The sequence below is a fragment of the Symphalangus syndactylus genome, chromosome 12, assembly GCF_028878055.3.
Source record: "Symphalangus syndactylus isolate Jambi chromosome 12, NHGRI_mSymSyn1-v2.1_pri, whole genome shotgun sequence".
Classification (NCBI taxonomy): Eukaryota; Metazoa; Chordata; class Mammalia; order Primates; family Hylobatidae; genus Symphalangus; species Symphalangus syndactylus.
In genome coordinates, this window is record NC_072441.2 from 49,850,095 (window position 1) to 49,973,089 (window position 122,995).

At 36.5% G+C, this 122,995-nt stretch overlaps 3 long non-coding RNA genes across 3 annotated transcripts; 2 read left to right on the forward strand and 1 right to left on the reverse strand.

Moving 5' to 3' along the window:
- Positions 1-18,512: 18,512 nt before the first annotated feature.
- LOC134733732 (uncharacterized) lies at positions 18,513-106,423 on the reverse strand. Its single transcript, XR_010117352.1, has 5 exons — positions 106,380-106,423; positions 104,306-104,384; positions 55,129-55,194; positions 54,329-54,406; positions 18,513-20,185 (listed from the first exon to the last, which is right to left on the reverse strand). It is a non-coding gene; the product is annotated as an uncharacterized lncRNA (long non-coding RNA).
- Positions 90,144-110,347, forward strand: LOC134733731 (uncharacterized). Its single transcript, XR_010117351.1, has 3 exons — positions 90,144-90,267; positions 101,889-101,985; positions 110,269-110,347. It is a non-coding gene; the product is annotated as an uncharacterized lncRNA (long non-coding RNA).
- A 69-nt stretch (positions 110,348-110,416) lies between these two features.
- Positions 110,417-115,655, forward strand: LOC134734634 (uncharacterized). The gene is made up of 3 exons (XR_010117759.1): positions 110,417-110,499; positions 111,192-111,390; positions 115,543-115,655. It is a non-coding gene; the product is annotated as an uncharacterized lncRNA (long non-coding RNA).
- The last annotated feature ends 7,340 nt before the right edge of the window (positions 115,656-122,995 follow it).

Genomic DNA, 122,995 nt, shown 5'->3' on the forward strand with positions numbered 1-122,995 from the left:
AAGGACCTCCTTGGGCTATTATAAAATCTCTAGCTTTATGCTTTTCCTTTCTGGGAAGTCTCCAACTCGCAGCTGATAGCTACTTTTCTTCTCCCTTCCGGCATCCTGTGCTACTACTTCTTGACCACTATCAACAATGACCAGTTAAATTGATACTTCTGTTTTGGGAGTGTAGCTACACATGTGCATGCCACACCTCCTCACAGTTTTGTTTCCATAAATAAAACATGAGTACACCTTAGGAGGAAACTTTTCTATAGGCCTGTAACCAAAATTAAATATTTTTAAGCATTTTGTAATAGCTCCAAGTAACAATAGCTGTTGTACTAGCAGAACTAGTAATAGTTACTAGTATTTACTGAGCACATACTATATTCTAGACACTGTGATATGAGTTTTGTGTGAGTTATTTAACTTAACAACCACTATCCTAAATGGAGCATGTTGGCTGGATGGTTTTGATGGCTGTGGCCCATTGTCAAGAAAAGGCATGAGAGACTGAATCAGCTCTTATTTTGATCTGTATGGTTAACAAGTAGAAAAAACACTAAGCAATTCAGAATTCTGTCAAGTTGAAAAGTCTACAGAGCTAGGTGAAAAGATGTCCTAATAACTTAAGATCAAAAGAAATACAAAGCCACTCAAATGAAGTTGCAACTTAGGTGGGGGCAACAGAATTTCTTGAGCAGCTCAAGGTTAAGGGTACTTAGATTATGAGACCAAACTTTTTTTTTTTTTAATTTAGGTGCCCATGAGATATAGTGACTAGGAATAGGGCTCTATGCATCTCACTGGGTCACTAGAAATAATTCATTCACCACCCTAGCCCCTATCTCTTGATATTCACTCTTGACTACTTAGGAAAACATGCCCCACCACTGCTTAGGATATTATAATTGTTTCCCTAGCAGATAATTATTTTCTTAGCTTGGAAGTTTTAATTATAGAACTAGTTAAGAAAATCAAACACAGTATTAATATGAGTATATATTAAGGAAGCATGCTTGACTTTGGGGTATTTATAATGTTTAAGATATTTTATTCTATTAGAGAACAGGTAAAACGTGTGACTTAATTTAAAATGCGTAAATAGGTAATTGATTTAGGCCTGTGAATTGAAGTTGAAATTTTATTTAGTTTATATAGTCATTGCAGTAGCTTATATAGTATTAAAACATTTAAGAGAACTTAAGGTTCATAATATTCCCAGGTTTAATTTATTAGAAGCATTAGAGGTATTTTAAATGTTCTGGAAAATTTTACTTTTAAATCACACATTTGAAGTATCTAAATAAGAAATCAAATACATTTAATTTATAAATTTGGTGTAAAATGTTTAAAGGAGTTTAATTAACTAGTTTGTAAATGGAACTAAACATTAATCAAAGGCCTCATAAAAGTGATTGCTACATTTCCTAGACGTATAAATACAACATTATGGAAGAGCTAAGCTTTCAAATTTTAGGTCTAATAATTCAAACATATTTTTAGCTAAACTAAAACTCTGAATAATCTTTCCTGCATGCAGAACTCTATCCTTGAAATTATTGACATTGAAAAACTTCATTGCCAAAGCAAAACAGATGATAAAGAAGCTTTAAATTATTGTGAAAGTAAAGACCTCCCCTCCTACAATTATTACATATTACAAATGTCTTCAAATACTCTCAACTTTAGGCATGTTTCATGGTACTAATACTGAGGTGCAGATTGGGGTAGTATATTCATCCATTTTCATAAAGCCATGAAGAAATATCCGACACTGGGTAATTTATAAAAGAAAAGAGATTTAACGGACTCACAATTCCACATGGCTGAGAAGGCCTCACAATCATGGCGGAAGGCAAAGGAGAAGCAAAGTTGCGTCTTACACGGCGTGAGGCCGGAGAGCTTGTGCAGGGGAACTCCCACTTTTAAAACCATCAGATCTGGTGAGACTTATTCACTACAACAAGAACAGTATGGGGAAACTGCCCCAATGATTCAATTATCTCCACCTGGCCTCACCCTTGACACGTGGAGACTATTACAGTTCAGGGTGAGGATTGGCTGAGGACACAGCCAAACCGTATCAGGTAGTAATTGCCAATTTGGGCCCTGGAGTCAGATTTACGTGGTCAGTACCCCAGCTGCTTCACGTACTAGCTGTGAGATTCTGGGTAAGTGCTCAACTTTTTAAGATTCATTTTCTTTTTGTTTGTTTGAAAAATGGTTTATACACATAAATTGTTAAGAGGTTTGAATGAAATAATGCCTACAAAGTATTTAGCAGATAACCTGGCACCAAAGTAAAGGCTAAATAAATGTTAATTAGTACTATTAAGAGGAGAAGTCTTCTACAGGAACAACTCTTATCCTGGTTTTCAAACAGATGCCCTTAGAAACAAAACATGATAATTACAAATTTAGTGAATAAAAGTTTTGCACCTGGTAGTGGATAGAGAGCGCATAAAACAGCTTTGTTTTCCGGTATATAGAAACCACAATAATCAAGAGTAATAAAAGGTATTGTTTATCAACAACAAGCTCCTCTTGTCTTCTGATAGAAACTTTTATATATTCATTCCTAGAGGAATTATAGTTTCACAGTTGCACCCTGAAATTGTGTGACCTGTTTAGTTTTAGACCCTGCCCAATTGTACTATTATAAAAGGAAATATGAAAAGAATGATAATATCCATCCCTAAAATTATCAGCTCTTTTTGTCTTGGTAAAAAGGAGAAACAACTTAGGTGTTCCTTAGTTATACTATAGAAATGATGCTGTGAGCCTTCCAAAGCTAGGTCACAAAAGATAATCTTCTACCTTGTTCTCATGGAATTACTCACCCTAGGGTAAGCCAACTGCCATGTGGTAAGGACATTTAAGCAGTCCTGTGCAGAGGCCAATGTGTCAAGAAATGAAGGCCTCTTTTCTTGAACAGCAGAACTAAGAGGTCCAGCCAACAGCCATGTGAGAGAGCCATCTTGAGAGCAAATTCTCCAGCCTTATTCAGGCCTTCACATGACGGCATCCTCAGCCAACACCTTGACTGCAGCCTGATGAGAGACTCTAAGCTAGAACCACCCAGCTAAGCTTCTTCCAGATTCTTGATACTCAGAAACTATAAGATATAAATATTTGTCATTTTAAGCCCCAACACTGATACAATCAAGCATACACTGCTATGGAAAAAGAATTATTTAAATATATTCATATAAATTTATAATGGATATGTAAATTTAACTGTTTAACGGTATAAAATATGTGAGATTTCAGAATAATGCATATAGTATGACTCAATTTTTGTTTAAAAAAATCTAAAATTATCATTTGTTTGTACATGTTTGTTTGAGTATGGAGGAAGGTGCCAAATGATTCATACCAGACTGTCACTTCGGTTACCTCAGGAGTGTGGGAAAGATTGTAAACTTTTCCTCATCAACCAGTACCTAGTACTAGTAATAGACAACTAATACCTTAGTACTATTTGCATCATATAAAGAAGATGTGCTACTTCTACAATTTTAGAAAATATAGTAAACTAAAGAAAAGTGGGGGCCAGACACGGTGACTCATGCCTGTAATCCCAGCACTTTGGGAGGCCAAGGCGGGTGGATCATGAGGTCAGGAGATCGAGACCATCCTGGCTAACATGGTGAAACCCCATCTCTACTAAAAATACAAAAAATTAGCTGGGCGTGGTGGTGGGCGCCTGTAGTCCCAGCTACTCAGGAGGCTGAGGCAGGAGAATGGCTTGAACCCGGGAGGCGGAGCTTGCAGTGAGCCAAGATCGTGCCACTGCACTCCAGCCTGGGGGACAGAGCCAGACTCCGTCTCAAAAAAAAAAGGGGGGGAGGGGAGGATAAACATTACATTTTGATAATAAAATTTTAATTTTGTTCTTTCCACATCTCTTTAAATTTTGCAATGGCCATAAATAAATTAGATACTTTAGTTTAAAAAATGTTTAATTAACTTTTGAAAATGGAAAGTAAACCATAAATGAACCTTTAGGATATAGATAAGGAACCGTTGTTCTCAACAGGACTTTACTCACCAATCTGATCATGAGGTTTGTTCAGAGGGCTGTTTAAAATGTGAAACTCAAACACATGCTTTCCATCAGAGTGCAGAGCATCTTTAGTCTATGAAATAATAAATATTTAAAGCATTCTTTATATTTGGGCAGGCCTTGATGGGAAAGATGGGCAAATGCTATCCCTGAGAACTTCAGTCACAGAAAGGTAAAAAAGACTCAGGCAATTATCCAGCGAGTTCCTGGTTAAACTGGGAAGAGGGCTCAGCTCTCCAGTTCTGATCTGGTCAGCTGACATCTTATTTCTGAAATGCAGACTGGTAGAACTGAAAGAAATGTCTGTATATTGTATACATATCTGAGATAAAACGAACAAATACACACCAAATTTCATTGTCTAGTCCCTTTATATCAGTATTTTTTTTTTTTTTTTTGAATTGTGGTGGGACAAAGTGCAAAAGATCTTGTGAGCATCATTTTAACAATGGGCTAATGAGCGAGAGCTTTGCTGAACTTCCACTGGCAAACTGCAGAACTCCCTAGAAAACCACATGACAGGGCTTAGTTATCTCATGTTTCTATATTCTCTTTGCCCTGGCAAAATTAGATTCTTCAAGTCAACTTGATGCACCAAACAGAACTTTAAAGACATAAGCATCTCTGCACCTTTTAAATGAAAATTCTGTTTTGAGGAAGGTGAAAGAAAAGAATCATTGACCTTGATCATTTCTGAGCCAAGATGTCTCAGAATTTCTTTAATGAAATTTTTTAATTCATTTTTTTTTAAAGAGACAGAAAAAAGATCTGCTTTATTTTTCCCATTTAAAGCTTTCACCACTGGGACGAATTCAAACTTATATTCTTCTTAGGATTCAATTGGCAATGTCTGATATGCTTTAGTTGACAAATCATTTCCATATTTGTGATCTGTTTAATTCTCACAAAAACCTTTTAAGTTTGTTATCGGCCCTCTTTAACGGAGGCAACAGCTAAAGTGCAAAGAAACTGAGTGATTAATTCATAGCCACTCAGTGGCATAAGCCAGATTCAAAGTTAGGTCCTCTTTCTCTAAATTCTACATACTTTCTTCTCCTCTGCATTTGCCTCTCATGCTACTGTCTCTTTTACAGCCTTTGAATGCTTCACAAATATATCTCAGCCCCACTTCATCTCTGAGCACCAGCCCCAAAGCATAAAATGAAAAAGCAAACAGGTCAGAATTAGAGATTCACGTAAATGTTGAGTGATGGCACCAATTATTGGCAGCCCCCCCACACCTTTGAAATGCGAGCAATTCTTCAGTCTACACCCATGCCTCAGAAAGGGGCTCTTGGGAAACTGGTGACTCATTCCACAATGAGTCTGGACAAATAGAAAGGCCCAGGAGGCACTTGCATATAATAATCAGGAGATATTGACTTCTTTTGAGGTCAAGAGCAAGATTTATTAACCTAAGAGATAAATATTGACTGAAATTTTGGATAGTTCCTCTTTTTCTTCCCAGAAACCTGGTAAATTACTCAGACTGCCACTCAGACACTTGGAAACAGAATTTTCCTCCAGTTTTATGTCCGTCTTTGGTTATAGACCTCCTAAGGGAGGAAAATCTTTGTACTATATTTTAGAGAGATATTTAAAATCCTGCTAATTATTGGTTCATTTTTATCTATTCTAAGACTCGCTGGCCAGAAGCCTTTTATTATACAGTAATAGGTTTTCACGTCCTTGGGGCTTTTTTCCTATGGTCTTCAGTGTCTGGCTGTGAGTCCAAATTTCAATTCATCTCATGTGATAGCCTCTATTCTTTTCCTCTCTAGTTTTCTCTCATCCTTAAGAAATAGTTTGCCTCCTGTGGAAACCCCTCCCAGGCCTGCAAATTGTGCAAGTGGGCCTTAGGAAAGTTGTATTCCAAAAGCCCCTCATTGTGACACACTTATCACTAAGTCATAGCAAACCCTTTTTTCTTCTGATAAGTTGCTCACAGATGCCCCAGTCCAGAGGGTCTGTTCAAGTATCCAGGGTCCTCCCTGTCCCTTTGCCCTGTGGCTTGAAGTGGTTTGAGTTTGTTTTCAGATGTTGGTCAGATTTATTTTCTTCTTTTTCTCGATGACACAGAACAATCACCTGAGATAACCTGCTTTCTTTTCAGACTTTTTCCTTGATATTTCTTTGCTTGGAGTCATCTCCTTTCAGTAAAGTTGAAGGTATATCCTCACATTATATTAAAAGCTTCAAAACTGTAAATCTGCAAGGCTTCAAGAATGTACTCTCTTCATTTAAATATACTCCTTTCTGATCAGAAAGATCAATACCTTCCACAGCATGTTTTTGCTAAGAATGTGTATGTTTAAGGCTCTTATCAGCTTGACTCGAATAAATTACTAAAAGTACTGATTCTAGTTACTTTGAAATACCATAGAAACATTTGTGGCATTAACACAGTGTATTACAGCTTTTGAAGTTTTATTACTTTTCGGTTCTTTTTTATTATATATTTAAACTCTAATCCCCTTTCTTTTCTTAAGATGATTGTGTTTGCCAAAGACCTGTATGGAAGAAGTTTGCCTTTCTTTAGAAGCATTTTCCTCCCACAGACTCATTCCTTCTGAGGTTGTTATGAATTTTTAATCACAGAAGATGTTACTACTATTGTTTTCTGATTCTGAAAGTCACCCCTATGCTTTGACACGACTGGAGCACCTGCAAGGCACCGAATCCAGCATGCTGCCTAGGTAGCAGGTGGGAGGTCTTAATAGAAATGCTTAATTGAGATTTGACCATGACCCACTTTCTAGTGATAAGCAATATTTGAGTATGTGACAACCAGGCAGTGTCCTAAGACAGGTTGTAGGTTGCTTTTAGCTGATATTTGCATAGCACTCCTTCTGGCTTTAATACATTACATTGTGCTTTTAGCCACCAAGGAAATGGGAGGATACTGGCCATCAGCAATGATGTGCTTGATGTGTCGTGCACAACTTGTGAATAGAGAATGTCCCTGAGAATGAAAAGAGGCTGAATCTTAGGGATAGATTCACATAGGAATTTTTGCCTCAGAAATGAACTGGAGATAATCAACAGCAAGAAAGTCCTTGAAATTCAACAGAGATCTAAAGAAGCTGAAAATTAATCAGCTGCCGCAAGGTGGCGAAATCACATTGATGTCCTTACTACTCTGTTTCCTCATAGAAACCTAATTCAACTATCTGAGGACAAAGGTGTCATTTCTACATTTAAATAAAAACCACTTATCACCAAGATTTACAAACCATTTCAGTGCATTCAGACAGCTATCTGGGTATGGATAGTGTGTGATTAAGTAAGGTGACACTGCCAAATATAAAAAGCTAAAAGTACATTTTGTTTTCTCATAGCTACCTGTGAGAACCTATGTTCTCCCCATATTTGATGTCCATTTGCTAAAGATTAAGAACAGAAAGCATTTAGAATATATTTTAGAGCATGTTGCAGAAATTCTGTGAAGTGCAGTTTACTTTAGCTATAAGGTGGGTACATGAACAAAGATGCAGATGCTATTGTAAACATTTCAAGTGCCATCACGGAGAAAAAGGGCAGTGTCAGGATGCAGTGGCCCTATATCCCGGGCTGCTGCTCACCAAAGCATGAACTCTCCTCTTATTGGTGTTTTCAAATCCCAACACATCCATTTATATTTTTAGGGATTTTTTTGAACACCAGCTGCCTCTTAACATATTTGATAACAATACTTCAAACTACTGTTGTGGTGATAAAATGAGTGAATTCATATAAACATAGCTGCTACTTGCCAGAAGCACATTGTGGAAATTAGACAAAGGTGCTTCTCAGGGTGCACCTATCCCTTCTCTAGGAGACAGAACATGACAAGCAAAGCTTCTGCTAGATCTCAGCTCACCTGTCCCCTTTCCTGGCCATCCTGTTGCAGGGGTCACTCTGTGCAATTGTATGTCTAGGGTCTGCATGTAAAGTACTTAAAATAATGCCTGGCACAAAGAAGATGAACCCTCTAAAAATCTCCATAATCTTCATCATCGTCATCATCATCACCAGCACATCCCTTGTGGCCCTGTCATTGTAGCCTTGCTATGTCTAGTTTATTCTACAGGTGTGTGAGAAATGTACCTATAGATATGGTAGCAGGGAGATACAATGCAGATTAAACAACTTTATAAATAAATATGCCGACCTGATGGTGAAAAGTACAATAAAAAATTATGAGTCAGAGTGGTGTGAAATCAAGACCATAAAAAAAATAGAGAAGGTGTAAAGGGTAAGACCTTTTTACAATTGTAGTTCCCCAGCCAACCCCCATTGTAACCTTCCCTTCCACCCTATCCCTACCTAGCCCAAGGCTTACTACAACTGGTATTGGGACTCAGCTACACATTTAAAGTAGGTCTTTTGCTTTATTTAGTGCTTTTTCAGACACCATTTCTGGGACCCAGTACTACCACATGACTTCCTGGGTGATCACCTTTCTGCAGGGCCTCATGTCATCTCACCCAGACATCAATTTACAGTGGCTACTGTACTCACTGGTAGATGGCTACCAGGTATCCCTGACTGTCATTAGGAGTGCATAAAGCACGACAGGCAAGGAACCAGTTAACAGTACCAGGCTCTGACAAACCACAGGGTCTCAAGGAACCTCTTTATCAAAAGAGCATCGCTATTTACTTTAACTGTGGCATTAGGAGCAGTGGCAACAGTTTTATCGGAGCGAGTATGTAATATAGGTAAGGTGTCTGACCAGGACTCTTTCAGTCTAAATGAAACAAATACTAATACAGGAGAAGTGAAGAATGTGAAAGTTTTGCTCTTACAGTTTACATCTTCTTCAGAGACCTTGGCACACTTTTCAGAAGGTGAATAAAGGGTATTCATGCCATGTCATAGGCCACTCAACAAAAAACTTCCATTTTACTGATTTATTCTCAGAATGCAGTCGCTGACAAAATGCACATTGATTATGAAAAATAAGGACTTCTAAAATATTGATAGAACTTTTTATAGGGGAGGGAATTAACTTAGAACTTAAAGCATGAATAATGTGTTTTGATGATATGGCAATTAAGTCAGTTTTGTTGTTTTGGAACTGTTAATTTTCTACTCATTCAAGGGAAAAGGAGGCCTTTGCTTTCTGAAATAAAAATTTTCAACTGTCAGGTTTTGTACAACAGGCCACAAGCCCTTTTGACATCATCTTTTCGTGAGGCGCTTTTGAAGTAAATGTGTTATTAGTACAAGAAAATCATGACTATTGTAAACAAACAATAACTATTAGTTTTTCCTGCGCATGTTTGACACATGGCTATGGAGCCATTGTAGCACTAAGCCACTTGAAAAGTCATTGATCCAAAGCACAGCATTTTCAGGGCAGCTCTTGTCAATTCTTCCCATAACAGAGTCATGTTGGGTAGTTTATAACAAGCTCTGAAGCAGTCGCTGGTAGTAACTGGAAAACATATGCAGGGCAAAAGCAGGAACATTCGTATAGGGCCCAGCAGAAGTCAGAGCCCCATTCACAGGGACAACTTGGGATTAATATGATGCTGTGTGGGGCAACCTCCCATAGGCATTCTGGGACCCTCATATCAGCCTAGGGAACAGCCAGGCATTATTAATATAATACTTACCTTCCCTGGATGGAATAGCAGCTTGGAGAAGTTGATGGGATTGTAAAATTGGAGTGGGAGAATCCCAGGATCTCTACTCCAACTTTAAAAGCAGATCTGATCACCTGTTTTACACATGGGGCTACTGAGAAAGACTATTTAAAGAAAGGGCCTCACTACTTTTTTAAAAAGCAACTTTTTAAAAAAAAAATTGCTCTGATAGAAAGGGTTAGTGTTGGGAAACTGGAGAAAGGGAGATGAAGGAAGAATGACACCAAGTTAAAACTAGAGGGTTGATTAATGCTGACTCCTTTGGGCATCTTGTTGGAGAACAGGTGAGGGTAGGGGTGTGAAAGCCGCATCCTGGCAGCTTTGCTGCACTGTAGGATGAAATTAATTTAGATGATGAGGAACGGGAGTAGAGAAACAAAGACAAAAATCTCTCTCCTGAATGGCACTTTTAATCTTAGATATAGCAAGATTAAAATGTGGATTATATATTTTATGTATTTTTTTTTCTTTGGTAGAGAAATTACTTTATTCCATTGGTTATGGTTAATTTTATGTGGCAAGGTAGCTAGGCTATGATGCCCAGCCGTTTGGTCAAATACTAGTCTAACACTGTTCTGAAGGTATTTTTGTAGATGGGATTAACATTCACTACTGGTTGACAGTAAGTGAAGCATATTACCCTCCATAATGTAGGTGGGCTTCATCCAAGTTGTTGAAAGCCTTAAGAGCAAAAAACTGAGGTTTCCAGAAGAAATTCTCCCTCATACTATAATATAGAAGTCTTGCCTGAGTTTATATCCTGCTGGCCTGCCCTACTGATTTTGCATTTAAGATTGAAGCATCAACTCTTATCTGAATTTCCAGCCCACGGGCCCACTCTACAAATTTCACATTTGTCAGTCCCAGAATTGGGTGGGCAAATTACTTAGAATAAATCTCTTTCTCTGTACACACACAGACATACAAATACAATATGTATATACATATAATTGCTTCTGTTTCTCTGGAGAATCTTGAATGACACACCAGTCATCCCAGACAGGTTCTGATTACACTCGGCCTTGTACTAAAAGGGCATGATGGCTTCAGGTACCACGTGGCCCAAGATTCAAACCCAGGCACTGCTGCTTATTAGTGAGGTCCTGTGTAAGTTATTTAATCTCTTTAAGTCCCAATTTTCTCAACTATAAAATGGGAGTAATATTACTTATCTTCCTGGTATTTTTCATTATGAGAATTAAATAGGAAAATGCACACGAAAGTATACGGTACAAAACTTGGCATATAGTAGCTGATCAACAAGTAGCAAAGAATGTGGATTATCTATGTATTGTACTGAAGAACGTTCATATTATTTTACCAGCTATTCAGGTCTGTGAATTCAATATTATCTCACTTTCTGTTTCTAGACATAGTCATTAAAAATAGCCTTTAGTGTATATACAATTTCGTAATATGAATTTCATGAAACACTAGTGCCATGAAATTATTGAAGACAAAAAAGGTCTCAGATTGAAATAAGTGTGGCAATCTGCCTAGTGTAACACCCTCTGGGAGAGTCACATTTTACTTTAATATATTAAAGACTCAGAAATTCTGCAGTTTCATTTACTTTTGAATAATCTAATTATGGTAGTCATTTGGCCTATTTACAAATATTCAATTTTCCTTTCCTCCGTGAGGTGGTAAGTTTTACCTCTGCACTCTTTCAAATTAGATATGGTCATATGACTTGCTTTAGGGAAAAAAAGGTGAATGAAGTGACATGTGACATTTCCTGGTGGAACCACTAGAACCACTTCCCTTTTCCTGTCTTGGATATTGCAGAAGCATAAGTTAGATGGATCTTCAATCAGTCTGGGTTGCTGACTGACAATAATGAGCAGTGTTTCCTCTCTACTGATCTGTTTTGATATGGTACTCATGACTGGGAAATCAATATTGCGTTATTGTATGCCAGATTTTGAGGCTGTTTGTTACTACAGCATAACTTAGCTTATTTTGTGTCACACAGAATTTTGAAAAGAAAAAAGTGAGGTGCTGGTATAACAATACCCTAAAATACATAACACGAGTTCCATGGTATGTTGGTTAATATTGAGTGTCAACTTGATTGGATCGAAGAATGCAAAGTATTGTTCCTGGGTGTGCCTGTGAGGGTGCTGCCAAAGGAGATTAACATTTGAGTCAGTGGACTGGGAGAGGCAGGTCCACCTTCAATCTTGGTGGGCACCATCTAGTCAGCTGCCAGAGTGGCTGGGATAAAAGCAGGCAGAGGAACGTGGAAGGACTAGACTGGCTAAGTCTTCTGGCCTCCATGTTTCTCTCATACTGGATGCTTCCTGCCCTCAAACATCAGACTTCAAGTTCTTCAGCTTTTGGACTCTTGAACTTACACCAATGATTTGCCAGGGGCTCTCGGGCCTTTGGCCACAGACTGAAGGATGTACTATCGGCTTCCCTACTTTTAAGGTTTTGGGACTCGGACTGGCTTCCTGACTCCTCCACTTGCACATGGCCTATTGTGGGACTTCACCTTGATATCGTGTGAGTCAATTCTCCTAAAAAATTCCCTTTCATATATTCATCTATCCTATTAGTTCTGTCGCTTTAGAGAACCCTGACTAATACACATTGTTAGGTTGCAAATATTGAGAAACTGTTAACAGAACCCGAAAGAATAGCAAAATGTTTTAAAACATAAAAATTTACATGACCACAAAATCATTTTTCCTGGAATCTCTGTTAGTCAACATATTTGAAAACATTGTTCCAGAATGTTCCCTGCAGCACTTTCCTTTCTCTTTGCATGTGAATTATTACCAAAATAAATCAGTAAATAAAAGTGCAATAAAATATTTTATGAATGGGAAATTATTATCTAACATTTCTTGCATAGGCTGTGCATTTTATACTCCCTTCTGTTTGCTCAAACTGCAATGATTTTTCTCCCTCTTCATCTACTTCATCCCATGTTATTCTTCATAGTTTACATAAAATAATACCTCCTTAATAAAGCCTTACCAGATTTAACTGCTTGTGATTAATTGCTCAGTCCTATTAATTTTGAATTTTAACTTATTTCTAGCATTTACTATCTTCTGCCTAATAGTGTGATTAGTTTATATATGTATCTCATCCCTACCAGGTTACAATCCCCTTTAAACTTGGAACCATCTCATTGGATCTTAATATCTTCTACAGGGTTTTGCACAGGATTTTTAATTTATATTAAACTCAATGATCGTTCTTGGAATAGCATTATGCTAACGACTAATAATATAATTAATAATAATAACAATGACATAACTAAAAATTTTGAGCACTTAGTAATGTGCCAGAAACTATAACAGATGTATATAATTATTTCTTTTATTCTTAATATTATACCTATGTGGTAGTTACTGTTATCTCCATTTTATAGGCAAGAAAACTGATGCTGAGAGAGGTTAAGAAACTTGGTCAAATTCACACAGCTGGTAAGCAACTACCATATTTTTGAAAATGCAAGCCTAGATACTGGTCTCAGGTGCAGAAAGATAGATTTTCACAGTTATATGTGTGGTATTGGCATGTGCTTGTATTTCTCTTTTCCAATTTAAGGTCGTCAACCCCAAAGTGTGGCAGAGTTACCTTGGTACACACAAAACTGGGGTTTGGGCTGGCAGAAAAAGAAACCATGACAGAGTGTAAAAGGCAGAAAGAGGCATACTTGGTAGAAACAGATAATAAGGCCGTGACAGCCACCCCTCATCCTTCCCCTTTCATAAATATGGAGAAGTGGCAAAGAGCAACAGAAGAGGGAATAGAGGAGGAGGAGGAGGTGAGTCTATTGTGCGTGCAGCACATTTTGCTGAGCCAGAAATGAGAGTGAAGCTCAGTGATGTCCTGGCTTCAGAACCTTAGGGATGCTGGTGGGGAAAATATTCAAATAGCATCATTGGATATTAGATGTTGAAAGAGCTAAGATAAGCTGCAGATTACTTTTTAATAAAAGTAGCTTTGGAAGTTGTCTTTGTCTCTTATCCTTCTTATTTGCTGTATTCATTGGAAACCCTGCCATTAGCATTAATTGAAAGAAAGCACCCAGTGTGCTTAAATCTTTGTCAGAGGAGAAAAAACTCCTCCGGATCAAAGAACCAACATTATGCTCTGATGAAAAGATAATCCTATTTCAGTGACACACCACAATTGATTTCTTTGTGGACCATCAGCAATCCATTTACATACGACAGTTGATTTTCAATGTAATCGTGGTTCAACAGGGGCTTAATGAATTCCTACTATGTGCTAGCCCAGGGTCAAGCGCCAGAGAGAACAAAAATGACCTCAGAAAAAGTGCCCCTCCCTTCTAAGAGCATGGAACACATTTGAGACAGTAAAATATTGTAGGATATATACATGGAATCTCAGGAGAAAGCAGAGTAATGTGGTTCACAGTAATGTTGGCATAATTAACAAAGGAAGGGCTAAAAGACCAAATACAAAACTGTAAACAAAGTATTGTCAATATAGGTAGAGAAACTTCAATTCGTTAAAAAAAAATTTAACTACAAATCATCCATATTAAAGTATGGAATACTGACTCTGTGTCAACTTCCAGAGCCTCCTCCTGTTTCACAAAGAAGACTTGAGAGAGAGCATAAATGTAAGAGTGAATACCAAAAGAGAATCCTAGCAGATGAGTAAGATAAGTATGGTATGCCTTATCTAAAGAGGTTGATAAATCTTATTTTATAGATAAAACTGAGACCCAAGGATATAAAGCAATCTGTCACTTGTTGCACAGATGAACAAACTGAAATTCAAACACAGACCATCAGAATCCCAAAACCATTTTTCTTTTGTTCTGTTTTTCTCCACATTATTCTGGTTTCCCTGCCATAACCAGAAATAGCTAAGATTGTGTCTGGGGAAGACAGGATAGTAGATGTCTAGCAAGCCACCTCACCTGACCATCCTCACATTCTCTAAGAATAGCCAGAAGAGCCTCCAAATCCACATAGTAACATTGGTGTGCCCCTGAGAGCCATTCTGTGATCCTTTCCTTATGACCAAGGTTGATTAGGCCAGAAGTGGTATATGACATGGTTGAGAAAATTGATGACCTTTCTCCCTATTTCATTCTTTGACCCTAATTGTTTTTTTTCAGGGATGATTGGTCCCTAAACCAAACACAGTAAGGGAAAGAAATTCAGTCTCAGATGAAGTGGTGGGTTTTTATTAGGAAACTGGGAAATGTCAGCTCCATGTGTTCTGTAATATGCTCCAATCATTCAATCCAATCAAATCTGGTCTGTAGAGAAAAAAATATAGCCTGGAAAGAAGCAGACTCTGTCCCTTTTGGAGGCCCAGCTGCATCTCTGCCCTGGGCTCTGTGAAATACTCTGAGAGGAATTACCCTTTTCTGCTTAAGCCAACCTAGTGGATTTTAGTCACTTGCAGTGAAACGAATTTGACCCAAGAGGAAGTACGTGGATCTTAGTGGCAAAGTGAGGAAGCAATGTTAAGATAAACAAAAAGGCTGAGAGGTTTAGAGAAACAGAAACAAATGATGAGATACTGAAGAGGTACATGGTTTAGGAAGTTAGGGTCCAAACATGGAGTAACCATCCTTTTATGCTACACTTGTCATGTAGTGGCAGATTTTCTAAGCAGGCAGAGCCATTAGAAAATGTGATTATGAACTGGTCAATAGCAGATTCGTCATCTATGTTCACTGGAATCTCCCCTGGGTTCAGAATGAGTTAGAATGGGTAAGATGTTTACCATTGTAGCCAATAGCAGCATAAATAGAAGCAGAATTTGAATCATAATTGAAAAAGGCATACAGTGAAGTGAAATGGGAGTGATGTAATGTTATAAGGAAAAGACAGATATCAGACTTAAATTTGCAAGTGGAAAGACACGGGAATTCCTTATTCCAGTTTGTTACTGTTAACAATTCAAGACTAATGGGATGGATGATAGCAGGTTGTAAAGCATGGAGACTGCAGTCAGACTGCCTAGGTTCCAATCCCAGATCTGCTACTTGTTAGCTTTGGAACCATGGGTTAGTTATTTTATACTTTGTAAATTTTTAAAAGAAGAATAGCTGACAACCTGCTATCTATTGCTATGTAATATAATCAACCCAAAACTTGTTGCCCTAAAACAAAGAGCATTTATTCTTGTTCACAGTTACCTGGTTTCTTTAGATATTTTTTATGGTCTCAACTCAGGGATTCTTCTGGTCTCAATTGGGCTTATCCATGGGTCTACAGTCTGAGTCCAGCATCCATGCTCTTAAACCACTATGCCATATGGCTTCACAAGCATAAATTATATCACCTGCTGCTCTTGGCTTGGTTCTGTTACATATTTTGAGGTTAACTGGATGGAAGCTAATCTAGGATAGTTTGACTGCGACAGATCTCCTTTATGTGGTCTCTCAACTACCAGGAGGTTAGCTCAGGCTTATGGCAGGAGCCATCTGAGAGAGAGACAGCAGAAATATGCAAGTTGTGGCCTGAGCTCAGAACTGGTACAACATCACTTCCACTGCATTCTATTGGCCAATGCAAATCAGAAGATCAACTCAAATTCAGAGTTTAGGAAAACAGACTTTACTGCTTGACAGAAGAACCTACAATGTTATACTAAATGGGCAGTTATAGGACTATCTGGGTGAAAGGGTATTTTGCATTCAATTTATCACAATGGAGATAATAATAGTACCTACTACCTAGTGTTATTTTGAGGATTAAACATATTAATGTATGTAAACCCCTTAGCATAGTTTCTGACAGATGTGCAGTGTTATGTAAGTGTTTGTTTGTTTTTATTATCCTGATATCTTAATACACCCAGACAGGACAACAATTTATCACCTTCTTAGCGTGGGGAACAATGTTATTATCATGATTTTTTAAGTCATATCTTAAAATTTGAGCCAAAGAGTGCACCCATTGTTACAGCACGTCATTGCTTTCCAGTATTTAAAACTGTAGGAGAGGCAAGAGTTCTAACCTCTAGTTTTATTTGTATCAGTGCATTACTATGACTTCTGGCAAGATACCTGATATGCGCAGGCTTCTGCTTTCTCACTGTAAAGCAAGGTTTGGACTTCATGATCTTAAGTGTCTCCTAACTGCTAACCACTGATGAATCCCGAGAAGAATATTCTCCCCAATTTTATTCCAACAGCTAATGGGAAAGGGTGAGTCTTCTTACCCCGTTGACAAAAATTTGCTTTTAACAAAAAAGAATGCCAGATGGAACTGGGCTGCTGAGAATAACCAGGGACTTAAAGTGAATTGTCAAAAACAAGTTGACCTAAAACAATTTTCTCAAAGTCTAAGTGTTGCAAAGAATAAATTGGTCAAAAAAATCATCTAATACAGATTTTTCGTTTTAGTAATTTTGATGCACTTGAAGAAGTTTTGTTAGCTTTCATGAGTAATTAAGCTTTTTTATCATTTATTCCCCACAATTTTCAGGGGAACAAAGGTTCCTTTTCTTTCTCGTTTCTAATTCATATAGTCAGTTATGTCTGTTCTGCTCATTTGTCTTAAAGTTAATTATTATAAAAATCAATGTTTCCAACTGCCAGTTAACATTATTTTATAATTTTGAAATTTGTTATAATTCTTAGAATTTTATCCATATTTTTATAAGTTATATTGCTTACTATGTAATTTCACTTTTTAAAATGTTTAGATTCATTTTCAGCCAGTGATGTTAACTTCATTTACTTAATCCTATTTTGTGTTCCATTTTGGTTGCACATTTCTTATGTATTTCAGCAAATTTTACAGAGCAGCATTTTTACTACTCAAGGTTGCTGTCAGATTGAAGCTGTAATGAAAAACATGTAAAGTCTCAGTGTGGCTTCTCAGACAGCTATAAGCTTAGGCTAAAATTTGTTGACCTAACAATGAATAAATGTTTCATGGGTAAAACTCTTGATAGCAGTTGGCTCTGGGCCCCTGGTAACTTCACTGAAGAAAGCTAGGAAAATAAATATATGCTAGCTTTTCTGATCCAGTTAATCACTACATTAACTTGATAGTTGAAAGCCTTCATGATTGAAATGATAAATGCAGAATGTTCTAAGTCAATGTGGTGATTAACACAACTTCAACCATATCCAGTAACTTTATTCTTCAGAATCATCTTTTGCCACATCACGTTTTTAATTCTGCAGATTCCTTGGAACATACAATTGTTACAAAACAGCAAATGACTAATTAAAACAGATTTAGACTAGGTCGATTTGAGCAATTTGGTACAAAATCATAAAAGTATTGCTAAATCAGAAAAGCAAACATAATGGGATGAAAATGCATCATAAATTGAAAACAGAAGTTTAAAAAACTGGAGAAAAATCTTCTAAATCCTGAAAAATGAAAAAACAAACCATTACAATTCTAAACACCTTCCACATTATTTCCACATTAATAATACAAGAATAACCAATTACAGAAGAATAGTCATGTTTTATTATTTTTTACTAGTTTGGTTTTAGGCAAATTGTTTTTGACCAAATTGGCAGCTAACAAATAGATGCAGTGATTTGAGCCAATACCCTTTAAATGTGCTAGGGTGATTCATGGTGCTATTTTAAACAGACAGAATTTGATCTGTGTTTATTGACACAATTTATCTCAAACTCTTCAACTTCTTGTTCTTTGGTTCTAGAATTTCTTTTCAGTTCTGACCTCCCCACATGTGTCTGATGTTGGAATTCTCCCCCACATGTGTCTGATGTTGGAATTCTCATCGCTGGCCTCCGCTTTCATTTACATCTATCTAGTGAGAACTAGACCAGGTTTTCAGCTTTCTGCTCTCATCATTCGTTTTGTTCATTAGGTCCTTTTTCTTTCTTTGGAACCAAAATGGTCCAGGATGCTCACCAAGGCTTCTCCCCCTTGTTATCTCTAGCAGTCACCGTTTATGATGAGGCTGCCATCTCAGGGATTCCCACAGTTCTCTCTGGGTCTCGTAATCAAGTCAGGGACTCAGGGACTCCAAAATCTGTCTCCTAGCTTCTTATGGGGCAGACATTCTTATTTCTTCCCTCAGATCCACAAGGGTAAACCAATTGGAAGCCATACTGGTATTATATGAACCACCCTTCCTGATCTTAAGGTAAGATCTTACCTATCTTTTGTCTTACCTCCAATAAGGTAAGATAAAGGAGTAAACACACCTTAACAAACTGGGTCAGATTTTCTGTACCTAGTATTTGGAAGACTGTTGTTGATATGGTTTGGCTGTGTCCCCACTCAAATATCATCTTGAATTTCCACGTGTTGTGAGAGGGACCCAGTGGGAGGTAATTGAATCATGGGAGCAGGTCTTTTCCATGCTGCTCTCGTGATAGTGAATAAGTCTCAAGAGATCTGATGGTTTTAAAAATGGGAGTTTCCCTACACAAGCTCTCTTCTCTTGTCTTTCACCATGTAAGATGTGCCTGAAATCTTGTCCTTCTGCCATTGTGAGGCTTCTCTAGCCACATGGAACTGTAAGTCCAATAAACCTCTTTCTTTTGTAAATAGGCCAGTCTCAGGTATGTCTTCATCAGCAGCATGAAAGCGGACTAATACAGTTGTCATCTTTGTAAGTGACTAGACTATCATATAAGTCAGATGCTGAGGATGGGAAAGCATTTTGCATCATGTCAACCAGTAAGTCAGAGAAAGCTAGTTGTTGCTTGTAACCTCAGAAAGATATTTTATTCTTTGTTAAGCAATATTCCTTCATGATTAATCAATGTTGAACGGTTTGACATTTATTGCTAGCCAACAGAGGCCAATTCTCATTGAACTGTAAACAATGTGTATATCCACAGCTTAGTGATCTTTTCGTGTTTAGTATATTCATGTGCACAGTAACAAATTAAATACCTACAATTGTTTGTGTACTTTTAAAAAAACTGTGGTGAAGGCCGAAGAACTACCTATTCAATATTATGCTGACTAATGGGGTGACAGGTTCAATCAAACCTCAAACCTCAGCATCAAACAATATACTTTCGTAACAAACCTGTGTATGTTCCCCTTGATTCTAAAATAAAACTTGAATGAGAAAAAAAATCGGTAAAATAACAGAATTTACTATCTTAACCATTTTTAAGCATATAGTTTATTACTAACTTAACCATTTTAAAGCATATAGTTCAGTAGTGTTCATATATTCACAATGTTATGCAACCAATCTTCAAAACTCTTTTGATTTTGCAAATTAAACAATAGGTCCCTAGTCTCTCTTTCCCCTCCCCTGAGAAACCACCATTCTACTTTCTGTCTTTATGAATGTGACTACTCTAAGTACCTGATATAAGTGGAATTATATGTCACATAGTATTTGTCTGTTGTGATTTGCTTATTGCTTTTAACATAATGTCTTCAAAGTCCCTTCATGTTGTAGCATGTGTCAGGGTGTCCTTCATTGTTAAGACCATTTAATATTCCATTGTATGTATGTACCACATTTTCTTTATCCATCCATTTGTCGATGGATACTGGATTGCTTCATTTCTTGGCTATTGTGATCAATGCTGCAATGAACATGGGCATACAGATAGAAGGTGAATGTTTAAATGGAAAGAAGATAAAAGGATATATAGAGGAAACTAGAGGCAATAAACAGAGATTCCTGATCCCTTTCCTGCTCCTAGTTATAATCACCTATTGAGATCCACTTGCATTTCTGTTCTTGAGTTATGTGAGTTACCTCTGCATTTATATACAATAAATTCTCCTTTTTTGCCTAAGATAGCTCAGACTGGTTTCTCTTATTTACAGCCAGAGTCTTGACTAATATACGGTTAGGAGAAAATCTCTGCAAATAAAGACAAGTCCAACTCATGACAAATACTTCTTTTATTCTGTAAATAAAAAATAAGATAAAATTTCACTGTCAACAAAGTAATTACAAACTGCAAGAACCACCATAAGGTGGAACTTTTGCAACCTCCCAGACCTTTAATAAGAAGCTGAGAAAAGGAGGAAAAATTCCTTCATGAGACCCAAGAAGGAAGGTTAATGACATTTTAGATTTGGTTATTCTTTTTGTTTTGCTTTTGCTTCAATTTTTTACTGTTTCCCTGCAAAACCAGAACTGTCCAACAGGGATTGAATTTTCTGTGGACAGTTTGTCTTTCATAAGCTTCACAGACAAAATTAACCAGCAACAGAAAAATAAGATGACATTACTGTTTTTGCAAGTTTAAAATTGTTCTCCCAAGTATCTATTGTATGTCTCATTTTTTTTTTCTTAATCCCTTGGCTTCATCTTCTTTGAAATTACTGCTATAAAAGTTAAGATAATACATATTACTCGTATCCTGGCATCCAAACAGAAGAGTTTTTCTCATCCCACGTTTCATAGAAGCAGTTGAAACAAAAACAAACAAATTGCCACATAGCCTCTCTCTTATTCCTGTCTTGTGGTTCTCATAAAGATGTTAGCTTGGAAATTTCATCAAGTCTGAAAGATACCAAGTGATCTTCTCTTCAAAAAAAAATTGGTAGTAAACCTCTCTTCAAAAAAAATTTAATTTCTATATTTATTTGACCCAGTCTTCTATCCATTTTCTCCAAAGTAATTTCAGTATTCAGACCTTGACTCCTAACTCCCACAAAATTCTTTGTGTTTCTGCCTCTTCCTTTCCCATCACTCCTCTCAATAATTTTCTCAAATAACCTGCTTCTTTTTCTCATCATACTTTGGCCTTGTATTTTTTTAACCTGCTTTCTCTTTTTTTCCACACTGTCTGGATAGTTTTATTTTAAAAACTTGATTTCTGGCCGGGCGCGGTGGCTCACGCTTGTAATCCCAGCACTTTGGGAGGCCGAGGCGGGCGGATCACGAGGTCAGGAGATCGAGACCAAGGTGAAACCCCGTCTCTACTAAAAATACAAAAAAAAAAAATTAGCCGGGCGCGGTGGCAGGCGCCTGTAGTCCCAGCTACTCGGAGAGGCTGAGGCAGGAGAATGGCGTGAACCCGGGAGGCGGAGCTTGCAGTGAGCCGAGATTGCGCCACTGCACTCTAGCCTGGGCGACAGAGCGAGACTCCGTCTCAAAAAAAAAAAAAAAAAAAAAAAAAAAAAAAAAAAAAAAAAAAAACTTGATTTCTAAGGGATGGTGCTAAAGAGAAGATATGTGACAAAGACAGAGGGGAAAGGGATATATTTTTAAATGCTTCTAAGTACTCATGCTGGTGTTCTCCCTCTGTGCTAAGACACAGCAACCTGAATTTATGGCATGCTTAGAGTTTTGTACTGAGAAAGCATAAAGACCTATAGAACCCCCCCCAAAAAACCTCCTAAAAAAATCTACACATGTTGACATAGTTGAATGATGTCAGCAGCCAAGTCATGAATTGGGAGAGAAATTAACATTTAAATAATATAAACATCCAGGAGAACTGTACTCCTGCAAACTTTCTTTACATTGGAATCCTTGTCTGGCTAAACTTCTTATACTAAATCAATGTAAGAAAATATAACATGGGATCAAATAACTTCTCTTAAATGACTTTTCCCCAGGCTACTCACTGAGGAATTATTAAAGATTTAAAAGTTAAATTTACTTTTGGCTGTATACAGATTAATTTAATTCAACAATAAAATGTCCTACTTATATTTTTGTATATATTCATGCTCTTTCAAGGTCAGAAAAAGATAAAAGTTTTGTGTGGCTTTTAAAAACAGCTGCCTAAATCATATAAAATTGCTTCAACTGATTTTAAAAAAAAATTATAGGCTGGAGCAGTGGCTCAGGCCTATAATCCCAGCACTTTGGGAGGCCAAGGCAGGAGGATTGTTTGAGTCTAGGAGTTTGAGACCAGCCTGTGCAACATGACAAGACCTTGTCTCTACAAAAAATTGAAAACTAGTATTTTTTTAAAGAACTCATTTCGTGTCTGCAATTGATGACATATTTTCAAGTCAATAGTTCCCATTTAGCATGAACACATAGAAGCAGATGCTGAATCTCAGCCATCATAGCCTCTGTCAAAGCGAAAATGTATAGTAAAACTATAAAATTTATTATTCAAATATTTATCAATACCTATTTTGTGCATTGTCACTAAAAACTGATAGCGAAGGAATCCATTCAAGACATAGACAACTTCTCCCAAGGAACTCATTAGCTTACTTGGAGAGATTGAATATACATTCACAAAAGAATTATTAAGAATACAACATACAATCTGATAAGTGTAAAAATGTCAAATGAAAATTGCAAACAAAAATTCCTATAGAGATTCACACAAGGGAAACAGCCATTGACATGTGTGGACAGGAGAGTCCAGAGGAGGTGCAAGGCTGAGCTTGGAATAGTTTGCAGGGATCAGAGAAGCAGGAACTCAGAGCAGGGCATTACAGGTGCATGACTGTGGGATGGAGAATATGATCAGAGACAAAAACAAAATCATTCCCATCTTGCTTGAGGGGAGGGAAAAAAGAATAGAGCAGTGTGTCTAGACAGGAGAGTTATCAAGAGAAAAAAAAACTCATCTGACTTCTCCAATAAGGATGAAAAAAAGCTTTTCAACTAGTGAACCAGCTGCAGAGACACTAGGGTTCTCATTTGGTTCTGTCTTACACAGAAAAAGAAATAGATATCTGCTTAACTAAAGCAACCTTAATGACTTTCAACAAATATTACAGAAACTCGTATGTACATTCACAGTTTCTAAGATAAAGAGAGAGACACTTAACAAAAAATAAAAATGAAACAAAGCAAATACCCCTGTAGTTTATCTGTGGCAATTTTCTTTAAGGAAATACACATACATTGAATATGTTTCTTTGACTATGCACAAACACACACACGTCCAAGTAGAGTATAAATAAAGATTATACTGCTGGTATTTTACTTGTTATTTTGAAACATAAGATTGAGATTTGTGAGTAGAACTTTAAAGTTCAAAAATCAATGAACAAAATTTAATCAGTCAGAGTTGAAAAATATTTTTTGTGCACCTTTATTAAAGATTAGGCTTAAGACTGCCCTCACAAAGCACAAAGAAGAGTATTTCCTAGACCTGATGCACTTTATTCTCATAAAGATCTTCTCAGATTAGATTATGCATGCACCTAAGGGGATGTGGTTGTGTGCTGGTGCAGGATGCCATGAGATAAATGCACCACATCTTCCTGGAGTTACAATTTTATCTAATGATTTGGAAGTAGGGCAAGTTAAGTAATTTAATAGTAAGTAATTGAAGACATACTTTTTATATTAAAGCACATACAGAAAAATTATACTGCAGAATACAAAATGCTCCTGAAATTTCATGAGAAAAAATATGAGGCATCAAATAAATTTCCTTCATGGTTGGTTGCAAGGAATTTCCCACATAGCAAGAGAAACAAAGAAGGCTACTTAACAGTTTCAAGCTAGTTTACTCTTCTTACTTTAGGAGAAATTTTTACAGTATAATTGCTCTAGTAGATTATTTATTTCTTCCATACTTATGTAGCCTGCTTTTTAGTTAATCTTATTATTGAAATAGTTGAAAGATAATCGATCATGTAAGGTTGTTTTCCAGTTTTTAAAGACAAGTTTAGCAACCCATTCTAACTTTATGCATGCCTCTGGGGCTTCAGGCTGGTGACAATACCTCCAATCCCATCTCCATCCTGTTGAGTTGGTCCTGGGTCCCCAACAATGCTTCCTAGGGCTGTGGGTAATGCCAGACAATCAGTTCAGTCTGCACCATTAACCTCCAGGGATTAGTAGCTCTCTGTGCAATTGAATGTTCCCAGATTAGTCCCTGTGGTGAGCCACCTGCCAGGACTCAGCACTTCACAGGCAAAGCTAAGAAGCTAGTAAAAGATTTAAAGCTCAAACTTGAGCTGAGCAATCAGGATATTTTTCTCCCACAATTTACAGCTACTGTGGCATGACCTAATTTCTTATTCCCCATTTTTTTCTTTAAATTTTGAGGTTTGATTTACCTGATAGAATTTGTTTCACAAAAATTAATGGAAGAAACGTCAATTTTCCTATCATAAAATTGGAAAACATACTGCAATCCAATGTAACCTTTAAGCTTTCGTTAAATTCCCATATGTTAACACTCGATACTTATTAAAATAAGAGTTCTTAGAGTTTTGCAAGTAAGGGCTACCTTTCATTTGTTTGATGGAAACACCCAGCCAGTAGCAGAAAAGCGAATGGGGAGATCCATAGTCTACGTGGTGTGCACACAAAGTATACAGATCGTAAAACCTAGGATTGACTCATTGTAAGTTGACATATTGATGTATAAAGTGGTATAAGGTTATCAATTTGTATCCTGAAAAGGGGATAAGTGTTTTGCTATCAAATGAGATAGAGTAGGAGGGAACAAATGGAACCTATTCATGCCTGAAACAACTAAAACAGACAAAATATATGATAAAACCATTTTTAAGACACTAGATATCCGGTAACTAAGGGCAATAAACCCGGAGAGATGAGAAGCAAGTGAGATGTGCTCTGATTTCCTCAGTGTAGTGCCTTAATTGTTTGGGGAAACCATGGTGCATGGAGAGTAACCTTGGGTAAAACCTGTCAACTCTCTGAGAAGACAGAGATGAAAATGTGAGGAAAACAAAGTGGCTAGATTTTGTCAGAGAGAATATTGGCAAAAAGAGAGCTACACAGAGAAAAAACTCCAGAGACCTTGAAGGGTCCTCCTCAAATATTCAGCAGAGTACCAGTCAGTGCACATGTATGAGGAAACTCCTCATGGATGGATAGAATCATCCCAGAGGATTGCAGAGAGCAATGTTCAGTGTTCACATAGACCAAGAACAGTTCCTGTTTCCGTCACCCAGTCTGGAAAAACATAATTCATGGCACATCGGGTAGAGTGATTCAAAAGGGTCTTGCTTCAGTAATGGGAAATGATTATCCCTATGCTGAATGCTGACCTGCTCCTACACTTAGTAGACTCTAAATCTTCTTTTTAAAATTCTTAAAAGAAAGACCTGGATGTATCAAACTATTTCTTAGTAACCAATTGTTTATAAGAATACAAAAATATCTTGCATTGAACAAAGTAATATTCACAATATCTTGCATCCAATCAAAGAGTAAGAGGCATACAAAGATGCAGGAAAAGATAATCCATAATGAGGAGAAAAGCCAATTAAAACTAATCCAGAACTGACACAAATATTAGAACTAGCTAACAATGACATTAAAACAGTAATTATAACAGTATTATTGATGGTGATTAAAAAAAGGCACAAGTTGGACATCTAAGGGTGAAAACTACAAAATCTGAAATAAACAGTGCTCTGGACGGAATTAGTGGTAGATTAGATATCATAGAAAACTAATGAATTTGAAGGCATAGTAATAGAAACTATCCAAACTGAAACTAATAAAAATATAAAAGAACATTAATGATTTGTACAATTTCAAGCAGCCCAATGTTAAGGTTCCCTAAAACACAGTAAAAATATTTGAAGAACTAACGGCTTAAAGATGTTCAAAAAAATTTTTTTAAGAAAACTATAAGCACTTAGATTCAAGAAGTTCAATGCACTCCAAGCACAAGACATTTGAAGAAAACCATACCAAAGTACTTTATAATCAAATTATTTTTAAAAACTTACGATAAAAAAATCTTAATAGCAACTGGAGAAAAAAATCCTTATATACAGAGGAATAAAGATCAGAATAATCGCATATGTCTCATCAAAAACAATGCAAGAAAAAAGAGAGAAGTCTTTATTTTTCTTTTTTTTGACTGAAAGTATTTTTATTTTCTTTTTATTATTATTATTATTTTTATTACACTTGAAGTTTTAGGGTACATGTGCACAAAGTGCAGGTTAGTTACATATGTATACATGTGCCATGTTGGTGTGCTGCACCTATTAACTCATCATTTAACATTAGGTATATCTCCTAATGCTATCCCTCCCCCCTCCCCCCACCCTTATTTTTCAAAAGAACATGTTTAGGACATAAGAGTAGCTGTTGCTTTATTTTAGTAGATTTTTAAATACATTCATGGCAGTAGCTCAGGGTAACACCTGCCAGTGTAGCAAAGACCAACAGCTTAATTTGAGTCACCAGAGTAGCATGAGCAATTTCAGTACTTTATCCTCAATGCAGAAGTCATTTATTGCCCTTTGCAGGGCAATAAATTGATTTTTCTACCTTTAAAAGATGTTTTACTTAAATTGTGCAAACATGATTTACAACAATTAGCGACAGTGTAGTTCTTAGACATTGGAGCCAGCTCAATATGGGCAACACACAAACTACAATTTCTAACCCCACAGAAGAAAATGAATCCAAAATTTTATATCAATTTTATATTTTTTGGTTTTCCTTCTAGTATATAATACAAAAGTATTTTTAATATAAAATATTTACAATTTTTCTAATATATGTGAAATGTATTTGAAAATATAAATGTTGATATTTAATCCTGTTATTGTGGGTATCAATTTTAGCACATTTATTTTTTTCATCCTGTTATTGCAACCCTAGAATGCTAATTGGCAAAGAGATACACTTCAACTGTTATGCTCTGACATTGCAAAAGGCATTACCCAGAGTATGTTGCTGAATTGCTTGTTAATGACAAACGCTGAGGACTATGACATGACACGATCATCACCATACAAACATGAAATTGCCTACTGCTGCTTGAAACTACACAATAAAAATTTTTTCCTTGGATTAAACATTGAGCTCTCCATAGGGTAAAATACTTTTAAATTAAACTCCATTTTAATCATTAGGGTTTTTGAGTTTATTTTAAAATTTATCCTTATGAGATTTTTAGTTTATTTTTATTTGGTTTACTATTTATTTTAGTTAATTTAGTTTTGTTTTATATTTATAGAAAAATTGGAAGATAGAGTGCCCATATACCCACAAAGCAAGTTTCCCCTATTGTTAAATTAGCACCTTACATTAGTGAACAGATGGTACATTTGTTACAATTAATGAACCAATACTGATACATTACTATTAACTGAAGTCCATACTTTATTCATATAGCCTTAGATTTTACCAAATGTCCTGGTTCTGTTTCAGGATCCCATCCAGGATGCTACTTTGCATTCAACCATCTACCTCTTTAGGCTTGTGTTAGCTGTGACAGTTTCTTAGATTTACTTTGTTTTTTGGTATTTTACACATGTTACTCCATTGGACTTCTTTGATGTTTTTCTAATTACGCTGGAGTTACAGATCTTTGGAGGATGACCCAGAGATAGAATGCCATCCTCATCACATTGTATTGTGGTTATGTGCTATCAACATAATTTACCACTCTTTTTGTTTTTGTTTTTGTTTGTTTTTTTTTTTTTTTTTGAGACGGAGTCTCTCTGTCTCCCAGGCTGGAGTGTAGTGGCGCGATCTCGCCTCACTGCAAGCTCCGCCTCCCGGGTTCCCGCCATTCTCCTGCCTCAGCCTGCCGAGTAGCTGGGACTACAGGCGCCCGCCAGCACGCCTGGCCAATTTTTTTGTATTTTTTTAGTAGAGACGGGGTTTCACCGTGTTAGCCAGGATACTCTTGATCTCCTGACCTCGTCATCCGCCCGTCTCAGCCTCCCGAAGTGCTGGGATTACAGGCGTGAGCCACCGCGCCCGGCTGATTTACGACTCCTGATGTTCACCACCTGGCTGAGGTAAGCTTGACAGTTTTTTCCGTTTTAAAGTTTAGTCTTTTTTCCTCCTTTTCATAATGGAATGAAGAAAATTCAGTCACTGTGCACCTAATGAGTGGGGCGTTATGCTCCACCTCCTTGAGGGACAGTAGCTACATAAATAATTTGGAATTCTTCGAAGTAAGAGATTTGCTTCTTCTATCCACTAATTTATTTATTTATTCGTGTCTGTGTGAGTCCATTAATATTTATTTTATAGTCCAGGTTATAAACCAATACAACTTTATTTTGTTGCTCAAATTGTTCCAGTGTTGGTCATTGAGAGCTCTTTCAGTTGGTCCTGTCTCACTTTAACATACCCCCATAATTATGGGTTTGTGGGGCTTTAAAAAAATTCCTTGTTTTCTAGCACTGTAAGATGCTCCAGGATTATCTTATATATTTTTTGTTGTAGTCTGAAATCATTTCTTCATAATGACATTTTCCCCTTTTATTGGAGAATGTTAGAAACCAAGATCAAGAGCTTGATGTGCTTGTTGATACTGGAGTGTCATTGATTTTAGGCCCTGTCAACTGACCAGATCAAGGAACTACATGTGTATAAGCTAAGGCATGTATATGAACATATATAGATTTATAAATATTGTGTATGTAACTATCTGTATCCATATTAAGCTACACATGAGTTCATTCTGATGTTCTCCACTCTGGCAACACACATCACTGCAGCCTCCTACCCTTGCTTAGCTTTAGACTCCCATTATGGTGTGGAGTAACCTGGCTCACATCATACACCATCCACTTGGTTAGTTGCTTGCTTTCAGTATATGTGAACAGTGGCATTAGAATTATTAACCTGTACCTTAGTTTCTTGTGCCTTCAGCCCTACTGACTTTGCTCATTTCCAAAGCTACTTAGGTAGGCACCCTTTCCCCCACTCCCTTCAGTAAGGTTGTTTCATATGTTTAGAATACAATTAGGTGGTTATCACAGTCTGCATTCTATCCTGGGTTCCCCAAACCTCCTAAATTCATTTTCACCTTTGCATACATCAGGGTTCATTCTTTGTGCTGTAAAGTACTTTGGATTTTGACAAATGCATTGTGTGATGGTATCCACCATTACAGTGTAGTATTCTATACCAGATATAATACTGTATAGTATAATATTATATAATTTCTGTATTGTATAATAATCTGACCAGATATAATACTGCATAGTATAATATTGTACAGTATAACTATAGTATATTATAATACTGTATAGAATACTGGATAATACAGTATAGAATACTATGCTGTAATGGTGGATACATCACACTAAGCATTTGCACCGCTGTAAAATCCTGTGTGCTTTAATTATTCATCCTTCCCTTCGCTCCCACCAAATAACACTTGCAACCACTAATTTTTTGCTGTCTCTATAGTTTTGCTCTTTTCAGAATGTGACTTAATTGGAGTTATACAATAAGTTGCCTTTTCATACTGGCTTCTTTCACTTACAATATGCATTTAAGATTCATATATGTGGAAAAAGAACAAGATCATGTCCTTTGCAGGGACATGGTTGGAGCTGGAGGCTATTATCCTTAGCAAGCTAACACAGGAACAAAAAACCAGATACCACATGTTCTCACCTATAAGTGAGAGATACATGATGAGAACACATGAACACATAGAGGGGAACAACACACACTGGGGCCTATGGGAGGGTAGAGGTTGGGAAGGAGAAGATCAGGAAAAATAACTAATGGATATGAGGTTTAGTACCTTGGTGATGAAATAATCTATATGACAAACCCCTGTCACATAAATTTACCTATGTAACAAACCTGCACATGTACATAAACTTAAAATAAAAGTTAAAAAATTTATATATGTCATTTGTGACTTGATAGCTCACTTTTATTTATAAGTAATATTTTATTTTATTTATGAATCACAGTTTGTTTATCCATTCACTTATTGAAAGATATTTTGGTTGCTTTCAGTTTGGGGAGATTGTAAATAAAGTTTTTATAAACTTTTATGTAGACATAATTTTTTTAACTAATTAAGTAAATACCTTGGAGTGTGATTGCTGGGTTATGTGGTTAGAGTATGTTGTTTTTTAAAAAACAGCCAAATTGTCTTTGAAGTGGCTGTATCATTTTCCATTCCTACCAACAATGAATGAGAGTTACTGTTGCGCTTCATTCTTACCATTAACTAGTATTGTTATCTTCATTTCTGGTTTAATTCCATTGTGGTCTGAGAAAATATGTTGTATGATTTCGATTCTTTTAAATTTGGGAAAGTGTGTTTTAGGATACAGAATGTTGTCTATCTTAGTGAATGTCATGTGAGCTTGAGAAAAATGTGTAATCTGTTGTTGTTGGAAAGAGTTGTCTATAAATACCAATCAGATCAAATTGATCAATAGGACTCTTCACGTCAAATCCACCCTTACTGACTTTCTGCATGTTTGACCTATCAATTACTTATAGAGTAGTGTTGAGGTCTCCAGCAATAACAATTAATTTGGCTATTTCTCCTATCAGAGTGATTAATTTTTGTCTCACATATTTTGACATTTTGTTGTTAGGTGTCTACCTATTTAGGATTGTTTTGTCTCTCAGAGAATTGATCACTTTATCATTATGTAATACCACTCTTTATTCCTAATAATTACCTTTGTTTTGAAGTCTGCTTGTCTGAAATTAATATAGATACTCCAATTTTTATTTGACTATTGTTACCATGGTTTATCTTTCTCCATCCCTTTACATTGAACCTGTGTCTTGATAATTAAAGTGGATTTCTTGTAGACAACATATAGTTACAGATAAAATATAGTTGGATTATTTTTTCGTGCACTCAGACAATCTGCATCTTTAATTAATGCATTTTGACCACTTACATTTAAAGTGATGACTGGTAGAGTTGGATTAATGTTTAACTCATTTGTAATTGTTTTCTAATGGTTGCATTTATTCTTTGTTTCTGTTTATCATCTTTTAATGCCTTTACTGGTTTTAATTAACAATTTTATATAATTCTATTTTATCTTCTCTCTTAGCACATCAATTATCACTTAAAAAACATAGTAATTGCCCTAGAGTTTACAAAGTGCATTTTTTCCAGCTGTATTGATGTATATTGACAAATAAAAATTTTAGGTACTAATGACATACAACAAAATGTTCAGATATATGTATAACATTGTGAGATGATTACCACAATCAAGCTAATTAACATATCCGTCACTTCACATAATTATCTTTTTTATTTTGTGGTGAGAATATTTCTACTTTCTTAGCAAATTTTAAGTGTAGAGTACAGTATCATTATAGTCACCATGATGTACAATCATTCTCAAGAACTTATTCATCCTATCTATCTGAAACTTCATACCCTTTGACCAGCATCCTCCATTTTCCCTACTCCCCAGCCCCTGGCAACTATCATTCTATACTCTGCTTCTTTCAGTTCAACTGTTTTAGGTTTCAGATTTAAGTGAGATCATGCAGTATTTGCCTTTATATACCTGGCTTATTTAACTTACCATAATATCCTCTGGGCTCATCCAGGTTGTTGCAGTTACAAGATATACTTCTTATGTGAGTATTTTTTCATGTGGTAGAATATATATGTGTGTGTGTACATATATATACACATATATGTATATATGTGTGTGTACATATATATACACATATATGTATATATGTGTGTGTACATATATATACACATATATGTATATATGTGTGTGTACATATATATACACATATATGTATATATGTGTGTATATATACATGTATATGTATATGTTTATATACATATATGCCATTTTCTTCATTCATTCATCTATCTATGGACACTTAAGTTGATTCCATATCTTGGCTATTGTGAATAATGATGCAGTGAACACAGTAGTGGAGACGTCTCTTCAACATACTGATTTTATTTCCTTTGGATATATACTCAGAAGTGGGATTGCTGAATTATATGATAGTTTTGTTGTTTATAATTTTTTGAGGCACCTCCACACTGTTTTCATAATGGCTGTACTAATTTACCTTCCCACTAATAGTGTGCAAGGGTTTTCTTTTCTGCACATCTTCACCAACACTTGTCATCTTTTGTCTTTTGATTAATAGCCATTCTAACCTGTGTGAGGTGGTATCTTATTATGGTTTTAATTTGCATTTCCCTAATGAATAGTTATATTGAGCATGTTTTCATATACTGTATTAGTCTGTTCTTGCACTGCTATAAAGAAATACCTGAGACTGGGTAATTTATAAAGAAAAGTGGTTTGATTGGCTTGCAGTTCTGCAGGCTCTGCAGGAAGCAAGGTGGCATCAGCTTCTGGGGAGGCCTCAGAGAAAGCACACAGCAGGGAGGTGCTACACACTTTTAAACAACCAGATCTCACAGTAACTCACTCACTCACTATCACGAGAACACCACTGAGAGAATGGTGCTAAAACATTCATGAAAAACCACCCACACAATCCAATCCTCCCACCAGGCCCCACCTCCAACACTGGGGATTACAATTGAACATGAGATGAGTTTTGGGTGCAGACACGAATCCAAATCATATCACACACCTATTGGCCATTGGTATGTATTCTTTTGAGAAACGTCTACTCAGCTCCTTCATCCACTTTTTAATCAGGTTATTTGTTTTTTCACTATTGAGTTGTTTAGTTCTTATGTATTTTAAATATTATCCCCTTATAAGATGTATGGCTTACAAATATTTTCTCCTATTCTGTAGATTTTCTCTTCATTCTATTGATTATTTCCTTTGCTGCACAGAGGTTTTTAGTTTGAAATGATCAGGTTTATCTATTTGTGCTTTTAGGATCATATTCAAAACATCATTGCCTAGACCAATGTTATGTAGTTTTCCTCTCAATTTTTTTCCTAGTAGTTATAGAGTTTCAGTTTTTGTGTTTAAGATTTTAATTCATTTTGAGTGGATTTTTTTTTATGGTGTGAGATAAGGGTCCAAATTCATTCTTCTGCATGTAGAAAACAAATTTTCCCATTGTTTATTAAAGAGACCATCTTTTCTCCATTGTATATTCTTGACATCTCTGTCAAAGATCAATTGGCCTTAAATGCGTGAATTCATTTCTGAGCTGCTCTATTCTGTTTCATTGTCTATATGCCCATTTTTATGCCAGTACCATGCTGTTTTGATTACTTTAGTTTTGTAGTATAATTTGAAATTGCAATACAATGTTATACTATACTACAGTACAGTACAAATACCATAAGTATTATGATACATCTAGCTTTGTTCCTTTTGCTCAAGATTGCTTTGGCTACTCAGTGTCTTTTGTGGTTCTATATTAATTTTACCATTGCTTTTTCTATTTTTGTGAAAAAATGACATTGGAATTTTGATATGGATTGCATTGAATCTCTATACATTGATCTGGGTAATATGAACATTTGAACAATATTAATACTTCCAATCCATGAACACAAGCTATCTTTCCATTTATTTGTGTCTTCTTCAATTTCTCTCATATATGTTTTATAGTTTTCAATATACACATCTTTTACCTTCTTGGTTAAACTTATTCTCAAATATTATTTCTTGCTATTGTAGGTGGAATTGTTTTCTTGATTTTATTTTCACATAGTTTATTGTTAGTTGATGTGGTTTGTCTGTGTTCCCAACCAAATCTCATCTTGAATTATAGCTCCCATAATTCCCTCATGTTGTGGGAGGAACCCAGTGGGTCCCAATTATTTTAAGATAATTGAATCATGTGGCCAATTTCCCCCATACTCTTCCTGTGGCAGTGAATAAGTCTCACGAGACCTGATGGTTTTATAAGGGGAAGCCCCTTTCACTTGGCTCTCATTCTATTCTTTTGTCTGCTGCCATGTGAGATGTGCCTTTAACCTTTAGCCATGATTGTGAGGCCTCCCCAGCTACATGGAACTGTGAGTCCATTAAACCTCTTTCTTTTGTAAATTGCCCAGTCTTGGGTATGGCTTTATCAGCAGGATGAAAACAGACTAATACAACCAATACGGTAAATTGGTGCCAGTAGAATGGGGTGCTGCTGAAAATATACCCGAAAATGTGGAAGCAGCTTTGGAACTTTGTAACAGGCAAAGACTGGAACAGTTCAGAGGGTTCAGAAGAAGACAGGAAAATGTGGGAAAGTTTGGAACTCCCTAGAGACCTGTTGATTGGCTTTGACCAAAATGCTGATAATGATATAGACAGTTAAATCCAGGCTGAGGTTGTCTCAGATGGAAATGAGGAACTTTTTGGGAACTAGAGTAAAGGTGATTCTTGTTATGTTTTAGCAAAGAGACTGGCAGCATTTTGCCCCTGCCCTAGAGATTTGTGGAACTTTGAACTTCAGAGAGATGCTTTAGGGTATCTGGCAGAAGAAATTTCTAAGCAGCAAAGCATTCAAGGTATGACTCAGGTGCTGTTAAATGGTTTCAGTTTTAAGAGGGAAACAAAGCATAAAAGTTTGGAAAATTTGCAGCCTGACAATGTGATAGAAAAGAATATCCCATTTTCTGAGGAGAAATTCAAGCCAGCTGCAGAAATTTGCATAAGTAATGAGGAACAGAATGTTAATCACCAAGACGACGGGGAAAATGTCTCCAGGGCATGTCAGGACCTTTGCAGCAGCCCCTCCCATCACAGGTCTGGAGGCCTAGGAGGAACTGGCCAGAACCAGGGTCCCTCTGCTGTGTACAGTCTAGGAACTTGGTCCCCTGCATCCCAGCTGCTCCAGGTGTGACTAAAATGGGCAAGGTGAAGCTCGGGCCATGGCTTCAGAGGGTGCAAGCCCCAAGTCTTGGCAGCTTCCATGTGGTGTTGAGCCTGCGGGGGCACAGAAGTCAAGAATTGAAGTTTGGGAAACTCCATCTAGATTTCAGAGGATGTATGGAAATGCCTGGATGTCCAGGCAGAAGTTTGCTGCAGGGGTGTGGCTCTCATGGAGAACCTCTGCTAGGGCAGTGCTGAAGGGAGATGTGGGATGGGTGCCCACACACAAAGTCCCCACTGGGCTGCTACCCAGTGGCACTCTGAGAAGAGGGCCACTGTCCTTCAGACCCCAGAATGGTAGGTCCACAGACAGCTTGCACTGTGTGCCTGGAAAAGCTGCAGACACTCAATGCCAGCCCATGAAAGCAGCTAGGAGGAAGTCTGTATCCCACAAAGCCACAGGGACAGAGCTGCCCAACACCATGGGAACCCACCTCTTGCATCAGCATGACCTGGATGTGAGACATGGAGTCAAATTAGATCATTTTGGAGCTTTAAGATTTGACTGCCCTGCTAGATTTTGGACTTGCATGGGACATGTAGCCCCTTTGTGTTGGCCAGTTTCTTCCATTGGGAACAGCTGTATTTACCCAATGCCCGTATCCCCATTGTATCTAGGAAGTGACTAACTTGCTTTTGATTTTACAGGCTCTTAGGTAGAAAGGATTTGCCTTTTCTTGTGTGATATTTTGGACTGTGGACTTTTGACTTAATGCTGAAATGAGTTAAGACTTTGAGGGACTGTTGGTAAGGCATAATTGGTTTTGAAATGTGAGGAAATAAGATTTGGGCATGGCCAGGAGCAGAACGATATGGTTTGGCTCTGTCCCCATCCAAATCTCATCTTGAATTGTAGTTCCCATAATTCCCTCATGTTGGGAGGGACCCAGTGGGAGAACCAGTCCTATGGTTCTGTTTTCCACAATATTGTTTTTGTGGTAGTCAATAAGTCTCATGAGATCTGATGATTTGTAAGGGGAAACCCCTTTTGTTTGGCTCTCATTCTCTTCTCTTGTCTGCTGCCATGTGAGACATGCTTTTCACCTTCCACCATGATTGTGAGACCTCCCCAGCCATGTGGAACTGTGAGTCCATTAAACCTCTTTCTTTTATAAATTGACCATTCTTGGGTATGTCTTTATCAGCAGCATGGAAACAGACTAATATATTAGTGTATAGAAATGCTACTAAATTCTGTGTGTTGATTTTCTATCCTACAGCTTTACTGAATTCATTTATTAGTTCTAATAGTTTTTCAGTGGAGTCTTTAGTTTTTTGTTCTTATTTATTTAAATTTGCTTTTCCGTATTTCTCTTCCTCTGCTTCTTCTGAAACTCCTATAATGCATATATTGGTTCATTTGCTGGTGTCCCACAAGTTCCATAGGCTTTCTTCACTCTTTCATTCATTTTGTTGTTGTTGTTTCTCTGAGTATTTTCAAATGACCTGTCCTCAGGCTCACTGATTCTTTCCACTGCTTGATTGAGTCTGCTGTGGAAGCTGTCTGTTGAATTCAGTTCAATCATTGTGTTCTTTGCCTCCATAATTTCTGTCTGGTACTTAGTAAGTTTATCTCTTTGTTGAATTTCTCATTTTGTTCACATATTATTTTCCTGATTTCATTTGATGTCTATCTGTATTCATTTGTAGTTCACTAAACTTCTTTAAAATAATTATTTTGAATTCTATATCAAGCATTTTGTAGATCTTTATTTCTTTACAACCACTTATCAGTATGTACTTTGTTCCTTTGGTAGTGTTATGTGTCCCTGGTTATTAATGATGTTTGTGTCCTTGCATTGATGTCTGCGCATTTGAAGAAATGAACAACTTTGCCAGTCTTTACAGACTACTTTTGGCAGGAAAAGCCCTTCAACCAGTCAGACAACCTGTAGGTTCTGGGCAGGCTGCCTGGCAGGTTCCTTGAGCTGGCTTGCTGCTGGAATCTTTGGATGAGCTGACTTGGTGCTTGGGTCAGTTGGAAGGTGGGCCTGTACCTAGTTCCACAAGGGTGGCCCTAGGACCAGGGTCTGGATCTTGAGGCCATGGTAGCCAAGTAGGCCTGAATCCTGAGGCCATGGTAGCTTGCTTGGTACCAGGTTCACTTGGCGAGCCAGTCACCTCAATCCCCACAGACAGGCCTGAAGTCTGGATCCACAGGGTAGTAGGAAGAGGCCTGACACTATGAATGCAAGGACCATCCTGAAGTCTGTGTCTGCAAAAGTTAACCTGGCACTAGGATGTTCGTCGAGCCTGAAGCTGCAAACGGCAGGCTGGAGCTTGAGAACACAGAGTTTTATAGATTCTTGATTTATAAGGCTATCCTGAAACCTGGGACTATGAGGGCTAACCTAGAACTAGGGCAGGACTGGAGTCTGAGTCTCCAGGGGCAGACCTGAGTCCAAGGCTGTGAGGGTCAAGCTGGAAACTGGGGACTCGGGGGCTGGTCTGGAACCTGGGCTGGTCTGGCCTGATGCTAAGGTGGGTCTAAAGCCTAGAACCACAGAGTCAGGCCTGAGCCTGAGAACATAGGAGTTGGCCTGGTAATGGAGCAGGCTTGGAGTCTGGGACATCAGGAGTGGGCCTACAGCTTGCAACTATAGGACTGGCTAGGTGCTAGAGGGGACAAATTCACACTGGTATAAACTGGAGTGGGCCTAGTCCTGAGGTCCACAGTGAAATCAGGTGCTCATTTTAGTCTCCTCCCCACAACCTAAAGGTTATCTCTCCCTGTGCTGTGCTGACTGGGCTTAGAAGAGGGGTGATGTGGGCCTTGTGAAACAGTCCTCCCTATCCTCTTCCATGTGACTTTTTCTATTTCTTTGCTATACCCAGGTGCTGTAATCTTTCACCTGGATTCCTTAGCCCTTGTGAAATATTTTTGTGCATGGATATTTGTTCAAACTGATGCTCCTGCAAGGGAAAGAGAGCTGGAAAGTTCTATTCTACTATCTTCTTGATTTCACTCTGTGGAATACATGTTTTTAACTAACCTAAGTCTACTTTTAAAGTATACTATTTCATTCTAATGCAAGTACTTTATAACAGAGTATTCCCAATTCTTACTTCTTATCTCCGATAATATCGTCATTTGTTTCATATACTTATATGCTATCATCACCCAATCCATTGTTACTATTATCATTATAAACAGTTATCTTTTAGATCAATTAAGAATAGAAAAAATAAAAAATATATATATTTTACCCTCATTTAGTCCTTCTCCAACACCCCCTTTCTTTATGTGGATCTGAGTTTCTGACCTATCCTTTTTTCTGTACCTGAAGAATTTCTTGCCAGATAGTCTACTGGTGATAAATTCCCTCAGGTTTTTTTGTCTGTGAAAGACATTTTTCCTTCACTTTTGAATGATGATTTTGCTGAATATAAAATACTAGGTTGATGTTTTTCTTCTTTCAACACTTTGCTTTATTCTACTTTCTTCTTGGATGCATGATTTCTAAATGAAATTCTGGTCTAATCATTATTTGTTTTTCTATAGGTATAGTTTCTTGTTTTTTTGTTTTTTGTTTGTTTTTGCAATTTGAATATGATGTGGCCAGGTGTCATTTTTTTGGTATTTATAAGCTTCACATTATCTGAGATTCCTAGTGCTATAGTTTGGTGTCTGTCACTAATTTTGGAAAGTTCTGTGCTATTATACTTCAAAGATTTTTCTGCTTCATTCTTTCTCTCTTCTCTCTCTGATAATCCAATGATATATAGGTTATACTTTTAGAAATTGTCCTATAGTTCTTGGATTTTTCTCTTCTGTTCAATTATTACTATTCTGTTTTTCTTTGTATTTTAGTTTGGAAAAGTTCTACTGATACATATTCAAACTCACTAATTCATTTCTCGGCCATGTTCGGTTAACTGATTAGTCCACCAAAGGCATTTTTCTAGTTCTAGCATTTTCTTAACATTCTTAGAGTTCTCATCTATCTGCTTTCATTCCCATCTGTTTTCGTACATTGTATATTTGTTATTAAAGCCTTTAATGTATTAATTATAATTACTTTAAATTCCGTATTTAATAATTCCAACATGTGTGTCATATTTGAGCCTGAACCCAATGTGTGCTTTTTCTCTTCATACCTTGTATTGTCTTCCTTTTAGCATGCCTTATAATTTTTCTTGAAAGTTGAGCATGATAAATGAATAATAAAAATGATTGCAAAAATAAGAGTAATGGGAATTAAGGTAAATATGTCTTTAGTGTGAGATTTTATCTTAATCTGGCTACAGCTGTAGGTTCCAGAGGCTTTAAATTAATCTAATGCCCTTGTTTTTGTCTCCCCTCTTGACCTCAGTCTTCACTAAGTACTTTTCCAGGATAATCTGTGTCTTGCAGTTCTTCCGTCTATAATCCATTGTTACATTGGTGTAATGTTAAAGTGTGGGGGAGGAGAAGCATTCAATAATCTTGTGATTAAATCTCAGCCTGTGTCCCTGGTCTGCGACTATTCCAAGTGCTTCTTAGGTTTTTTGTCCCCCCCACACCCTTTTTCACTGATGAGATGAGACAAGAAGGTTAAGAGGGAGGGTGTGGCGGCTGTAACAAGAGAAATGCATTTTCCTCAAGTAGGATAAGGCTCCTGTAAAGTCTTTTTCTCTAAAAAGTATGTCTTTGTAATGGAGAACATGCTGGGGATATTTCACAATGGTTTCTCTAACTCTCCTTTTGCCAGTCATGAGATCTTTTTCAGAACTTCAATATGAGGACCTGACAGGGTTTTCAGAGTGAACCTATAAAAATGTAGGCCTCCTCTGAGACTGTGGCCTGTAGCACTTTCTCACTGTAATACTTAAACACACTCAGCCTCCAATAATTCACCAAAATATGATTCCAATGGTTTCTCTGCTCAGTAAACAAATGTCATTTGTGACCTTAATTTCACATGTCTCTCCAGATTTCAGGGTAGTAGTGTGCCCTGTGACCTTTCATCTCTGATGGGTCTAAGGAAAGTAATTAATTTTCAGTTTGATCAACTTTTTTTCCTTTAAATTATAGAGGATTGAATAATCAACTTCTTATTTTAAGGATGGAAATGATGTTTTCCAAGCTTTTTTTTCATGCTGGATCTGATTTCAGGAGTCTATATAGGGTAATATTTGTAAAAGCAACATTCTAGAAGAAATAACATGATAAATCCTTACACTTAATATATACTGGACACTGTACTATTAATATACGGTATCTTACTTAAAAGATAAAGCATATCTATAAGATAGTTGTCAGAAGACCTAGTATCCAATACTGTATGCTTTTTACTAAGTCATGCTGCCTCATGTTTCAGAAACTTTTATCTCATATTTAAATAGAAAGACTTACAACAAATATTTTTTTCAGCAGAAAATATTTTGGTCAGCAGGACTAAACTTTATTAATTACTGAAACACTGTTTGACAAGCAGACTCCATGTTGAGAAAAGGCCTTGAGGCTTCTATCAAACTCTCTTTTTTCTTCTATTTGGTCTTTAAATGAGCTACATTTTGCTTATACACCTCCAGGATAAAATTGAGATTTTTTTTAAAAAAATGAAATGACAATTTATTTTTTAAAAAGATCAACTCTAAGCAACCGGAAAAATTTGCTTCTTTAGAATATATTTCAAATAAAGAAAAATTTGAAAGGACAATTGCAGGACAGAGAAATCCTTACTAACATAAGAGAACTGTACAAAAAAAAAAGAGTCACAACATATGGCACTGTATTTTCTTCAGAAAAGCAAGCCTCCTGGGACCCAGTTCTTTGATACTAATCACAACAGTAATTAGAGATGATGTTGGTTAGTGTTCTTGAATGTTTTCCATGTTGAGTACAAATATCACCAACCAAGGTGTCTTCCTTTTCCCACCCCATTGGTGGCCTGACAAGTTCATCTCTAAGGTTGGTTTCACTATTGCTGATGCTAGAGACTTGTCACACACATTTCCAATAATGAAACTGGAAAAGTATTTATTTGAAAGCCTTTCTTTAATTATAGTTGTTTGGTGGTCTCTAAGGAATAGTTCTGAAGTTTGCAGAAAAGTAAAACAAATAGTAGGAAATTTTAAAGCAAACTCGAGCATGTAAATGTGGGTTTGGCAGGTAAGCATCCAAACAAAAGAACTACTCTATATTCAGAAATACTGGTGTTGAAATGTTATATGGATCAAATCTACATTGTGACCAAGTTGTTTTCAAGCATCAGTGGAAAGATTTTAATCAAGAGAGCAAGGGCAGTATTGATGGCAGAATTTTTTGTTGTAAATATAGGAGCCAGTCTAAGCGGGCTGGAACTATATGATATGGAAGTCAATTAGGAATAAAAAACAAAAGGGATGGATTTTTTTTCTGATTTTTTTAACTTTTATTTTAAGTTGAGGGGTATGTGTGCAAGTTTGCTACATAGGTAAACTGGTGGGTTTGTTGTACAGATTATTTCATCACCTAGGTACTAAGCCTATCACCCATTAGTTATTTTTCCTGTCCTCTCCCTCCTCTTACCCTCCATCCTCTGTTAGGCCCCAGTGTGTTGTTTCCCTCTATGTGTTCATGTGTTCTTATCATTTAGCTCCCACTTGTAAGTGAGAACATGTGGTATTTGGTTTTCTGTTCCTACATTAGCTTGCTAAGAATAACAGCCTCCGGCTCCATCCATGTCTCCTCAAAGAACATGGTCTCATTTGTTTTTATGGCTGCATAGTATGCATGGTGTATATATGTCACATTTTCATTATCCAGTCTATCACTGAAGGGCATTTAACTTGATTCTATGTCTTTGATATTCTGAATAGTGCTGCAATGAACATATGCATGCATGTGTCTTTATAATAGAATGATTTACATTCCTTTAGGTATATACCCAGTAATGGGATTGTTGGGTCAAATATATTTCTATCTAGGTCTTTGAAGAATCATCACACTGTCTTCCAATGGTTGAACTAATTTACACTCCCACCAAAAGTATATAAGCATTCCTTTTTCTCTACAACCTCTCCAGCCTCTGCTATTTTTTGACTTTTTAATGGTAGCCATTCTGACTGGTGTGAGATGGTATCTCATTGTGGTTTTGATTTGCATTTCTCTAGTGATCAGTGATATTGAGCTTTTTTCATGATTCTTGGCCACATGTGTGTCTTCTTTTGAAAAGTGTCTGTTCATGTCTTTTGCCCATTTTTTAATGGGTTCACTTGTTTTTCTCTTGTAGATTTCAGTTCCTTATAGATGCTTGATATTACACTTTTGTCAGATGCATAGTTTGCAAAAATTTTTTCCCATTCTGTAGGCTGTTTTTTATTGTTTATAGTTTCTTTTGCTGTGCAGAAGCTGTTTAGTTCAATTAGACTCATTCATCAATTTTTGCTTTTGTTGCAATTGCTTTTGGTGTCTTCATCATGAAATGCTTGCCTGTGCCTATATCCTAAATAGTATTGCTTAGGCTGTCTTCCAGGGTTTTTGTTTGTTTGTTTGTTTGTTTTTTAGTTTTGGGTTTTACATTTAAGTCTTTGATCCATCTTGAGTTAATTTTCGTATATGGTGTAAGAAAGGGGTCCAGTTTCAGTCATTTGCCTATGGCTAGTCTTTTATCCCAGCTCCATTTATTGAATAGGGATTCTTTCCCCATTGCTTGTTTTTTGTCAGATATGTCAAAGATCAGATAGTTCTAAGCATGTGGCCTTATTTCTGGGTTCTCTATTCTGTTCAATTCTCTATTACGTGTCTGTTTTTATGCCAGTACCATGCTGTTTTCATTACCGTAGCCCTGTAATATAATTTGAAGCCGGTTAGTGTGATGCCTCCAGCTTTGTTCTTTTTGCTTAGTATTGCCTTGGGTATTCAGGCTCTTTTTTCATTTCATATGAATTTTAAAATAGTTTTTTTAACTATTTTAAAATAGGGGATTTTTTTGGCTTTTTGTTTGCTTGGTTGGTTTTAGTTCCGTGAAGAATTTCAATGGTAGTTTAATGGGAATAGCATGAATTTATACATTGATTTGGGTGCTATGGCCATATTAACAATATTGATTCTTCCTATCCATAAGCATGGAAGTTTTTGCATTTGTTTGTGTCATCTCTGATTTCTGATTTCTTTGAGCAGTGTTTTATAGCTCTCATTGTAGAGATTGTTTACCTCCCTAGCTAGCTGTATTCCTAAGTATTTTTTATGGCAATTGTGAATGGAATTACATTCCTGATTTAGCTCTCAGCTTGATGGTTGTTGGTATATAGAAATGCTACTGATTTCTGCCCATTGAGTTTGAATCCTAAGACTTTGCTGAAGTTGTGTATCAGTTTAAGGAGCTTTTGGGCTGAGACTATGAGGTTTTCTAGATAGAAGTGCGTATTGTCTGCAAACAGGGATAATTTGACTTTCTGTCTTATTTGGATTCCCTTTATTTCTTTCTCTTGCCTGATTCCCCTGGCCAGGGCTTCCAAAACTATGTTGAATAGGAGTGGCAGAAGAGGGCATCCTTGTCTTGTGCCAGTCTTCAAGGAGAATGCTTCCAGCTTTTGCCCATTCAGTATAATGTTGGCTGTGGGTTTGTCATATATAGTTCTTATTGTTTTGAGGTATGTTTCTTCAATACCTAGTTTATTGAGAGTTTATAACATAAATTTTATATAAAACTTTTTTCTGTATCTATGGAGATGATCATGTGATTTTTGTTCTTAGTTCTGTTTATGTGATAAATCACATTTATTGATTTGTATAGGTTGAACCAATTTTGTATCCCAGGGATAAAGCCTACTTGATTGTGGTGGATAAGCTTTTTGATGCACTGCTGGATTTGGTTTGCCAGTATTTTGTTGAGGATTTTTGCATCGATATTCATCAATGATATTAACCTAAAATTTTTTTTGTGTGTTTGTCTCTGCCAGGTTTTGATATCAGGACGGTGCTGGCCTCATAGAATTAGTTGGAGAGGAGTCCCTCCTCCTCAATTTTTTGGAATATTTTCATAGGAATAGTGTCAGCTCTTCTTTGTACATCTGGTAGAATTCAGCTGTGAATCCATCTGGTACTTGGCATTTTTTAGGTTGGTAGGCCATTTATTGCTGCCTCAGTTTCAGAGCCCATTTTTGGTCTGTTCAAGGATTGAATGTCTTACTGGTTCAGTCTTGGGAGGGTGTATGAGTCTAAAAATTTGTCCATTTCTTCTAGATTTTTGAGTTTATGTGCATAGACGTCATAATATTCTATGATGGTTTTTTGTATTTCTGTGGGGTCAGTGATATATCTCCTTTGTCATTTCTAATTGTGTTTGTTTGGATCTTCTCTCTTTTCTTCATTAGTCTACCTAGCAGTCTATCTATTTTACTAATTTTTTCAAAAAAACCAGCTCTTGGATTTGTTGATCTTTTGAATATTTTTTTATGTCTCTATCTCCTTTAGCTCAGCTTCAATTTTGGTTATTTCTTGTCTTCTTCTAGCTTTGGGGTTGATTTGCTCTTGGTTCTCTAGTTTTTTTAGTTGTAATGTTAAGTTGTTAACTTGAGATCTTTCTAGCTTTTTGATGCGAGCATTTAGTGCTATAAATTTCCATCTTAATGGGAAATTTCCCTCTTAATTGCTTTAACTGTGTCCTAGAGATTCTGGTATGTTGTATCTTTGTTCTCATTAGTTTAAAAGAACTTCTTAATTTCTGCCTTAATTTCTTTTTTTACCCAAAAGTCATTCAGGAGCAGGTTATTTGATTTTCATGTAATTGTATGGTTTTGAGCGAATTTCTTAGTCTTGATTTCTAATTTAATTTATCTGTGGGCCAAGAGATTGTTTGTTATAATTTTAGTTCTTTTGCATTTGCTGTGGAGTGTTGTGTGTACAAACATATGGTTGATTTTAGAGTAAGTGCCACGTGGCAATGAGAATGTATATTCTGTATTTTTGGGGTACAGAGTTCTTTAGATATCTATTGGGTACATTTGATCCAGTGCTGAGATCAGGCCCTGAATATATTTGTTAATTTTCTGTCTCAATGATCTGTCTAATATTGTCAGTGGGGTGTTAAGGTCACCCACTGTAATTGTGTGGGAGTCTAAGTCTCTTTGAAGATCTCTAAGAACTTGCTTTATGAATCTGGGTGCTTCTGTGTTGGGTGCATATACACTTAGGATAGTTAGGTCTTCTTGTTGAATTGAACCCTATGCCATTATTTAAAGTCCTTCTTTGTCTTCATTGATCTTTGTTGCTTTAAAGTCTGTTTTGTCTGAAATTAGGATTGCAACCCCTGCTTTTTTCTGTTTTCCATTTGCTTGGTAGATTTTTTTTCCCCATTCTTTTATTTTGAGCCTATGGGTGTCATTGCATGAGAGATGGATCTCTTGTAGACAGCATTAACATTGGGTCTTGATTCTTTATCCAGATTGCCACCCGTCTCTTTTAATTGAGGCATTTAGCCCATTTACATTTAAAGTTAGTATTGATATGTGTAGATTTGATCCTGTCATCATGATGTTAGCTGATTATTACGCAGACTCGTTTATGTGGTTGCTTTATAGTGTTATTGGTCTCTCTGCTTCAGTGTATTTTTGTAGTGGCTGGCAATCATCTTTCCTTTCCATATTTAGTGCTTCCTTTAAGAACTCTTGTCAGACAGCTCTGTTGGTAACAAATTCCCTCAGCATTTGCTTGTCTGGAAAGGATCTTATTTCCCTTCTGCTTACAAAGCTTAGTTTGGCCAGATATTAAATTCTTGGTTGGAATTTCTTTTCTTTAAGAATGTTGAATATTTGCCCACAGTCTCTTCTGACTTATAGGATTTCTGCTGAGTGGCCCATTGTTAGTCAGATGAGCTTCCCTTTGTAGGTCACCTGACCTTTCTCTCTTGCTGCCTTTAACATTTTGTCTTTCATTTTGACCTCGGGATTTCTGATGATTATGTGTCTTGGGGCTGATTTGCTTGTGAATTATCTTACTGAAGTTCTCTGCATTTCCTGCATTTAAATGTTGGCCTCTCTAGCTAGGTTGGGAACGTTCTCATGGATAATATCCTAACATACGTTTTCCAAATTGATCCCCTTCTCCCCTTCTCTTTCAGAGATACCAATCAGTCATTGATTTGGTTCTCTTTACATAATCCCATATTCCTCGGAGGTATGTTAGTTGATTTTCGTTCCTTTGTTTTCTCTATTCTTATTTGTCTTATTTCAGAAGGCAATCTTCAAACTCTGAGATTATTTCCTCCACTTGGTCTATCCTGCTATTAATACTTGCAACTGCATTATGAAATTCTTATAGTGTATTTTTCAGCTCTATCAGGTTGTTTATATTCTTTTCTATATCGGTTATTTTGTCTGTCAGTTTCTGCACTGTTTTATCATGATTTTTAGCTTCCTTGCATTGGGTTTCAATATATCTTTGTAGCTCAGTGATCTTCCTTTCTATCCGTATTCTGAATTCTATTGCTCTCATTTCATCCAGTTCATCCCAGTTTCCAAACCCTTGCTGGAGAGGTGATTTGCTGGTTTGCATGATAGAAGACACTCCAGCTTTTTGAGCTTTTGGCATTCTTGCACTGATTCTTTGTCATCTTTGTGGGCTTACCTACCTTCAATCTTTGAGATTGCTGACCTTTGGATAATTTTTTTTTCTTTTATCCTATTTGATGACCTTGAGGGTTTGATTGTGGTGCAATGTGTATTCAGTCAACTGGCTTTGTTTCTGGAAGATTTTTAGGGGTTCAATACTCAGCGTCCAGTTCCTGTACTGCATACTCTAACTCTGGCATGGCGGGACTTGCATTGAGCCCTGACTTTGTTCTCTGGCTCCTCAAGGTTTAGAGTCTGCTGCGCTGTGGTGGACTGAGGTGCAGCAGCTGCAGCAGGGTGCTAGTGGATGCAGGGGTGCCTGCCTCCCTGTGGACTTTCACCACAGTGGTGGAGGCAACAGAACTGTGAGAGTGGGGCTGTAGGGGGCCCCTGTTGGAGACTGCATGAGCAGTTGCACTGGAGGTGGTGTTGGCTTGGGAACAGATTACTGGTAGGTGCAGGTCTGGGTGCCTTCTCTGTGCCCTGCAAGCAGAAGTGATTGCTTAGGGTGTGGGAGGATCCACTGTTCTCTGCCTACTGTTAGTGCAGAGTGGGGCACTGGTAGAGGCACGGCTTGCTGGGTCTGTGGCTACCAAAGCTCTTTCTGCAATGGCAGTCAGCGGAGGGGGATGGGTGGTAAACTGTACTCCCTCATGTTGGTAGGTAAAGAAAAACCTACTCATGCAGACATGTGCCCACAGAGTGATGTGGGGAGTTGCCACGGGCCCAGGGGAAGCTGTAGTATGTAAAGGGAGCGTGAGATCTGGTGCATGGCCATAGAAGCCACCTTGCTGGAGCTCTCCCACAGGTCAGGCACAGTCCACCAGCACAGAAGCTATGATGTGGGCCCCCAGGGCCCTTGAGACTGCCCTGTAAGCAGGCATGGCCAGGCTGGAGCCCCAGGAGAGGTCACCAGACTGAAGGATACATGGGTTGGACCAGCCCCATCTGATGTGCAAGACTGCTCTGCAGCAATCAGGTCCAACAATTCCTGTAGGGCTGAAGTCTCTTATAGGAGCAAGTTGAGCCCAGGGGGATGGCCTTCCCTGGCTGGTCTCTACTATAGATGCTCCAGCACCAAATCTTCTGGACTCTACATCAGCTGGCTTGCTGTTGCTACCATTTCTTTAAACAGCTCTCCCTGCCACCTAAACTGTCCATGGTGGTCGACAGGTCCCCTCTTGCTGGGTTTCCAGAGGCCTGTAGCAAGAGCAGGTTGCTCCTTGCCAGTTCAACTCACCCATTACCCTGGAGCTGTTGTGGTTCAAAAATGGGTCCCGGTGTGTGGTAGTCCATGCAGAGTTCCCAGCTTTCTCCTGCTTCAGCCCACTTTCTGTGTCTTCCCTCTGTCCACTCTTGGAACCTTCCCTCTGAACATCTGTTCAGAGTACACCAGTTGTCTCAGTCCTGTGTGGGAGCTGTTCCATTTGTCTGCATCTAGTGGCCCTGTTGCTCTCTCTCCTTTTCTGATACTTCTCATGGAAGGCAGGAGCATGGAGAGGAGCACGATTAGATGACAGAGTGCATTTTGTGAAAATTATGAGTAGTAATTTCTTCTGAGAAGCCTAAAAGAATATTATTCTTTTTTACCACTGTGATATGGGCCAGTGGGCAGGTTAATGTTACGTTAGAGGTTTACATGAAGGGTCAGCCTCATAAAGTTTCCCTGCTTACTGCAGTGCAATCCTCAGCAAGTCACTGGGAAACTCCCTAGTGGTGCTGCAGTGCAAACAAATAGGTAGCACTCTGATCAATGGGTTGAGGAGCCTCCTAGGAACTGGGAGCCAAGAACACAGATAAAACAAAGCCCTATTGGGTTGCCTGGTGTGCAGGCTATAGTGTGGGCAGAATGAGTACTTCAAACAAGGACAATGGAGCCTTATTATGGAAATGATGTACACTGAAACTTCTAAAGGTTGTCTGTAAGGTTTCTCCCCTCTGAAGAAGTCAATGCTTCTATAATAACATTTACAAAGTTTAACATTTTAACCTGGTTAAACACACTTTGCCTTTTTCCTTTCTTGGCTTTCAATAAGCATCTATAACTAGCAACAAAATTAAGTAGGGTCACAAGAAATTTTCTGAAACTTCTCATATGATGGATGTTCCTCAGAATAATGATGATCATGAAGCTAGAAATGTACTCAAGTTGATTCTCAATTATATGCACTAACAGAGAACAGCAATGGGGCAAACAATCCAAATTGAGAGAATGGTAATAAAATAATAATTTTTTGACTTTAGAAAATATCTTCTATGATTTGTCTCCAGAGTATGTACTTTCATAATTTTGAATAATTTCTCTTCTTAAAAACTCTTCAACTATTCCCATCAACTATAGGATAAAGTCCAATAATTCTTAATGTGCCCCTTATGATCTGTGACCTCTCTGTTTCCATAGGTCTTTGTCCTCCAGTCATACTAAATTATTTGCAGTTTGTTAAATCTATGCAGTTTTCAAATCCAGAAGCTAAAGTGTGGCTGATATTCCTTATTTCTCTTTTTCCACTTGGCAAATTTTTACTCCCCTTCCATAATAAATTCAAACTCTCCTCTGTGAATATTTGTCCTCCTTGTAGCCTACTTACTGGGAGATACTAATGAGCTCTCCACTGTATTCTTTCAGATTTTTTTTCCTACTTCTGTCTTGGAACTCACAGCACTATAGAACAACTGTCTACATATGTCAGTTTTTCATCAGAAGTGTGAGCTACTTGAGGCCAGGGAACTGTTGGAATTCTCAGAGATCCCAAATAGCAGCATAATGAATGGTAAATGACCGAGGGGCTGAGTTATGAAAAGAAAGTACAGATTAGAACTCTGCAAGAAGAGAGATACTCTGGGATTTGTCTTTTATGTGAGAAAACCCACACAGTACATAAATCTCCCTGGAATAAATGCATAGTTAGAATTTTATATGTGCTTTTACGATTATAGAGGCCACAGAGGCCATTTGTATTTTATTCTTCCCAAACAAACCTCAGTTTCTCTAACATACTTGACAAGTAACTTTCAGGGAGGAGGCATTCACTGTCTCAAAAGGAAGACCACTCCATTCTTGAATGCTTACAATTGTGAAAATATTATTGTTTGTTGTTTGTTGTAAATCAAACCAAAATCTTTTTCTCTGTTAATTCATCTTTTCTCCGCCAGTCTTGGAGTCAGAACATGCCCTGACAGGCTAAAGAATAAGGTTAACTTGATTTCATAAAACAAATCATCAAATATTTGAAATCTGAGATCTGAGGTAAATTACCTATGAATTTAGTCATTTTACATTTATGTGATTAATAATATCTTTAGAATTAAGTTTGCCGTCTTTTTTCAGCTTTATATTTCCCTTGTGTTTCTATGCTTCTTTTATCTAATTTTCCTGCATTCTTTAAATTGATGTTTCATTTTATTTTTATTCTTTATTTTTAAAAATTATATACTGTATTCATATTCTCTTACTACTAAACCTTTAATACAGTATACTTAAAATCTACAATTAACATTTCTACACTTCAGTATAATACACATATTTCAGAACTCTTTTAACTCCAGTAATTCCAACTTCATATTGTCTGTCATGGGTAGTCAATATCATCTTTAATCTTTATCATTTTACGTAGAGATTAATATTACTGTTTACACAGCCAATATTTGTTAAGAATGATACATGTGATTTTTAAAGTTATTCACTCACCATGCTTTCTTATATCTCACATCATTATAACCTGATTATTTTCCTTTTTTCGTTAACTACCACCTTGAGAATTTCCTTAAGTCTATACTTGACAAATTCTCAACTGAAAATGTCTTTATTTTAACCATATCCCGGATTGATAATCTTACAGGGTACAGAATTTTATGTTGATAGTCATTGTCCATCAGCTATTATTTTTCTTTCTTGCGGTTTTTATCATTACTATGAGAAAGTCAGCTTCTAGTATAGTTGATTGTTTATGGCTAAATTTAAGATTTTCTGGTTGGTCTCCTTCAGTCATCTACTGAGGTTTCATTTCTGCCTTTTGAATCTGATAATTCTTACACTTAATCAGTCTGGAATCTTCATTCTCATTGTTGTCTTGCCTCCATTCTCCCTATTTTTTCCCTTTAAAATTTTAATTAGGTGTATCTTTGAATGACTGTTCTTATCTTCATGCCTGTTAACATCTTTCTAATTTTCCATTTCCTTTATTTCTGTACTTCATTTGACAATTTCTTTTGATTAATCTACCACTTAACAAATTTACTCTTCAATCACGTGTATTCTTTCGTCTACAACATTGGTTTCAGATTCTTCCAATCATTCTATATATATTTCCATTTCTAGGAGTTACATGCAGTACTTTTTCTGAAGATATTATCTGATCATTTTTATGGTCTTTTTTTCATTACTCATGCTTTGAACCCACGTTTTGTCTCTTTAATCATTTTTAATATAGTCATTTTATATTCTTTGCTTAATTATTCTAAAATATAAAACTTTTGGAGGAGTTTATTCTTTATAAAATTTTTTTCTTCAATTCTTTCTCATACCTTATTTCCTCATGTGATTTTAATTTTGGTTTGTATAAGTGACTGAATCTGTGAAATATTTGGAGTGTGAATTGAGGTATAGTGCTCCAGAGAGGGTGTGTGCTTGTTACTGCCAGGCACTCTGGGCATGAAAAACCTAATTCTACTTTAAAATAATGTTTTCACTTGAGATTTTTGTATCACTCAGGCACACCCACATAAGGATAACACTGTAGCTACAAATTCTCTATTACCTAAAGATATGGGCTTTCAGCCGGGTGCAGTGGCTCACGCCTGTAATCCCAGCACTTTGGGAGGCCAAGGTGGGCAGATCACGAAGTCAGGAGATCAAGAGCATCCTGGCCAACATGGTGAAGCCCCGTTTCTACTAAAAATACAAAAATTATCTGGGCATGGTGGCACCCACTTGTAATCCCAGCTACTTGAGAGGCTGAGGCAGGAGAATCGCTTGAACCTGGGAGGCAGAGGTTTCAGTGAGCTGAGATTGTGCCACTACACTCCAGCCTGGTGACAGAACGAGATACTGTCTCAAAACAAAAACAACAACAACAAAAACGGGATCCCTTCCTTACACCTTATTAAAAAATTAACTCAAGATGGATTAAAGACTTAAACGTAAGACCTAAAATCATAAAAACCCTGGAAGAAAACCCGGGCAATACCATTCAGGACATAGGCATGGGTGAAGACTTCATGACTAAAACACCAAGGCCAGTGGAAACAAAAGCCAGAATTGACAAATGGGATCTAATTAAACTAAAGAGCTTCTGCACAGCAAAAGAAACTATCATCATCGGGTTGAACAGGCAACTTACAGAATGGGAGAAAATTTTTGCAATCTATTCATCTGACAAAGGGCTAATATCCAGAATCTACAAAGAACTTAAATAAATTTACAAGAAAAAAAAGCCATCAAAAAGAGGGTGAAGGATATGAACAGACACTTCTCAAAAGAAGACATTTATGCAGCCAACAAACATATGAAAAAATGTTTATCATCACTGGTCATTAGAGAAATGCAAATCAAAACCACAATGCGATACCATCTCACACCAGTTAGAATGGTGATCACTAAAAAGTCAGGAAACAACAGATGCTGGAAAGGATGTGGAGAAATAGGAACGCTTTTACACTGTTGGTGGGAGTGTAAATTAGTTCAACCATTGTGGAAGACAGTTTGGCGATTCTTCAAGGATCTAGATCTAGAAATACCATTTGATCCAGCAATCCCATTACTATGTATATACCCAAAGGATTATAAATCATTCTACTATAAAGACACATGCACACTTATGTTTATTGCAGCATTGTTCACAATAGCAAAGACTTAGAACCAATGCAAATACCCATCAATGATAGACTGGATAAAGAAAATGTGGCATATATACACCATGGAATGCTATGCAGCCATAAAAAAGGATGAGTTCACGTCCTTTGCAGGGACATGGATGAAGCTAGAAACCATCTTTCTCAGCAAACTAACACAAGAACAGAAAACCAAACACTGCATGTTCTCACTCATAAGTGGGAGCTGAACAATGAGAACACATGGACACAGGAAGGGGAACATCACACACCGGGGCCTGTCGGGAGCTGGGGGTGGCTAGGGGAGTGATAGCATTAGGAGAAATACCTAATGTAGATGACGGGTTGATTGGTGCAGCAAACCACCATGGCACATGTATACCTATGTAACAAACCTGCACATTCTGCACATGTACCCCAGAACTTAAAGTATAATTTAAAAAAAATAAATAAATTTAAAAAAGAAAAAAAAGATATGGGCTTTTTAATGATATTCTCAGTTCCAACACTACCTCAGGTGGGTCCAAGGCCTTGCCTCCTTCCCCATATAGCTATTACATTAAAAACAAAAACAAAAACAAACAGGTTTCTGCTTCTCAAAGTAAGTTCAACATCAGTTTCTGTTTATCACATTGGTATTTTCCTACTTTTCTTTTTCTTGCAAATTCATCTAGGGTTTTGATTTTCAAGTTTGGCAATTTCAACTATTTGGTAATAAAATAAAAAGTATTTTCCTACTTTTCTTTTTCTTGCAAATTCATCTAGGGTTTTGATTTTCAAGTTTGGCAATTTCAACTGTTTGGTAATGAATTTTTTTCCGAAAATCTAGACTACTTATTTTCAGAAACCCAACTCATAGTTGTTTAAATTTCAGGGTTATATTTACATTAGTGGTGGAGAGTTTATTCACTTCAACTAGCTCATGATCAAATACCATCATTTTCCAATGAATGGCCCTCATTTTGAGTTTCTTATTTATTCTTTTTCATTTATTAATTATTTTGTTTGTTTAATTTATTTCTCTCCTCTTATTCTCGTTCTGCACTTCACTTTTCTTCTTTTCTAATGGTCATTTATTTGAGTGTTTAAGGTCTCTTCTTTCATTTTTAGGTTTCCTTGTAAAACATGAAATATTATTTTGCATGTATATGTTCTACCTGACATTAATGTTATTATACTTTAGACTTTTGATTTTTACTTTCTCACCCAAGTTGTGTTTCTGTGGTCTATCATTTTGGTCTCTATATCTATACGCATCTGTTCCTTTGCCTTCAACTGCTTTACAACATTTATAGTGAACACTCACTATTAGTGACAGTTACTTAAATTGCCCCCAACTTTCTTTTACTACAAATATTGTAGTGAATACTCTACTACATGTTTTCTAATGGGCACATAAAATTTTCCCTGAAACATGTAAGGAGGAGAGACATTCCTAGTTTGTATAATGCTTGCATTTTTAATTTGGCTGACTACTGACATAGTGCCCTCTCAAATACCTGTACCAGTCTACACACCCCCACTGTGTGTCTTCACCCCTCCAATAGATTTGAAGGAAACATCTTGTCCCACTCATCTTTCTATCTCTTACGATTTACTCAGCTCCTGGAACATAGTCATGGCTCAAAACATTCATAAACTTTAGCAGAAACTCAGTCCACAGAAATGCAAAAAAAAAGTAATTTCTAAATATTTGAATGATACCTAAGTAACAATTTTCATAAAATGAGAATATAGTATGAGCAGTTTCTTTTTTACACTTAATCATTTTGTTTTAGCTCACATTCTAATACAGGGAAATTACTAAAACTATTGCTTTCTTTCTGCTGTTGGATTGCTCTAGGGTGAATTATTGACACAACAAATACCTAGTTCATGTTATATGCTGTTAAAAAAAATAGTCTGAAGTTAATAATTCAGCTCACCTTTCAAAACACTCTTGCTTTCTACTTATTTTGTTTCATTATGATGATTTAGTTATTCACAGAACTTTGTTTTCTTTCCTGAAACCAAGTATATTAAAGAGGAGGTTATGTTGTTGTATAACAAAAAATATTTTAAATTCAACCTATTTAAAATGCAACCTGTAGTCTTGACAGCATCTTTTAAAATGTTGTAATTTAACGAACTTGAGGTTTCTACTGAGAAAGTTAATTTCTTTCTCTGTGTTGGTGTATGTCCTAGCTTTAGGACAATAAACATAAATAAATACTACTTTTTCAAAGATCTTGTTGCTATTGAGAATTGATGTCTAATAGACATCCTAAATTCAAACAACTCATTTTATAAAGCATGAGACCATAATGCTTCCTAACAATAGTTTGTGACTTTGAGGTGTGTAGAGATAATTTGTAGAAATAGCATTTAACATTCACTTCTATTTTCTTTATATATATATATATATATATATGTTTTTCTTCTTTCTTTCTAGATAAACTTTCTCTGCATAATTCATTTTTTTAAGATACATACCTTGTGCTTTTATGTGTGTACCATTTTCAGAGCTTTTCATAAACCTGAACTAATATATATCCCTTTGTAACACAGTATAACAATAGTTGATTCTCATTCAAACTGTGGATTAAATATCTGTTAATAAAATATTTTTGTGGGTCATTGCTTTATCTCCAATTTTCTAGTAATAAAAAAGCATTTAAATAAAAGCAATAGGTCAAAATGTTGCTTGTAGTTATTCTTTAAAAATATCAGAGGGATTCATTCCTACCGTGTTGTAGGTGGAGTACATAATGATTTTATTGAAAAAGGCTTGCTGGATAGAGGATACATTCTTCTGAAACAGAAACCCAAAATGAAGTGACTTAATGTCATACAAGTTCACTTCTGTCACATGTAACAAACTAGTTTGAAGTATCTCAGGCTGGTATGCAGGCTCTGCTGTGTCTAGGACCAGATTTCTTCTATCTTGTTACCATGCCATACTTAGAAACTTGCTTTATATTCATTGATCCAAGACGAATCACCACTATATCTGTGTTCCAGTTGGCAGGAGGGAGAAAGGATAAGGGAAGGGGTGGGGGAGAGACATTCATCCTTTGAAGGTCAGGACTCAGAAGTTGAAATTATCATTTCCAATCAAATCCTTTTCACCACAATTTAGTCATGTGGCCACACATAACTGCAATAGAGACTTGAAATATATAATCTTTATTCTGGGTGGTCATGTATCCAGCTAAAATTCAGGAGCCCTATTAAAATAGAAAAAGGGAAGAGTAGATAATTGGAAAATAACCAGCCATATTCTGCATACATCGTCGCCAAATTTCAGCTTATATTTCCTATCCAGAATGGATAACATCTAAAAACGTGTGAGAACAATTTTAACATTCCATGAACCAATGAGAAGGTGGTGAGCCTGAATAAATAATGAAATTTCCACTTATGTGAAAAATCCATTTTGTTAAACACATACCTTGCAGATTTCCAAAGTAACCGTAAAAAGAGGTGCAGGTTTCCCATCAGTGGAGAAACTATCCAAGTGGATTCAAAACTCTTTAACTTTTTATATTCAAGTATTATCTTTACATTATCCAAAAGGAGACATGCACCTTTAAAATATAGTTGCTGTGCAACTCCTTACTAGTGGATAAAATAGATCGCACTTTGTGCCCAATGAATGTGATACAGAAAAGGAAGCCTAGGTGTTTCTAAATAAGTCTTAAGCAAGAGCAAAGCTCAGAAATTCAACTGGGGGCTAAGGGAGATGAGCTGAGTTCTAGCTATATAACATAATACAGTCAAGATAATTAATAATTATTAATAATTAAAAATTACCTGGGTACTCACCCAGATTCCCTTTAGCAGCCTGTGAAGTCTGTACCCCTACTTCTGCAGGCATTGGCTGGGAAGGATCATCACATTTGCACCTTCTGCCGAAAATTGCCCTTAGTTGATAGGCGCTGCCTTGCTGGAAGAAGCCTGGGATTTACCCTGGCGCGTGATCACTGCTTGGCAGGGTCTTTAAAAGCCCAGTTCCTGGCCTCTGGGTAGACCAAACTCTGTATTGTGATATACTCTTCAGCACTTGCAGTGTGATCTGATTGAGTCTATACTTCTCCTAAAACTGTATCTTTACTTAGTTTCTTCCTCTTTATCTTCACTCCCTTCAATAAATCCCTGGGAGTATTCCTTAGTAAATCACTTTCGTAAGAACCCCCATCTCAGGCACTGTTTCTAGAAATCCCAAACTAAGATATTTTTCCGTAAGTAGGCTTATTATTCTGTTAACATGAGGCATAATTAGACACATCCTGATACAATGCTCAATCTACGTCATCATCAACAACTGCCATTTTGATTAGGGACATCGAAATATTTTCACTAATCATTTATTTTATCAGAAAACAATGTATAATATGTAAACCTATCACAGAGAAATATAGCTTAATCTATCTAATAATGCCCCGGCACAGTAGCTCATGCTTATAATCCCAGCACTTTGGGAGGCCGAGGCAGGTAGATCACCTGAGGTTGGGAGTTCAAGACCAGCCTGGTCAACATGGTGAAGCCCTATCTCTACTAAAAATACAAAAATCAGCCGGGCTTGGTGTCAGGTGCCTGTAATCCCAGCTACTCGGGAGGCTGAGGCAGGAGAATCTCTTGAACCCAGGAGGTGGAGGTTGCAGTGAGCCGAGATCATGCCACTGCACTCCAGCCTGGGCAACAAAGCAAGACTCTGTCTCAAAAAACAAAACAAATAAACAATAGTAAATATATTTTAGCCATAAATGATGCAGAATTGTAGGCCTTATGCTAGTCAATATATAATTTTGATAAATATATATAATAAAATTCTACCAGAACCGTTTTTGATTACAAAAAATTCAGGATCATGAAATTACAAGGCTAATGAAATGGCCTAGGTGAGCTTACTGTGAAGAATAGGAGTCAAGCTCCAATTGTGCTACTGTATCTCCAAATTCATATTATGGCAAGGCTTATTATTGCAGGGTGTCATTCTACATGACTACTCAAACATTCTTAAAATTTGCAAGATACATTTAGCCCTGGAATATCACAATTCTGACTCTTCTTTACATCATTAATACTGCCAAATTTACCAGTTTTATAGTTTAAAAAATGTATTTTTCAAAAGCCCATGAGATGTAAAAGTTGCTTACAGTAACTTTACAATAATTCTAAGGCCAAAAACTTTGCAGTAATTCTAAGAAATATATTTGTATTTATCAAATATCATCGCTTTTTAATGAATAGTTTTGGTTTTTAACCAAATCCGTTTTACTTGAAACTAGGTCACATTCATTAAACAGATACTTGTTAATTCTTGATATTTTCAGTCCAAAGGCAACCACAAGAATTTAAAATATGATTCTAGTTCCTATTCATGTTTCCAAGGAGAGGGACTGCTTCTAGATTAACATTCCTCGTATCTTGTCTCATTTTCTTACTCATTGTTTCTTATGAAATTAAAGTGAAATTACTGACTGTTGTGTCCACATTTAATGATTGGGAAATCTATTAAAAAATGACCAAGGATTTATTTATATATTTTCTTCCATCTCCAACCCTGACCGAAGTAACTCAGCAATGAGTGTGTCACCTCTTCCATTCCACACGTTCCTTTAGGTGAGTGTCTAGACCACCAAGGACTGAGAGTGCTGCAGGACCATTGACCTACCTCAGGGCCATTACTGCCAATCAAATGTTTACCAGTGATAAAGGTGTAAATTTTATCTCGTTTTTGGTCAGTTATTTCTCATTGTTTTCAAAACTATAATACAGGAGAGAAGATGGTTATTCATTGACCCTCTAAAACCCCAAGAATTCTTTTCAAAATGTTTGTGTCTGTTGATGTGGTGACTGACTTCCCACCAAGCAGCCTGACAACCCCACAAAATGAATGATGCACTGATCCCAGGGCACTTCAGAAAAGGCAAATGTGCTTTCTGTATTTGCAATCAAGCCAATGTGTATGCACGTTTTGATCCTGAGTGAACTTTTTAAAATATTTTATTTTATTTTATTTTATTATTTTATAAGTTCCGGGCTGCATGTGCAGGATATGCAGGTTTGTTACAGAGGTAAACATGTGCCGTGGTGTTTTGCTGCACCTATCGATAGCTAATGCATGTATTCACTCTTTATCCTGATGCTCTCCCTCCCCCAAACTCCCATGACAGGCCCCAGTGTGTGTTGTTCACCTCCCTGTATCCATGTGTTCTCATTGTTCAGCTCCCACTTTTAAGTGAGAACATGTAGTATTTGGTTTTGTGTGCCTCTGTTAGTTTGCTGAGGATAATGGCTTCCAGCTCCATCCATGTCCCTGCAAAGGACATGATCTTGTTCCATTTTATGAACCTGAGTGAACTTTTTTACTCAAATCAATAATATTCTTCATTCATATCTTTTAATGTACAGCTTATTTTTAAAACGTGAGTTGTCAGAAGTCTCTAATTAAAAAAAAAATCTTGCCTCAGGAAACTGCTCAGTATCTCCAAAAATATTCATAATAAAACCCTGAACTGAGATTTTTTTTGTATCTTACACATTATATTAAAAGACGTTGCCTGACCATCATTGAGAGGTTTCTTTTTTTTTTTTTTTTTTTGCAATTTCTTTTTTTTTGAGATGGTGTCTCACACTGTTGCGCAGGTTGGAGTGCAGGGGCACGATGTCGGCTCACTGCAGCCTCCGCCTCCCAGGTTCAAGCAATTCTCCTGCCTCAGCCTCCTAAGTAGCTGGGATTACAGGCGCCCGCTACTACAGCCAGCTAATTTTTTTGTATTTTTAGTAGAGACAGAGTTTCACAATGTTGGCCAGGCTGGTCTTAAACTCCTGACCTCAGGTGATCCGCCTGCCTCAGCCTCCCAAAGTGCTGGGATTACAGGCGTGAGCCACTGCACCTGGACTTTTTTGCATTTTAAAGAGTCATCTTGTTGTCTATAACACATTTATTCAACCTGACAAGAAAAAGGGGAAGAGAAAAAACACACCATGAGTTCCTCAAAAGCGGTCCACTGCTGAAATGTAGGAATTTCTCCTACCTCTTAAAAACAGTCTTTCCCTCTCACTATACCCTGGGCAATCTCACCTGCTTCATGACTTTGTACTTCATCCCTGTGTTTCTGACTTGTACCATTTGTACATCCTGTCTCGCCCACAACATTAACATATTTGCTCTATCCTATAATATGTAAAACATAATTTCAGAATTGCTACATCCATACTACTAGCAAAACAAAGCTTTTAATAACAGTAAGGGATTTCTTTCCTTTTTTTTAGTCCTTAGAACATATCCCTCTGAGGCTGTATAATCAGAATACAGCATTCCAAAATTACCTGGATTAATTCTTTTTTTTCTTTTTTGTAGTTTTTTTTAGTGAGCTACAAAGTTAAGTTTGTTTCTGCTTATCTCCAGTTTGAAGTTTCTTTTCTTCATCTTTGTTGATTTAATTTTCTAAAATTTGTTTAAAAAAAAGCATAGTTCACAATGAAAACTATATAAAATATATATGCAAAAAAAAATCACACTCACATCTATACCCCTTCCACCTAACTCACAACCCTGTAGGTAATCACTTTTATTACTTTCTAGTTCATTATTCCTGTGTTTGTTTCAGTGAAATTAAACAAGTATAGACATACATATTCTAATTTCCTCTCGCTTCTTAGAAGAAAGTTAGCATATTATAGGTTTTTCATTTGCATCTTGCTTTTTTCATATAACAATGCATCCTAGAAATCACTCACATTAAAGAGATTTTTTTATCATTGCTTGTACTGATTAGTTATTTTACTAATTAATATTTGGCAGCTACATAGTACTCCAATGTGTGAATGTGCCAGAGCATATTCAACTTTCTGTATGGTATTTAGGTTGCTTCCAATTTTTACTTGCGAGTAATCTTGTACCTATGGTTTTTTTTTTTTTTTTTTTGTATCTTCAGACTAAAATCCTAGAAGTGGGATTGCTGAGTCATGTGGCAATGAATATATAATTTCCATATATATTACCAAGTTTACCTTTACTGTGGCTGTACCATTTTGCACCCCCACTAGGAGAGTGCCCATTCCCCTACCTCTGTTGAACAGCCTGTGGCCAATCTTTTGGCCAGTAATTTGACAGTTAAAAATAATACATCAGTGTACTTTTATCATTTTTTCTCTTATTATGAGTAACATTAAGCATTTCTTTTATATATTAAAAAGCCATTTGTCTATCATTTATTATAAACATTTCATGATTTTGTCCATTTTTCTTTTTTGGTGTTGTTGTTGTTGTCAGTTTTTAAGAGTTCTATATATATTGTCAGTTCTTCCTTTATGGTTAGTTTCTTTTCTCCTAGCCCTAGTCATAAAGATAGTATCTTATGTAAACCTCTGCTGATACTGCCCAACAGAACTTTCTACAGTGATGGACATGTTCCATATCTTTGTTGCTCAATGCAGTGGCTGCTAGCCACAGGATTGTGGCAAAAGCTAGCTATTGCACACTTGAAATGTGACTAATACAACTAAGGAACTGAATTTTTAATTGTTTTTAATTTTAATTAATTGAAATGTAAATTTAAATACCCATGTGACTAATGGCTACCTTATTGACTAGCGCAGCTTTATATAGATACTTTAATTTTTTTATCTTTTGAATTTAAATCTATATGAGGAATTTATTTATAATTGTGAAGTGGCTGGCAGTTTTATTTTTTTAATATGGACACTAAATTTATCGAGCACCATGTATTGAAAAGATTCTGTTCTGCAGAGTTATGTGTAATAAATCAAGTGACCATGTAGTTTCGTTTCTAAATTGTTCTGATCCACTAATCTGTTTTTCAGTCCTTAATTTCAATAACACTTGCGTAATCTCAATGGGCTTATAATGTTCATATGTGGTAATATGTTTTGTGACTTTACATCTTAGAGAGGCTAGTTTGAGTCCTTTAATTTTCCATATAATTTCTAGAATAATAATTTTACTTTACACAAATGGGGAATTTTAGTCTATATATCAATGTACAGAGAATTGACATCTTAAAATATTGGATCTTTCAATCTCTGAACATGGTATATCCTTTCCCAATAATAGCAACATTAACTCTGATCACTTGGTTAAACTGGGGTCTCCCAAGCTTTTCCACTGTAGACTTACAATTTCTTGATTTTTTTATATTAAATGAAATTTGCATTTCTACAAAATGTTCAACATGGTGGTAATATATTATCCTTTATATACATTGTTGAGTTTGGAATGCTAATATCACTTTAAGATATTTAATCAACGTTCATAACAAAGATTGACCAGTAACTTATGTTTTTATCAAGTTTTGTATCAGGTTATGCTGGCCTTAAAGATTAGTTGAAAATTGTTTTTCCTTTTGCACATTTTGAAAACAAATTACAGATATGATTCTCATTTATTTTATCTAAATTTTTAATTTTGAGGAAAAAAGGTGTTCATGATAGTCATTGAATATCTTTTAATGTTTGTAGGCTCTATCGTTATGCCCCTCCTTTTATTACTTAGTATTGGTAATTTGTAACTTTTTGCTCCATTTTCTTGGTTAGTCTTCATATGTACTTATCAAATTTTGGCTTTTGAAATGAACAACTTCTGATTTTGCTGATTTTCTCTATTGTGTGCTTGTTTTCTATTTTATTAAATTTGATTCCTTATTATTTTCTTCATTCTGCCTTATTTAGGTTTAAACTTATGCTCTTTTGCTAACATCTTCAAATGGATACATACAGATCATCAATTTTCAGGTTTTTATCTTTATATATATAATTTGCAGGCTATAAAATTTTTTCTAAAAATGGCTGTAACTCCATACCACAAATTTTATATATGCTTTTTTGGTTATATTTTGATTCAAAATATTTTTATTATTTTGTTGATTCTTTAAAAAATTATGGATTAATTTTCAAACTTTAGGGGGTTAACAGTCACTAATTTTAAATTTAATTCCATAGTAGTAAAAAAACACACTTTGTATTATTTCAATTATTTGATATATGTTGAGATTTGCCTCATGTACATATAGTCCAGGATATAAACATTTTGAGAAATATTGCATGTGTACTCCTACATATTATACAGTTGAATGCAGTGCTCTATATGATCGATTAGGCCAATGCTTATTAATCTTACTTTTTGAGTATTCTATATTTTTACTGATTTTTTTGTGTGCCTTATCCTATGACTTTTTGTGAATTTTGTGTTAAAAATCTTTCACTGTATTTGTGTACTTATTTATTCATTAATTTTTTTCGGTTTTGCTTTCTAAGGTATGTAGTTAGGTGCATACAAATTTTAAATTTTAAATTGATCTTTTTATCATTACAAAATGTCCCCTCTTTACCTCCAATATACTTCCTGTCTTAAAGTCTACTATTTCTTATCTTAGCATAATTACATGTTTATTTTGATTATCCTTTGAATGTTATACCTTTTTTCTTTTATTTGACTTTACAATTTTTGTGTAGTTATTTTTTATCTCTTTTAAAAACCACTGTATATAATTGGCAGTGGTTTTTATTCTGACAATCTTGACTATTAATTGGATAATTTAATAGACATTTAATGACTATTATTAATTTAAGTAATTACTGATACATTTGGATTTAAATCTACCATCTTAATGCTTTATTTTATTTCTCCCACTTGGTCTAGACTTCTTTTCTCTCCTTTTCTTTTTTTGGGCCTATCAAGTATTTTTTTGTTATCATATTTTCTCCTCTATTAACTTTTCAGTTATATTAATTCACTTTTAAAATTCTATTTTGTTTGTCCTTTTGGTGTCTCTTCTGTAGATCTCTCACTTCTAAATCTCATATAAATTAGCATCCCTAGGTAAGGCAAGGATGTTAGAACACTTCAGTCACCCCTTTTCCATTTGTTATTTTGTCATGTGTTTTGATTAAATGTCACAATATATTATTATTATTGTTGTTTTATATATATTTTGTTTTTGTTTATAAGGAAATCTCTCTACTCTCATTTTTGGAGAATATTTACTCTGAGGAGAATTCTACTATAACAACTATTTTTTTTCAGCATTTTAAAGATGCCATGTCAGTCTTTTCTAACTGCTATTGTCTTCGTTGAGAAGCAAGTTAATAATTATAAAATTGTTTCTTTGAAAGTAATTTATCTTTTTATTAGATGTTTCTAAGATTTTGCTCTTTGTCATTAGTTTTCGTTAACTTTACCATAATGTGCCTGAAAATGATTTCTTTGTTCTCATTCTGATTGGGCTTTATAGTGTTTCTTGAATATGTGGCTTAATGTCTTTCATCAGTTCTGGGTAATTTTTGCCCCTTATTCGGTCTGTTTTGCAGTCCTGAGAGTCTGTCACATATATACGTATTTTCTATGTATTATACAAGTCATATTATCCTTTTTGTGTTTGCCATCCTATTTTGTATTTTTTTTACTAACTTATCTTTCAAAATCACTAATCCTCTGTCTTGCAACTCTCTGATAGCCAGTTAGTATAAAAGTCAGTCACTTTAATGCAATTAGATATTAAGCTATTTATAACTGGTTTTAGGCCTGGTCTTCTAATTTGCTATTATTCCTAGTATATGCTATTTCAGGAGAGTTAGAGAAATACCTAGAAAGTTTATTGTGGTTTTCCCCCTTGCTGGGCTTTGAACTTCATTTAAAAATCTCCAAACAGCACTGAAATTCTCTGCCTCTTAGCATTTGCCTTCTTTTAGCTTCTGAGCCTTTCTACCCACATTGTATATGCACTAACTAATGACTCAAAGGGAAAAGCTGCCAAGAAAAATACTCTTAGCAAATTTTCCTTCTCTCTGGAATCCTGGGTCTCCAAGTTTGGTTGCCTTGATTACTTTCTGGTGGGTTCAAACAGGTTTAAGTTTTTATCTAGCTTTTATTTTTGCTATCATTGAGAAGGTGGTCTGCTATGATCTATTTCTTTTTAGCTGGGAATATAAAGTTCAAGATATTTTTTATATTCCTATGTTAATAATAACTCCTCCATAAAGCTTTTTTTCTTATTATTTCATCAGGAAAAATCACTATCTCAACTAAATTCTTCTGAATGTAGTGATTAAGAGCACAGAATATGGCGTTTTTAGAATCAACCTTCACCATGACTTTAGACAAGTTACCTAACTTCCTTTTGCCTCCGTTTTCTTATAAGATTGAGATAATATTTGTACTTATGTCACAGTATTGATATAAGGATTAAATGAGATAATGGATATAAATCACATAAGCATTCCATAAGGGTTAGATATTTTTGGTAATAGTTTTAGTAATATGATGGCATTTTTTATTAAAAACTTTGTTATTTAAGCACATAAGTACCTGACTAGATTCCCTGATAGACGGAAATGTCTTGCTCATCTTTAGTCCCCAGCCTTGAGCTATTCCCACACAGGGTATCTATTGCATTGGTGGATAAATGCAAAATTAATTGCATACATCCAAAATTGTTAATTCAATGAGATGAAATGAAAATTTATTTCTAAAGACTCATGGCAGGGGGAAGAAGTTTAGCTATTGCAAATGAGACCTGAATCTGTAGATTTTCCATATCCATGTTAATATGTTTTTAACTCCTTTGAAACCAGTTATTTTTTGTTTTGTTCATCTCTTTATGTCAGCACCTAGCTCAGTTTTTGATTAATAAGAGACAATCAGTGTTCACTAAATGACTAAAGAAATAATTCATTTTTACCTTCTTTATTACTATTGATTATCTAAAGTTGTCTTTTCACAAGTACTTCTTTATTCAGATTTCAACTTACCAAATCTTCAAAAATTTTTTAAAAATCCACTAATTTTTTAAGAGCCACTTGTATTTCTCCTTTTCAGTAAGCTGTGTTTGCCATTGAGTTTATTTTAGAAGCAGATTATAAATGATCTGTATCGGTCAGGTGTGTTTCTGCTATTCTGAACTCATAATACAAGTATCATCCAGGTGTCTGTAGACCAATAGACCAAACAATTTAAACACCTTCTCATGTGCTACAGAAGGCAATGAAAGTTTTTTTATATTTTTCTTTTAAGCCTGGATTGTCCTTTTAAACTTTTGATCCTAATCTTCATTTTTCATAACATTTGCCAAGGTCTAATGGATTTTATTTTCTATGTGTTGCCTTCCCAGTTGTTCTTTGATGAAGAGAAGAAAATGTTCAAAGACTCTATCTGGACAGCAGAGCAGTGCACAGCTGTGATGTTTCTTTTTTCTCTGCCTTGACCTTACTCTGAAGAAAGTACTCCTTTAGGCTCAAACTCCTGAAATTGACTGAAGTATCTCTTAGGCAATGCTTTGGTCATAACAAATTTTTTTTAAAAACTTATTTAAATTCCATTCCAGGTGCAGCCTCCCTTTACTTTATAGGTTAAAGTGGGAAATATCACTGGGAAAGGGAAAAGGATCATGAATATTTAAAGTTTATCATAAATGAGAAGTCTGTGAACAAAGCTTGCCTATGAGGCTGAGTTTTGTGTTACATCATCTCTTGAAATCCCTCTGAAAAAAGAGTATGCACTAGACAATTGCACCAACATAGGGAAAGAAAAGGCATGTCTCATTATCACCCTAAGAAATGCCAACACCTATGGTCTTGATCATTTTTAGACATTTCTCCCTTAAGTCACATAGGCCTTATGGCTCACACAACAGAGAAATTATTCTTAAGTCAATTATAATTGATTGTTGTTGTCATCTTTTTAAAGGAATTTTGAAATTAAGAAAATATATGAGAAAAATATTTGTTAGATGAAGACAGGAAAAAGCAACTATCTGGCATAAAATGACTGACTTCCAAGGTTAATATTTCGCTGGAAAAAACACCAGTAATCTTTGAATGAATGATGTGTATGATAACAGTATTAAATATTCACTTACCTATTGAACAAACATTAAAATGTGCTATATACCAGACACTGCAAAATGCCAAGTGAATTTACAAATTTGGCCCAAATTTGCTATAGACACAATGTCAACCACAAATCAGAATATAAACCATAAAACAATGCTATTTGATGAAATTATATAAACCCTATCCTATAGCTTTAAATGTAAACAACTCCCTCCATTTTCAAGTATGTCTTAAACCTCCATTGCTTTTACCTGCTACACACACACCAAATCATGGCGTACACTGGTGAATAAATGATATGTATTCCATAGCCTTTACCATCATTGAAAAATAGTGTCCCTCCACTAATTAATTCATTTATTACGATTCTACTATATGCAAGGACGATCTATATAATATACACTAACTTCAGCGTATTCCGTATTGTTGGGTTATTGAGTCTGAGGGATTAGCAGATTTATTTGTAAAGGACTAGGCAGTAAATATTTTAGACATTAGGGGCCACATGTATCTCTCTTGCTGCTGCTTTTTAAAATTTGTATTATTTTAACTGCCAAACCATAATATATTACATTTATGGAGTACAATGTGGTATTTTGGTATGTATATGTAATGTGGAATGAGTAAATCAAGCTAATTAATATATTCATCACCTACTTATTTAACATTTTTTGTGATGATACATTTGATATTTACTCATGTATTTTGAAATATATAATACATTACTATTAACTATGGTCACCCTGTGTGACCAAAACTTAAAACATTCCTCTTGTCTAGCTGAAACGTTGTCCCCTTTGACCAGCAGCCCTCAAACCACCTTGCCTTCCCACCCACCTCCCCACCCCCACACCAGGCTTCTGGTAACCATCATTCTACTCTCTACTTCGGTGAATTCAACTTTTTTAATAGTCTACATGTAAGTGAGATCATCCAGTACAGCAGTCCGCCCTTATGCATAAAAGATATGTTTCAAGGTCCCCAGTTGATGCCTGAAACTGCAGATAGTGCTGAACCTTATGTGTACTAAGTTATTTAGGTCTAGTAACCAAAATGGCTACTAAGTGACTAATGGGCAAGTAGTGTATACAAAGTGAATTTGCTGGACAAAAGGATGGTTGATATCCCAGGTGGAATGAAGCAGGAAAACAAGAGATTTCATCATGTTACCCAGAATGGCATGCAATTTACAAATTATCAACTGTTTATTTCTGAAATTTTTCATTAATATTTTTAGACCATGGTTGAGCCTAGGTAACTGAAATTTTGAAAAGCAAAACTGGAGATAAGTGGAAAGTACGTATTTGTCTTTCTGTGTCTAGTTTGTTCCAAATGACATGATTTTGTTCTTTTTTTAAAGGCTAAATAGTATTCTATAGTGTACTTTTTTTTAAAATATTTTCTTTATTCATCAGTTAGATGGACATTTAGGTTAATTCCATATCTTGGCTGTTGTAAATAATGTTGCAATGTACATGAAAATTTACACATCCCTTCAACATATCTATTTCAATTCTTTGGATATATTCCCAGAAGTGAGATTGCTGGATCATATGGTAATTCTACCCCCATATCGTTTTCCATAATGGCTGTACTACTTTACATTTCCACTAGTAGTGTATAAGGATCCCCTTTTCTCTACATCCTTGCCAACACTTGTTATATTTCATTTTTTTAAATAAAATCCATTCTAACAGGTGCAGATGATATTTTGTTGTGGTTTTAATTTGCATTTTCCTAATAATTAGGAATACTGAGCATTTTTTAATTAATCTATTGGTCATCTGTATGTCTTCTTTTAAGAAATGTCTGTTCAGGTCCTTTGCTCATTTTTTAATCAAGTTGCTTTCTTGTTCTTAAGTTATTAAAATTCCTTATATATTTTGGATATTAGCTCCTTACCAGATGTATGGTTTGCAAATATTTTTTGTACTCTCTGGGTTTCTTCTTCTTCTCGATCCTTTAGAGATTTAAAAATTATTCATAGCTCATGAGCAATACAAAAACAGGTGTTGGGTTGGATTTGGCCAGCAAGACATAGTTTGCCGATTCCTGGTCTTGAAGAATGTGTTTATCAGAATAGTACAAATTGAGCTCTAACACTGTCACTCTTATCCGCTTTAGAATCTCTGCCACCATGAGAGAAATATTAAAATTCATGTTTTTTTTTCATCATCAGGTTTCTGCCTAGGTTTGTAGATGGTAAGTGATTAAACACAGGTACACACGTATTTATGTTGAGAAACCATTTCTCTAGTGAAACATAATCTCCATGGATGCAATTTCACTCAAACTGAAGACCACTTCAGTATTATCATGCAAAGCAGTTTTTTCACCATGGAGTTAAACCTCTGTAACAAAACCTAGGATTGCAATTTTCTCTGCAGAAATAGTCTGTTAAGGTGATCTTTCATATCAAAGGAGTAATGTGCTTTAAAATATAATTCTTAAGGAATAAAACACTGCAGTTTAAAAATGTTAATGCTAATTTCTGTATTCTGTTATCCATGATTTCAAAACAGTCTTGAGTACAGCCTTAGAAAATATAAATACAGTAACATACTCACATACAGTGAGTCCCACACATGTTGTGAGAAAGAATAAATTGGATTCAATTTTATTTATGGTTTTTGGAATCAATACCATTTGTTCAGGGTTGTATCTAATATGTGTATATATACATATACTACATTATAGTGGAATTAATAATGCTAAGTGACTGTGTTATAATACATAGTCATATGTAATAGATACCCAAAATAAAATGGGTTAAATAAGATAAACATCTATTTCTTTCTCACTTAAAAGTCTTGATGTAAATATTTCACCATTGGTATGGCAGCTCAACAGTCATCTTGGACTCAGGCAACATTTGTGCTTCTGCTCTTCTATCTCTAGGATAGGCCCCTCAGCCTCATGGTCCAAGATGTGGATCCAGCTCATAAAAGTTAAATGGTGGAAGGAGAACCATGTGACTTTCACTAAGAAGAAAGTTCAGAAACCGCACCCATTGTTGTCTTCCACATTCCCTTGGCCAGAACTTAGTCTCAAGATCACAACTAACTACGGGGTGGACTGAGAAATATAGTTTCCTGATAGGCATGAAAATCATATGTTCAACTGAAGAAAACATAGATATCAAGAAATATGACATTATCTTTCCCTATAGTGACCAGAACGTTGTAAGACCATTTAGGGGCATTTAAAACTAGATAAATTATCTACAAAGGAGCAAACCATAGAGGTACTTCTGACACAATAAATGGAATAAATAAACATCTTATTAAAGGCTATTAGGATGGAGCGACATCAGCAAGATGGAGAGGAAAGACTTTCTAGCACTCATCCCCTTGCAGAAACATAAATTCAAACAACTATCCATGCATGAAAATGCTTTCATAGCAGCTAAAGAATCCAGGTGAGAGGTTAGATTGCTTCAGTGGAGCACAGAAATAAAAAAAAAAAAGTGGCATTGATGGAAGTAAGAACAGTTTCACATTATCACATCACCAAGTCCCTGAACCCAGGTAGCACAAGGAAGATACTCTTCACCTAGAAAAAAGAGAATGAAGTAAGAATGAAGTAAGTATCTAACTTCACTGTGGAACACCAGCAAAATTCAGCACTAGGCTAGTCCCCACAGCCTCAGGCTCCAGGTTAGCCCTTATATCTCCAGGCTGCAGGCCAGAACCCTTACTTATGGACTCAGGATCCAGGCTTGGCCCTATGGACCCTGGCCCTAATCTGGCACACTCACTGACCCAGACACTAGATCAGCCTGCATGAGGATTCCAGCAGCAATCCCATCAACAAACCCTTTCAGACAGGCTGCTGAGAATCTCTGGGCTGGCTGACTGTTGAGGGGATTTCCCTAATGAAGCCAGTTCATAAAACTAAAAGAGGTGTCTACATCTTAAAATTCGCAGACACTAACACAAGGCCACAAGGATCAGGAATAATCAGGGAAACATGACACAACCAAAGGAACAAATAAAGCACCAGTAAGCAACCACAAAGGAAAGAATATCTACAAATCTAAAAAAAATTCAAAATAATTGTTTTTAAAACAGTGATCTACAAAACAACACAAACAGACAACAAAATGATGTCAGGAAAACAATGTATGAACAAAATGAGAAGTTCAAAAATGATATCAGAGAATTAAAAAAAACAAACAGAAATTCTGAAGCTAAGAAACACAATAAACTGAACTGAACAGAAAAATTCCACAGAGAGCTCCAACAGCATACTCAATCAAGCAGAAGAAAGAACCTGCGAGCTAAAAGACAGCTGCTATAGTTTAAATGTCTCTTCCAAAACTCATGTTGAAATTTAATTGCTATTGCAAACATTATCAAGAGGTAAGTCCATTAAGAGGTGATTAGATCATGAGAGATCCACCCTTATAGGTGGGCTGGATACTTTTTTTAAAAAAGAGTTTTTAGGGGTGGGTTCCCTCTCTTTGTCCTTCTGATCTTTTGCCATGTAAGGAACAGTGTTTCTCCCCTCTGGAAATTTCAGTGTTCAAGGTACCATCTTGGAAACAGAGATCAGATCTTTATCAGACACTAAACCTGCTGCCATCTTGATCTTGGACCTTCCAGCCTCCAGAACTGTAAGAAAAAATTTTTATTCTTTCTAAATTATCCAGGCTCAGGTATTCTGTTATAGCAGCTCAAAAAAAAAAAAAAAAAGACCATAGGTTCTTTAAAATTATGCTGTCTGAGGAACAAAAAGAAAAGTGAATTGAATGAAATAGAGTAAAGAAAGCCTATAGGACTTATGGGACACCATCAAGAAAACCAATATATTAAAAAATTCCAGAAGGAGCAGAGAAAGAGAAAGGGTGAGAAATCTTCTTTAAAGAAATAATGACAGAAAACTTGTCAAATATGAAGAAAAAAATGAAGATCCAGATCTATGAAATCCAAAGAACTCCAAATAGATTAAATATAAGAAAATTATTGCTGAAACATATTATAATTAAATTATCAAACATAAAAGAGAATTCTGAAAGCAGCAAGAGAAAAGCAACTCATTAACTGTAAGAGAACCCCCATAAGACTATCAGCAGATGTCACAGTGGAAAACTTGCAGACCAGGAGAGAGTGAAATAATACATTCAAAGTGATGAAAGAAAAAAAACCTGACAACAAAGATTACTATACCTGGCAAGTCTGTTCTTCAGAAATGAATGAAAGATAATGATTTTCCAGACAAACAAAAGTTGTGGGAGTTTATCACCACTGTTTCTCCTTTTTACAAAAAAAAATACTAAACAGCGTTCTTTACGTTGAAATAAAAGGATACTAATTAAAAACATGAAAAAATAAAGTATAAAACATAAAACTCATTGTAAAGATAAAAATATAGTCAAATTCAGAATACTCTAATACTGTAATGGTGGTGCATAAATAACTTTTAACTCTAGTATAAAAGTTAAAGAACAAAAGTATTAAAATAAATATAGCTACAGTTATTTCTTAATGGATACATGATATATAAAATATGAATTGCTACATCAATAATATGAAATATGGAGGGAAAAGAAGTTAAAGCATAGAGTTTTTATATTCAAAAGTAAATAGTTATCAGCTTAACATCGACTATTAATTGTATTAATAAAACGTTTTAGGTAAGCCTCATGGTAAATGAACCTAAAAAAAGGCCTGTAGTAAGTAACACAAGGCCACAAGGATAAAGAAAAAAATAAAAGCATACAACTATAAAAATAGTCAAATCATAAGGGAAGAGAGCAAGAGAAGAAGAATGGAGTAAAGGAAATGAAAAAGAGAAAATAATTAACAACATGACAGTAGTAAGTCCTTATCTATGAAAAATGGCTTTGAATATAAATAGATTAAATCACCCAATCAAAAAGCATATAGTGGCAGAATGGATTTTAAGAATCCAACTATATCCTTCACATAAGAAGTTCACTTTAGCTTGAAGAACACAGAAGCTAAATGTGAAGGGATGGAAAAAGATATTCCATAAAAATGTAAACAAAAAGAGTAAGAGTAGCTGTAATTCTATCAGATGAAATAGATTTTATGCCAAAAATGGCCATGAGAGACAAAGAAAGTCAACATATGATGACAAAAGGGTCAATTTATCAAAAAGATATAACAATTGGAAATGTGTGTTTCAGAGCACTTAAAAATATAAAACAGATAGTAACAAAGCTGAAAAGAGAAATAGAGAACAATATAATAAGAGTAGGAAATTTTAATACCTCAATACCAATAATGCATAGATCATCCAGTCAGTCAGTTAATAAGGAAACAGCAGTTTAAACAACATGATAGACCAAATGAACATAACAGACATATTGCATAGATCCTATCCAACAGCAGCAGAAAACATTGTTTTCAAGTGCACATAAATATTATCCAAGATATGTGATATGTTAAGCCCCAAACAAGTTTTTATGCATCTAAGATGAGTGCAATCATATCAAGTGTCTTTTCAGACCACAGTGCTGTAAAACTAGAAATCAGTAACAGAGGGGAAATTCACAAATATGTGGAGGTTAAGCAACACACCAATGAAGAACCAATGAGCCAAAGAAGAAATCAAAAGAAAAATTTAAAAAATCTGATACAAATAAAGAAGGAAATACAACATACCAAAAATTATGGGATCCAGCAAAAATAGTTTCAAAAGGGAAGTTTATAGTAATGAATGCCTACCATAAGAAAAAAAAAATTTCAAATAAACAACTTAACTTTACACCTCAAGAAACTAGAACAAGGACAAATTAAGCCTAAAGTTATTAGAAGGAAGAAAATAATAAAGGTCAGAAAAGAAATACATGAAATAGAGAATAAAAAAGCAAATAGAAAAGACCAACAAAACTAATCATTTCTTTTGAAAAAATAAACAAAATTGACAAACTTTAGCAAGAGTAGGAAAAAAGGGAAGACTCAAAATTGTAAGTAAAAGTAAAGACATTACAAGTGATACCATGGAAATACAAAAGATCATGAAGAATCATAAGAAACTACTATGAATAATTACATGCCAGTGAGTTAGATAACCAAGAAGAAATGGATAACTTCCTGGAAACATGCAACCTACCAAAACAGAATCATGAAGAAATAGAAAACATAAACAGACCAATGAGGAGTAAGGAGGGTGAATCAGTAGTTACAAACCTTCCAACAAGGAAAAACCCAGGACCTGATGGCTTCACAAGTGAATTCTACCAAATATTTAAATAATTACACGATTACTTCTCAAACTCTTCCAAAAAAAAATGAAGAAGTTTATTTTATGAGGCCAGAATTGCTCTGATATCAAAGCCAGACAAGGACTCTACAAGTTAAGAAAATACAAGTTAATATTGCTGATAAACATACATGCAAAAATTCTCAAGAAAATACTAGCAAATGGAATTCAATAGCACACTCAAAGTATCATACACCCTGATCAAGTAGGATTTATCCTTGGGATGCAAGGATAGTTCAACATATACAAATCAATAAATGTGACACATGATACTAATAGAAGGAAGGATAAAATTATGCAATCATTACAATAGATGCAGAAAAGGAATTTGACAAAATCCAGCATGATTTCATGATTAAAAAAAAACTCAACGAATTAGGTATAGAAGGAATGTACTTCAATATGATAAAGCCCAAAGCTGATATATGACAAACCACCGCTAATATTATATTCAACAGTGAAAAGCTGAAAGCTATCCTCATGTGAACAGGAAGAAAACAACAAGAAGTGCCCACTCTTACCACTTCTTTTCAATATAGTACTGGAAGTCTGAGCCAGAGCAATTAAACAAGAAAATAAAATAAAATGTATCCAAATAATAAAGAAAGAAATGAAATTGGATCTGCTTTTTGACAACATGATCATAAAGCCTCTACCAAAAATTGTTAGAAATAATAAATTTAGTAAAGTGGCAAAATCAACATAGAATCAGCAATGTTTCCATACACTAACAACAACCTATCTGATAAAGAAAGCAAGAAAATAATCCCATCGTTTAACCTGATGAAGGATTAATATCCAAAATATATAAGGAATGCAAACAAATAATCTGATTTTTAAATAGGCAAAGAGGCTGGGCATGGTGGCTCATGCCTGTAATTTTGGGAAGCTGAGGTGGACAGATTCTTGAGCTCAGTAGTTCAAGACCAGCCTGAGCAACATGGCAAAACCCCATCTCTATAAAAAATACAAAAATTATGCAGGCATAGTGGCATGCCCCTGTAGTCCCAGCTCCCCAAGAGACTGAGGTGGGAGGATCACTTGAGCTTGGGAGGTTGAGGCTGCAGTGAGCCATGATCACACCATTGCACTGCAGCCTGGATGACAGAGTGAGACCCTGTCTCAAAAAATAAAAATAGGCAAAGAACCTGAGTAGACATTTCTCAGAGGAAGACATACAAATGGCCAAGTATGTGAAAAAAATGTTCAGTATTGCTAACCATCAGGCAAATAGCATTTTAAAAACAAAATACTTAGGAATAAATTTAACCAAGGGGAGAAAAGACCTATACAATGAAAACTCTAAAACATTAGTGAAAGAAATTGAAGAAAGACAAATAAATGAAAAAATGTCCTGTGTTAATGGACTGGAATAATTAATATTGTTTGTATATCCATAGTACCCAAAATGATCTACAGATTCAATGCTATCCCTAAAGTTCCAATGGTATTTTTTAAAGAAATAGAAAAATAATCATAAAATTTTTATGGAACCACAAACGACTTTGAATAGCCAAAGGAATCTTAGGGAAAAAAAGAAAAAACACCAAAAAATCAAAACAAAACTAAGTTGGAGGCATCGCACTACCAAATTTCAAAATATATTACAAAACGATAGTAATAAAAATAGCATGGTATGGGCATAAAAACAGACACATCAACCAATGGAACAGGATTGACAGCCCAGACATAAATCCATGCATTTATGGTCAATTGATCTTCAACAAAGGTGCCAAGAACACAAAATGAGAAAAGGATGGTCTCTTCCATAAATGATGGTGGGAAAACTGTATATCCACATGCAGAAGAATGAAATTGAACCCTTATTTCACACCATATACAAAAATCAACTCAAAATGAATTAAAGATTTAAACATAAGACCTGAAGCTATAAAAATACTAGAAAAAAACCATAGGGTGAAAGTTCCATGACATTGGTCCAGGCAATGATTCCTTGGATATGACCCCAAAAACACAGTAACCAAAAAAAATAAAATAAAATTCTAGAAAGCTTCTGCACAGCAAAGGAAACAGTCAACAGTGAAGAGACTACCCATGGTTTGAGAAAAAAATATTTTTAAACCATGCACCTAAGTTATGGGGTTAAGAATCCAAAATATAGAAGGAATGCAAATGACTCAGTAGCGAGAAAACAAATAATCTGATTTTAAAATAGGTAAAGAATCTGAGTAGACATTTCTCAGAGGAAGACATACAAATGGCCAACAAGTATATGAAAAAATGTTCAACACCACTAACCATCAGGGACATGCAAATTAAAACCACAGTAAGGTAACGTCTCACACCTGTTAGAAAAGCTATTATCAAAAAAGAGATAAGTATTGGTGAGAATATGAAGAAAAGAGAACTCTTGTTTAATGTTGGTAGAGATATACATTATTACACCCGTTATGGAAAATAGTATAAAACTTCCCCCTAAAATTAGAAATAGAACTACCACATGATCCTGAATCTCACTTCTAGGTATACATCCAAAGGAAATAAAATCAGCTGTGGCCTATCTGTACTCTCATATTCACTGCAGCATCCCTCACAATACCCAAGATATGGAATCAATCTAAGTGTCGATCAATAGATAATGGATAAAGAAAATGTGGTATAGACACATGATGAAATATTATCCAGACTTAAGAATGAAGGAAATCCTGTCATCTGTGATAACATGCAGAAACCTGGAGAATATTAAGTGAAAGAAGCTAGGTACAGAAAGAGATACTGCAGGATCTCACTTATCTGTAGACTCTAAAAAAGTTGAACTCACAGAAGCAGAGATTAGAATGGTGATTGCCAGTGGCTGGTGTGGGGAGAAATGGGAAGATTTTGGTCAAAGGTACAAAGTTTCAATTAGGATGAATAAATTCTAGAGATCTATTGTACAGCATGGTGATCATAGTTAATAATAATGTATTGTATACTTGAAACTGCTGAGATCAGAGCTTAAATGTTCTCCCCACACACATAAAAATAACAATGTGAAGTGAGAAACATGTTATTTAGCCTGATTGTGGTGATTATTTCACAATATATCAAAATATCATGCTATATACCATAAATATACACAATTTTTATTTGTCAGAAACATATGAAGAGAATCTTTTTGTGAAAAACAAAACAAAGCTATTTGGAAACATTCAGTAACGACCTAAAAACCTTAATTAGAAGACAGTGGTGAAATAAAATCAATATATTTTTACATGTTTTTTACACCATCACTATTTGTGATATATTTAACTAGAGGAGACATCTGTAGCTTTGGAGAATCCCCCATCCATTCTCCTTTTTCTGGTTAGAAGCATCTTCAGTTTCCTTTGGAAGACTCACTTCTACTCCACTGTGTGCAGCCTTCGTGGAAATACCAATAGGTGCTCTACCTAATTGCTGGGCATGGGAACTGGGTTAAATAAATGAGATTCTCTCTAGAATTTGGAATCAAATCAAATGATACCAAGTTGAAAGGAAAGGTTGGAGTGGTTCATTCCTATAGCCCGCTAGTGAGCTGTAGACTCCATAGCTTCTTTGTTCCCCTTCTATTTGGATTTTACATCTATATACTCATTTCTTTATTTAAGTGAGCCACCCCAAATCAACTTAGTGCTAATTCTCTTTCTGCTTCTGTTAAAAAACATTATATCCTGTTACTTACAAACAAAAAAATAGCTATATGCCAATAAGAAATTCTGTACTAGAGGTGAGTATATTATATATGTACACATGCACACAAATATATATATATATATATATATATGCACACACACAGATAGAACTTATGAAAAAGAGAACAGAATTTATTGCTTTTTCTCTTTCATGTCCTTTTGGTCTCTGTTTTTTCTGGATATATACACTGAAGATGAGATTCCTAGTTTAATTGTATAAGAAACAACTGGAAGAAGTGTTGATAGCTAGAAGAGAAGCGATCTTCTTGCCTCAGCCACCTAAAGTGTTGGGAATACAGGTGTTAGCCACCAAACCCAGCCCAGATAGAATATTTTACCCAGGAGCGTAATGATCTTAGTAAAGTGATTTTTTAGCCAGGCACAGTGGCTCACACCTGCAACCCTAGCACTTTGGGAGGCCAAGGCGGGTGGATCACTTGAGCTCAGGAGTTCAAGACCAGCCTAGGCAACATGGCAGAATCCCATCTCTAAAATAAATAAATAAACAAATAAATAAATAAATAAATAAATAATAAATAAATAAAATAAATAAAAATAAAATTAGTCTGGTGTTGTGGTGCCTGCCTGTAGTCCCAGTTACTTGGGATGCTGAGGCAGGAGGATCACTTGAGTCCAGGAAGTCGAGGCTGCAGTGAGCTGAGACTGTACCACTGCATTCCAGGCTGGGTAACAAAGTGAGACACTCCATTAATTTAAAAAAAGAAAAAAAAGAGAAAGTGATTTTTCTGGGTTATACACAAGCCTAATATTTTTAGAGCTCTTTTTCCTAAGGATAAAATCATGCAATGCAAATGAAAACACAATGCATGTATTAAATGCCTCTGGTTGTATTAACACTGAGGGCTTTTATATATGTCTTTATTATTGCTCTTCTATTGTCATTTTAGAAAAGAATTTCTAACAGAGCCCTTCTAAAGGATACTTTTGGCTTAATGGTTATAGCATTTGTGAAAGTGTTCACAGGGTCAAATTGATTCAATTATTTTCATTTGGATAAAAGGAACAAATACTTTTGAGAGTCTACTGTGTTGGTTCTTAACCCAAGTTGAATATTAGATGTGCCAGGGAGCTTTTTAAAATACATATTTCCAGAGCATTTAAAGTGCCCCTCCCCATCGCTGTGATTTTGATGTATCTAATAAGTACTAAAGATCATGCCATGTGCTTTGTGTATGATATTGTACTGCTGTAACAAACAGGATAGTGCAGCAATTAACAGCCCAGGCTCTGAATCCAGACTTCATTTAAAAGCTGCTTCATCACACATTAGCTAAGTAACCTGGAGCAATTTACTTAAGCACATTGTGTCTCCAGTTCCTCAGCTATAAAATGAGGACAGTATTAGTGCCTGCTTCATCCACTTGTGCCTTCTACGTAGTTAGCATTCATGATCATGGACTATATAATAGCCAATTTTAAATCCTTATGGAAAACTGATTGTGATTACTATTATTTTCATTTGACATATGAAAAAACTGATGTTTAAAGATGAGAAATAACTTTCCCAAGTTCATCTAGTTTGCCACCAAGCTAAGATTTGCTACATTAGCAATAATGGAGAACATATGATATAAAAAATGCTGAGGGAGTTTGGTCATGGTGGATTTGAAATGGTTGTGAAACAACTGAGTAGAGATGCCTAGTAATCAATTGCATTGTGTAGCTCTGGGTCTCCGCAGGGTGGTCAGTCACAGGAATATTCATTTGCAGTCTTTGACAAATTGTGATGGAATCCTTGAGTGTGAGTGTGCTGATTAAGGAATCATGTGTAGAGGATAGCTGAGGGCTGAGGACCTAGCATTTCAGAGCTCCAACATTTTATAGGACAAGTCATCAGTGTCAAAATTAAAAGAAGACTAAGAACCCAGAGGCGATAGTAAACTCTGAGAAAGTACTATCATAAAGATTTAGAGGGAAAGGGGTTTCAGAAGGTCACATGCTGACGGAAAATGTCAGTAAAGAGAAGGAGAGATGAGGGAAAAGGGAAGAAATAATTAATGAAGTAAGATCTTTTCAAAGTAGGAATAGGAGGGTGATTCACAGAGTAAAGAAGAAAGAATTTATCTTTCGCTGAGTGGAGAAAAGAAGGAAAAAAAGAATACGAATAGATATGCACTTGCAGATGGAAGAGCAGAAAGATAATAGACTTTTAGCTAAATGACCTCAGTTTTCTCTGACTAGCTCTTTCGAAGTGAACTATTTCCAAATGAGTATGCAGTACCTGTGTATAACTGTGTATGTGTTTGTGACACACAAAGAAGTCAGAGATGTAAATATATTGAGGGCTTTGCTTAATGGGCTTATAAAACTTACCTCCTTGAGTGAAAAAATGAGGCTATAAGTCAATGCTGAGATGGAATATTTCATCTCTTTAAAATACTTAAGTGGTAGATGAAGAAAATGTAATATGTATATACAATGGAATACTATTCAGCCATAAAAAAGGAGGAGCTCCTGTCATGTGTGACATGAATGAACCTGGCAGACATTATGTTAAGTGAAATAAGCCAGACACAAAAATAAGACAGACACAAAAAGACAGATAGATACCACGTGGTCTCACTTACACATGGGATCTTTAGCAAATGTTGATCTCATAGAAGTAGTGAGTAAAATGGTGGTTACCAGAGGCTGGGGAGGGGAGGGGGAATGGGAAGATGGAGAGAGATAAGTCAATGGGTACCAAGTGACAGTTAGATAGAAGGAATAAGTTCTGGTGTTTTATTGCTCAGTAGGGTGGTTATAGTTAACAATAATGTATTGTATACTTGAAAATGCTAAGAAATTAAATCTTAAATGTTCTCACCAAGCACAAAAAAAATGATAACTATGTGAAGTGATGGATATGTTAATACATTTGATTGTGGTAATCATTGAAAATGATGCAGATATCAACCCTATTACTAAGTTGCCAGGAGACAGTGGGTGGGGAAGCCTCTGGAACAACTTCACAAAATAGAAGGTGATTGCCATCCAAAATGAGATACACTGGAGAAATTGCAAATTTAAAAAAGGAAGCCATCTACCAAAATGGATGTTACCACCTTTCATGGAACATATGTTTAAAAGAAAACATTTTATGTAGGAATATCTGAATGATGTGAGCAAATATTTGTTAATGGCCTCCCATGCTAGGACTCAGTACATGGAAGAAGAAAGATTTGAACTTCTGACATTTTTTCTTGAGTTGTGCGGTTAGCTCATTTATCTTCTGAGGGTGGGAAGTGACTCATTCTCATCCTTATATTCCCCAAAGTGTTTAGGAAGCCCCTTACTAATATTCTAATACACGTTTGTTATTTGAGAAAATGTGGGCTTTGTAAGCACACAGGCTTGAGGGCCTATGCTGATATCACTAAACCCTAGACATATAAGAGTTTGCCACGTTACTTCAGCATTCTGATGTTGATTTCCTTCATTTCCAAATAACAATATATATGTTGAAAATTTGATGTAAGGAGTAAATAATATAACAATTGTGATAAAATGCCTTAGCAGCTTTTAGTGTAAAATCTAAGATTGATGGTACTGAATAAACATTAGTTCTTTCTCTTTTTTTCCCTTTGTGTGTGTGTGTGTGTGTTTTATACTTAACACTTGCTTTGCTGTGATAACCCTGTAACTTGCATTAATGGCTTTCTTCTCTGACTCTGGCTCAGCACATTCCTCCAATATTATTGATTTCCAGCTCCTGGTCCTGACCCTCACAGACTCCCTGTGCAGACATGGTCCACTCTGACCCCCTTCTCCCCGGTCCCTCATTTCCAGGACCCCTCATTTCAGAAGTTCTTCCACCACATTACCCTCACTTGCCCCATGATTTTCTCTAATTCTGACCTATCTGGCTACTGACACTAGCTCCAGGTCCTGGCTGTAACTTCTCATTTCTCATACTTCTTGATGCATTATCTCACATCATGGCCATCTTCCTAGAAATTTTTCTTCACCATTGATTCTATTCCACATCTATGACTTTTCTCAAAGCGCAGTTCAAATCCACTTCCATAAGTGGCTCCATTCTCTTAGAAACAAGGAACAAACTAATCTTAGGTTGTTACCTGGAAGGTGATCCATTCTCCTCAAGTCTTGTATGTGTCGTTTTCGCTTGTGTAAGCTGCAGTGCACTGAGAAGGCAGCATGACCCACTGAGTCCTATGTGGACTTTGAAGTCTGGAAGATTTGGGATTGAATCCTGGGTCGACAAACCTGTGTAACATTGGGTTAGTTACTTCGCCTATTTGTGCCTTCGTTTCCCTACCACTAAAGTGGAGCTAAAACCTCACAGAGTCTCTCTGAGGATTAAATGAGATGATGCAGTAAAACATTTAGCAAAGTTTCTAGGACATAATAAGGCTCAATGCAATGCTTATTTTTGTTAGCAGGCTTGTTTGTGTGTGTGTGTGGCTATGGTATATTACTTCCCAGATTACCTTGCATTTAATTGTCCGTGATATTTAATCAATGTTGAATTTGTCATAATTTTTCAAAGAATAAGATGTTTCTTATGTCACTTGTAAATTTAACTTTTATCTCTTTGAGTAAATATCTAATATGGTGCCATGCATATATTAGACCTGAATTATTCTCTGATAGGTAAAAGAATTATCCAGACTATATATGAATGCTATTTTTATTTCATCATGTCTAACCACTACCACTTAGAGCTCATAAAATGTACAACTATTAAAACTGTACAGCTGAATCTTGGGATAAAATAAAAGTAGACTTTGGAAATAAGATTTACTCACATCTGAATTTCATTTCATTTTGATAATGTCTATACTCATTTCACTATTATTTTATTTGCTATTGTTGACATTTTGCAATAGTTTGTAACAAATTTAATAACCAAATTTTTAAAGCTTATGAGTTAGCTAAGACATATGTATCCATATATACATACACAAACATATACGTATATAAATATGTGTGAATATACACATATGTGTATATTTACACATATCTACAAATACGTACAATATACAAATATGTGTATACATACACAAACATATACATATATAAATATGTGTAAATATAGTTAAAATAATATAGTGTAATAATATAGTGTAATATATATGTGTAAATATAGTAAATATGTGTAAATATAGTTAAAATAATATGTGTAAATATAGTTAAAATAATAATATCTAAAAATAACTTATAAACTTATTCATCTGAATCTGTGTTCATCCAAGCACCTGCTAAAAATGCAAGAGGACATTGCCATATACATGCATTATCACTGAGAGGTAAGTAGAAAAATGAAAGGAGTGTAATTTCCTACATATATACCACAGATTCCATCTATTATACAAATATTCTCACAAAAAATGTGCCTTATTATTCAGGTGCTGGTGTTTTATAAAGAAAAGTTATATATTTCCTAATAAAGTAGAGAGAGGTTTCTACGCAATATGTATAGCTATGTAGTATGTGTACCTTGGTTCCATTTTCTGTCGTTCTTGGGCTAGTTGTTAATGAATGAACATATGCTCCTAATCTATTTTTACTGCATCAATAGTTCCTATTTTACACTTTGAACTCCTGGAGGTCACAGTATAGAACCTACATGACAGGTAGTAATCAGGTTCCATTTTTATGGTAGTAAAAAGAAAAAGAAGGAGAAGGAAATACGAAGGGAAATAAGATATATTATAATTGTTTATTAAGTGAATCAAATGGCAGAATAATGGATGTTAAAAAGCAATGAAGAGCAAGCAACCATGAGCATAGTTCTCACTAACCGTCAGAGCTACAAAAATTTGTAGGTCATATAATTCGGTTCATTTGATGGGGAATAGCCTGTCCTTGCAATTGAATTTCAAAATCGGTCTTGACTCCAAAGACATGATGGATATGACATGTTCAAAATGAGAAAGCTAATCATTCCTAAGCATACGCAGAGTTAATTGGAGACTCAAACTTCCCTACGCAACACTGCCCCCTTTATCCCTCTTCTATTGCACCTCCCCTCACAGCTCATCCCTTTCTTTCCTCTTTTTGTATCTGTTCCAGGAGATTCTGGGTTAAAAGCCCTTCCTACAGGTATTTTTCTCTCGTCACTTGTCTTATCAAAGGGAAACTATCTGTAGTCTTTGTCTCCTGAGGAGTCTTAGACAGCAGGTCTTGTCACTTGAATATGATTATGCATTTGTTGGGGTACCCAAGTGTCCCAATTGGTGGCTGTGTCTAAGGAAAAGTAATACTAATTATTGTAATTTATCCAAATGTCTTAGAATCTGTACCTAATCACTATGCAACACAATAACATTTATGCATATCTTTAAGCATGTCAGATTAATTTCATAAGACATTTGGTTTACTTTTTATATTAACACAGATCATGCTCATTTTGTTTTTATGGCTTGTACACACCTGGCTCTGCATGAAATTTGAAATAATTAAAGGGAAAAATAATCAGAAGCCAAGAGTCCTGCTCTGAACTTAGGTAGCTAGTGACCTTGGGCAAAGCATTCAATTTCTTTGAGCATCAGCTTCCACAGTTGTAAAAAATAAGTTCCACCTAATTTGTAAGGATATTGTGAAGTAAAGTAAGAAAATAGATATCAAGCATTGTACAAAACACAAATTTATCTGCAAGTGGAAGACTCCTGTAATACAAAATACCTGGAACTTAGTATTCATTCTTTCATTTATTCAACAACTTTATTTTTAATCAACGAAGAAAAATAGTATATATTTATGGTGTAAAACATAATGTTTTGATACATGTATACATTATGGAATGGCTAAATCAAGCCATTTAACATATGCATTACCTCATACCTATTTTTTGTGTTGAGAACACTTTCAATCAACTTTTAGCAATTTTTAAGTATACAATATATAGTTATTAACTATAGTCAACACAATATACAATGGATCTCTTGAACTTATTCCTCCTTTCTAACTGAAATTTTGTACCATTTGCCCAACATCTCCTCAATCCTCTACCTCCCAGCCTCTGCTAATCATAATTTTACTATTTCTATGAGTTCAACTTTATTAGCTACCACATATGAGTAAGATCATGTGGTTTTGGCCTTTCTGTGCTTGGTTTATTTCACATAACATGATGTCCTCCAGGTTCATCCATGTTGTTGCAAATGGCAGGACTTATTTCTTTTTTTAAGGGTGAATAGTATTGTATATACATATCACATTTTTAAAATCTGTTCATCCATTGATGAATACCTAAGTTGATTCTATATCTTGGCTATTGTGAATAATCTTTAGTGAATGTGGAAATGCAGGTATCTCTTTGATGTGCTGATTTCATTTCCTTTGGCTATATAGCCAAAAGTGGGATTTCAGAAAAATTTGGTAGTCTATTTTGAATTTTCTTAGGAATTTCCATACTGTTTTCATAATGCCAGTAATAATTTACATTCCCATCAATGTGGAACAAGGATTCCCTTTTCTCCACATCCTTGTCAACACTTGTTATTCTTCATCTTTTGGTAGTAGCTATTCTAACAGGTGTGAGGTAATATATTATCATGGTTTTAATTTGCGTTTCCCTGATAATCAATAATCATCAAATTTTTTATCACCTCTTCTCTGATAGACTGTGTGCTTGAATTATAGACTTAACAAAAAAAGGCATTGCCATACCTTCATGAAACTTAAAACATATATTTAAAGATTTACATGTTAAGCTTAATGTCTCATCTTTAATAAATGCTACAAAGAAAAGGTATAAGGTGATATGATAAACAATAGTAGAATCTGACTTAGGGAGATGCAACATGTTCTCTGGAGAGGTGCTGATGGAAATAAGATCTAAAGGAGGATTAGAAGTCAATTGAAGAAAGAGTAGAACTTCCTCAACAATGAAACAGAATATATAAATCCAGTGACTAATGAGAGAAAAGTAAGTCTGAAGTATTGAAAATGAGGAGTATCGATGTAGAAATGAGCCTGGAGAAGAGGATGAAAACCAGACCTGCAAAACCAAAACAGTTTGGATTTAATCTAAAAGATCAATAAATAGACACTTAGATATTTTAAGGAGGATGGCCAGTGGCATGATCAGAATTTTTTCTTTGAAGTTCATTCTAGCTGAATTTTGGAGAAATTCTGGAGGAAAACTATTGATGGGCCATAATTGATGGCCTATATTAAGAAATGAGCCCACAGAAAATATTTGTTTGACATAAAATAGTCAAAGTGGACAGAAGATCATAGTGCAACCAAATGTTTGTATGTCCTCTTGGCCTTTTCCCAGCACAGCATTCATCCTACCACCTGTGACTGTGTAATAAAAGACAGAAAAAAATCAACTTTCACTTCTAGGACATATTTGTACCCTGCAGGTGTTAAATACAATTATTATTGTTAAACTTCACTATTTCATTGTTTTATTTATTTATATATTTTTTTGGACTGGGCCTCACCCTGTTACCCAGCTAGAGTGTAATGGCATGATCTCAGCTCACTGTAGCCTCAACCTCCCTGAGCTCAAGAGATCCTCCCACCTCAGCCTCTAGAGTAGCTAGGACTACAGGCACGTGCCACCATGCCCAGCTAACTTTTTTAGTTGGTTGGTTTGTTTGTTTGCTTGAATGCTTGTTTGTAGAGATAGGTTCTCTCCTATGTTGCCCAGGCTGGTCTGGAACTCTTGGGCTCAAGAGATCCTCCCACCTCAGCCTCCCAAAATGCTGAGATTACAGGTGTAAGCCACCACACCCAGCCTCTTTCATTGTTTTGACTAAAATAGGTTTATTTTTCCCTCACATAACATTTCGGTGTAGGTGTCCTGAGCTACAGGCATCTTTCCCCCATACTATGATTCAAGACTTCAGTGACGGTGCCATTCGTTTTTTTCTGTGACTGTGCCATTCCCTAAGATCTTATAGTCCTCTGATCCATGCAGAAGGAAAATTGAAGACAGAGGGCACAATGACCAACTAAGTGCTTTGGTCTAGAAGTGACACATATCACTTTCACTTACATCCCTTTGGTGAGAACCAACCACATTGCTCCAAATAGAAGCAGGGGTGTGGGTCCAGTGGGAAGGGATAGTGAGACCTTGGCCGGGCAGCTACTTTCCAAGCCCAGCTATGATATAGAAGAAACAGCACAAATTATTGGTGGACAGTTAGCTATTTTTATCAGAACTAAAAGTTAATTGACCATAAAAGAAGGCAAAATCTGTCCCAATCAGATTGGAGGATCAGTAAACTATGCATGAGCCAAATACAGCCTGTTGTTTGTTTTTCATATGCCATGAGCTAAAAATGTTTTTTACATTTATAAATGGTGGGAAAAAGAAGAATATTTTGTGGCACATTAAAACTATATGAAGTTCAAATTTCAGGGGTTACAAATAAAGTTTTGTAGAGATACAGCCACACTCACTCATTTACATATTGTCTAGGACTATCTTCATGCTACAATGGCATAGTTGATTAGTTGTGACAGAGAACATATGACCCACAAAGCTCTTTACAGAAAAAGTTTTCTGACCTTTGTTTAGAACAATGCTTTAGTGCTACAGAATTTACGTGCATTTAGCTAAAGCTCAACTTGTCAATGTTTTGAACCTTTAAAATATGTTTAGTTGGAGTATTTTGCACAAAGCTCTTTTATTGCTACATCTTATTCTCTTATTGAATTATACTATACTGGACATTGTCTGCAGGTACTAATCACATATGTGGAACTGTGCCACCATTAAATTATGCAAGTAAAATGTTTCAACATTGCCAAAGGCTGACCGTGGCTCTGTGGCATGGAGAATAACATAATGTTAATCGTTTTGAAATCTGTCAGAACCACAAAAGAAAACTACTTCAAGTTAGGTCCTCATGAAATTAAAACCACAGAAGATACTGACATCATTGCATAATAGAGCCTCACAGACCAGAAAACTGCCATTAGAGAAGCTGCTTTCGGTGTTGGTATCAAATAACATTGAAGTGTTACAATAATAACAATTTTTAAGATCTGAATGAATGTAATCAGGAAACCTTTGTATTTTACATCTGATAAATTATTTGGCTCTTAGTTTGATCCTAAGCTGATTCTTGTGAATCATGTTTCCCTCTTAAAGAATGTATTTTACTATTTGATAAAACAGAGGACATCATCTGAGAGGGATTCAATTTTCTACACATGTTGCTAAATAATCAACGAAATTTTTTTAAAAAAATATTGAGAAAAATATATCTACTCTTGGCATACAAATGTATAGTGATAACTGGCATATGCTTCAGGGAGACCACCCAGAAAAGAGGGGAAGATATGTGTTCCTAAAGAAAATTCCTTTTTTCAATACACTGAAGGACTTCCGCCATTTACCCCTCTGAGCCTTTATTTTCCAATCTGTAAAATGGGAATAAAATCATCTATTTACTAGCTGTGGTCCTAAATTTAGCCATGCAAAGTATTCCACATCCTGTCTGGCAAATACTGTAATGTTTAATTGTTAGTTTTTCATTTAGTCCACATTTCTTTCTGGGTTTGCACGATGGGTCAAATTGCTGTCTTTCAGCATTTCAGAAACATTTATTTATTTCTGGATGTGTTAATTAATTTGCCAAAAATAAAATCACTTCATCAATACTTGTCTAGACTCTATGGAAAGTCAGATATATGACAATTCTGGGAAGAACTTAAAAATAGATGAGGACACAGAAATTGCTACAAAATTTTTTATCAACCGTATGAGGTTGGGTATAAACTATACACACAGATTAGATATAATTTAGAAAGATTCAAACTTTACAAATTTCATGGATTTAAAAAAATTTCATGGATTTGTAATTTACATGAATTTTATGGATTTCACGTAAATCCCCAATGATTTACATTTGAGAAGTTATTTTCTGGAAGAGATAATATTACTTATGAAGGTTGAGGCCACAGACCAATCCACATGGGTCTAATTATTTTATTCTTTTTTTTCAACAAACATTTAACACGCATCTACTGTGTGTAAGACACCAAAGTAGTCCCTGCAATACAACTGAGAAAAACGTGAAATAAAAAAGTGAGTCATTCACTTTTCAGAAGAAGATATACATGCAGCCAACAAGCATATGAATAAAAGCTCAATATCACTGATCATTACAGAAATGCGAATCGAAGCCACAATGTGATACCCTCTTACACCAGTCACAGTGGTTATTATTAAAACAACAAAAAATAACAGGTGCTGGCAAGGTTGCAGAGAAAAGGGAACACTTTGTATACACTGTTGGAGGTAGTGTTAATTAGTTTAAGCATTGTGGAAAGCAATGTGGCAATTCCCCAAAAAGCTAAAAACAGAGCTAACATTCGACCCACCAATTCCATTACTGGTTATATACCCAGAGGAATATAAATCATTCTACCATAAAGACACATGTATGTGAATGTTCATTGCAGCACTATTCACAATAGCAAAGGTATGGTGTATTAGTCCGTTTTTACACTGCTATAAAGATACAATCTGAGACTGGGTAATTTATGAACAAAAGAGGTTTAATTGATTCACAGTTCTGCATGGCTGGGGAGGCCTCAGGAAACTTACAATTATGGCAGAAGGCGAAGGGGAAGCAAGGCATGTCTTACTTACATGGTGGCAGAAGAGAAAGAAGGTGAAGGGAAAACTGCCACTTTTAAAATCATCAGATCTCATGAGAACTCCCTCACTATCATAAGAACAGTGTCAGGGAAACTGCCCTCATGATCCAATCACCTCCCACCAGGTCCCTCCCTCAACATGTTGGAATTACAATTTGAGATGAGATTTGGGTGGGGACACAGAGCCAAATTATATCCCATGGAGTCGATCTAAATGCCCATCAATGACAGATCGGATGAAGAAAATGTGGTACATATACAAGACAGAATACTATGCAGCCATAAAAAATGAGATAATGTCTTTTGTGGGAACATGGATGGAGCTTGAGGCCATTGTCCATAGTAAACTAACACAGGAACAGAAAACCAAATACAACATGTTCTCACTTATATGTCGGAGCTAAATGATGAGAACTCATCAACATAAAGAAGGAAACAACAGACAGAGGGTCTACTTGAGGATGGAGGGTGAGAGGAGGGAGAGGAGTTGAAAAAATAACTATTGGGTACTAGGCTTAGTACCTGAATAATGAAATAATCTGTACAACAAACCGCTGTGACACAAGTTTACCTATATAACAAACCTGTACAGGTACCCCTGAACCTAAAATAAAAGTTGAAAGAGGAGAGAAAGAAGTGAGTCATTATGTAAATTAACCTATAGACTCAACTAAATCATATATAGTTAGATAATGACCTAGAAAGATAAACAATGATGTCCTAAGAGTAAAGACAGCCGATGCACAATTTTGTATTTAGGGCTCTAGGAAAACTATGAGGAAATAACATGTGAGCTAAGAAATAAAAGATGAGTTGACTTAGCCAACTGAAGATTTGGGTTGTAGATATTTTCTCTTTGTCTTACCAAATTCACCCTTCTCTCTGCTCTGTGCAGCAGAAAGCTGACTCACATGGACTTTGTTAATGGGTTGCCTTTACCTCTGACTTCAGGTTGAATTTGGCCAATGGAAAAAGGATGTTATAGGATGGGAGAAAAATAAATTAGGTATTTATTTTCTGTTTTATTAAGGCATGGGTTTGTGTCTTTCTACTAAAGGCTATAACTCCTGTCAGTTGCCTTTCTCTGTACAGTTGTTTTTTCTAATTCTAGTAAAAATTCCCTCTTATTACCCTTTTAGGCCGAGGAGTAGTAACAGCCTCCCCACACTTACTAGTCCAGAGGGACTTTAATGATAGTATAAGAGGAAGTACCACAGGAGAACACGATGTTGGGAGAACAAATGGCTATGTTAATTGATCACTGTGACAGCAATAATGATTATAGTGATTATGACATCAGCTGAATGTTTCAGATGATTCTACAGAGATTACCTAAGAAAAAATTGAAGGCTGTGAATTTCTAACTCAAGATCTGAGCTAAAAATCATAAGCCTTAATGGCAGCTCTGAGGGACCTCTCATCTATTGTCATCACAGGGGAGATAACGGCTGCCAACCAAGCCCAAAACTTGATTGTTAAAGGGTTATATGATGGCAATACAGATTAGATGCTTAAATGCCCTGTGCTAAAATCAGGTTAGTAGTGGGAAGAAGGAGAACCGTTGAGTGAAATCTATTTTGATAGTGTCTCAGTCCATTCTGGTGGCCATAACAAAATATACTGGGTAATTTAAAAACTATTACCCAAGTTCTGGAGGCTAAGTGCTAGATCCAGGCTCCAGCAGGTTCAGTACTTGGTGAGGGCTCACTCTGTTTCTAAGATGGTACTTTCTAGCTAGTCCTCACATGGTGAAAAGGTAAAAGTGCTCCCTCACTCAGGCCTCTTTTATAAGGACACTAATCCCATTCACGAGGGCTCTGCTCTCATTACCTAATTACTTCCCAAAGGTTCCATCTCTTAATTCTATCACCTTGAGGGTTAGGTTTCAACATACAGTTTTTGGGAACATTCAGATCAGGAAGGTTTGGGAACATAGCAGGTAGAAAATGTTACATGAAAACCCATAAAACTCTCCACATTCCTCTATCTACATCTGTCTAGAAAAGTAAGCCAAATGCAATTTTGCATTCCTGGAGTAATTATAGAGTTTAGTAAAATCTTTAAATACTTTAAACATTCACATAAGATCTATAATATTCCAATTTCTCATAGTTGTATGCCTGGTTCACAAACCAAATGGGTCATGGAAAAATGAAAGTAGATTATTATAGACTTAATTAGGGGGAGATACCAATAACAAGTGAATTTCTGCATGTGATGTCTTTAATGAAGCAAATCAGCCCAATCCCTGGCAGCTAGCATGCAGCTATTGACCTAATTAACCTGGAATTCTCTTTCTATACCTTTAAGCAAAGATAATCAAGAATCTGCCTTCACAGATACCACAGCATACATTTATGGTCTTGCGTCAAAGCTATGGCACCTCTCCCATGGTGTCATAATATAGTCTTGAGGCCCCCTTGATCGTCCTGATATCCTACAGAACATAACCCTGGTCCATTACACTTGTGACATTTTGCTAACTGGATCTAATGAACGGGAAGGGCAAGCATTTTCGATGACTTGGTAAGACATGTGCATGCCAGAAAGTAGAAAATAAGGCCTATAAAAATTCAGGAGAATATCATATTCTGAGGATCTAATAGTCCAAGGACTGTCAGTGTATCCTCTTCTTAGTAAAAGACAAGTTGCTATATATTGTACTGAGAGCACACACACACACACACACACACACACACAAAAGTGCAACTGTTGGTAAGTTTCTCTGTGTTTGGGAAACAACATAAACCATATATGTGAACCTGTACAGATTTCTAGTTTTTTTGTGTGCAAGCTTACAAATTCACCACCCCGTCCTGCTATGACTGAACATAAGTCCCCTCCAAAGCTCATGTTGAAATTGAATCTCTAATGTGGCAGTATTGAGAGGTGGAGCCTTTAAAAGGCTATTAGGTCTATTAATCCACTAACCCATTCTTATAAAGTCCCCAGTCCCACTTCCATGATAACCCATTAATTCAAGAATTAAGTAGTTCGTGGGAACTTTAGAAGAAGAAGAAAGACCTGAGTGACCATGCTTATCCCCCTCACCCCTCACATGATTCCCTGTGCCACCTCAGGATGCTGCAGAAAGTTCCCAACAGCAACAAGGCTCTCACCAGATGTGCCCCCTTGACCTTGGACTTCTCATTTTCCAGAACTGTAAGAAATAGATTTTGTTTCTTACAAATTACCCAGTTTCAGGTATTCTGTCATAAGCAGCAGAAAACAGACTGTGACACTCCCACAACCCACACATGTGACCTCATGGGAATTCCCTATGACCAATAAATGGGGAAAGAAAAGCAGGGCTATGGTTTATAGATAGACCTGCTTAATATGCTCATTTAAATCAGAAGTTGATAGTCACTGCAATGTAGTCCAACTCAGGGAAAGCCTTGAAATAAAATAGCATGAGGAAATAGTTCCTGTGGTCAGAAATTGAGGTAGCACATCTGATTGCCTGTTTTACACAGAAAGAAAGATAGTCTCAGGTTCAGGACCATACTGATTTATGAATAGTGGCCACCAGGTTGTCTAAATGATTGGGAACATGGAAAGAATAAAATTTTAAGAGTGGTGTCTTCTGAGACAGTTTCAACAGAACTTCCTGGAGAGAGTACAAAGTGTGAAAATATTTTTTCCACATAAATGCCCACCAGAACAAATCCACTATAAAGAATGCTTTCAATAATCAGGTTGTCAAGGTGTTCTTTCCTGTGGCTATCTCAGTTAACTTCGTTCTTCTGCTTCCCCAGTGGTTGCTAAAATGACCTACATACAGAGTACTTGTGGGGAGTAAAGTTGAAGGCTATTCACATGTTCAACACCTTCTATTTCCCCTCATAAAGACTGATTTTGCTGCCGCCATGCCAAATGGCCAACCTGCCACAAGAAATCTGATATGACACCATTCTCCAGCAGAGACTGGCCTGCTACCTGGTGACAGTTGATTACAATAAACTTTTCTATCATGGAAGAGACAGTGATTTGTTCTCACAGATAGACACACAGTTTGGATGCATAAGTACCTTAACTGTTGACAGCAATTTTGCCAATACCACCATTCCAAATACCTTATCATCTTCAGCCATGGTATACCACAGAAATAACCTTATAATGGGCTACATATATTACAGAAAAGGATGTGTAACAATAGACTTCTGTTCACATAATTGACTGGCCCTTGCCATATGCCATCATCACCCAGAAAACAGATGGCTAAACAGAATGGTGAGATGTACTGCTGAAGCCACAATTTGGGCACTGAGTAGAAAACAACATCATGGGAAACCGGGGATCTAACTAAAAGGATAAAGTATGTTCCTAAATCAGCAGTTGATAGTTAGTGCCATTACCCTAAAACCTGAATTAGCAGGTCTGGGAATCAAGTTACAGAGCTGAGAATGATTCCTCTCATTATTACTCCAAATAAACTATTAGAGAAAGCTTTTCCTCACTGTCTTCAAACTTAGATTCAGTAGTTCGGGTGGTATTAGAACCAACTAGAAGAATTCTTCCACCAGAAAACAGAGTTAGAGCCTTTTTGAATTAAAGCTAAGATCACCTTCTGAACTTTTGGAGCTCTTTATGCCATGTAACAAACAGACAAATAGAGTGTCACTGCATTTGAATCTTATCTCAACAAAGCTCTTACATATTGGACAAAATTTCAGGGAATGCAATGATTCTCTAGGAATTTGCAGATTTCAGGGAAAATTCAATAAAATAAATAATAAATAAGTTATGGAAGCAGCATGTGTAAATGTCCCAAGATGGGAAAGAATCTGGCATAGTTTCAGAATGACCAAACAATTCAGAATCTGTCAGGCCATGGCAAGAAGTTTCAACAATATTCTAAATATAATAGATGCTTATTTAAAGGTGGTTGAATTGGCCCTGGCTACAATGTGGAAAATGGACCTAAGAGTAGAAATTAGAATACAAAAGAGGCTATTGTAATAGACAAGGCTCAAGATGATTAGTATTATCCTGGGGTATTAGCAGTTGTGGCATAGAAATAGATTAATTTGAAAATTACTTTGGATGTAAAAAAGCACAGGGCTTGGTAATGTATTGAATGTGCTTAAAGCTAAGAGAAAGGTAAAATAAAAATAACTGAAAATCTTCTGTTTAGTGTAACGATGTATGGTTGCTCCAACATCAGATAAGAGAACACTGGAGATGTAGTTTGTGGTGGAAGATTTAGAGAAAGAAGATCATGGATATTCAGGTAGGCCTATTTAATTTGAGCGCCAAAGTTGGAGTAGACACGCCCAGAGAAAGGAGATGAGTGTGTGCACATGACGAAGAAGAAAGAAAGGGATAGTGATAGAGAGAGAGAGAGAGAGAGAGAAGCTTGAGATCCCATTAAATATGGCAAAAAGGTAGGTTTTTTGTTCGGTTGGTTGGTTGGTTTTTGCAGTTTGGTTCCATATGTCTACAAATCTTTCCAATAATTCTTATTCTCCAGTTTGTACCTTCCCATTACATGCAACCAAAGAATCCCGGAATAACAATCAAGATGTCTTTCCCTCATTAGTACCTCAAAGTCAAAATATTCATATAGCATTTGTAATAGGAATGTTTCAGTAACAAGTGACAAAAAATGAAATTAAGTTAAAAGTTCTAAAGTCAAAATGACTTTTAAAAAATAAAGGGAATATTAACCTATGTTACTGAAAAGTCAAAATGAGGCTTGATTTCCCACCTCAAATAAGATTTCCCAGGACCTTCTATCTCATGGTCATTCTACTCTGCTTCTCCGTTAGCTGTATTACCATACTGCCCTTGTAGTCCCCTGAGACTTCCAGAGTATTCCTGAATTTTTGCAAATGTTTGTAGCAACTCCAGATGTCAGACCCTCACAGAAAAACTCTCAGGGAGGGAAGAGTCTCTTAACAGTAGTAGCTGCTGTGTATCTGCTGGGAATCACTTCCTCTCATTGGCCTGAATTGGACCACATGCCTTTGCTTGAAACAGCAACTATGGCAACAAAGTTACAATACTCTGGACTGGCTTTTAGACAACAAATGTCCACCCCTAAAGCAAGTCATATATTCACTCTTTCTCAAATTGCTTGATTACAAAAGTGGAGTGAGCAAATTTCTCCCTCAAATATAAAGATATTATTGGCTAATTTACATTCCCACCAACAGTATAAAAGCATTCCTATTTCTCCACAGCCTCACCAGCATCTATTGTTTCTTGGTTTTTTTAATAATCGCCATTCTGACTGGTGTGAGATGGTATTGCACTGTGGTTTTGATTTGCATTTCTCTAATGATCAGTGATGTTGAGCTTTTTTTCATATGTTTGTTGGCTGCATAAATGTCTTCTTTTGAGAAGTGTCTGTTCATATCCTTTGCCCACTTTTTGATGGGGTTGCTTTTCTTCTTGTAAATTTGTTTAAGTTCCTTGTAGATTCTGGATATTAGACCTTTGTCAGATGGATAGATTGCAAAAATTTTCTCCCATACTGTAGGTTGCCTGTTCATTATTATGATAGTTTCTTTTGCTGTGCAGAAGCTCTTTAGTTTAATTAGTTCCCATTTGTCAATTTTGGCTTTTGTTGCAATTGCTTTTGGTGTTTCCATCATGAAGTCTTTGCCCATGCCTATGTCCTGAATGGTATTACCTAGGTTTTCTTCTAGGGTTTTTATGGTTTTGGGTTTTACATTTAAGTCTTTAATCCATCTTGAGTTAATTTTTGTATACGGGGTAAGGAAGGAGGAATCTAGTTTCAGTTTTCTGCATATGGCCAGCCAGTTTTCCCAGCACCATTTATTAAATAGGGAATCCTTTCCCCATTGCTTGTTTTTGTCAGCTTTGTTGAAGATCAGATGGTTGTAGATGTGTGGTGTTATTTCTGAGGTCTCTGTTCTGTTCTATCGGTCTATATGTCTGTTTTGGTACCAGTACCATGCCGTTTTGGTTACTGTAGCCTTATAGCATAGTTTACAGTCAGGTAGCATGATGCATCTAGCTTTGTTCTTTTTGCTTAGGATTGCCTTGTCTATACAGGCTCTTTCAACCATTGTGGAAGACAGTGTGGCAATTCCTTAAGGACCTAGAACCAGAAATACCACTTGTCCCAGCAATCCCATTAGTAGGTGTATACCCAAAGGAATATACATCCTTCTACTATAAAGACACATATACACATATGTTAATTGCAACATTATTTACAATAGCAAAGACACGGAACCAACCCAAATGCCCATCAATGATAGACTGGATAAAGAAAATGTGGTACTTATGTGTCATGGAATACTATGCAGCCACAAAAAAGAATGAGATCGTGTCCTTTGCAGGGACATGGATGAAGCTGGAAGCCATCAGCCTCAGCAAACTAACACAGGAACAGAAAACCAAACACCACATGTTCTCACTCATAAGTGAGATTTGAACAATGAGAACCCATGGACACAGGAAGGGGAACAACACACACCAGGGCACGTTGTTGGGGGAGCAAGGGGAGGGAGTGTATTAGGACAAACACCTAATGCATGAGGTGTTTAAATCCTAGATGACAGTTTGATAGGTGCAGCAAACCACCATGGCACATGTATACCTATGTAATAAACCTGCACATTCTGCCCATGCATCCTGGAACTTAAAGTAAAATAAAATAAAATAATAATAATAATAATAACAATAATAATAAAAGATATTCTTGGCTTAAAAAAAATAGTAAGGGGAAGAGAGAATACATGCCAGAAAGGCAACAAAAAATAACTTTCAAAATGATTTACAGGTACCATCCTATAATATGATATGAAAATTGCTCTCTAGAGATGAGAAGTCTTATTGATTACCTTATATTATTTTCATCTTTGAATTAACAAAAAATAACAATAGAATATTTTTATTTCTCTATACTGCACAATGAAGTAAAGGCTTGAAATTGTGGTAATGAAAATTAGCATGCAAAGTCAGTGCACTGAATATATTGTCTATTCCCATCTTTCATTCAAATTCCTTGCATATTTAGCAAGGGTCACTCAGAAGTACCCATGCTAATCAAAAAGAAAAAACTATGGTGTAGCATGCTATAGATGGCCCCTTTTCCTGGATGACTAAACAGCATTTAAAGTTACTTGACTTCTTTATTGCAGCCAAAACCCTGCAGGTGTGTTAAAGGATTAGTGTTCCTAAAACAGATACAGAAAAATATTAGTGAAAATATGTTGATTTATCACACTCATCTATGAAAAATATAGTTTTTACATTTTTTTAATTAGTAGAATATTTAAAACTACTAATACTCCCAAATAAGTGCATTAATGAAATTGCTTTGTTTCTTAAAAGGGTGAAAGGAGCACTATTACAAATTGCACTCTTATCTTGGCTTTGTCTCTTTAAACGCACAAGGCATTCACACTTGCTTCCTTTGCGCAGTCAGATGAACAGAAAACTGTAAAACCAGACTATATAAAAATAGATCTTACTTTTAAATCATGTTATAGTCAAATTTGTCATTAACAATTTTATAAAAATATACAATCATCATGTTTCATTGGCAAAAGTATGATATAAAAAGCACTGTATGCCAAATTTCAAATTTGTATTTATAAGTGCTATACTAGATCAAAAAAAGGATTAACAGTAATGTACATCACTATAAATATTCTGTAACACTCTGCTCCAAATAACTATACCACTGCAATGCAAACTTTATAAATATATTCTGGTTCATCATTCATATGATTTAGTCAATGAATTGTATTTTTAAAAATAGGTTTATTAAAAGCACAAATTTTGTTACTCTTCTAAAGTCAAAATTAAATGCTACAATATTTCCTCCTATTAGTTTCAGGTATATTTCTGACTCATATTTACCCTGCTTTAGAGGAAAGCTTGAATATGTGAAGTTTAAAGAATTATAACTATTTAAACTTTGCTGTCAAGTTACTTGACTTGAACTATGAAATGTTACTGATTCTTCTAAACAATAACCACTCAAGGGAAGAATAAATGTGATCCACCAATGCTCTGTATATATAATATAGAACCAACCAGGGCAGGAAAATAATAATGATAGTATAAAATTATTTCACTGGTAAAAACTACTAGACAATCCTAATATTTGTATTCATATCACAAAGTAAACAGATGATTGACTAAAATATCTAACTTTCTCTATTCTGATGTCATAGTTTCCTGTAATTCCTTCAAAATATTTTAAACTGTTGCTATCACATTTCAATATTTAATCTACATAGAATTAATTATGGTGCTTGATTGGGGACAGGGATTCACAATTTTTTCTTTCATATGGATAATCAAAGGTCTGAACACTGTTTGATCAATGGCCTATCCTTCTCCACTGGTGGGCAATGTCTCCTTTGCCATATATCAAGTTTCCACCTGTGCATTGCCGTATTTCATCTCCCTGTTCAGTTCCATAAGCTTATCTTTCCTAGAACAATGCACAATGTCTTTATTGTTTATGGGTTTATATCATTTATAGTTTATAATAAGTAGTCGTATAAGTTAGAGGAGCCTCCTTATATTGTATTTGTGTTTAAAAATTATCTTGACTATCTTAACCGTTTGCACTTTCATATATTTTAAAATCATCTTGTCATGTCACAAGGAGGGAAAAAAAGTTGGGATTCTGATTGAAATGTTGCCCTATTTTGTCTTATTTTACTGGCTTAGATACCCAATTTTGAATGGGGGTTCGGGGAGTGAGATTTTTCACCATCATTTTGTTTTTTTTCATCACTAAGAATTAGGTTTGTAATTTCTTCTTGAGTCACCTAGCTATATGTCTCCAAAAAATGGAAAATTTTGCTTGTTTTCAATTTTAATGGCTTAAAATTGTTATAGCTTCTTTTAAAAAAAAAAAAAAACCTGCTCTTCTGTTTCTGGGGTTATGACACTACTCTTTTCACTGTTAGTATTCTGTAATGGATTCTCCTTTTCTTTGTTGTTCTTACTCAGACTTGCCAGAGGGCGTCTATTTTATTAAACTCTTCAAAAAGTGAGTGTTTGGCTTTGTGGACTCTCTTTATTTCTTGTTTTTTCCTATTTAATTAATTTATTTTCTTATTGTTATGTTATGATATCATTCTTTCTACTTAGAGTTTATTCTGTTGTTTTTCTAACTCCTCTAACTTTGGTACTTAGATTACCAAATTTCAAACTTTATTTATAATACATATAATCAGGGTGTTAAAACTATTTTAAGTAATGGTTTACTTATATCCCCTACTGTTTAGAATGTAATGTTTTTGTGCATTTTCAGTTTAAAATATTTTCTAATGTCCATTATGGTTTTTTCTTAGGACCAGGAATGATTTGGAAGTGTATTTTATAATAATTTCTAAATAGATTTTGTCATTTTACATTTCTAAATTAAATACTTTTTTCACAAAGATAGGATCTCGCTTTGTTGCACAGGCCAGTGTCAAACTCCTGGCCTCAAGCGATCCTCCAGCCTCAGCTTCTCAAAGTGCTGGGATTACAGGCATGAGCCACTGCACCTGGCCTAAATACATTTTTAAAGAAAAGATAATATACTTAACAAAAAATTGATATTTTTTGATACCTGACTTATGTTCTAGAATATACTCAGTTCTCACAAATGGTCCATGTGTATTGTGAAGAATATACATTCTCTAATTGTTGGGCATAGAGTTGTAGGTGCCCATTAGATCTGACTTGTTAATTGTGTTGTTCAAATCCTCCATATCCTTACTAATGTTTTTGTCTGCTTTCTCTATTATGTATTAAGAATAAGTTAAAGATTTCTTATGAATGTTATTCCATTAATTTCTCCTCATAATTTCATCCCTTTTTTCTATATATACATATATAGAAAATACATTACACCTACAACAAAACAGGTTTAAACTATATGGATCCACTTATATACAGATATTTTTTCAATAAATGCAGTTGAACTTCCTTAACTGTGGGTTCTGAATCAGCAACCAAATGGTAATCAAAAACACAATATTTGTGGGTTATGAAACCCATGGATAGGAAGGCCCAACTTTTCCTTTATGCAGGTAGTACAGGGCCAACTTCAGGACTTGAGTGTGCAAAGATTTTGGTATCTGCAAAGGTCCTGGAACCAAACCAATTTCCTGTGGATATTGAAGGAGAACTGTATCTATAGATATAAAGGCTGTGTTTTTAGGAGCTTATAATTTTAGATTTTTTTTTTGTATTTTTCTGTGAGAATTGTACCTTTCATCATTAAATATTGGCACTCTTTACCTCCCAAAAGAAAGTTTTTACTTTGAAGATAATTTTCTCTAATAGAGATCTATATATGTACATAGCTATACCAGGTTATTTTGTTTAGTATTTGCCTAACATACTTAACCTTTAAGTTGGAACTTTTATGTCTCTAATGCACAGGTATGTTTTAAAAATAGCATATACTTAGATTTTACTAATTATCTAAACTGAGAATATTTATATTTTGACCTGCATGTTTACTCCATTAACATTTATTGTGTTTAATAGTATATTTTGAGTTATTTCTACCACTTACTTGGTGCTTTATGTTTATCTGGCTATTTCTCTGCTTCTTTTTCTTTTCTTCTCTCCTGCTTGCTTTTGAATTTATCAGGCATTTTACATTCTATTTTCTCTCCACCAATGGCCAGGTAGTTATATAATATATGCATTTGGGTAGTATAAAACTAGCTTTGGTAACTAGTCTTCATGTTTCAGTTGCTTAATACAATGTAAATGTGTTCCTTAGACACCTATCAGCCCAATGCAAGTGTTCCTAATCAGCAAATGGCTTTCCTTTATGGGATAAATTGGGAATCCAGGTCCTTTCGCTCTTGTGCCTTCATCATCCCCAGGATGTAGGTAATCTTTTCATTTAACAGAGTAAGAAGACTGAGTCCCTTCTTAAGAGCCATGGCCACTGGGTGACCAACATCATTACCTTTTATATTTTACTGGATAGAATAATAGTCTTTGGTGGACAGCCATCCCTCCCAGCATCAACTCTATACTATGTCTGAGAACAAATTCTTGGTGGATAGCTAGCCATGTCTACAACAGCATATTTAACCAAATCTGAAGTTTTCAAATCTCTACCTCTACCCAAACATTGTAAGGTTTTCAGAATGTTTTAACTTTGGTCATTGCCTCCATTTTTACAAATTATCACTTTTTTCAGTATTTTAGTTTTTTAAATTTTATCAAATCATTCATTATTATTGTATATTTGGTTTTATACAAATAGACCCTGTTTATAGCATTTTATCGATATTAGGTCATTTAAGCCTCATAGCCACCCCCTGAAGTTTTAGCACCTATGTAATAGGAACTATGTTCTCCTTATATTTTGGATATGAGAAGGTTGAAGTAGAAAGCAGTTAGTGAACTTGCCTTATGTCACCCAATTGTGACCACTTAATTGAGTGGTGAAGCCAGGATTCAAAGCCAGTCAACCTGGCTCCGGAGGCCGCTCATGACTCTGCTTTCTGCTGTCAATGGTTGTTTATATTTATCCACATGTCACTGTTCCTTGTTTAACTCCACAGAGATTTCCCATGGCAAAACTTTTCTGTATAGGATCAGAGAGTAAATATTCAAGCTTTGCAGACCATATGGTCTCTGTCACAATCTACTGTACTCTGCCTTTGTAACACAAAAGCCACCAGAGTCAATAGATATGAGACCAGCACTTTGGGAGGCCAAGATGAATGGATCACCTGAGGTCAGGTGTTCGAGACCAGCCTCCCCAATATGGTGAAACCCCGTCTCTACTAAAAATACAAAAATTAGCCAGGCATGGTGACATGTGACTGTAGTCCCAGCTACTATGGAAGCTGAGACAAGAGAATTGCTTGAATCCAGGAGGCGGAGGATGCAGTGAGCCGAGATCATGCCATTGCATTCCAGCCCGGGCAACAGAGCGAGACTCCGTCTCAAAAAAAAAAAAAAAAGAATGAGCATAACTCAAATAAACCTGCATTTGTGGATGCTGAAATTTACATTTCATGTACTATTCATGTACCACAAAATATTATTCATCTTTTGTTTTATTTCAACGATTTTAAAACATAAAAAACATTCTTAGAGGACTTCTTATTTCAGATGAGACATATCAAGAGTTTTAAAGTCATCACTCCCATCCTCATAACAAGTTAAAAAACTGAATATCAACAACTCCTTTTAGATCCATCAGAGAATTGAGGACACAGAACATACCACCACCTGGAAAACTAGAGAGAGAGGACAATATAAGAATCACAACTTACCAGGAGCTGCAGCAGGTAACTGGTAGGAACACTTAAATGGTAATTGATGAATTGTTGGAGGCTGAGTGTGCACTAGCTTGAGAGTTAAAAATTCCTGGGGGTCCAGTCTTAGGGAGATCCCTATACCTTTGTGAGTTTTATTTTCAGGAGCCCAGACTGGAGGAAAATCCTCTCCCATTTTTTGGCAGGAGGAGAGAAAAAGTAAACATTTTGAAATATGCCCAGAGCATTTCATTTTTCTTAACAAAGCCCTGGCCTCGAGGGAAACTATTGTAACAGGAATAAAAAGGAACATTACACAGTGATAAAGGGGTCATTCTCCCAGAAGATATTAAAATTCATAATGTGTGTGTGTGTGTGTGTATTGGTAGAAGTATGTATATACATATGTGTGTATGTCTGTATGTACACACAGTAATGTGTATGAGTATGTGTATGTATAGGTGTATATATGTGTCTGTCAATATTGTTTCATCAGTTTTAACCAATGTACCACACGAATATAAGAACTAATAATAGAAGAAACTAAAGCAGAGGTGGGCAAGCGTATATATAGGAACCCACTGTACTATCTCTTTAATTTTTCTCTAAATCTAATATTGTTATAAAATATAAAGTTTTTTTTTTCAATATTCTTAGCTCACAGGAATTACAAAATCCATCTGTAGGTTGGATTCAACCTCTGAGCCATAGTTTCTTGACTTCTGATCTAAGAGATCTCCATTTTGAGGTCAGTTTTCATCTTTTTGAAGCATTTTGGAAATATCTTTGTGAGATATGGCACATTCTGTTGGTGGTAAACTCTATTTTTGTTTGTCTGAAAATTTTTCTATTTTATTCTTTCTTTGAATAAAGTTTAGCTAAGGAATTCAATTTTAGGTTGTCAGCATGTTCTTTAAGTATTTTGAAGACACTATGCTTCTGTCCTTTTGTCTGTGAGAAATCTGCTGTAATTTGTCTTTTCTTTCTGACCACTTGTAATACCTCTTGTTTGTCTCTGGTGTTCCATAGTCTCTGGGATAGGCCTGATTGTGTATTCAAAAGGAGATTTCTTGTTATTCCTGTTTGAATTTTGGGAAGGATTCTTGACACTGAAGTTTTCTATCTTTTAATAATTTTATATCTTTTAATTATATATAGCAGTCTTTATTTCTTTAAACATTCTTAGTTATCAAATCCTCATAGTCTTGCTTCTAACCCTTTGACATTGACCTCTACATGCCAAAATCTGTTAGCTGGATCTTGCTATTCTCTGCTTGATTACTTTTTGTTTGATCCTAAGGGCACACTCAGCCCAGGCACAAAGAAAATTCAAAGGGTGAATGACCTAATGTTCCCAGAAGCATCCTTTATTTAATGATGAATAAGAAGTTGATAAATAAGCATCCCCAGCTTCCTTGTATCTTAGTTGGGATAACTCTGAAGCATGTTCCACTTCTGCTAGCAACATTCCCAGTGATACTGAGATTCAATTGTCCACAGTGGAAACTCATTTGATAATATATCATCTGCTGACTTCTTTCTCTTTTCTATCTAATTTTCCCAATCCTTTACTGATATATTCTGGGACCATCTACTACATAAACTACTTGCATTTGAATCCTTCCCTTGCAGTTAGCTTCTGGAGGGAAACCAAAATTTTATTTTACATTCACCATTTGATATTCCCATTACATGACGCTCCTGAATGGTACATTTGCTGTGTTTTTTTTCCTTCTTGATTCATGCTTTTGTTGGCTTATTACTGTGTGTGTGTGTGTGTGTGTGTATGTGTGTATTTCTTTTGTTGTTGTTTAATTGTGAATTTATGTTTTGCATAATTTATTTATGAGACTCTTGCAAGATTTGGGTTTTGAGTTTATCTGGGTACACTTAAAAGAGATTTGTTCTTTGCTTTCATCAGGCTTGCCAGAGTGTTATGAACAAAATTATGTTAATTATTTTAACTTGAATTTCCCAAACAATTTGTCATAGTGTTTTATTTGAATCCAGAAGTGGTTAAGGGAGCCAAGTCTCCGTGGGTGCAATTCGTTGGGCCTGGTCTCCAGAGCTGCTACAGCTCCCATGGAAAGTGTAGCAATCATAACAGAGGCTGGCAGATAAGGTGGTGGCAGCTGTGTCTGGTACAGAGGCAGCAGCCAGGACTCCCATGAGGAAGCAGCCACCGGGCTCCAGAGGTGAGAAAGATCAACCAAATATGAGATCGCACATAAATTGTGTCCAGTGCATTGTGTCAAAGGTATGAATTGCAAGAGGGAAATTTTCTTCTATCTGGAGCCCAGGCTAATATAGACAACTCACCTTCCCCAACCCAGCCCCCTGGCCCCTAGCTCACCTTTTCATTGAGGGAACAGACTTTCAAGTGCCTGTCTTTTCCAGGGGGTCTCAGTTCCAAGCCTTCATCTTCCACAGTCCTAGGACGTTTTCTCCATTAGGCGTTGGGCCATTATCACCCAACCCTGGCCCCAGTGCATCCGCAGCATTAACATAAGCCTAGAAATGTGTCTTTCAGCTCTCTTTTCAGTTTGATTTCTCGCAATTTCTGCTGATTTCTCAGAAATTCCTCGTTGCATTTATTCAAAAGGGCTTTTTGATAGCAATTTCAGCTCTTGTATGTGAGTCTTTTGGATTTCTATCACATTGTCAGGAAACAATAAATATCTCTTCTTTTGAAAAGATTTAGTATTCTATAAATTTGTCTTAATTTTATAATTAGAAAAAATATTTAAAAGCATAAATAACTATACAAATACATACATATATGCCACCCAAGAACTATGAACCAAATTTACATGAATAGTGGTTAATTTGATCAGAAATGTTAACCTACAACCACGGTTCTTAACCTTGGCTGCACATTCACATTGACTGTAGGAACTATTAAGAAACCATAATGCCAGGATTTCACTCACAGGAGGTCTTATTTCACTAATCTGAGGTGAAGCTCAAACACAGATATTTTCATGAGCTACTCAGGTACTTCTGTAAGCATTTCTGGCTAAGAACCAGAAATAGTCTAGACCCATTAGAGAGACTCCTCTGTAAGGAAAGAGGAGTGATTAGACTTAGAAAGGATAGGTTCAAATAAGACACAGAACTTTACAACTCAGCATCAGCATGAGTGCCTTGAATGTGAGATCCAGTACTCTCTACAACTGGTGACTCTGATCTCCTAACTAGGACCTCCAGTCTAAGCTTTGGAACCAACCCAGTTCCAAATCAGGTTCCTTTCTTACTCCTATAACTAAGCCTCTTCCTTATCTTCTATTTAATAAAATGAGTTTCCGATACCTTCCCTTCAAAACAGTTTTCTGCTTCAATAACCTGTGTTATAATAACTATTCCAGCACCCTCTACGATTGGAGCTCTATTTGTATGCTTGTTGTATGCTTTACAGATTCCTACATTGTAGTCATTAAGAGCGCTCAAACTTGAAGTATGACCAACATGGGTTTAACTCCCAGTTCTGTCACATACTAGTTCTGTGACCTTGGGTAACTAACCTGACTTATGTAGGTCTTTATCCATAAATGGCTATGGTAATACTGCCTATATTATAGAGCTGATATGATAAGAAAATGTGATGCTGAATGTAAGTTTTTTATTATAACACCTGGCAGATGGTAAACTCAAAATGTCATTGTTAATGTATTATTATTATTATTTAGCATCTCTTCCAAAAACCCGATTTCCCATGCTGCCTCATCTCATTCAGGGTAACTCTCAGGCTAGTCACTTCATAGTGCTTGACTCATGACACCCTAACACCATCCTCCCTCTACTCCTACCTGCTCTGGCATCACCAGGTACCCCCTGACTTAGACCACCCATTCATTTATCCACTCAGTGTTTATTGAGAGCCTAATGTGTGCTAAGACCTTTGCCAGAGCTAGAAATACACTGAGGAGAAAAAACTGTCATAGCCTGGAATGTCACTTCCCACATCTTACCTTATGTCTTGCATGGAGAGACAGAAATGTGTGAATTTTTAAAATGTCCCCCTAGCTACTGCTGAGTGATGCGTGCTCACCTCATCCCCCACCACACACACACACACACACACACACACACACACACATACACACACGTACACCGATTATTGGTCCAGCTGAACATTTTCTCCCATGGTAAGATGCTGGTCTTACCATGCAAACAGGTCTTTCCTTACCATCCCCACTAAGTTCTTTTAAGATCTTCTAAAATTCTAGGCACATAATTGGCATAATATAAAACATATTAAAATTTGCCCACATCATACAATAAATACATAGTATAGTAACTTTGTATAAGTTGGGCTAAGCTTCAGTGAAGCCAAAATTATTTTTTGAGGTCTCACACCTCATTGTAGCTCTTGAAATCTTGTACGCCCTTGACACTTTGCCTACATGCCATTACCTTTGCCCACTCACCTCACCACCATTTCAATTCTCCTTCTGCTCTGACTTAGTTTTCCGGAGAGAAAGGGGAATAGAAGAAATGGGTAGATAAGTTGCTCATAGGAAGATTAGAAAGATTCAAATTCTGCCTTCTTTGCAATTTTGTCCAAGTCTCAGATAGCAACTGATATTAAATGCGTAAATAAAAATATGCACATATATTTAATAAAAGGGAAACCTACATTCCCTTGTCAGTCCAATCTAGTGGGAACAATTTTCAGCTTTTATATAGTGCTCAAACATTGAAAAAGTATCTTCATTTACTTAACATTATAAACAAAATATAATTATAATCCCATATGATGGCAAAATTGAAAATCAGAGAAGGAATATAACTTGCCCAGGATAACACAGGCAGTAAAAGGAGAGCTATGATCTGACCGGTATGCAGATGTGATGTCTGGAAATCCCGATTCCTTATTCTGTGACCAACTTCCTGCATAATGCACAGTGATCTCAAATAGAACAGGGCACCTCCCTCGGAGGGAGCATATGCATATGTGTTCTTAAAGTACCGCTTCAGTCCTCTCAGAACTTTGAGACTATATCCCTAAAATGCAAGTGTCTGCTGATTCTAAGCCCTGACTGAAGTGTGCCTTCAGTCACACATGACCACATGTGCCTATTCAGTGCCAGGATGCTGTTTTACTGCCGCTCCCCTGTCTTTAGCAGCAATCTAAGAACAAGGACCTCTAATCCCATATCAAATTTGCACTGCATCAAGGTCAGATCTCTTTTTTACCAAAGTAGTAAATGCATTCTTCACAGTTTTAAACCAAATAATAACCATTCCATACAGACTGGGTCTGACTTCAACATTATTGCTTTTTTTTTTAAGGTCCATAACTGTCTTAAATTACTGTTCCTTCCAGCATCAGCCATGCTGTAAAATTTTCAGGGACAAGCCTTTACTGCCTCCCACCTCTTCCTGCTTTATTGTCAGTGGCAATTTTAATTCATTTCATTTCTGTGTCACTGTCACTCCAACTGCTATCTTCAGCTCTGTGTGGTGTCCTGAAGTTCAGAGTTAATGTAGAAACCTTTGCTTTAATAGAAAAATCATGTTATTTGACTTTTTCTTTAACATTAATAGAGAGTCAGCCAAGGCCAGCTCCAAAATTCCGCAAAATAAAATTATTTCCAAATGCTTAGGGACCCTTTACTGTCTTTGAAAGAGTGCTAGTGAGGCAAGAATTACCATGTACCTGAAACAAATAAGAAAACAAGATTTTAGGGAATAAATGGACTGGTTTTTCTGAGGTCTGGCTTTGGTTTCTTGCTTTATCGCTGATTGGATGGACCTGTGATTTCAGAAGAACATCTTAATCTAAGGTTCTCCCTTTCTCCTTCTCGACCCCTTTGTAAAAATTGAGATACAGCTATTGCCATTTATTTTCCTCCCAGAGATGCTTTAAGTTTCAACCCAGTGGAAGAAAAAAAAAACAAGGTACAAATTGTTACTGCTGACAATGGATCTGATCTTGTATTGAGCTAAGATGAACAAAATGCTCTCTGGGGAAGAGAAAAGTTCACCTATGTGAGGTAAATGAATTCTTCCACAGCTCTAGGGAACAGTGAGATTGCTGTATGGTATACTGATGCGCCAAAGAGTTTATTATCTGTATCCTGTTTGTGGATAACTTGCCCGGACTTGATATAGAACCCAGTCAATAATAATGTCTTTTTTGGATTTACACAGAAAAACTGGATACTCTGTTTAGTACTTTTTTATTTTTGTATCAATAAGTACCTTGTAGCAGAGGCATAGAAAGAGGGGCAGCTATTTATCAGAGCCAACATTCGCCCCCTCCTTGTTCCCCACCACAGTCTAGGTTTGTGGGAAGATGGTTACCTGAGTTGGCACACAAAATTGAAAATAATGATTAAAGAGGAAGGAAACAGAATAAATGTTGACAGTAGCATTTTCCCATCCCCAGATATCTTTTCCTTATTTTCTGTCTCTGTATGACAAAGGCATTAGAAGGAAGGAAATGTACCTTCCCTAAGGAAAGTAGGGGATTTATGAAATTGTAATTATTTCTGGGCAACTGATAGAGTTTCTGGTAAAAAAAAAATGAAAGAGATGAGTCATATGACTTATGGTCTTTACGTTCTGTGATACTTGAGTCACTGAAGTAGAATTGAATGAATTGATCCATATTAGAAATAGGGTCTTTCCTGGAAAATCCAGCTATATGACTCCTTTACCTCTGACCTGTATCTGAAATTGAAAACTTATCACTTCTGGCTTCTACCTCTCTTTTCTTGCTAGAAAATATGTTAAACAAATAATTACATCATGGTAGCAATAGGCCAGGAACTGTTCCAAGCATTTGGCAAATTGTAAATCAGTAACTGGTAGAATGGCTGATACTAAAGTTTCGCAGTCTCCAAGATAATCTATCCTTTAACCCTGTAAGCAAATAGCTTTTCCTTTTCAGACTCGACAATTTCCACAGTAAAACTGAAATTCTAAGAAAAGCAAGGTAACATTTTTTCTGTAATCTTATAGATGTTATTTTTTTGTTTGTTCTCTCAAGAAAAATTTAACCCCTATTAGACATATGTTGAAATTGTTGATTTCCCACTTCCTATCCCACTCATCTCAGAAGTGTGCCAATTCTCAGATGATACAAAAATTTTATACTGCTAGAAGTCTTCACTTTAAAGAGATTCAAACGTTCTTTATTATTTTATGGTCTTAACTTGAAAATACAATGCAATAGAAAAAAATAGCAGCTACCGAACATTGAAAATAATTATTTTTCTATCAAGAATTGTTTTTGCACTAAAAACAAACAAGTGTAAAGAGAGATTGGGATTAATCCCCCAGGCTATTTTTAGCTACAGGTAACATAAAACTCCAACTAAAGTCATTTAAATGACAGAAAATTAATCATATCCCATAACAAAAGCTTGACAGCAGGAAATTCTGGACTTAATTCAGCAACTTAACAATGTCAGATTTCTCTATGATTTTCTCTTGGCTTTCACTCATGGTCACAAGATGGCTCCAGTGGCTCCAACTATCACTGCCATACACAACAACATGTAAAGATAAAAAGCACAAGCTTTTATTAGGTGTCTCTTTTTAAGGGTAAAGAAAATCTTCTGAGGTACTCCCAGGAACCCTCTTTCTTTTATTTAACTGACCGCAGTGCAGCACATGACCATCTTTTGCTGACACAGGAATAAAATTATTATGATTGGCCTCAACATTTATCCCTCTAGTTTTGAGAAGTGATCCAGGAAGCACTTAAGAACCCAATACTTGAATAAAATAAAGATTTTATTAAGAGGCCAGGCGTGGTGGCTCATGTCTGTAATCCCAGCACTTTGCGAGGCCAAAGTGGGTAGATCACCTCAGGTCAGGAGTTCGAGACCAGCCTGGCCAATATGGTGAGACCCCGTCTCTACTAAAAATACAAAAATTTGCTGGACGTGGTGGTACGTGCCTGTAATCCCATCTACTCAAGAGGCTGAGGCAGGAGAATTGCTTGAACTCGGGAGACGGAAGTTGCAATGAGCCAAGATCTGCACTCCAGCCTGGGCGACAGAGTGACACTCCATCTCAGGAAAAAAAATATATATATATATTAAGAATAATGAGAATGGGAGCTATTACCAAAGGAGGAAAAGCAACAAAGGATGGGGTAATACACTAGAGCTGGTAACCACAGGAGGTGTCACCACATCTAAGGCATGAAGAGGCAGGAAAAGAAAAGACCATGAAGCATGGGCCATCCAGCAAAAGCTGTAGCCTGCCACAGAGTGAGGCAGCCACATGTGACTCCACAGGGAGCAGCCAGGAGAATGAATTCCTCAACCTAACTGTACTCCCCATCTCTCGTCCCCCCTATAGACAGAGCCTAACCAGAAGCCAGAGAACATGGAAAATCAATGATGCATCCTGTCTGTCAGACTCCTGGGCGCAGAGCAGGATTGTAAAGCTTGAGGAAGCTGGAAGATAGTTCAGGAGTGACAGCAGCTCTCCATCACAGTTGCCATTCATAGAGCACTTACCTTGTGCTAGGAAGCATGATAAATGATCTATATGCATAAAACACGGATTTCACATGACAACTTCAACTGGGTAAATATGCTATTCACCATGCCCCCAGGAAAGAAATAGCAGCATTGTTTTTAAAGATCCTTTGAGGAGAAATTGCGTGGGAAATGCCAAGGCTGAGTGGAGAAAGTATGCAAGCAGAGAGGCCAAATACTCTGAACCTGAAAGACGGGAGATACTCCAAACCTGGGAAGGGGTGGGGGTTTTGACTGGTTTTGCAGTTAGTGAAGATCCACACCTAATTCAGTTTCTGCTCTCTCAGAAGATACAAGGCCTTGGAGTGAATGGCTGTGTGCTGTACTAGGGGCACTAAAAGCTGAACCTCCCAGTCTAAGCAAAGGCCCCTACACCCAAGCTTGACACAGAACTAGCAGAGCCTCTTCTATTAGAGTTGAACTATAAGCATCTAATAGCAACTACCATGGGTTGAGGAGCTGAGAATTGTTTTCCTTCAAGACACAATATAAGACTCCCAGATTCTTTGGAAACAACTCTCTGTGGCTAGAGGCAAAGAACAAATATGAATGATAATAGCTGTCTCACTATCCTGGTGAATGGCTGCTCATAGTGAGATTTAGTTTTTATTTAGAAGAATCATATGACATTTCTTACACACAAGTGTGATAGGATAAAATCAATATCCTCAATACTTGTATCATCTGCTTTATCATATAAAATTTGTGAAATAAGAATTACTGTCTCTATTTTATTGATAGTGAAAGAAAGATTTAAAGAGTCCAAATAACTTGTGTATGATCATTCCACTGAAAAGTGGCTGACTGGCACTTCCACTAGCTGCAGTGTGCTCTGGAGCCTCTGTTCTCAATCACTATTCTATTATTACACAAAACTGACTGTTATGGAAATGTGGCCATCTTCTCCAGGCATCATGGAGCATTCTGTACAACATACCAGGTAATTTCATTGGATAATATTTGCTGCTACTATACTTTAAGTAAATAGCAACACATTGAATCGTTGTAAACATTATCCCACTTGATCCTTACATTTGATTCCTGCCAAGTAGCCAAAATGTTACAACCACCACCACCATTCGTCACCATTTTACAGATGTTGAAACCAAAGTTTTAAAAAATAAGGAAAGGAAAAAAGGAAGGAAGGAAATAGAAAGAAAAAAAAAGAAAGGCTACCTAACTTGAGCAACTAGGAAAAGAACCAAAATCTTTTGACTCCTAGTTCTGTACTCTAATGCCTCTCTGCTTTAAGCACCACAAATTTTAAAAAGCAAAAACCAAAACATTGGTTTCTCCTTCCTACAGCACAGACAGTGATTCAGTGTTCGTGCAATGAGACTGAAAAGGCAAAGAGCTCTGTATATATCAGTGCGAGAATGCCAACAGACTGCTTATGGAAGTTAGAGAATGGGTAAATGTCAGACAAGGATCAGTGACTCTTTGAGGATCACTTACCTTTTCAATACAGATCAGAATCCTTAGTACAAACTACTAATATGCCACATGTGTCAGATTACCCCTCCATTCCATCAACAATATCAATGGGGTGGCCTAGCTTCCTGTCCTAGTAGCACTACAACCCCATCCTTAAATACTGTATCTACGACGTAAGACTTTTCTTCTGGGCTGTGTTATTGAAGTATGGCAAACATCTTTCTCTCTTCTTCTCTATTCTTTCTCTTCTTGGATTAATTATCTCAACTGATGCCGTATTAAGTCTCACAATTTTCCAAGAGCAAAATTTGGTTAATCACCCTTGAGACTTATTTTCCATAATCCCTCAGAGCCAATCAGCCAGTATCAAGACTATGCTGTCTCTGAAATGCACCTGAAATCAGATCCTTCTTATTCTTTCCCCTCTACCATTATTGCTATCCCCTTAGTTCATGTTTCTATTTTTCTCCTGCCTGACCCTGGTAATAGACCGCTCTCTGATCTCTCTACCAGTAATCTCTCCCACACTAATTTGTTATATATGCTCCTACCAGAGTTATATTTATAAAAGAAAGTTTTGATGACATCTGTCTCTTGCTTAAAAATGTATTCAGTGACATTCCCCTATTCATTAAAACTCAGTTCCTTGTCAGGGCTCACAAGGCCTAAATGACCTGATTCCAACTTCCCTTACCAGCCCTTTCTCCCTCCTCTTCTACTCTAACACTACTAAATTCCTCTTAAGGACCTGATTGTATAGTTTCTATGTCTTTGTATATATACATCATTTTTTTTCTGCTTTCACTTCCCTCTCTGCCTTACATTCTTCAACTTACCCCTTGAAATGAGCTTAAATATTCTCTCCTCCATGAATCCTTTCCTAACCACTTAGGCATGGTTAATCAGTCCTGTGTCAGGATTATAATATCACTTTGGCATTGGACTGGGGATAGCAGCTGGAGCTTAAGCTGTGTTCATGGTGGGATCCAGCTATATCCAGACAAGGCCGACAGCCTGGAGTGGAAAGATCTGTAGAAGCTATTTGCACCAGGAACCAGGGGCCTTGAAAGTATCAGGCCCAGACACTGACCAGAACCAGTTTTGTGAGAAGATTTATGCACAAATGGGGTCTGTTTCTCAAATATTTCCCCTGGTCCACAATAGCCCTAAACTCCTATCTGAATCCTTGGGAATGAGGACTGCAAAAAATATATATACTAAAAAACTATCTCATTGGGAGCTCAGTAGGCCACTAAAAACAGGAGCACAGATTGTTTGGGCACAGCCATGAAAAGCAAAAGGCACTTTCCTTAGGTTCATATAGAAGTAGTTCCATTACTGTTTGGATTCATTGAACTAGCTCTAGAAAGCTTGATGCAGCTTTAGAAATGGTCATGCTAGAAATGTTCATTGTCTGCTCCTCTGTGGGGGAAGTGAGGAGGGAAGAAGGGTTAGGCTACAGAAACTCATCCCTGTGGCTATGGGACAAGAAGAGGTTTTAGCAGCAGGTATCCCAAAAGGGAAATAAAGCAAGATAAAAAAATGTGGAGATTGCCACATTTTAGTTAAAAAAAAATTAATGAACCCAAATGAAATACACCTTAGAGACTTTCATCCATTCATTTACCACCTGTTCATGAGGTTCTACTCTGTGACTACATCCTAGCAGGTGCCAAGGACATGGCAGAGAATAAGACAGACTTAGGAAGGTGAAGGTAGATCACAAACCAGCCCACAAATAAAAGGGCGTTTTGGGTATCCATGAGTTTAATAAAAAATTAAAGATGTTGATGCGACTGAGAGCTGGAGTCAGTGTAGGTCTCACTGAGAAGACGCCACTAGAGCTGAGATTCGAAAAGCAAAAAAGAATCAGCCTTGTGAAGATCCTGAGGGAAGAACATTCCAGGTAGCATTAACCGCAAGGGCACAGGCTGAAGATCATAATAAGCTTGGCATTTCAAAAACCCAGGAGAAGGTCATAGGGGAAACCATAGTGTGTGAGCAAGTGAAAGAGTGGTAGAAGGTGATTCATGAAGATGAGTAGGCATTGAGTCATGGAGAAACTGTCAAACCACATCAGGCATTTGGACTTTATTCTGTGTGCAATAGGAAACTACTAGAAGGCTTTAGCTAGGAATTGCCATGATCTGAATTTTGTTTTTGTAGCTTCACCATAGTTGCTCTGTAGAGCCTGGAATGTGGAGGGAAGTGGCAGCAGAAGGGGAAGTGGAGAGGTCAGTCTAGAGACTATGGCAGCATTTCAGGAAAATGATGGTGGGTGCTGAGACGAAGATAGCAGCAATGGAAACAGAAAAATACTTAGTTGACTTGGGACATACTTTGCAAATAACAGTAGACAGGATTTGCTGACATGTTGGATGTTGGGTTGGAGAAAAGAACAGAATTTAAAACACTGCATGGGGCCGGGCACAATGGCTCATGCCTGTAATCCCAGCACTTTGGGAGGCTGAAGTGGGCAGATCACTTGAGATCAGGAGTTTAAGACCAGCCTGGCTAACATAGTGAAACCCCATCTCTACTAAAAATACAAAACTTAGCCAGGTATGGTGGCTGGCACCTGTAATCCCATCTACTCTGGAGGTTGAGGCAGGAGAATCACTTGAACCTGGGAGGCGGAGGTTGCAGTGAGCCGAGATCGTGCCATTGCACTCCAGCTTGGGTGACAGACTCCATCTCAAAAGAAAAAATAAAACAAAACAGAAACAAACAAAAAACAAATGAACAAACAAAACACTGCTTGGTCTCTAGCTGAAGCAACTCTTAGAGAAATGGCCAATTATTGAAAAACGGAGAGAACTGGGAATAGGTTCAGGGAGAGGGCTATTTATTTTGTGACCTTTTAGAAATTCAGAGGAGATGTCAGGTAGGCAATTGGATTAAAAAACAGTCTGGAGGTCGGGAGAGAGGTCATGGCTACAGAGTTAAGTTCAGAAGCCATCAGAATATCAGTAATGGAAACAGTCCCAGAAATAAGTGAGAGAGATCTGGAGAAGCAAACTAAGGTTTCACAACCTCACGGAGTGTTATTTGCAAGATAATATTAATGATTTTTAGAGAGACTTAAGGGGACGCTTATCAAGAATGGCGTGAACTGTATGAGGCACCGAGCTTAAATAACAGAGATCTAAAGCCAGAAAAAAACTTGTCAAATCTGCACTTATCTTTTTTCTTCCTATAACTTCTCTAACCTGTGATTTTATAGCTCCTGAATATCCTCCATGCCTTTCCTTGAAGATGCTGCTGTCATCTGCATTCCCTTTCGCTTTCAGACTTCTGTGGCATCTCCTTTTTTGATTACGGTAATATCGTCAGGATAGAGTTGAAAAAACTAGAATTTATTTATTTAATGAGTAATATTTGTGTGATTTGAGAAAGATATATCTAAAATGACGAAGTATCATATTAGTGAGCTATTAGGTTGCTGCAAAACTAATTGCAGTTTTTGCCATTACTTTCAATGTGGAATTGGACAATAAGCAATTAAAAGTAATGGCAAAAACTGCAATTACTTTTGTACCAACCTAGTTTCTAGAATAAAAAAAAGGTAAGGCAAAATTTTAGTAATCAAAAATTATCCTTGAAAATCTTCCAAATTGTCCATCTAAAGCAGAATCCTTTGTATATCAACCCTATACAGATACAAATTTCTCAAGAAGTCCAAAGAAGACTGATTTTGCTCCAGCATTAATACAAACTACTTCTGTGGTCGAGTACCAGATAAAAGCTGTGGTTGTACCAAAGAATACTAGCAGGTAGAATTGAATTCATGAATGTTCTGAGTACGTATGAAATGAGTTCACATTATAACTAATACTAGTCTAAGCTTCTTTCTAGCCAGATATGTAGATTCTAAAGGGGGGTCTTCCAGTGGTAATGGAGTGGAGCTTTGTGCACTAGGTATCAAGGGTCCTAAGAACACAGAAATGAGACTGCTGAGAACATATGTCCCTGATTCAGGAGCAAAGAATGCATTTGCTTATTATGGAATATGAGTGGGGTAATGTGTAAGAATTTGCAAGCCACAACACAGGATTAATGTCAACTTTACTTATAATTTCCTAAAACAAATTCTATGTGTTTTGAGTTCCTATTCCAAAAAGCTGGCAAGAAATTCAATCTTTGTTATCACTGAGTTTGCTACACAGACTCTGAGATCCGCAGAGCCAAGCCCAGTGCCTGGGAAGGGCCTTCTGGCTTCCTGTTCATGAAGTTCATTGCCTGTATGCTCACTGTTCAAGCCAGCAGGTGCTCTTTAAGAATGGGGACTCCAATATGTCTTTGTCAAGATCAAAGTATCCAAAATTTCCACTTGCATCACAGGTCTCATCAGAGATTCCACAGCCACCCCAAGCAGATAAAATGTGCAATTCTTTTAGAAGGTGTAAAGCCCAGGGCTGGCCTCCCCTTTGCCCCCACCCCTCTTCATAATGATGTTTCAACCTCCAAGCTTTGGCCTTAACTTCGCCTGCATTATGGCTCCTTCCAGCGAAGATCCAGTACAATATTGAGGTTGGGCTTTTAGAAACAAAACTAGTTTGTTTTTTTTGGCCCACAGTGCAAAAGACCCCCAGACGGGGAATCACAAAGACTTGGTATATAGGAAGGAAAATACATGCAAAAGAAAGAAGGTTACAGTACAAATTAATATTTTTATAGATCATCCTGCTACCATTTCTATGGTAGAGGGAAATGGCTTTACTGCATGGGGATTGCAAAATATTCTGCAAATATGGAAAATAGATATAATCCATTAAAACCACAAACACGTACAGATCCAATGACTTGCTGCAAATTTAGTTCTTCGAGTCAGTCTTGAGTTGTCACATTGCTTATTCCCATTTCTAAAGGACAGCGAATTCAAAAAGTCTTCTTAAACAAGTTAGAGGACATTGTTCTCACTACATTATCCCAGAATACAAGAGGCTACAGCTACCAAAAGACAGCACTGGGACTGGCAAGAAGTTAACCACATTTTCATGCTGAATTTGATGGAAAATTGGATGCATTCCAGTCTGTTTACAGTTTGGGTGGGAGGGACAGATTTGCCAATAGCACATTTAGCATGTTGCAGCATAGTTTATCTGTCTGCAAATCTGTCCATCCCACAGACTATCTCTGCCTTGAGAAGTGGAATCCTGACACACTCATTTCCATAATTCCAGCAAGTCTTATGGTCTGGCATACAAAGGGCACTCAGTAAGTGAAGCCCACTACCATGATTGGAAAAAGGCTTTTTCCACTTAGTTTTTTGTTTGTCATGACACCCCTTCTGCATTTAAGGCCGTCGTTTATTGCTTATACTCTACAATCCATTGACTTCCTAGTCTGGGGCCAATTTTTGGGAGCTCTTCATGACAAAGTCAGCCATGCTTCAGCCCCTTGGCTGTTCTCCCTGCAGAGCTATTCCAGAAGCTACAGAGGATGCTTTTTTATCTCAGACCTTCTGTTGCTCTCTGGTTGACTCTGGTTAAAGAATTCTTCTATAATCCCATTAGGATCAGCTTTTCTCCGTCTGTCCCTTATCACGAATCATTATTAGATGAAAGACAAAAATCCTATCACTTTAGTTAACTGGGTCACTAAGAACCATATGAGTCCTGTGTTCCTGTTCTGAAAGCATAATTAAAGCCCTGACTAATTAGTATTAAAGTAACCTTAATTAACTAACCTAACTTACCACTAATCAAGGGAATGGGTCTTCTGAGAGATCGTGGATCATTTTCTAGTCAGTACACAATATAAGTTAATATACATACATACCCCTACGGATGCACTCATTAAAAAAAAAATTAAAACTCTTCATTGTCGGGAGTGTAAGTTGGAGGTTACTTGCTTACTTGCTTATTTATTTATACTCTGCCTCTTCCCACAAAGGAATGGACTCAGAGGACATTATCTTGCATTTGTACTGCAGAGCTCTTGCCATGATTATGAAACAAGAAGGTATTTAGCATGCTCTTTACTTGCTCTGGGTTATTAGTAAGCCCATGATAATTATGTTACCAAAGTAATGTAGAGGCTGCTGTATCTGATTTCTACATTACAGATAGTCCCTAGTCATCTATGTGACTTAGCACGCATCACTTTACCTCCCTGGAACCCAGCTTCCTCATCTATATAATGAGGCCAGTTCAGTCATGCACCCCATAATGACATTTTGGTCAACAACAGACCACTTTTATGATAGTAATCCCGTAAGATTATAATGGAGCTGAAAAATTTCTATCGTCATGGTGATATTGGTGTAAAGAAATGTACTGTGCTGCCAGCCAAAAATATAGGTTAGTACATAATACTTGATAATGATGATAAGCAACTGTGTTACTGGTTTATGTGTTTACTGTACTATACTTTTCATCGTTATTTTAGCGTGTACTCCTACTACTTATTTTTTAAAAAGATAACTGTAAAAGAGCCTCAGGCAGGTCCTTCAGTAGTTGTTCCAGAAGAGGGCTTTTTTTTATCAGGGATGACAGCTCCATGCATGTTATTGCCCCTGAAGATCTTCCAGTGGAATAAGACATGGAGGCGAAAGATAGTGATAGTCATGATCCTGACCCTGTGTACTCCTAGGTTGATGTGTGTACTTGTGTTTTAGTTTTTAACAACAAAAAAAAAGTAAACAAAAAAACCTTTGAAAATAGAAAAAAAGCTTAAAAAATAAGGATATAAAGAAATTTTTCCTGAGTCTGGTTCTGTTGCCCAGGCTAGAGTGCAGTGGTGCAATCTCAGCTCACTGCAACCTCCACCTCCCGGGTTCAAGCAATTCCCATGCCTCAGCCTCCAGAGTAGCTGGGATTACAGGCGTGTGCCACCATGCCCAGCTAATTTTTTGTATTTTTAATAGAGACAGGATTTCACTATGTTTGCCAGGCTGGTTTGGAACTCCTGGCCTCCAGTGATCCGCCCACCTCAGCCTCCCAAAGTGCTGGGATTACAGGCATGAGGTACCTTGCCAAGCCAGAAAATATTTTTGTACAGCTGTATAATGTGTTTGTGTTTTAAACTAAGTGTTATTACCAGAGTCAAAATGTTTTTAAAAAAGTAAAAGTTGATAAAGTTTAAAAGTTACAGTAAGCAAAGGTTCATGTATTATTAAAAAAGAATTTTGTAAATTTAGTGTCGCCTAAGTGTACAGTGTTTATAAAGCCCACAGTAGTGTTTAGCAATGCCCTAGGCTTTCACATTCACTCACCACTCACTCACTGATTCACCCAGAGCAACTTCCAGTCCCACAAACTCCATTCATGGTAAATGCCCCATACAGATGTATCATATTTTGTTTTTCATATTGCCTTTTAGTTGTTGGTTTCTTTGTTTGTTTTTGTTTAGACAGAGTCTATCTCTGTTGCCCAAGCTGGAGTGCAGTGACACAATTATCCTTCCAAGTAGCTAAGACTACAGGTATATGCCACCATGCCTAGCTAAGTGTTTTTTTTTTTTTTTTTTAATTATGTTTTGTAGAGACACAGTCCCACAATGTTGTCCAGGCTGGCTTCAAACTCCTGGCCTCAAGCTATCTTCCCACCTTGGATTCTCAAAGTTCTGGGATGGCAGGTGTGGGCCACCATGCCCAGCCAATATACCATCTTTTAACTGGACCTTTTCTGTGTTTATATGTGTTTAGGCACACAAATACCTACCACTGTGTTACAATTGCCTACAGTATTCAGTAGAGTAACATGCTATACAGGCTTGTAGCTTAACAGCAATAGGCTATATGTTGTACAGCCTCAGTAAGAAGCAGTCTATACAATCTAGGTTTGTGTTAGTATGCTCTATGATGTTCATGATGAAATTGTCTAACAATGCATTTCTCAGATAATTTCTTTGCATGATTGTATATTAAGGCCCCTCCCAACTTTTAGCATGCTCAGTTATTCTCTGAGAGTAAAATTTCTCTTGATCTCTAAGTCCTCTATCTTGCAAACCTAACAGATGAGATGTCTATTCTCTAATACAGAGTCATTTTTTGTGACTGCTCTTAACTATCGGCCCTTTTGAGAGTTTATATCATACAGTCTCCAAGACTGTCTAATGAGAAAGCAGAATAACAAAATGCTTTTTTGCAACTAATTTCAGAAACATAGGAGAGGATCCACCAAAGTACCTATCTTACGCGGCTCTGATATTGTCGCAGTAGTTTGCTAATCAAACATGAGCAGGGCAGGAGAGGGCCCACCTGCCCCGCACCAGGAATGTCAATCACCATCAGGTGATGGTCAGGCAGTTGTTAAACTGTCTCTCCAAAATAAGAATTAGTCTCAGCCAGTGCCAGGGAAAAGCAGTCCCTCAATAGAAAAACCTGAGGCCAAGCATGGTGGCTGACGCCTGTAATCCCAGCACTTTGGGAGACTGAGGCAGGTGGATCACCTGAGGTCAGGAGTTTGAGACCAGCCCGGCCAACATGGTGAAACACCATCTCTACTAAAAATACAAAATTAGCCAGTGGTGGTGGTGCACGCCTGTAATCCCAGCTACTTGGGAGGCTGAGGCAGGAGAATCGCTTGAACCCAGGAGGTGGAGGTTCCAGTGAGCCAAGATTGTGCCATTGCTCTGTAGCCTGTGCAACAAGAGCGAAACTCCATCTCAAAAAAAAAAAAAAAAAGAGAAGAAAAAAAAAGAAAAAAGAAAAACCTGAAACATTGATCAGCTTTCCAATAAGATCTCAGGAGTTGGGTGAGTGGGCTCAAGCATGTGCACTAAGGCAAAATGGTAGAGTTTAACGGACATATGTAACCTTACAGGAACACTTGACTGGTAAGAGGAAAAAAAAAATCTCAAGAGGACATGCATACAACTCCAGTAAATGCCTGTGCATATGCCCCCCCAACAAGCACTAGCAGGCCACTGTGCATGAGGACAGCCCATCCCAAGGGAAGAATTGGGAGAAGTAACACAAGATCCCGGAAGCATGCCAAACCCTAAGGGAAAGTCAACCTGTGCACTTGATCTTTCAAGTTGCCTGCTTGGCCCTCTTCCAAGTGCACTTTACTTCCTTTCATTTATGAACCCCCAAGTATCTGAGACAGGTCTCAGTCAATTTAGAAAGTTTATTTTGCCAAGGTTGAGGGTGTGCACCCATTACACAGCCTCAGGAGGTCCTAATGACATGTGCCCAATGGGGTCAGAGCACAGTTTGGTTTTTATACATTTTAGGGAGACATGAGACATCAATCCACATACATAAGGTGAATATTGGTTCTATCCAGAAAAGGCGGGACAACTCAACGCAAAGGCAGGACTACTTGAAGCGGGAGGGGGCTTCCAGGTCATAGGTAGATAAAATTGTTGCATTCTTTTGAGATTCTGATTAGTCTTTCCAAAGGAGGCAATCAGATATGCATTTATCTCAGTGAGTAGAGGGGTGACTTTGAATAGAATGGGAGGCAGGTTGGCCCTAAGCAGTTCCCAGCTTGACTTTTCCCTTTAGCTTAGTGATTTAGGGGGCCCCAAGATTTATTTTCCTTTCACACATTCCTGTTCTAAAGCTTTTTAATAAACCTTCACTTCTGCTCTAAAACTTGCCTCCATCTCTCACTCTGTCTGATGGCCCTCGGTCAAATTCTTTCTTCTGAGGAGGCAAGAATTGAGGTGATTGCAGACCTGTGCAGATTCACTGCCACTAACAGTATCTGAAGTACCACACTTCAGTTCTACAGTGTAAGATATTGTGCATTTATCTATCATTTGCCATTGATGTGAATGAGTTTTCGAGAACATTTCCTTAGCAGAGATTGGGAGTTATAGGGAACCAAATAAAACATTATGATACTGATGTGGACATACCACTGAAGGAGACCAAAGAAAAACAAGGTGAACCAGCTTGATCAGCCTCTTAATAGTTCTCATATTTCTCAGGGCAGGATGGGCTGTACAGCACCCCCCACCTCCCACTTCCTTGCATTTTCCATGATAAAGAATCTGTATCTGTTTTAACTCAGGAACTTGTATTGAAGGAAATGGTATTATTCGCACTAGAAGTAATGTTTGAAGGAGGCTACAAAATTTCCCATCCTAAACCGGTTTAAGGATAAGTTAGTTTTGTTTTAGTGCGGGATTGTTTAAAAGAAATCTGCAAAAAGCGTGGGGGTGGGGATGCCTGTGGGCAGTTCTTCCAGCGCAATGTTCCTCTGTTTCCTGATTGCAGGGAGCATTGAGTCATCATCTGACAGGCATAAATAATACTTGAGAAACATATCCTGTCTTTGAAAATAGATTCCATGAATTCTTCAAGTTGTGTTTTTGGCATTTTTTTCTTTTTTGAGAAGGAGTCTTGCTCTGTCACCCAGGCTGGAGTGCAGTGGTGCCATCTTGGCTCACTGCAAACTCTGCCTCCCGGGTTCACGCCATTCTCCTGCCTCAGCCTCCCGAGTAGCTGGGACTACAGGCGCCCGCCACCACGCCCGGCTAATTTTTTGTATTTTTAGTGGAGACGAGGTTTCACCGTGTTAGCCAGGATGGTCTCAATCTCCTGACCTCCTGACCCACCCGCCTCAGCCTCCCAAAGTGCTGGGATTACAGGTGTGAGCCACCGCGCCTGGCATGCATTTTTACATTTTACATTTTATACTTTATCCTTTGTCATCTATGAATAGTAAATAAACATTTGAACAAAAAAGTGAGTAAATAAATGAACAGGTAAATTAAAGTATTTTCTTTATTTCCACCTAAGTACATCCGTTTTACTGTTTTACTTATCTGTGTAACAAATGTGAAAAATACACAAGAAAGGGTTTTTTTTTCCAGCACTGTTGCATAAGCAATTCTTCAAGTTTTTTGTCCATAAGAATCACTCAGTAAACTTATTAAATGTGAAGATTCATGAGCCCCCTACCTAAAGATTCTGATTTAATAGATCAGCACTTTGGCATCAGAAATATAGAAAATGAAAAAACAGGATTACTACAACATTGCATATCTATAAATAAGGTATTTCTGATGCTGTGACACGGTGGGGGCTTTGCTGACCCTGAAGAAACTGGCCCTCCCAAGGCTAGCTAGTTGCTAGAGACAGTAAAAGACTTTCCTGTGAGTGTACTTTTCGTATGCAAACCAACCAATCCGGAGCCCAGACGCCCCACCATCAC